General features: G+C 40.9%; 2 protein-coding genes across 2 annotated transcripts in view; both read left to right on the top strand.

Annotated features, from left to right (window-relative positions):
• Positions 1-1,204, top strand: part of LOC118842728 (zinc finger protein 2 homolog) — a 7,454-nt gene extending 6,250 nt beyond the window's left edge. Inside the window, exon 3 of the mRNA XM_036750101.1 lies at positions 1-1,204. This exon is cut by the window's left edge and continues 728 nt beyond it. Within this exon, the coding sequence (XP_036605996.1) occupies positions 1-1,191 (1,191 nt within the window). The 3' untranslated portion in view covers positions 1,192-1,204.
• Positions 1,205-21,468: 20,264 nt separating this feature from the next.
• Positions 21,469-92,352, top strand: LOC118843355 (zinc finger protein 665-like). The gene is made up of 6 exons (XM_036750964.1): positions 21,469-21,615; positions 22,293-22,418; positions 27,918-28,044; positions 29,394-29,486; positions 33,127-34,712; positions 89,909-92,352. The coding sequence occupies exons 2-6, from the start codon at positions 22,386-22,388 to the stop codon at positions 90,776-90,778; spliced, it is 2,709 nt and encodes a 902-aa protein (XP_036606859.1). The 5' UTR covers positions 21,469-21,615; positions 22,293-22,385; the 3' UTR covers positions 90,779-92,352.
• The last annotated feature ends 51,827 nt before the right edge of the window (positions 92,353-144,179 follow it).

Genomic DNA, 144,179 nt, shown 5'->3' on the forward strand with positions numbered 1-144,179 from the left:
TTCACTGGAGAGAAACCTTATGAATGTAATCAGTGTGGAAAGGCTTTCAGAATCAACTCCCAACTTGCTACACATCAGAGAATCCACACTGGGGAGAAACCTTATGAATGTAACCAATGTGGAAAGGCTTTCACGCAGAGCTCCAATCTTACTGTACACCAGAGAATCCACACTGGGGAGAAACCTTATGAATGCAATCAATGTGAAAAGACTTTCAGAATCAACTGCCATCTTACTGTACATCAGAGAATCCACACTGGGGAGAAACCTTATGAATGTAATCAGTGTGGAAAGGCTTTCAGAATCAACTCCCAACTTGCTGCACATCAGAGAACCCACACTGGAGAGAAACGTTATGACTGTAATCAATGTGGAAAGGCCTTCACAGAGAGCTCCCAACTTGTTGTACACCAGAGAATCCACACTGGGGAGAAACGTTATGAATGTAATCATTGTGGAAAGGTTTTCAGAATCAAATCCAAACTTGCTGCACATCAGAGAATCCACACTGGAGAGAAACCTTATGAATGTAGTCAATGTGGAAAGGCTTTCACAGAAAAGTCTCGTCTTATTGCACATAGGAGAATCCACACTGGGGAGAAACCTTATGAATGTAATCATTGTGGAAAGGCTTTCACAATAAGCTACAATCTTGCTGTACATCAGAGAATCCATGCTGGGGAGAAACCTTATGAATGTAATCAATGTGGAAAGGCTTTCAGAATCAACTCCCAACTTGCTGCACATCAAAGAATCCACACTGGAGAGAAACCTTATGAATGTAATCAATGTGGAAAGGCTTTCGCAGAGAGCTCCAGTCTTGCTGTACATCAGAGAATCCACACTGGGGAGAAACCTTATGAATGTAATCAGTGTGGAAAGGCTTTCACACAGAGCTCCAATCTTGCTGTACATCAGAGAATCCACACTGGAGAGAAACCTTATGAGTGTAATCACTGTGGAAAGGCTTTCAGAATCAACTGCCATCTTACTGTACATCAGAGAATCCACACTAGAAAGAATCATTATGAATGTGATCAGTGTGGAAAGGCTTTCAGAGAGAAATCCAAATTTGCTGTACATCAGAGAATCCACAGTGCAGAGAAACTTTACGAATGTAATCAGTGTGGAAAGGCTTTCACAAAAAACTCTAGTCTTATTGCACATAAGAGAATACACACTAGGGAATAACTTTATGAATTTAATCGATGTGGAAAGGCTTTCACAGAGAGCTACCCCCTGCTGCACATCAGAGAATCCACACTGGGAGAAACCTGATGAATATAATCAGTGTGGAAAAGCTTTCACACAGAGCTCCAATCTGGCTTGACATCAAAGAACACACACTGGAGAGAAACCTAATGTGATAAAAACTTTTATATAGACTCTCACTTTACAATACAAGTGGATAAAAGCAAAGACCAAGAGACATAATTTCTGGATTTAATTAATTATTACTTTTGAATAATTAACAGAAGAATGGTTGTTTAGCTGTCTCCTGTCAACCAAAGTGGAATCATGGAGGCCTCTCAACGCTTATATGCCCTTAGATAAGTGTGTGTAACCAACAGGCATGAAGCAGTTCTGATTGGTTAAAACCTAATGGGAATGAGTATTATAATGAGCAGTGGACATATTCTACTGGGGGATATGACTCATGACTCCATCTTGGACAAAGAGACTTATCTCTATCCAGATCCATCTGACTAAAACACAATGGGCCTGAATTCACCTACACTAAAATCTTTACCTTTTGGTCAGATCTAAACTTTCCCGGTTGGCTAAGTCTTGTCCAACATTTCATCTCATTATTATCCCTGAGTTTCAAAGGTTGGCTGAATCACCTACAGAGGCTGATTTCTGAATGAGGAAGGGGGAAGATGGCAAATGCTTAATCCTAATTCAATAATTGGTTATTAATATGAGAGAAACAATCTCTCTCACATCAGAGAATCCATTCTAGAGGACATATCTCGTTAACATAATCAATATGAAAAGTGTTCAGGCTAAAGTCATTCCTAGTTTCCCATCAGAATTCACATGTGGTAGAAATCCTAATCCTGTAATGAATGTGGAAAGACATTCAGATGGATTGTAGAACTTGTTAGACATCAGAAATTTTGCTTTATGGGCAAGCCCCATGTGGACTCAGTTGGAAAGGTCTGCATCCAGAGATCATGTCTTCCTTTACATCAAGGATTCATAGTGGAGAGAAGACTTATGAATGTGCTTAGTGAGGAGTTGCCTTTTCCTGGAAGAGGAAGCTCACTAGACACCATAACATTCACACTAGAAGGAAGCCTGATAAAAGCAGTAATTGTGGGAAGGCCTTCACCTGGAGCTCATAAATTTGTGTACATTATGTATTCCAATGTGTACATTGGAGTAATCTTCCTGGAGATAAAACTTATGGATCTAATTAATGAGAGATGGCCTCTCCCTGCAGCACAGACCTCACTGGACATTACATATTTCATACAGTGCATGAAGCCGTAAAACTGGATTGAATTTTTCTCTGAAATCCCAAGGTCTCTCATTACTCTCCTGAAATATTCCATGGCCCCCTAGGGTGAAGCCTGCTGCTGGCTTGCTCACTTTACTGCACTCTCCTCCCACCATGGTAAGACACCTTTGCTGCTCACCCTCCAAGCTGTCCTACAGTGGTAATCTGCTTCACTGCTCCAAAGTTGGTTCTGAGCCATTATTGTAAGGTTGTTTGGAAGGGAATTTGGAAGAGCCCAGGAAAGTTACTGCCTCACCTTGCCTTCTTGGCTTCAGAAGTCCTCATGAATATTTTTGCAGGAAATATTCCCTTGATAGCTCAAGTTTTCTTGCAAAGATCTCTTGTCTCTCCATTCATTTCTTTTCTTCTATTTCTTTGTATTGCTCAATTAAAAAACCCTTATCTCTCCTTCCTATTCTCTGGAATTCTGAATTCATGTGGCTATGTCTTCTTCCTTTCTCTTTTCCCTTTCCTTCTTTCCTCAGCTATTTGTAAGGCCTTATCAGACAGCCGTTTTGCCTTCTTGCTCTTCTTTTTCTTTGGAATATATTTAACTGTTGTCTCCTGTACAATAAGAAGAACCCCTCTCTGTGGTTCTTCAGGCACTCTAGCAGATCTAGTCCCCTAAATCTATGCATCACTTCCAACTCTTATCCGTAAACAGTGTTATTTGTGTTATATCTGTAATATCTAATGGTTTTCCCTAATTTCTGCAATTAGATTCTGAATTTTGCAATAAGAACCTCATGATCTGAGCCTCAGTCAGCTCCAGGTCATGTTTTGACTGAATGTATAAAACTTCACCACCTCTGCCTTTTCCCTAGAAATCGTTTTGGGTTTTCAGAGACCTGAGCAACTTTGGCCTCTTTGGAGTCAGTGGTTGGAAGATAGACTTGTTACTGTGTTGTTGAATGGCTTGCCTTGGATTTAAGCAGTACTTGACTATACATCGGAAAAATCTTGCTGGAACTAAAACTCAGGGATCTACTTAACAAGGTTAGGCCTCTTGCTCAAGACCTCATTAGATTTCCCCCTATAAGAGACCTCATTAAACATCCAAAATTACTTACTGTGATTAAACTCCTATAAATATCATTGCTTTTCCTCCTGGAATCCTGATGTTTCTCATTACTCTTCAATAATATTCCCTTGAATTCATATTCTGGAATTTCTTTAGCTATTCAACATGTGATTGTTACTAACTTTGTTTCTTGTTCTTTTCTGGCACACAAAGTTCTGGCATAAACATTTTGATAACTGACTGCAATCAGTCTAGAGTGTTAAAATCATAGCTGGACAAAGTGATTTTCTATGTAAGATAACTTGGAGAATATATTTAACTGAATTGATGTCATTTAATTGGCAACATGTTTTTATTTTACATCTGTTTTATCAAAACTATAAGATTTATTTTGTTTTTTAAGTTTTTTTTTAATTTATGGTTAAGAACACTAAGTTCCAGAAGTTTTTGAGCTCCAAATTTTCTCCCCCTCCTTCTCTTCCCCCCTGTCCTCCAAGATGGCTTGTAATCTGATATATGTTCTACATAAGCCTTTGCATTAGACTTATTCACACAATATTTGAGTTGTAAAGAGGAATTATAACCAATGGAATCAATCATAGGAAAGAAGAAACAAAACCAACAAAGAAGAAAACAGAGAGAGCAAATACTTTGCCTTTATCTGCATTCAGACTCCATATTTCTTTCCCTGGATGTGGATAGTTTTTTCCATCATGAGTCTTTTGGAGCTGTCTTTGAACCTTGTATTGCTGAGAAGAGCCAAGTCTATTAAAGTTAATCGTGACAGATACCGTTTGTCGGTAATCATGTATAAAGTTCTCCTTCTGCTCCCCTAATGTAGCATCAGATCATGTAAGTCTTTCTAGGTCATTATGAAGTTCATCTGCTCCCCATTTCTTATAGAACAGTATTCCATTACATTCATGTAATACAACTTATTTAGCCATTCCTCAGTTGAGCTTTCTGATCTTGGGTTTGCTGCTTCTTGAGATTCAGTTGACTCATCTGTAAAAATGAGATGAAGTGATGCCGGAATTTGTAAGTGAAATTGCTATTCCCCTGATGCTCACTCTCTGCCTGCCACCTGCCAAGCAACTTCCTATTGGAGTCCCCCTTGTGGGGGTGGTGGATAAACTTAAGGCCTTTTTCCACCCTAGCAGCCGGTGAAACACACAGCTTGCCTATGTGGGTCTCAGCATGTTTTTTTTCCTAAGTATAGATAACTGAAGTGGGATCTTTCAATAGATTTCTCAACCTTGGAGTAGGCTTGGGATTTGAGAAATCCAAGGACACTGGTTTCCTTAGTGCTGCTGATTGGTAACAGGAGAGTTTTGTAACTCCTGCATTTGGAGAAGATAACTACCCAGCAGGAGGGCAGGACAACTACCTATCAGGCCTGCCTAAAAATATAGAGTCCAGAGGAATTGTTTGTAGAGTGCAGAGGAGGGGTGAAATGTCCAATTCCCTTTCCCGTTAATTGTTGTGCATCCTGATGTTGGATTCCCACTACCCTGGGAGAGTGTGATAGTGCAGGTTTTCCTGCTATTCCTTTTTCAAGTCTCCTGTCGGTGAACATTTGAGTATTTTTCCTTTTAAGCACTTTAGGTTCAGGAATCCAATCACTGATGTAGAACTGATTAACATGGTACCTTGAGCAGCTTTCCATTTTGCCTATTGGGAAGACCCAAGAAATGAGTCCAACCTAAGTTTTCAGTGGATTGCCCTGGGACTCTTTTGTGTGTGTGTGTGTGTGAAGAACCAGAGATTGAAGAAAAGCTTAATTCTATCGAAGGACCAGGTTTTATGTGACTCAGTCTGTGGCCAGAGCTGAGAGTGGTCCCTTGCTTTGGAGAAAGGTAACATCCACCAAACTTCTTGGTCCTGGTAGCAGGAGTCATTGTTAACCAAGGACACTCAAGACCATTCAGTCTTTCACTGTTTACTCAAAGATGGCTGGAGATCACTTGTTCAAAAGCCCTCTTAGTATATAGACCCTCAACATCTCTGCTCTCCTGGAAAACAAAGGGGAAAATCCAAACAGGGGAAATGTGGCCACTTCAAGTCCACTCAATCTCTTTGCCGCATCATAAAGTATTTCTCTTGTGGGAGCCCAAGTTCATATTGAGGAGGCTTTGCTCTAGCTCTCTGTAGCAAAGAACAGGGACTTGTTGGTTGCCAGTGTTCAGTTGCATCTGACCCTTTGTGACCTCACTTGGGGTTTTCTTGGCGAATGTCCTGGAGTGGTTTGTTATCTTTCTCCAGCTCATTTCACAGATGAGGAAACTAAGGCAAATAGGGTTAAGTGATTTGCCTAGGGTCACTTAACTGGGAAGTGTCTAAAGTCAGATTTGAACTCAGGAACATGAGTCTTTTGAATTCCAGGACAGAGCTGCATCCACTGAGCCACCTACTTGCTGTGATATAGACTAGATTCCTTTTTCTCCAGCCCTGGCCACACAGGTCTCACAAGGCTGGGCTCCTTATGACCTGGGCCTGGTCAAGAGCCAAGGTGAATGCGCTGACTTACCCAGCAACATCTCTGTTAGAGACTCATCATTTCCTGCATCTGGAGGACAGTGGCCTTATAGGCTGACTCAGGCTAATGTGTGCATCAGGTGGGTTGGAGTGTACCTCCCAGCAGGCATAGGGGGAGTTCCTAAGACAGCAGGTGGCAGGGTCACAGCCATTCACTAGGTGTCTCTGATTCTGTTCTCTGACCCAAGGGATCTCTCGCTGGCATGAAAGTCTAATGCCCTGTCCATTCCCTTTGGTATGAAGAGCACACAAATGTTTTCACTACATTCAAGGGCCTTCTAGTCAGCCTCTGTCACTGAAAAGAAGAGGGGATTGGCTCAGCTTCTAGATTCATCTCAATGGGGTCTTGGGCCCCCATCCTCACAATGTTCCTAGACTCTTACCTTCATTCTCATGCACCCAATCCTAGGAGTGGGCTTGCATGAAGTATGAACATTTGCTTACATTGAATTTCTTTACATGAATTTTATTACATGAAATGAAGCCACAATAAAGCCTATAGAAAGGTAATTTCAGTTGACACGGAAAGTGAGACATGGGCAGACAGGGAAATTAGATTTCCTATAATGGGAGGTGCTTGAGCTCAGCTTTAAAGAATACTAAGGATTCTCAGAGTCAGGCATGTGTAGAGTTTATTTCAGGAATGAGATACAGCCTGGACAAAGGCGTGGACACCAGAGATGAAATATCACTTGTGATGGAGAGCAAGACAGCTCTTTAGTTTGGACTGTAGAAAAAAATAAAGGACTATATTTTGTAATTAGTCTGGAAAGGGATGCTGAGCTAGCTGGTGAAGGCTTCAAATGGCAGAGTAGTTGGTATTTTATCCTAAAGACCCAAATAAACCATTCAGATTTAATCAATATATATTTATTAAGCACTTTCCATGTGTCAGGCCCATGGGGAGTTCTATGGTCAGATCTCTGCTCCAGTTAAAGGACCGGAGACCCTCAGAGCTTGTCCCTGTATTTCATTTGATATATAGATAATTTCAGAGGCCTGGGGAGGAACTGCCCTTTTATATATTGGTCCAATAAAATGATGGTCTTTTCAAAATTACTTAATAAGGAGGAAGGAATGAGGAAGAGTGAAGGAAAAAGGAAGAATTAGGAAGAAGGAATCTTAACTCTGGATGTACCATTCCAGCAAGAGGCTGACATGGGGGTAGAGGGCTGAGGCTCTAGCAGCCAAATGGTTTTTCATCAGTTGACCATCCATTACGTGGTCCAGCACCCCATCATCTAGATTGAGATACACCAAAGGCTGCTACCACTTTACAGAACAAAGAAGCTTCTTTACCTGGAAGTGTGTGTGAGATAGGTTGCATCTGTATGAGTGTTCCCTATATCCACTGGGACTGACATTTCAGACACAGCCACAACACCCACTGTCAGGTGAACTGCATTTTCTGTACCTGTATGTGATTCTTCGTGGAAATTCATTTCACTGACTTAGAAAATTAAAAAGAGGGGGAATATTTGTGTCTTCCATTCAAACCTCATATCATCAACCTGCCAATCAGTAAAACCAGTTCGACTGACAAATCTTCCCATCTCCATCCCCCTACTGTGGGGTTCACCCAGTGATTGAACCTCATGGAGTGGTTTAAGAGTAAGGATTTTAGGGAAAGAGGCAAGGCTGATACCCCTGGATGCTGCTACCCCATTTATATAGACATTGACTCACCACCTCCTCTCCTAGCCATATGCTCAGTAGGGGACCAGTGGTGGATATAGACGGACAGCTTATGCTTTAATGTTCATCCAGCAATTCCCCTATCTGAAGAGTTGCCTATAGGCTTACAATGAAGATTACATTCCTGTTTCTGCCATTCCTTAGGAAACTTCATTTTATCCTCTCAGAGCACAGGACCATCACAATTGAAAATGTCCATCACTGACTCCCATGACACTTCCAGCGTGGGAGTTTGGCAGAGCACTGTGGAGTGAGGTGAATTGTGTTGGAATACATTGGAGTAGTCAGTAGACAAGGTGAGATATTTGGGAAAGATGACTTTGAAAGTTCAGTGGAGTCTGATCCATTGGCTGCTAATCTTAAACTCCCTAGATTTCTTTCCATTGCTTTAGGTAAAATATGATTTGACTTTTTTTAAGACTACTATGTTCTGTGATCCATGGCAAGCTGGGATCTCTGTGAGATTATAGGTATTTAGAAAGATGGTAGAAGGTAGAAGGAATGAACTCTGCATGAAGGTAGTCAAATTCAATCCTGAAAATTCTCGTCTCAGTCATGTACTAGCTCTGTGATCTTGGGGAGCCACTTAATGAGCTCCTTGACATTCAGTTGACTCATCTGTAAAAATGAGATGAAGAGATGCTGGAATTTGTAAGGGAAATTGCTATTCCCCTGATGCTCACTCTTTGCCTGCCACCTGCCCAGCAAGTTCCTATTAGAGCCCTCCTCGTGGGGGTGGTAGATAAACTTAAGGCCTTTTTCCACCCTAGCAGCCGGTGAAACACACAGCTTGCCTATGTGGGTCTCAGCATATTTTTTTTTCCTAAGTACAGATAACTGAAGTGGGATCTTTCAATAGATTTCTCAACCTTGGAGGTAGGCTTGGGATTTGAGAAATCCAGGGACACTGGTTTCCCCAGACAGTGCTGATTGGTAGCAGGAGAGTCTTGTAACTCCTGCATTTGGAGAAGATAACTACCCAGTGGAGGGCCAGCCTAACCTGTCAGGCCTTCCCAAAAATAAAGAGCCCAAAGGAATTGTTTGTAGAGTGCAGATCTGGGATAAAATGTCCAATTCCTTTTCCTGGGAATTGTTTCACGTTCTGATGTTGGATTCCCACTAACCTGGGGGAGTGTAATAGTGCATGTGCTACTGCTATTCCTTGTTCAAGTCTCCTGTCAATGAACAGTTGGGTATTTTTCCTTTTAAACACTTTGAATCCAATCACTGATGTAGAACTGATTAACATGGTACCTTGAGCAGCTTTCCATGTTGCCTATTGGGAAGACCCAAAAAAATGGATCCAACCTAAGTTTTAAGTGGATTTCCCTGGGACTCTGGGTATGTGTGTGTGAAGAACCAGAGAGTGAAGAAAGAGCCTAATACTATTGAAGAGCCAGGTTCTCAGGAGACTCAATCTGGGCCAGAGCTGAGATTGGTCCCTTGCTTTGGAGAAAGGTAACACCCACTAAGCTTCTTGGTCCTGGTAGCAGGAGTCCCTGTTCACCAAGGATACTCAAGACCATGCAGGCATTCCACAGTTTATTCAGAGATGACTGAAGATCACTTGTTCAACAGGCCTCTTAGTATATAGACCCTCACCATCCCTGCTCTCCATCTTCAGAGATATCCCTGGATGTCCAATTAATGGGAGATGATTAGCATTACGAAGCTCTTGGATTCTAAATGATCCCTCTTTCTCTCAGGATGAAGAATTTTACTGCTGTGGGGGACTAAGAAAACGACCCAGATGAATCTCTGCTTGAGCTGAGTCTTAGAGAAAGTCTAGGTTCTTGAAATATGGTGGTTAGGAAGTGAGAGCCCATGCCCAAGCAGTGAAAGAGAAGGTAAATCCCTTTGTGCATGTGCCTAGGATGTTGCCCCTTCCCACCAAGGAAAGCATCAGGAAGAGTAAAGATGTAATGTCCCAATAGACATTGATCCAATGATTAGGAGCCAACTCTGCCCACATCTGGAGAGTCTGTGCAGCACAGCAATACTCCTTTCCACTATCAGCTCTAATATTTGCCAGCTAAGGCACTAATAAAATAATGTGTTTGGATTCATGAGGACTTGTATTTGACTCCTCCTCCCCACCTTGAGTCTTTATAACCAAATAAGCTTTCTGAGCCTCCATTTCCTCTACCATCAAATGGTGCTAATAGAAGCACGTACCTTCTCAGGGTTGTTCTGAGGCTTAAAAGACCCAACATAGAGTGGTTAGGAAATTAGACATTTCCGTCTAGATGTGACCTCTTGCTCTACTACTTTGTTCACCAAAGCCGTTTAGCTCATGTCTACTGTGACAATGAACACCTGGCCCTTATTACTCTCTTAGGTGATTTCTCAGGTCCCTTCTCTAGTCCTAATCATCCTTGTTGCTGGAACTTGGAAAAAGGAAGAGGAACATGAAGAATGCCTCCTTTCACTCCTTCTGACCAGCAGAGGGCAACATTGCTCTTTTCATGGTCACAGAGCATTGTTTGTCCTATATTCTCAGATTACCAATGACATCAGGAAGGTGATATCTTGACTTGCAAATGAAGTGTATTTAAGTGAGACAGGACTCTGCCAAATCACTAGCCTCACTCTCTCTTCCAGAGTCATTTGGGTCCAGTGGCAAGATACAGATCACAATGACTGGAGATGGCTCCAGGATGCAGTGGGAGACCTTGCTCTTTTGAAGCTAAGGTCCTTCCCAGGTCTCAGTTTGTCTGATGTGGCATCCATTCAGTGATTTACTGCTGCATGATCTAAGAGTGAATCCTAGTAGCAAAAGCTGTGTGGACAATTCACAACCTTTAGTTGTAATTGAGTTTTGGTGTGCTCAGCAACACTGAGGCAAAGGATGAAAGGTAGACTTTGTTTTGTTTGGTGAGGATATCTGTTATAAAAGAAATGATTGCAGTAAGATTCCAATCCTTTCAATTCAATTCAAAAGCATTTATTGAGCACTTGCTGTATACTGTTCACTGGGTAAGATGTCCTGAGACTCTATTTTCTCAAATCGATCAAACTGGACTAAACCTGAAGAATTCCATCATTGCTTGGCATTGGCATGGTCAGGTTCTAGGAGACCCCAGGCCCAGGGATGGTCTCAGACTCCCAGCCTGGGCCCTGAAAGAGCCTCCAAAGTATCACAACCAATGACGAGCACAAGTCCACGTTGGTGGAACCTCAAAGCCCCTTCTAAATTCCAATCACTTTTACCTCTGCTCATGGATCCCCAATTTCCTTATTACTAGCTCTATTTCTAGCTGCTTTGGAAGATTTCCCCTAAAGCAAACTTTAGACATGTTTCTTTTTTTAAAGTTATATTTCAAATATGTGGATACAACATAAATCTAGGTCAAGAATCTACGGACAAATCTTTCAGACCAAGAATCCAGCCTGAGTGAGAGAAAATATAACCAGCTTCAGAGAAGGCAGATTAAGAGCAAACATTCAGGTCCATGCTCCAGTTTTCTGCATCTGGTGCCATACTCAATCCTCCTCCACTTGAGAACTTGAGGCAGGATCTGGTCTTGATCTCATCACATGATATCACTGAAGATCCATGAACCTTTCGCTTTCCAGGATCACAGTCCTTCTAACCCTCTTCAGGCAGAACTGTCTCCCCTGACCCATCTGCTCTCAGCTCATGGCCCAGGCCTCCAGTTCTCTGGTTCCTAGTCTACCATTCATCAACAGCAGGGTCCCCATCACATTAGGAGTTCTAGTCATAAGTTAACAAACACATCAATTAAAAAAAAAACCCACTATTATCACCTCTTATGTGCAAAAAGTGATGCATTCAAAAACCATAGTGGAATAGTTCCTGGCCTGGTGGAATTTAATATTCATTTGGGGATAAGGCAAAGTAATTCCAAGAGGGAAAGAAGACATATATCAGAGGACTAGCAGAAGCCTCCTTAATGGGGTGGAACCTGAGCTGTGCTTCAGAGGCATATAGTGAGTTCTTAAAAAATGTCTGACCATCTGGTTTGTCTGACCTACCAAAGAGCTCTGGAGTTTCCTCAGTTTTCCAACTCTATTTTTCTTCTGCTATCCCATCTAGATTAGAGGACAAGTAGAGTACTCAGAGGTGTATAGGGGATCCTTGAAGAGTATGGCCTTTGTTTCCTTTGATTAATTCAGTGTCTTTGATTGAGTCTTACTAGATGCTAAACCCCAGGCCCCAACCCCTATCTATTAGGTGCTAAGCCTATGTGGGTGTGAATTGGTAACTAAGGTGGGGCTCCAGGTGGGGCCAATGAAGGGAGGTGGTAAATCCAGAGCCAATTGTAGGAGCCTAAATTCTGGTCACTCAGATGACAGTTTGATGATGTCTGAAACTATATAAAAAGAGGGAACAGAGCTATTTGCTTAGGGCTCTCACTCTTGGTGGTGCGCTGATGTGGAGACTCTGGGCAGCCGTAGTTAAGAGCCCTCCAGCTTGTAAACCTGGATGTGTGGACTTTGTTAAACTCTATGCATTGAGATTTGAATCAGACTATTGATGTTTGTAATTTGTTTGTATTTGCTCTGAAGTTCAGAGTGCTGGCTTTTTCCCCTCAGCTAATTGAATGATATTTGTATGCTGGATTAAAGTAAGATTGTTAACCCCTTAAGTTGCTTTCCTTACTAAAGCAGATCAAAAGAACCTGGGCTTGCAGGGTTGAGCTGGTTCTTGTTGGTTTTTTTTGGGGGGGGGGGGAATCTCTCATAGAAATATAATTGTGAAGATGGCTAATAAAAAAAAGACAACCTTTAAAAATAAAAAAAATAAAGAGATATAATTACTAAAAAGAGTTGTAGTCAATTTGATACTTCTCTTCTGCTAAGTCTTCAGCCAAAGATACTTCCCTAACAACTTTACAGGATTATTGTAAGGTTCAAATGAAAGAATGAATATACAAGTATTTTTTATCTATTAAGCGTCATACAAAATTAACTTATCATGATTTTGTCTGAAAATGATCATCTGTGTTGACAACTCTGCAATATTCTGCGTTGCCACTTACCTCCATCTACTTATACGAAGTGATGATATATCAGTCAGGGCTTCTCTAGAGGGGCTGGGCTGGGTCTAGCCCTGGATTGGAAAAACCTCAAAGGCCTCAATTGATTATTTACAGGTTGCTCCAGTCGTTAGGATCCATCATGGTACTGGTCCTAACCCTAAGCAGAACAAAAGGAGAGGGGTGAACTTCTATTGTCCATTATATGTACAACTCCAAAGTACCTGAGGTCAGTGGAGTGACCCCTTGGTGTAGGGTTGCCATTCATCCATGAGAATGATACATTTTGAACTTTCATTTCAAATGCTCTGTAAGACTGTATCTCCCTTCAGGGGAGTCTGAGTAGTCTGCTTCTGCTCAGAATTGTCCTGTTGAGGATAGGGAAAGGAAGGTAAAAAGAGTCAATTAGAAAAATGCAGATGGAAACTTTGAAAAACATGGTGTTCCTTTATGTTAAAATCTTAAAATCATAGGAATAAATAAGTCTTTTTTTTTTGTATGTTAAACCATGTCTATCTAAAATCAAGAGGTGACACTGTATGTAATGGAGAAACACTCAAAATCTTTCCAGTAAACACTGAAGAAAGGCAAGGATGTCCATTATCATGGCTGTAATTTGATATACTTCTAGAAATCCTAGCTATAGCAATAAGACAAGAAAATTGAGGGAATAAACAGGGGAAGTGTAGGCAAAATTGTCTTTGTTGATGCTAAGATGGCTTACTTATAGAATCTTAGACATTCAGTGACAAGATCAATTAAAGGAATTAGTAATATGAGCAACTCCATAGGATCATAGATGTAGAACTGGAAGGGAACTTTGAGGCCATAGTACACAATTCCCTTGTTTTGTAGATGAGGAAAGTGATGCACAGAGAGGTTAAGTGCCTTTTTTAGTAATTGAGCAAGTTTATCCTAGAGAATAGTGTTGGTGGAAGAACAGGGGGACATGACAGATGTCTTCAAGTATTTCACAAAATCAGAGTTTCAGAGTGAAAAGGGACCTCAAAGATAATTTTTTTCAAATCCATTTTTGAATAAGATTTTTTCTTTGTTTTTACAATTTGCCAGTAAATGCTCATCAAGACTGTGCTTAAAAATGTTCATTTAAGAACTCAGTGCTTCTAATTCCATTCTACTTTTGATCTAATTATCAGGAATTTTTCCTGGAATCAAGCCTAAATAGGCTCCTTATCAATTTAAATCCTCCTTAAATCTTCTAATTTCTATTTCACATGAAAGCCTACTGAAAGTAGCTATCATGTCTGGCAATTAGGTAGCATAGTGGAAAGTGTACTAGACTCAGAGTCAGGAAAACTCAAGTTCAAATCCAGCCTCAGATGTTAGCCTTGTGACACTGGGCAGGTCAAGGAACGTCTGACTGTTCCTGGCAAAGATACTAGAGTGGCTTGTCATTTCCTTCTCCAGCTCCTTTTAAAGATGAGGAAACTAAGGCAAACAAGATTAAGTGACTTGCCCAAGGTCACACAGCTAGTGAGTGTCTGAGGTCAGATTTGACTTGAGGTCTTCCTGATTCCAGGCCCAGTGGTCTATCCTCTATGCCACCTAGCTGCCTTTATTAAGTGCTTACTGTGTGCTAAACTCTGTGCAAAGTTTTGGAAATAGTAATAGAGATGCAAACACAATTCATGTCCTCAATAAGCTTGCATTCTAATGTGGGGAGGAGCACTCATGGGGGAATGGTGACTCTGGAGGAGCGCTTTGGTTTGGAAAGCTTTTGGGATGGTAAGGGGGGCTATTGGGGTGGAGATTGACACACCCAAGGATAGTGACAAAGCAGATTTTCTTATTAATGGATGAGAAAAGCATGGTATTTCAGGTCCTCTTAGTCCTGTGATGGTAATATGAGTTCCATGTTTAAATTTATCAGGCTTTCCACATACAAGGGAGGTCTCTGCTCCAGTATCTATCAATGTACTAGTTCCATTTTTCCAACATATCAAATTGATATGGGGTCTGTAATTCCATCTATGTATTTCTTTAATGTGAGCTGGGGCTTGGCCAATTTCCTATTCTGCCTAAAGGTGTGACATACTTGGATACAAGGATTCAGGAGGATCTGTAGGTGCAGTTCTTACTTTTCTATTCCATCTAATATTAAGACCCTTATCTTGGTACATTTTATATAGCTCATTAGTTGGAATGCCATCTATACTTCCAAAATCTACTCCTGCTCTCAACAGAGGAGTAAACAATTCTTTTCTTGTCAATCTTTTCTGACTTTGAATCCACTGGATATTCACTCTTCTCTCTCAAGGAAACTTATCTTTTCCCCAATCCCTTAAATCACTTACCTGTGAAATCTTATCTAGCACCTCTGAAAGAGGGTGCCTTATCTCCCCAATTAATAGAGTCAGAACTAGGTATTTATAAGCAGGAGGAGCCATCTTCACAATTATATTTCTATGAGAGATTCCCAAGGGAATAGCAATATAAACCTCAGAGTTTCTGTTCACAATTGCTGTCTTCATTACCTCCTCTTTTAACTTACTCTAATTTATATTATCATTACACATACATACATACATACATATATGCATACATACACACATACAAAATCAGAAGCCATGATGTACAGTGGATAGAGTTCTGGGCCTAGATTCAGTGAAATCTGATTTCAAATCCTGTCTCATACACTTCTTAGAGAGTTGGTTTCAATTTTCTCTACTGTAAAATGGTAGCAGTGAGACCTGCCTATATTACAGTTAGTGTTAGAATAAGATGAGATAATATTTGTAAAGTACTTGTTCCTGGCACAGAGTAGACACCAAAGAAATATTTCGTTTCCTACATACAAAATATGTGTAAGATAAATTTCAGGAAATCGAAGGGAGACAGTAGACCAAGAAAGGCTTCTTGTAGAAGATGGGTGGTCAAGAGTATTGAATGAAGAAGAGAGGTCAAGTAGGATTAGGGCTGAGGCTTCTAAAGAGTTCAATGATCACTTTGGAGAGAACACTTTCAGGAGAGTGAAGATGAAAGTCCATTTGTAAAAGGTTAAGGAATAAGTGGGAGGCAGAGAGGTGGCCCAGTGGATAGAGCACTAGGCAAGGAATCAGGAAGACTCAACTACATGATTTCAAATCTAGCCTCAGACACTAACTGTGTGATTCTGAGCAAGTCATTTAACTTTTTGCCCTCAATTTCCTCATCTGTAAAATGAGCTGGAAAAGGAAATGGCAAACCACTCCAGTATGTTTGCCAAGAAAACCCCAAATGATGTCTTGAAGAGTCATACAGAAATGAAAATGAAGGAGAGAAGCCACTGTAAGATTACATGAAAAGTTTTTTGGAAGAAGAGAATGCTAGTTTTTTGGAGCGAGGAGGGGTACCTATTGTGAGAAATGATGGAAGGGGCAGCTAGGTGGTGCAGTGAGTAGAGCATTGGCCCTGGAGTCAGGAGGACCTGAGTTCAAATCCGACCTCAGATACTTGACACATGTACTAGCTGTGTGACCTTGGGCAAGTCACTTAACCCCAATTGCCCTGACCCCCCCCAAAAGAGAAATGATGGAAGCAGTTTTGTTTCCACAGAATTGAAAGTATCCCTCTCCCCCCTAACCCCAACTTTAGCAGAATGTAAGTCAGATGACGCAGAGCTAGGACCTAGCAGAGACCAGGCTTCTGGTCAGGTGAAAGGTTGGAGGCTCCTATGCGTGCTTAAACCAGCCATTTGAGGAGGGTATGATGTAGGCAGTTAGGGGTTGCATCTGGCCAATGAAGAGCCTGGGGGGAGATTCGAATTGGAAATCAATAAAAGGACTGGTGTCCATCTGAGTCCTTATACTCCCCTTACTCTGTTCTGGGAATGTATCTATTTGTACAGAATGAATACATTTAAAATATAATTAAAATGTTCCTGGCTTCCCAATGAGTATTGTTTACTCCTAGACAGCGTGAGTATATTTATAACACCTATTAACAGTAATACTTATAGCTGCTAATAAAGCGGATCCGACTGAACTCCTCAGTTAAGTGAGTGAGCCAAACGGTACAGAAAAATATCCACTTATACTAAGACATAGGAGAGGGTGGAGTGGTTACGAAGACTTATAGTCAGCTCCTTGGGGGAAAGCAGGTTGGCCTTCAGGTGTGCCTGATCACTCCTCTGAGACAATTAAGGAATATTAATTGCTTTATTGGCCTCCACTGCCTCTAGTCATCTTGGCTAGAAAATCAAAACCACCCAATCAGGATCACCCAGGTAGCCTTCCTTTTGGGAAGACCAAACCACCTCTTTTTTACAAGGAAAGACAAGGGCAGAGAATTGTCTTTGGCCAGGTTGGGGGGGGGAGGTGGGGGTGCTCTGCTTTTTTGTTTTCGGTTTCCAGATAAATGAAAGAGGGCTTCAAGGTAAAACTGCATAGCAAGCAAATGGAGTGAGCAAAGGGTTGGAATGCTCTTCTAATTCTACCATGCATTTAGTTCTAAATGGGAGAGGCCACATTTTTGAGCTTAACTGAGAAATGGGGCTTGACTAAATTGGGATTAGTGTCCATTGCAGAGTAGAATCAATTATTAAATGATACAGCATCATTTTAGTTTTTCTCACTATTCATTACATCATACTATTATTCCCATTAACCTCCTATAACCTAAATCAATCCAACCCTTAAATCCTATCCCTTACCATCCAACAGGATTCCTTTACCCTTTGCTTAAATGTGAACTATGGTTCAATGCTTGGGCAGGAGTTTCTCTATCTCTTCTATCAGTTCACATAATGTCCCCTATCTTGAGCTTTCCAAGCTTCTAGAGCAGCAGTCGGGAACCTATAGCCTTTGGGTCCTTATTTGTCCTTTCTTGGCCTTGTCACACACAAAAGCTATCCAACAGTTTGGTAGTTCTTGTTCCCCAAATGAAGGGGATTACAAGGTGGGAGAGCTTCCTGTGGATACAAGTCGGAGACATTGTATCCAGTGCTGACAGAGAAAGGGGCATTTTTAGAATAGAGCAAAGCAGATTGGATGATTAGTTCTAGCTTTGTATTTTATTGGGGTTCAAATAATCTGAAAGGATTGTCGGTCCTTATTTGCCCTTCTTGGCCTTGTCAAGCACAAAAGACATCCAACAGTCAAGTAGTTGTTGTTCTCCAAATGAAAGGGATTGCAAGGTGGGAGAGCTGCCTGTGGACACTAGTCAGAGGCATTGCATCCAGTGGGAAGAATTTTTTCAACAAATAGTTATGAAGTACCTACTATGTGTAGGGCACTGTGTCTAGTAGAGGTCATGCAAAAAGAACCAAAATGTAGTGTCTGCCCTCAGGGAGCTCACAGTCTATTGGGGATGACAACAAGCACACAAATATGTACACATAAACTATAGACTACTATACAGGATATAATTAAAAGAAGGAGGGCACTAGGATGAAGAGGAGTTGAGGAAGGCTTCCTACACTACAGCAGGTGGGATTTTAGTTGAGACTTGAAGGAACCTGGGAAAACAAAATGAGGAGGCAGAGAATTCCAGCCATTTTGAAGAGCCAGAGAAAATGCCCTGAGCCTAGAGATGGAGTGTCTTCTTCCTGGCATAACAAGGAGACCGGTGTAACTGGATCCAAGAGTAGGTATCAGGAAGTAAGGTTTAAGAAGGCTGAAAAAGTTGGTGATGGCCAGGTCATGGTGAGCTGTTAAAGCAAAAAAACCACCAAGATCCTCAGATAAGAGTGTTAGGGTACTCACTGGTCAGTAAGTGTTTATTAAGCCCATAATATGTGCCAGTCACTGTGTTAAGGCCTGGGAATTCAAATAGAAAGGTAGATTGTCCTGTCCTCATGGCATTTATACTTTCAAGGGGAAGACAACCCACCAAAGGAAGAGATTTTGGACAAAAGACACCAGACAGTGGAACATGGTGGCAAATTCTGTCAGAAATAGTGTAGCCAGGTGCAAAACATGGAGATGTGTGAGCTGACCCTTTCCTTATGTGGAGGTTTGGAGTATAGGAGCTATACCCAAGGTGGGGAAGAGAGAATGTGGGAGGATGCAGAAGGAAAGAGATGTGGAGGTGCTTCTGTTAAGAACAAGATAGGGATGCAATAGATTACAGTGAACCCTTCCACATCACAACTTTCTCCTTTGCAGTTTCAATATAGAGCAGTTCAGCGTAAGAAATTAAGTGGGAATTTTGTGGAAACCACAGATGACACTCAAAGTCCAGTAGATGACACAGAGCTATGACCAAATCCTTAATCCAAATTTTAAGGTACTGTAAACAGCCCATAAAAGAAAATGAACATATTCAAACTTCACCTCTCATACTAAAAGAAGGGCTAAAGCATTTTCTGCAGATTTTCCAGATTGCTGGGGTGCAGCACCCCCCAGGTATAACTGTAATTATACCCCCCAGGTATAAATAAAGTGCCCCCCAGGTATAAATAAAGCACCTCCCAGGTATAACTGTAATTATAAATCAATGCCTTTTAGGCAGTGATTGCTCATAATATGAATAAACACAAGAAGATAAAGAATAATAACTAAGGAGACTCAGCTTTCAGTTCTGGGGTATGTAAAAAATTAGGAAAAGTCTAATAAATTCCTTAATTATACAGAAGCCCAATAATATAAATATAAAGGAAGCTATAAGTGAAACATAGATTAAAATTGAACATAAATCAGATATTTTTAATGAGAAATCAAAAAGCAAAAAAGTGAAAAGAGATTTTTATTGACAAGAATAGAACTTTGAACAAAGTGAATCTTATCATCCTGCTCCATATGAAAGAGCATCATGTGCCAAGTACTTTAGCTAAATCTGCATTTCCTAGTATCAGGTTTGAAAAATAGATGAGCTCTCCCAAACATTAAAGGATTTGCAGAAGTGGCCATTCTCTTATGCTATCCATCAGCCTGAGTCTTGACTCCTGATCCCAATCTTCTAGATTTCTGGCAGCTGGTTTAAATACTTTTTTGTAAATAAGCTGTCCAAGTCTTTTCTATGCATTAGCTCTCACCCCAGTTGATAAAATATTACATTTTTAATGAATGAACCCTTCTTTCCCCACATTGTTACTCTTAATTCTCTATAAATATTAAAATGAGGGAAATATGGGAATTAAAAATTGCCTACCTAAAAAATTACCAACAGAAATTGGGGAAGAGCTCTGACCCAATGGCACTTTATTAAAGGATCTCTGACTTTCTCTAATGAAGTGGACCTCCAATCATCCTCCCTATCTCAGATGCCCCCTTCCTTCTGGGCCTGAATTTTATAGTGCTTCATATCCAGACAATATAGGTACAGGTGACCAAAACTATAGAGTCTCATTTATTGGTGGATAAACCTGGAAATACAGAATACAAAATAAAGAATCCCATTGGGTGACAAATGACAACAAACGACAAATCACAACCTAGTCAGTCATCCCCTGCCTGTTTGCACCTGGTAGCCCTGGTATCCTGGTAATAAGGGAGGTGCTGAGAAGTGATGACCTATCCCATTTTACTGCCCTGGACCTAGCCAGATTGTCTTTATCTCATTACAAAATGTGTCAATAAAATCTGATTCCACCTTGAATTCCTTTCTGATCTAAGGTGATCAACCCCTTAATATATTTCTAGCTTGACATAATATAACAGAATTCTTTTAATTTTCCTTGTCCTGAATTTTCCCTTTGTAATCAGGGTGAAAGCCTGAGTGGAGAATTTACCAGATCCTTTGCACTTCTCTCAACAGGTAAATTATTATTATTAATTTTAAAGCAAAATATACCCAATTAAACAGAGAACACTTTGGAAACATTGTAACCACAGTCTTACAACTGAATTGATAATTTCACAGCATTCAGATCATTAGACAAGTTCCTTTTCTATGGGTACAATTGCATATCTGTCTCGATATCTTTTTTTTCCTTCAAACTAAGAGCATAATTTATATGATGGTTCCTCCAAATGAGCAAAATTTGGAGCATAAGAACATACACAATTGTCACAATGTGGATACATGAAACAAAATTGCTGTCAAATAACATCAATTCATTTGATTATCTTGGTTAGAATTAGCTTCAGGGTTTGACCCCCTGGGCTGATTACATCTAAGGAGTCAAGGAGAATTCTGATCCAGTTACATTTAATTCTTATTCCTTCAGCTCCTAAACACACGCCCTTAAATACCAAATTTTAAGTGTACTTCACATTAAAGGTGACTCTGCCTTTAGATGGTCAAACATCCCAATTATCCTGCTGGGATCTGACTTTAAATGGTCCCATATTCTAATTTAAACTAGGAGAAATATGCTAATTAAAATGATTGCATTTTGTGAACAACCTGCTTTCTGAAACAAAGCTCTGGCTTCGAATCCCTTGCTTGCTGGAAATCTGCTAGTTGCCTCTTCCTTGTTCTCCCCCTCCCAACTCAGAGAGTCCTGAATATTTCCTCCAATGAGAATCAGGTGGTAGGGTGATGGGAGAGGAGGAGCTCTCAGAGATGACCAGCCTGCTGGGTGGTGGCCACGCTCTGGGGTGGAGTTTGGAGGACTGGGAGTAGGCTAGGGCCAAAGAGAGGCCATTCCGGTGGCCCGGCCCAGGCATTCCTGGCGATGGAGGGCAGGGCTTGAGGAGGAGAGGCAGTAAGGATCGTAAGCATCTGGCCCTGGGTGTGATTGGAAGAAACAGCACTTCGGCAGCCTCAGAGGCTGGGAGGACGCTCCCAGAGTGGGCTGGCTGAAAACTGGAACTTGTGCTGAGACTGCTTGGCCTTCTCCCGGTGCAGCTGAAATTTCTCTTCCTTTCCTGGAGCTGAGGTCTCTCTGCCTTTTTCCTTCAGAGCTGAGATCACACTGCCTTCACTTGGACCTGAGATCTCTGCCTTCTGGACCCTAGCCCTGTAGGTGCAGGTCCCAGGTAGGTCTGAGCCAGCCCCTCACAGACCTGCAGGCTTCCGGCTGTTCGTACCATTGGGTCTCATCCTCCTCCTCTGACCCTGTGGCGAGTCCAGCTCCAGGTCCACAAGGAGCAATCCTCCCTCCCTAGCCTGGTGACTGGATAAGGTTCCCGGTGCTCACTCCTTTCCAGACTCCCAATCACTTCCCAAAAGTCTGGGGTCACCCTCCCCATATTAAAGATTGGGTCCACTTTTCCCAAAATTCAAACCTTACCCGCAGGGACCCAGGAATCCTGTCTTGAGTGAAAGACAAGTGAAGGGCTTGAGTGAACCTCCAAATGCAAGGATAAAGGGCCACCATGAAGGGACAATGGAAAGGATTATTGAGTATGTAGGTGGGGATGTGTGGGAAAGTTCTGGAGCTGGGTGGCTCTTCTGGGGTCCAGGTCCAACGGGCAGTCAGAGGGAGAGCTCTGATTAAGGAGCCACTGAGGCTCTGACTGTTCTCCTCCCTTCTGGGATCCCAAGCCCCTTCAGCCTTTTGGTTCTCTGAAGGAAAATGGGAGAAAGGAAGGGGAAAGAAGAGGAGTAGGAGAAGGTGGGACCATCTTTTTTTTTTTTTTCCAAGCTAGACCCTACCTCTAGGTTTCATTCTCTGTCCTGAGGGCAGGACCTCACCCTCTGCAAATCCCTGTAGGCCAGCCCCTTGCCCTGGGATCCTTCTCCCTCCCCTGCTCAGTCTGCAGAAGACCAAGGCCTAACCCAAGCAGGGAACCTGGAGCCAGAGGGAATGGCCTCTGGGAGCTGCAGACCCCCACCCCAGGTGAGTGCACTCTGTCTACAGACTTCACCAACATCCACAAAAGAGGCCATTTCCATAGACAAAGAGCGTTGTCTGTGAGGCTGGCAACCCCCTTCCCATTGATTGTTTCTTTACAAAAAAAATAGGCAGGAAATTGAAAACAGTCACACCACCACCCTATTCCCTGTAAGTTGAACTGATTCATGGCACATTGGCATCATAATCACTAACTGCCCCCACCCCTACCCCTAATTGTTGCCCTCCTCTGTGAGGTCTTTTTTTTTTTTTAAGATTTCCCTCATGATCCCTGTTACAAGGAAGACCACTTCATTCCTCTCTGTTCTGTAGGGGTCTCGTCTTTGCTCCTTTATCCATACCTAGCACCCCTCCCCAACATGTCTTTGCCTCTTTGGCCAAGATCTCCCTACCAGACCTGGAAGACAGGATGCTGTGCTTATCCTCCAGGGTGTGAGCTGCAGAAACAGCTCTGTCTGGTGCATCTTTCTGGCGCACACTGACTGGCCCCTGTCTTGTAGCTGGTTTGACTCTCAAGGCCGTGCTGAGGAGGCAGTGAGGGGTGAAAGGAGCAAATACCATGAGCAAGGGCTGGGGGTGTTCCTGGCTTCCTGCATACTCTGGTCCAGTGTTTCTGGAAAATATAGCAACTCAAGAAAACAGGTTAAGTTGGCTTCTGGGTCACATCCACATGGTCAAAGGCCCTTACGAGAGCTATGTGGAGGAGGCCAAAGAAAAAAGAGTTTTCTTTAGCTGTCAGTTAATTAGCATTTGTTAAGAGCCTAGTACTTTCCTTGATTGGATATAGGGAAAGGGCTGAGTTTGGGAAACTATTCAAAGTTCTGGGAGTTTTCTTTTCCAGTGGTATGAACGGAGTACTGAAGGAAATGCTCAGTTCTTGTCAAAGAGGTATCAGACTCAAAGGCAAAGACACATGGAGTGACTTACTTTCTCCCAAAATCCACTTTGGACCATCTAAACAACAGCCCTATAGGGTAGGTGTGCTTATAATCTTTATTTCACAGCTCAGCAAACTGAGGCCAACAGAGATTCAATGACTTACCAGCCAGGGTCACTTAACTAGTCAGTGTCTGAGGCTGGATTTGAAGTCACATTTTTATGATCTCCCATTTCACAGCTCCATCAATAATGTATTAGTGTACCCATCTTCCCACAACTCCTCCAACATTGACTGGTACTATTTTTTGTCATTTTTGTCAATTTTGCAGAGCATGAGAAGAAACCTCAGTGTTGTTTTGGTTTACTATTCTCTTATTAGTGGTTTAGAGCATTTTTTCATATAGTTGGTAATACTTGGTAATTCTGAGAATTTTTTGTTCATATCCTTTGACCATTTCTCTATTGGGGAATGACTATTTGTTGTTTTTCAGTTGTTTCAGTCATGTCTGACTCTTTGTGATACATTGGGCTTTTCTTGGCAGAGATACTGGAGTTGTTTGCCATTTCTTTCTCCAGTGCATTTTACATAGGAAGAACCATGGCAAGCAGGGTGAAGTGACTTGCCCAGGGTCACATTACTGGTAAATGTGTGAGTCTAAATTTGAACTTAGATCCTCCTGATTACAGTCCTGGTACTCTATCTACTGTGCCACCTAACTGCCATTGGTTATAATTCTTTTTTCAAATAATATTTCATTTTTTTCCCAATTACATGTAAAAACATTTTTCATTCCTAAATGTTGAGGTCACAATTCTCTACCTGCCTCTTTCCTCTTACCCCTCCTGCATATGGTAAACCTTCAGAAGCAGATTATACATATGCAGTCACATAAAACATTTCCGTATTAGTCATTTTGTGAAAGAAAACTTGAACCGAAAAGAAAGTAAAAAATAGTATGCTTTAGGTCTCTATTCTGACTCAATCAGTTCTTCTGTGGAGGGGAGAGCATTTTTCATCCTGAGTCCATTGGGATTGTCTCAGATGATGGTATCCCCGAGAATAGCTGAGTTATTCACTGCTGTTCATCATGCAGTATTGCTGTTACTTTGTACAGTGTTCTTCTGGTTCTGCTCAGGTCACTCTGCATGAGTTCATGGAAGTCCTTCTACGCATTTCTGAAATCATCCTGCTTGTCATTTCCTATAACATAATAGTATTCCATTGCAATCATGCAGTACAACTTGTAAAGGGATTCCCCAGGTAATGGGCTTCTCAATTTACAATTCTTTGTGACCACAAAATAGCCATTATAAATACCCTCCTATAAATAGGTGCTTTTCTATGTTTTGTAAGAAAATTTTTTGTGGATACTGACTCAGTTGTGTTATTGCTAGGTCAAAGGGTATGCGCAGTTTTATAGTCTTTGTATATAGCTCCAAATTGCTCTCCTTCACAAATCCAAGAACTCCAGTTTTCCTGCTTCCTCCAGTATTTGTCATTTTCCTTTTCTGTTTTATTAGTCAATTTAATAGGTATGTGGTAGTAACCTAGAGTTGTTTTAATTTGCATTTCTCTAATCAATAGTGAGTTAGAAAATTTTATATGTCTATAAATAGCTTTGATTTCTTTGTCTGAAAACTGCCTATTCATATCCTTTGACCATTTATCAGTGCCAAAGGACTAATGACAAAGAATACTATCTGCTTCCAGGGAAAGAACTGATACTGTCTGTGTACAGACTGGAGCATGCCATTTTTCTCCATCTTTCTTACATTCTTTTTTTCAAATCGTTCTGTACAAAATATCTAATGCAGAAATGTTTTACGTGGTTGTACATGTATAAGCTATATCCTATTGCTTACTATCTGAGTTGGAGGTGGGGGGATGGAAGAAAAGAGAGGGAGAATTTGGAACTCAAAACTTTAAAAATAACAACCATTAAAAAAAAGTTAACATGTAATTGGGTTGAAAATAAAATATATTTGCAAAATATGTCCAAAAAAAAAAAGAAAATAGATGTTCTACTCCATTCAGCATGGCACCATCCATTGGTTACAGCAAACAGAGAAACTGAATCCTCTGAATAAGTTCGTTTACCTAGACAGCACATTATCCAGCATGTACGCAGAGGTGATGAGGTTGTAAAAAGAAATAACTTTTAAATCTGGTAGTATTTAATTACTTTGATTCATTTTTATTTTCAATATAGAATTAAGTTCCCTTATTTGGGAATAATTAGCCCTAATAACTAAGGCAAAGTAACAAATTCTCTCCTAAGACTAGGTTACCTATAGATTTAACGAATGCACAGATTGATAAGATTTTTATAATTTAGTTACAGATAATTTATAGCAAGACAACATATCTTTATAGGACTAAAAGAATCATTGGATTATATGACTCTTTTCTAAAGGTAAATTCCCCATTCTGGCTGCTGAAGTAAAGAGGTTGACAAAAGCCTAGGTTCCCCTTTCCAGTCTTAGTGGATAAGCTCCTTTTTATTTTTTTCTTCAGCTTCAGGGTAACTCTACACTGAGTAGTGTAATCTTCTATGGTTGGGTCTCTCTTTCTCCAAGCTAGAGGATGGGATGTGAATGCTAAGTACAAACCACAAGTTCCTCTTTTCCAGTCTTTCTTCAAACTATAGGCTCCTTTAAAGAAATACTTTTAGTTGCAAAATTCAGCAAGGACTTCTGGGGTATTCTCTCTTTGACAGACAGGTTGATAGACACAGGATGAATCTGGGTCAAGAAAACCAAGGAGGAGTAAGTAGTCAGATGACCTGCTTTGTCCAATTGAATTATGTTCAAAATATGTTCCCTCAGATTATTGTAATTTTTTTCTTCCTCTTCTGTTATAAAAATAAGCTCTGTAAATCACAGCTTTGTCACAAATTACTGAGAAATAAGTTGACCTTACTTAAAGATAACCTGTCAACTGTTACAATCAAATCATTGTTTACTAGCAAATTTCATGCCTCAGATTATTTTCTATTTCAGATAACTATTTTTAACAGTTGACCCCTGCTTTGCCAGAGATAGCTCAGTGTTTTCGAGGCTCCTAAGGAAAGTGTGGGAGAGAAGAGGTTTTGGGCTGCATACCAAAGTGAAGGTGTACAGAGCTTGTGCTGACCTCATTGTTGTATGCCAGTGAAAGCTGAACAGTATACCAGCGCCATGCCAGGGAATGGAATAGCTTCCATCTGAACCATCGTAGGAAGATTCTGAAGGTCTCCTGGCAAGATAAGCTGCTGGACACTGAGGTCCTTCCTCAAATTAGATTACCCAGCATTCACATTCTACTGCAGAGAGCACAGCTGATGGACTGGCCATGTAATCACATGCCAAAAGTCTGTTTGCCTAAAAGACTATTTCATGGAGAACGCATGCCAAGAAGGCACTCACAAGGTGGTCAGAAGAAGTGATAACAAGGACATTCCCAAGGTCTCTGAGGAATTTTGTAATTAATTGTGAGGCATGGGAAACCCTGACAAAAGCCCACTCAGCATAGCTTGCCCACATCAAAGAATGTACTGTTCTTGCTAGCAAAGCAGAAGTACAGTAGCTCAAAAGAACGGTGAGATGTGCAAATTCAGGGCCATCTCCATCCCAAATGTTCATGTGGAATGTTTGTTCCCAACCTGTGGTAGAGCCTTCTGGCTTCTATTAGTCTGATCATCTGTGGTCAGAAACATTGTACTTTAACCCCAACATAGTGATGTCATTTTGGTCCACTTTGAGCACAAAAAACAGTAAAAATGACCAAATATGTAACTAAATATGTTAGTATATATTTATATATATTATATAATATAACATACAATATTTATGTTATATATTATTATATTATATATAATTATATTAGATATTATATGTTAATATATAAACATATACTAAGGAAATATATGTTATTGACAAAAGAAAGCAGTATTAAAGTGAAGGCAGAAGATGTTTTGTCCATGACACATAATATTCAGGTAGCCTCAAGGCCTCAGTGTAACAACAGATAACTCTTCTTCACTTGGCCAGAAAGTCTCATCTCCCTCAGTTCAGTCCAGATTGTACTTTGTGTGTCTTATGAATCATTTTCATGTCTTATCTAGATAAGATTCTTTTTCAGGGTCTTGGAAATTAACTGAATCTCTTCTCTTTCTTTCCTCTCTTTTCAATAATCAAACATTATGCCCCTCCCTTCCCTCCAGAATACACTGTCCTTGACAGCTTCTTACAAAATTCACTCAATTTTATTTATACCGTGTTGCTTTTATCAGTTCTGGTAAGGAAGAAATTTCACCTGTCTTCTTGCTTTCTCCTCCAGAGATCCTTCTACAACACAGATAAAGCACTCACTTTGTCCGAGATGCCATAGAGAAACACAGTACATAGTAAGACGTTCCTCCTCATATCAAATACTTTTCCCAATATTTCATTGAGTTCTTAATGACTATGGTTTTTAAGTATTGATTCTGATACTGTACAAGGATATGACTTTTAGGTAAATCCCCTTTCTGTGCTTCAGTTTCCTCTTCTCACATGGTAAGGGTTAGACTGCATGAATTCTGGAGTCTTTTTCAGGTCTAAATCTTGTGACTTTTGTTGGTTTAGGAGTTGCTGACATTCCAGGATGTGGCTGTAGACTTCATCCCAGAGGAGTGGGACCTCTTAGGCCATCCTCAGAAGGAGTTGTACAAGGAGGTCATGCTGGAGAATGCTCAGAACTTGCTCTTCTTGGGTAAGGACATTTCCCCTAGCCACTCTGAGTCTGCTATCAAAGGGAATATCTTCATCCCTCACTGTGCTGGCTTTGGAGCATTTATCCGTTACTAGAAAGTGAAAAGTGCTGATGTCCTGTGTCCTAGAGACAGGGTCCTCCTGCTGCCTGGTTTTCCTATAAAAGTTCAATACATTGTCTGAAAATAACATGAAAGTTTCCTTGTTGGTCCTGAAGCTCCTGAGTCTCTTGCTAATTCTAGGGAGCTTGAGGTCAAAGATCAGATCAGTGTTGAAGCATCTCAGATATAGAACTACTCACTTGGGTTATTTAGTCCAAGCTCTTCCCTAGACATGAATTTTGTCTGCCAAATCTCTAAAAACTGCTTGACTGGCTTTTCTTTGCAACCACTTCCTTTTTGGGAAGGGCAAGTATTTAGGATATCCTTCCTTTTGAGAAGCATCCAATTTGTAGCTCACAACTCCTAGTTGTACTGAGTATGACACATTTGCCCTTAATCTCCCTTTCCTTTGCCTCCACATTCCAGCACAGATGGTGGGAAAGGAAGGGAATACGCCTTTCTCCTCACCTGCTGTTCACCAGCTGTTGTGCTAAGTGCTTTCTTTACAATATTATGTTACTAGATGATATTACTCTCCCCTTTTGACCTTTGAGAAAACTGAGGCAAACAGAGGTTAAGTGACTTTTCCAAAGGCACCAGCTAGTAAACTGCCTGAGGCTAGATTTAGACGCTGGCATTCCTGACTCCAGGGCTCTTTCCACTGCACTACCAGCTGCCTCTAATTTCTAGATAATGGAAACTGCAATGAGTCCATCCTCCTATGAAGAAGGTGCACCAAGATCAAGTTTTCTCATTCCACATTGGCTCCATAACCTTCTCCCCCACATCTCCCTAAAGCTCCCCAAAATAAATGTAATTTAAACCATGCTTAAGGACTTCTGGGAACCATCCTGTGCCCCTTGCTTGCATGCCCCTATCAATGGCAGGAAGAACAGACTGGCTAAAAATCAGAATTTGAGTAACTAACGTTTATTGAGTTCCTCAACAGGCAGTGACTCCTTGAATGAGCAGTAGCAAGGTTTTTATAGGTTTCAGGGAGTGAGGAGTTGGGTAGGAGACAGAGCCAAAGCTTATTCATCAAGGCCAAATTTGCTAGAGCTCAAGGCTGATCTGGTACATCCTACTTTGGTTACTTGAATTACAACCATGAATGGGAGAATAAGTCAGATATGTGTTAATATGATGGAGTGATCCTCAAAACGGAGTAGCTTTGTATGTATACGTTTTCCCTAAAGACAACTAAATTCCAAGTTTTTGTCCATGCTCATCCCTGATTCCCCATACTCAGGGCTTCCAGTTCCCAGAGAATATTTGATGTATTCTGAGGAAAGTGAAGCACCATGGATGCTGGAAGAAGAAGGCCTGAGGAGCTGCTGTCCAGGTGAGTGAGGTGAAAGCAGATATGTGAGAGCTGTGATTACAACAGGCTTCTCAGTGTTGTAGCAAAGCAAGTGCTGGATTTGGGACCAGACACTTTTAGCAGTGGGCCTGTGGACAAGCCACTAAATCCCACTGATCCTCGGTTTCCCCTTTTGTAAAAAGAGGAAGTAGGACACCATGGCAGTTAAGCTGTCACCCAGTTATAAATCTATGATCCTAAAAAAACTCATTGTTTGGAAATTGGGGGCAAGGAACTTCCTGCAAGTCGAAAAGGGTGTTGTGCTTTCCCATATGGATTCTTTCTTAGACTTCCTTGAAGTTAGTGAACATTTCTTAAGTTCTTGCCATGCGTCAGACCCTCTGCTAAGCACCAGGGATATAAAGAGATACAAGGATCTTCCCCTCCTCTCCTGGAGTTCAGACTGTTGGGGCAGATAACACACCCACAACAAGAGAGGATTTTATGTTTGTTCCTTGTCCCAGGGAGCCACTGGAGGTTATTGAGGATATGGTGACATGGTCAATATGGAATGTTAGGAAGATGATCTTTGATTAATGGGTGGAGGAATGACTGGAGTTGGGGGAGGCTTGAGGCAGGTGGAGCAAGTAGCAGGTTCTTGTAATACCGCAGGTGTGAGGTGTTTGGGGCCTGAACCAAGGCAGTAGCAGTGTTGGGAGAGAAAGGGATGTATGGGAGAGATGTTACCTAGGTGGAGTCATAGGACTGTGCAGCAGACTGAATATGGGGTTAAGAGTGTGTGTGTGTGAGCCTGCAGGAATAGGAGGATGCCTTGGAGAGCATTAGGAAAGTAGTAAGATGGCAAAGTTGGGGGAAAGAAAATGAGTGTGGTTTCTGGAAGAATGAGAGGAGTGTCACTAAAGCAGAGAGAGAGAGAAAGGAGGGTGGTTGACTGTTAAAGGCTGCAGAGAAGGCAAGAAGAAAGAGGGTGAAGAAATGGTCAGTGGATTTAGCAACTTTGAGGTTTTTGGTAATTTTGGAGAGAGGAATATCAGTTGAACAGTGAAATTGGGAGCTAGATTGCAGAGAATTTTAGAGAAACCAGAGGAAAATGAGTGGAGACACCAGTTGTAACTAGGTATGTCCAGCTGTTTAGCCAAAAAAAAGAAGAAAGATATTGGTTGAATGGATCAAGTGACTGTGTTTTGAGGATTAGAGAGAAATGGTTTTATTTGTGGCAGTAGGGAGGGAGTCATTAGTGTGGGAGAGGCTAGAAAGTACCAAAACAGGGGATGCTGGAGAGGCAGCATCATGAGGAAGATGGTGTCCTGGAATGGGATGGTTTGCACATCAAGTGGAAAGTGGAAAGCAGTTTGCTTTAGCTAGCAGAAAGAGGCCATTTCATCTGCTAGTGGTGTCAAAAAGGAAAAAAAAAGTATTTAATATATGAGAAATGAGGATTAGATAGCTCTTGATAAGTATCCAGTTCTTTCAACAAACACATACAAGACACATTTCTCTGCTGAGAAGGTGAGTGGGAGGTGAACAGTGGGAGCAAGTAGGGAGGGATTGTTGGGAAAGAATGAAAAGAATTGGAAAAGCTGCTGTGGTGAAGGAGATGGGGAGTCAGTTATGTGGTTTTCAGTCATTTCTGACTCTTCAGGATCCCATTTGGGGTTTTCTTAGCAAAGATCCTGGAGTGATTTGCCATTTCCTTTTCAGGCTCATTTTATACATGAAGAAACCAAGGCTAAGAGGCCTGAGTCACTTGAACAGGCTCTCAAAGCTAGTAAGTGTGTGAGGCTGGATTTAAACTTGGTCTTCCTAACCAGTGCTCTCTCCAGCCTACCACCTAGCTACCCCAAGGGAATCAGTTAGGGAGATGTCAAAGGATACCTTTACCACAGTGAGGTCCACCCTGAAATTACAGAGCCTAAATTTGTAGTGGACCCAGGCAGCCTGGTTTTATGTTTTTCTCTCTTTCCATTCAGCAGCATCTAAGGAGTAGCAAAGGCTGTCGCCTGACTTAGAATTAATCCAAGGCTCTGCTTTACATAAAGCATCACCTTGTCTCCCTCCTTTGATCTCTGAGGCTCAATCTGTGGCCCATTCTTGGAGAATCACTGGCCAGATTCTTTGAGTTGACAGTCACCCTGAGTTTGGGGAAGTGGGAAGTAGAAATTCTCAGGTGTTTCATAGTATGGGATGCTTCAGGAGCCTAAAAAAAAGTCTCTGGGATCTTCACTGTGGGTCCTGTTAGGTCCCATCAGTGTTAGAACGAGACCAAGATCACTCACATAGGAGATAAGTTGCATGAAAGAGACAGAAACAGGGCTAAGGCCAGAACTTGCATTTGCCAAATAAGACAGACCAGAAGGAGAAGCTGGGGCCTGGTGTCAGCCTTGGGCCCAGTCAATAAGTATGGATTAAGCACCTCCAGCTTTCTAGGCCCCTCACCAAGCTTTAAAAAAGGAAAAGCCAGTCCCTGCTGTCAAGGAGCTCTCAATCTGGCATACAAACATGCAGATGGTTTAGAGGAAGCAACAGATCAGGAACCTTGGTCTTAGCTGATCCAGTGAAAGAAGAGTGTTTGGGAGTGGAAAGACATCTAGTTCAGTGGGATACAGTGGGATATAAGGGAACTCAAGGAGTAAAGCTAGTAATAGTTTAAGAAGGAGAATAGAATTAGGGAGAAAAGAGTCAAAATCAAAACAGGAATGAGAAAAATTTCAGGTACACCTCAGAGATATTGACGATTCAGATCCAGAGTTCTGCAGTAAAGTGAATACTGCAATCATGTGAGTCACCTGAATTTTTGGTTTTTCAGTTTATAGTAAAGTTATGTTTGCAATAAATTTGTCTATTACATGCACAATACTATTTTGTTTTTAAAAAGTACATTTTTTAGGTTAAAAATATTTTATTGGCAATAAATCTCACCATTGTCTGAGTCTTCAGTGAGTCTTAATCTTCTTGCTGGTGGAGGCTCTGGGCCAATTCATGGCTCCTGACTGATCAGGGTGGTGGTTGCTCAAAGTTGTAGGTTGCCATGGGAATTTCTTAAAATAAGGCAACAGTGAAGTTTGCCACATTGATTGACTCTTCTTTTCCCTTGAAATTAAAGCCCCATCGTAGGGTTATGAATTGGCTTAATTTCAATATTTTTGTGTCTCAGGGAATAGGAAGACCCAAAGAGGGGGAGAGAAAAGTCAAAAATGCAAAAATAAAATATTTTTATTCTTAGAAAACCAGAACAAAAGTGAGTGCAATAGAGAAAGACAATGTAGTTCCATGGACAGAACATGCCCACTTGCATGGTTGGAGGTCTAGTTTCAGCTATAGAGTTATTGGTCAGGTCACTCAGCCATTCTGAGCTCATGGTCCTCACTTGAGAATGTAATAAGAATGCTAGGTTTGCCAGTGTCACAGGTGTTTCTGAGGATCCCATGTGATTGTGTGTGAAGCTCTTTGGAAGTCAAGTTCTCTTGCAGATGGTGCAGATGGGAGCTAATGGCACTTTCACATGATGAATTCTGTCCATTTCACTTTGAAGACTTCTCTTCACTTGGGAAAGTAGGATAGATCAGTTAGTTTACTTTCTTGCAATGGAGGGAAATGATTTTAATTATATATGTGTGTACATGTGTCTCTATACATATTTTTTGCTGTTTGTTTCTTGTAGAAGGAGAGATTGGACCTGAAATAAGAGAGACTACTGAAAAACTAAGGATTTCTGTGGAAGGAACACACAAAGAAAGCTTCATGTGTGATGGTCCCTGTGACTTCACTGGGAGAAAAATCTGTGCTGTATTTCACAGAATCCACACAGGAAAGAAATCTCGTAATTCTCATCATTGTGGGAAAGACATAAATAAACAGTCATCCCTGATTTACCAGCAAAAAATTCATACTGGAGAGAAACCACACGAGTGTCACAAATGTGCTGAACCTTTTAGTGAACACTCATCCTTAATTATTCATCACAGTGTTCACGGTGACAAGAAATCTTATGAATGTCCTCAGTGTGGAAAGACTTGGAGTTGTAGCTCTAGTCTTGCTGTACATCAGAGCATCCACACTGGGGAGAAACCTTATGAGTATGATAAATACAGAAAGGCATTCACACAGAGCTCCAACCTTACTCAAACTCAGAGAATCCACAATGTTGAGAAACCTTATGAATGTAATCGATGTGGAAAGGCTTTTGCACAGAGCTTCAATCTTGCTCGACATCTTAGAATCCACACTGGAGAGAAAAGTTATGAAAGTAATCAATGTGGAAAGGCTTTCAGCATCTCCAAACTTACTGCACATCAGAGAATCCACAGTGGGGAGAAACCTTATGAATGTAATCAATGTGGAAAGGCTTTCACAAAAAACTCTAATCTTACTGTACATAAGAGAATCCACACTGGGGAGAAACCTTACAAATGTAATCAGTGTGTAAAGGCTTTCAACGTAAGGAATAGTCTTGCTATACATCAGAGAATCCATGCTGGAGAGAAGCCTTATGAATGTAATCAGTGTGGAAAGGCTTTCACAGTGAGCTCTAGTCTTGCTGCACATCAAAAAACCCACAGTGGGGAGAAACCTTATGAATGTAATCAATGTGGAAAGGCTTTTGCAAAAAAATCCAATCTCACTGTACATAAGAGAATCCACACTGGGGAGAAACCTTTTGAATGTAATCAATGTGGAAGGGCTTTCAATTTAAGGAATAGTCTTATTGTACATCAGAGCATCCACGCTGGAGAGAAACCATATGAATGTAATCAGTGTGCAAAGGCTTTTACACAGAGCTCCAGACTTGCTGCACATAAGAGAATCCACACTGGAGAGAAACCTTATGAGTGTGATCACTGTGGAAAGGCTTTCAATTTAAGGTATAGTCTTACTGTACATCAGAGAATCCATGCTGGAGAGAAACCTTATGAATGTAATCATTGTGGAAAGGCTTTCACACAGAGCGCCACACTTGCTGCACACCAGAGAATCCACACTGGAGAGAAACCTTATGAGTGTAATCACTGTGGAAAGGCTTTCAATTTAAGGTGTAGTCTTACTGTACATCAGAGAATCCACGCTGGAGAGAAACCTTTTGAATGTAATCAATGTGGAAAGGCTTTCACACAGAGCTCCAGTCTTGCTGCACATCAGAAAATCCACACTGGGGAAAAACCTTATGAATGTAATCAATGTGGAAAGGCTTTCACAAAAAACTCTAATCTTACTGTACATAAGAGAATCCACACTGGAGAGAAACCTAATGTGATAAAAACTTTTATATAGACTCTCACTTTACTATGCAAATGTGATGCAATCAAAGACCAAGAGACATGATTTCTGGATTTAATGTTGCTTTTGAATAATAGAAGAATGGTTATTTAGCTATCTCCTCTCAACCAAAGAGGAATCATGGAGGTCTGTCAACACTTATATGCCCTTAGATAAGTGGGTGTAACCAACAGGCATAAAACAATTCTGATTGGTTAAAACCTAATGAGAATGAGTATTATAGTGAGCAGTGGACATACTCTGCTGAGTGGCTGGGGGATATGAGTCATGACTCCATCTTGGACAGAGAGACTTATCTCTATCCAGATCTGTCTGACTAAAACACAATGGGCCCAAATTCACCTAGACTAAAATCTCTTTACCTTTTGGTCAGATCTAAACTTTCCCAGTTGGCTAAGTCTTGTCCAAGATTTCATCTCATTATTATCCCCACCTTTCAAAGGTTGGCTGAATCACCTACAGGGACTGTTTTCCGAACGAGGAAGGGGAAAGATGGCAAATGCTTAATCCTAATTCAATAATTGGTAATTAACATGAGAGAAACAATCATTTCTCTCACATCAGAGAATCCATTCTAGAGGACATATCTCATTAATATAATCAATATGAAAAGTGTTCAGGCTGAAATTATTCCCAATTTCCCATCAGAATTCACATGTGGTAGAAATCCTATTCCTGTAATGAATGTGCAAAGACATTCAGATGGAGTGTAGAACTTGTTAGACATCAGAAATTTTGCCTTATGGGCAAGCCCTATGTGGACTCATTTGGGAAGGTCTGCAGACAGAGATCATCTGTTCCTTTACATCAAGTATTCATAGAGGAGAGAAGACTTACTGCTCAATGAGGACTTGCCTTTTCCTAGAAGAGGTAGGTCAGTAGATAACACAATATTCACACTGGAAGGAAGCCTGATATGTTTAGTTGTTGCCTCCTGTATGATATTAATAATTTCTCTCAGTGGTTCTTTACGCACTCTATCTAGCAGATCTAGTCCCCTGAATCTGTGCATCACTTCCAACTCTTATCTGTAAGCAATGTTATTTAGGTTATCTCTGTAGGGTCCGATGGTTTTTCCTATTTTCTTCAATTAGATTCTGAATTTTGCAATAAGAAACTCATGGTCTGAGCCTCGGTCAGCTCCAGGTCATGTTTTGACTGATTGTATAGAACTTCACCACCTCTGCCTTTTCCCTAGAAATTGTTTTGTGTTTTCAGAGAACTGAGCAACTTTGGCCTCTTTGGAGTCTGGGGTAGGAAGATAGACTTGTTACTGTGATGTTGAATAGCTTGCCTTGTATTTGAACAGTACTTGACTATACAATGGAAAAATCTTGCTGGAGATAGAGCTTAGGGATCTACTTACCAAGGTTAGGCCTCTTGCCAAAGGACTTCATTAGATTTCCCACTATAAGAGACCTCCTTAAAAATCCAAAATTACTTACTGTGATTAAACTCCTATAAATATCATTGCTTTTCCTCCTGAAATGCTGATGCTTCTCATTATTCTCCAATAATATTCCTTTGAATTCATATTCTGGAGTTTCTTTAGGTATTCAACATGTGATGGGTACTCACTTTGTTTCTTGTTCTTTGCTGGAACAAAAAGTTCTGGCATAAATATTTTGATAACTGACTGCAATTAGTCTAGAGTATTACAATCATAGCTGGACAAAGTGATTTTCTATGTAAGGTGACTTGGAGGATGTATTCAACTGAATTGATGTCATTTATTTGGCAACATGTTTTTATTTTAAATGTCTTATCAAAAACAATAAGATTTATTTTATTTTTTTATTTTATTTTTTATTTATGGTTAAGAACACTCAGTTCCAGAAGTTTTTGAGTTCCAAATTTTCTCCCCTTCTCTTCCCCCTCCCCTCCAAGATGGTATGTAATCTGATATAGGTTCTACATATGCCTTTGCATTAAACTTATTTACCCGATGTTCAAGTTGTAAAGAAGAATGATAACCAATGGAATGAATCATGGGAAAGAAGAAACAAAACCAACAAAGAAGAAAACAGAGAGCAAATAATTTTCCTCAATCTGCATTCAGACTTCATAATTCTTACTCTGGATGTGGATAGCTTTTTCTATCATGAGCTTTTTGGAGCTGTCTTTGAACCTTGTATTGCCGAGAAGAGCCAAGTCTATTAAAGTTAGTCATCACAGATATCGTGTGTCTGTAATCATGTATAATGTTCTCCTGGTTATGCTCACCTAATGTAGCATCAGATCATGTAAGACTTTCTAGGTCAGTATGAAGTTAATCTGCTCCCCATTTCTTATAGTACAGTAGTATTCCATTACATTCATATACTACAACTTAATAAGCCATTCCTCAGTTGATAGGCATCCCCTTGATTTCCAATTCTTTACCACCACAGAAAGAGCTGCAATAAATATTTTTCTTACATACGGGTCTCTTTCCCACTCATGTTATCTCTTTGGGATACAGCCCTAAAAGTGATATTGCTGGGTCAAACAGTATGCACATCTTTATAGCCCTTTGGGCATACATCCAGATTGCTCTCTAATTTTCCCACATCCTCTCCAGCATTTGTGATTTTCCTGTTTTGTCATGTTGGCCAATGTGACAGGAGAGATTTGGTACCTAAGAGTTGTTTTGATTTGAATAAGATTTGTTTTAAGTCTATCATATTGTTTTTGTTGTTTATGCTTCAATTTTTTTGTGTTGGTAATTATTTGATAAAAAACATTAACTTTAAAAATGATACCTAAAGGGTGGTTCAAGTGTATGTTCAGAAATCAACTTCTCTTTTGATCTGGATCCTGTGAAATGAGTTAAACTGTTAGAGAATGTGGTTACAATGTTAATGAAAATTATATCATTCCACCTAGAGTAATATACATGACAGTTACTACACATTTGAACCAACTCAGTCTCAACAGACTCCAACCAATTCAAAATGGGAACCCTTCCTCAAGTAAAATTGATAGATATTGGCATGCAGAGAATAAGAGAATGGCTCCAATCATTATCTGGGGACACCATGTCAATTCAACAAGCCCTGATGATGTGCCGGGCTCTGTGTTAAGTGCTGGGGGTACCAAGCAAAGTGAAACAGCCCCTGCCCACAAGGAACTCACATTCTAATGTGTTTAGTGAAGTAATGAAGAAAAAAGAAAATAGGAGACACTCTACAGAGATCCTGCCTGGTAGAGGTAGGGAGGGTCCGCATGGCCATCTGAGGAAGCCACCTGTGCAAAGGCCTGGCAATGAATGATGGAAGGCTGTGTGCAGGAAAAGCTGGCATGCTGGCTTTACTAGAACAGAGAGGGCACAAAGCTGGTTAATGTGGCATCAGCCTGGGGTGGTAGGAGGGAACCATGTTATGGAGAATGTTAAGTGCCAGGATGAGGATTTTGTTTTATCCTGGAGTAAAGCCTGTGGAGATTTTTGGTAAGGAATTGACAAGATCACATCGATTTAATAAATATCATTTTGTCACCTGTGTGGAAGAGGGAAAATTCCAATAGTTTCTGTTGATCTGTTATTCTAGGATAATGATGCTTTTCTGTACTTTATTTTTTCTGATCCACAAAAAATCCTGTGGGTTCAGTCGAGTTAGGTTTCACACCTTCAAAAAGTCCTAACTCAGAGATTCCTTGATTCTACTTGGATTTATTTTTTCATCATTTGGCCAAATCAGTTTTAATGGTCTTATCGAGCTCAATACTAATTAGATAGTAGAAAAGACACGTAGCTAGGCCAAACTCCAGGAGTGACAATCTTTCCCCCAAAATCCCATCTTTCAGGAATAGGCTAAGGGATGGCCAGCCCTTCCTCTTTCTGTTGAAAGGAAAATTGTCCATGAGGCAAAACCTGAGAGAAAGAGAAGTAAAAGGAGTTCTTTTTAAGGTAGCAGCGTGTTTGACCACTGAAGATCAGCAATTGCTTTAAGGCAGGTCCGGCTGTTACAGGTAACTTTAAGAGAGGGTGAGCCCTAGCATCTTAGTTCTTCCCCAAGGTAGCAAGAAAGTGATTAATTTAGAGGTAGGGGTACATGATGAAGAGCCAGTAATGCAAAAAGGTACTGACTTGATGTCTCCTTCCTCAACAGAGCATCCCCCAAGACTGATAATTGGAGCAGGGAACAATGGGGCTCTGAGTCAACATAACTTTCAGTATATCTCTGTACCGATTTCCTCTCCCAGTATAGGTTGATAGAGACACAGATGACATAGATGTTAAAGCTGCTATAGATAGATGATGCAGACATAATTATAAGGACATAAATATATACAATTAGATGAGGCAACATGGAAAAATGGATAGAGAATCAAGAGACCCAGGATCATGGACTAATTTTGAACCACACTGGCCATGTTCCTTACCAACTACTTAACCTCTGACTGCTAAAGATAAGTCCCCAGGACTGAGCTGTAGCTGTAAAGAACATGCCAAGTGGCATGGGTGGATGTTTGTCATTGGGAGCTTATCTTACCAAATCATATCAGGAGAAATCTATTATATATTAATATCTATATTTATATATCTTAAGTGCAACAGTGGTTAGAGAACAGGCCTGGATTCAGGAATACCTTAGTTCAAATCCTGTATTGGATGATGACTAGCTGTGAGAACCTGACCATATCACTTCAAGTTTCACTGTCTCAGTTTATCAAATCAGTCAAACTGGACTAAACTTGAAGAATTCCATCATTGCTTGGCAATGGCATGGTGAGGTCCTGGGAAACCCTAGGCCCAGGGATGGCCTCAGACTCCCAGCCTATGCCCTGAAAGAGCCTCCAAAGTGTCACAGCCAATGATGAGCACAGGTCCATGTTGGTAGTGCCTCAAAGCCCCTTCTAAATTCCAATCATTTTTATCTCTGCTCATGGACCCCCAATTTCCTGATAACTATCTCTAGTTCTAGCAACTTTGAAAGACTTCTCCTACAGCAAACTTATATATGTTTCTTTTTTTAAGTTATATTTCAAATATGAGAACACAGTGTAAATCTAGGTGGAGAATCTATGGACAAAACTTTCAGCCCAAGTATCCAGTGAGAGTGAGAGAGCATAGAACCAGTTTCAGAGAAGGCAGGGTAACAACAAACAAACATACAGGTCCATACTCCAAATTCCTGAATATGGTGGCCATACTCAATCCTCCTCCACTGGAGGACTTCAAGGCAGGATCTGGTCTTGTTCTGTTCACATGATATCATTGAAGCTCCTTGAATCCTTGGCTTTCTGGGATCACAATCCTTATAACCCGCCTCAGGCAGCACTGTCTCTCCTGACCCATCAGCTCTCAGCTTATGGCCCACGCCTCAAGTACTCTGTCTCCTAGTCTACCCATTCACCAAGAGACAGGGTCCCCATCTCATCAGGAGTTGTAGTTATAAGTTAACAAACACATCAATTTAAAAAGGCAACACTTTAATGACCTCTTATTTGCAAAATGTTATGCATTCAAAAACCATAGGTGAATGTTTCCTGGCCTGATAGAATTTAACATTAAATTGTGGATAAGGCAACTGGTGTCTACCAAGTAATTCCAAGAGAGAATTAAGAGATATATGGGAGGAGTAGCAGAAGCCTCCTCAGTGGGATGGAAACTGAGCTATGGTTCAAAGGTTTATAGTGAGTACTTAAGAAATGTCAGACCTGACTATTGACCAGATACGTCCCTAACAGATCTGGGTTTTCTCAGTTTTCCAACTCTTATTTTTTTTTTCTGCCTTCCCATCTGGATTAGAGGACAAGTGGAGCACTCAGAGGTTAAGCTAAATCCTGGGGTCCAGGTCATTATTTCCATGAGGATTAAGGGAATATAGATTTAGAGGTAGAATAGAGCCAGAGGCTATTTAATCCAAGCCATTTATTGAAGCCCACCAAATTCAAAGCTAGTAATAATAAGAATCATATGGAAGGGGTCTGGACCTAGTGATCAATGAAGATCATGTAAAGAAAAGTTACAAACCATGCAAGAAATCTCTATAGCCTGTAAACATTTAGCACCTATTGACTGAGACCTTACTGGGCTAGGTAGATACAGTTATGCACTAGAGTCTTGATATGCCTCATGAACTAACAAATGACAGATGCCCTTTCTATAAATGTAGATCCCAAAACATTTGTGACCTCTCACTCGACTCACTGCCCCAGAAGGAGGACACTATCACTGACTAAACTATATTCCACAATCACCAAGGCATAACATTTATGCATAAAAGTGTAAGAATAACAGATTAATAGGGGCCATCACATCATGAACTGATAATCTGTAAGTTACATGGAATAAAAAGCACAGAGACTTAATAGGGGAAACAAAAGCATGTGGGAATATCCAGAGATATATATATAATTTTCACCATCCTATACTCTACTAGTGTTGTTGGTGGGGTGGTGGATAGAGTTTTGCAGTTGGAGGCAAGAGGACCCAAGTTCAAATCTTGCTTCAGTAATCCATTAGCTGTGTGACCCATGGCAAGTCACTTACCTTTTTTCAGCCTCAGTTCCTTAGTTCATAAAATGAGGTTAATAACAGGTAGATTGTGAGGATCAAATAAGCTAATACATCAATCACCTTTGCAAATTTAAAATGGCTGTATCAATATTAGCCATTCTTATTATTGCCAGATGGCAATGCCAGTAGGCCAGAGGACGAGCTTATATCTTAATACTTTATTTCAACTAGAAAAAGTAATTACTTTTTTCACCTTCAGAACATAAAATAGAAAGGATTAACAGTGGGATAGTGACGTGCCCCATGACTATTTCTATCTGACCTCATTAGAACAAGATGAGAAAAATGAGAGTAATAAATGTCAAGAAGGATATTTTAATAGCTCTTAAGAGTTTACAAAGTAGTCTTACCTTGAAATTATCTTATGTAAGTTGTACATTATTTATGTTTCCATTTTATAGATTAGGAAACTGAGTTTCAGCAAGAATAAGTGAATTTGCACAAGGTTGCCTTGCTAGTCAATGGTTTTGAAGTGAGTTTTTTAGGCAAAAGAAGGTGTGGTGAGATTCTATGATGCATGTCTTGGGCTCACAGAGGGAGGGGTGCGTTTTTGAAGGAACAAACTGAAGGGGCCTGTTGAAGGATGGGAATGTCTAAGGGGAAAGCAGCCTTGATCATGTAGTGATTGTGTCATTTGACCACCTGAGGGAAACTCACTGTTTGAAGGCGATTTCTGACAGGGCTCTGTAATATTAATTAAGGTGGGATCTTTTTACTTTTTTAGAATGCTAAATTAAGTGTCTTTAAATGAATCTAACTAGGTGCTAAACCCCAGGCCCAAACTCCTAACTACTAGGTGCTAACCCAATGTTGGCATGAAGCCCCCAGGGCCCTAAGGGCAGTTGCTAAGACCAGAGCCAATAGTATGCACCTAAGTTCTGGTCGCTCAGATGACATTTGATGATGTCAAAAGACTGTATAAAAAGAGAGAACACAAGCATTTGCTTGAGGCTCTCACTTCTGGAGGAGCGTTGGCATGGGAGTCTGGGCAGCCACTCTAAAAGCCTCCCAGCTCATCAATCCAGATGTTGATGGTTTCTTGGTAACTATGAATTATTATCTGGTTTGTTTATTTTGTGTATGTTTGTGACTTGTTTGTATTTGCTCTGAAGTTCAGGTTGCTGGCTTTTCCTCCTGAACTAAGTGATTTTATATGTATATATTGGATTAAAGTAATGTTGTTAACCCCTTAATGCTACTTTCCTTAGTAAAGCAGATCAAAAGAACCTGTGATGGCAGTATTCTTGATGTTGGGCTTGTGTTGGTCTTTCACCCCCACAACAGCTGCTAGCCAAATTGTTGCAACAGGCTTACATAAGGAAGAACTGCTGACTATGTTCTAAGATGTGGAGATGATAGGACTGTCCCCATATCTAGGTGTTTTGCATTCAGTACCCCAAACTCCTCCCTGCTGCTGAAAACCTTTATCAACAGGCTTGTCTTTCTGCTGGGGAAAAGATCAGCACTGGACAGAGCTCAGTGTGTGCAGATGGAGTCCCCAGATCAGCTCCTTTTTGTCCTGTTTCTGTGGGTCCCAGCTGACAGCAGATAATATGGGGAGATTATGGAGAAGGACAGGAGGCTGGGAGAGGCCCCTTGAAATCTGAGCTGTGCTGGATTCACTGTCTCAATGAGAAAAGTCTTTGAGAGATGATATGAGTAAGAAGAAAGGGGCTTTGGTGAGAATAATCAAACATTTTTCTGTGACCAGATATTAAAGCGACAGTTTAGTTAAGGACCATAAACAATCTTGGTTCTGTAACCTCAAGTGTCTCTTGATTAATTTCAGGTTCACAAGGGGAGGCTGTTCTGAGCCAGTCCCCAGCCTCCTTGTCTGTGGCTCTGGGAGAGAGAGTCACCATCAACTGCAAGGCCAGTCAGAGCCTCTCACACAGCAATGGGTACACTTATTTATGCTGGTACCAAGAGAAACCAGGACATCCTGTTAAATTCCTGATTTACAAAGTTTCCAATCTATTCTCTGGGGATCAGTCTCGATTTAGTGGCAGTGGATCTGGGACAGATCCACAATCAGCAGGTTGGAGCCTGAGGGTGTTGTAGGGTACTACTGTGTGCAGGTAACTCACTGGCCTGCCCCACAGTGCTCCAGCCCTGTATAAAAACCTCCCCATATCATTCAGCCCTGAGCTCAGGGGAATAGCTGCTTTCTCAAGAGGCCTAGACTCACAGCAGCTACTGTTCTAAGTTCAAGATAGGGTTCCTCTTAGATCCCCTTACTGTTTTTTACCCCATTGCTCAAGAAGCAGCATGCCATGATGCAAATAGCCTTTGGCTAACAAGACTCTTGTTCTACCAGCTCAAATAATATTTTATCCCTTAACTTTGTCATAGAGTGAAACTTGCCCATCATTGTTAGCTCAAAATGTATTGTGTTAGATGCATGCCTAACATGATTTTTCTGCTTTGCACATTTCTCCTTCTAAATAGAAATGCTTAGATTTGAAATAATGTTAACTGAATAAAAAGCATTTCTGGCAGACTTGTGCCTAAAATAGAGAGTATGGTATTAATATTTTTTTTCAAGGAGCTTCTCCTTAGCTCGCAGCTCCCAAAATCTTCCATGAGAACAGGGTGAGAAACTTAACTCAATGCTTTTCTGAATTCTAGGTAAATTCTGTAGTACAGCATTGCACTTAATGTATATGTTTAGTGACCATGTCAGAAAGGAAAAGAAATGTTAGTCTGGCATGTCCTGTTTATGCCCATGTCCTGATTAAGCTCATGAATAAAACATCCCTTTCTGGCTGCTCATTGACTTGCCCAGAACCATCCCACCAACTGTAACCCTTGAATTCCACTGTTGCTCACCTGGATTTCTCTGCTCAAAGTGTCCCAATATCTCTTTCCAAAAGTATTAGTCCCTGTTCTGGCCTCTCATCCGAGGGACACACAGATTCCATTGTGCTCCCCTGATGTCTCTGAGCCAGTTGGAAGACCAGATAAGCAGGACAGGATGCCAATGCCATCTCTCAGGTAGACAGCTTGATACCCTTTTTGTTATTACTAGAGTTAACCCTCAGGACAGTCTAGAATCCAGAGGAAATCATAGGATCACAGCTCTAAGTGCTCAAGAGGACCTTACAGTAATAGAATAGAATACAACCCCCTCATTTTACAGCATTTGTATTACTGCATAAATTATTCTTCTGGTTTTGCTTATTTCACTCTGAATCAGTTCACAAATTCTTCCAGGCTTCTCTGAAACTGCACTGTGACTTCTTGTGATTTATTAGTATTCCACTGCATTCATACATGGCAACTTGTCTAAGCCGTTCTCTAATTTATGTATACTTTCTAAATATTTAATTTTTTATCACCTGGGTATTATTAAGGGAGGCTCCCTTGAACCTCATGCTTTATCAGACCAGCCTACCTGACTCTTAAGAGAGGAACCTACAGGGAACTGAGCCAAATTTATAGGAATAAAAGCCATTCCCCAATTGAAAAATGGTCAAAGGATATGAACAGGCTGTTTTCAGAGGAAGAAATTAAAGATATCTATAGACATATGAAAAAAATGCTCTAAATCATTATTGATTAGAGAAATGCAAATCAAAACAACTCTTAGGTACCACATCTTTCCCGTCAGATTGGCTAACATGACAAATCAGGAAAATGATAGATGTTGGAGAGGATGTGGGAAAATTGGAACATTGTTACATCGTTGGTAGAGTTGCGAACAGATTCAGGCATTCTGGAGAGCATTTGGAACCATGCCCAAAGGGCTATAAATATATGCATACCTTTTGACCCAGTAATACACTCCTAGGGCAATATCCCAAAGAGATCACACAAGTGGAAAAGGGACTCGTATGTACAAAAATATTAATAGCAGCTCTTTTTGTGGTGGCAAAGAATTGGAAATCAAGGGGATCCCGATCAACTGGGGAATGGGTGAACAAGTTGTGGTATATGAATATAATGGAATATTACTGTGCTATGACAAATGGGGACTATATGGATTTCATAATAACCTGGACAGACCTACATGATATGATGCTGAGTGAGAGAGGAATAGAACCAGAAGTACATTGTACAGAACCACAGATTCTGTGATGACTAACTTTGATAGATTTGACTCTTCTCAGCAATACAAGGCTCAAAGACAGCTCCCCAGGACTCATGATGGAAAAAACGAGCTACATCCAGAGAAAGAACTGTGGAATCTGAATGCAGATTGAGGCAAACTATTTGCTCTCTTTTTTTCTCTTCTTTTTGGGTTTTGTTTATTCTCTCTCATGATTCATTCCATTGGTCATAATTTTTCTTTGCAACTTGACTGTTGTGTCAAGAAATTTAATGCAAAGGTTTATGTAGAATCTATATTGGACTGCATGCCATTTTGGGGGGGGGGAAGGGGAGGGAAGGGAAGAATATTTGAAACTCAAGAACATGTGGAACTAAGTGTTGTAAACTAAAAATTAAAAAATCTTATTATGTAAAAAATAAAGTGTGGGGCTGAATTGTGTATGATGGGGTGATTCTAAAAAATAAAATTTTATAAATAGAAAATAAAACAGAGGAACCATCCAAATCACTCAGAAAATTCTCCCTTCTCCCTTTCCTTTTCATGCCTATGGTAGGTAAGGGTCTTCATATCAACTTTCACTTATCCTGCTCCTCCAACTCCCCACTGAACTCTGCCCATTAAAGAGATATAATTACCAAAAAGAGCTGTAGCCAATTTGATGCTTTTCTTGTGCTGGAATAAATCTTAATCCAAAGATACTTCCCTGACAACCTCACAGGATTCTTGTTAGGATCAAATGAAAGAATGCACGTGAAAATGTTTTGTATCTATTAAGTATTTTATCTATTAAGCTGTCATGATTTTGTCTGAAAAAGATACAGATAGCCTGCTTTGACAACTTCGCAATGTTCTGCATTGTTTCTTACCACCATCTCTTCAACCAAGTGATGATACATCAGCCAGGGCTTCCCTAGGACAGCAAGGCTTGGGCAGGTCCTGGTCTGGAAAATCCTCGAAGGCCTCAATTGATCATTCACAGGTCAATCCTGGAATTGGGATCCATCATTGTACAGGTTCTAATCCTGAGCAGAAAAAGAGAAGAGGGGTGAATTTACACTGTCCATTATGTGTGCAGCCCCAAGGTACCTGAGGTCAATGGAATGACCCCTTGGTGTAGGGTTGCCATTCATCTTTGAGAATGATATACAATGAACTTTCATTTCAAATACTTTTTATGACTGTATCTCCTGTCAGGGGAGTCTGGCTAGTCTGCTGTAGCTCAGAATGGTCCTGTTGAGAATCAGGTAAGAGGGGAAAAAAGACACAACTAGAAAAATGCAGAAGGAGCCTTTGAAAAATGGCATTCCTTTATGTTAAGACATTTTTAAAATCATAGCAGTAAATGAATCTTTCATTCATATGGTAAAACATATCTATGTAAAACCAAGAGCTGACATTGTATATAATGGAGAAATACTAAAAATCTTCCTTGGCAAACACTGAAGAAAGGCAAGGATATCCATTATCATCAGTACAATTTTCTGTACTTCTAGAAACTCTAGCTATAGCAATAAGAGAAGAAAACTGAGGGAATAAGGAGGGCAAATGTCAGCAAAATTATCTTGGTTGATGATAAGAAGGCTTACCTAGAGATTCCTAGACATTCAATGACAAAATCAATTAAAACAATTAGTGATATGAGCAGGACCATAGGATCCTAGACGTAGAACTGGAAGGAAACTTTGAGGCCATAGCACACAAGTCCTTTATTTTGTAGGTGAGGAAACTGAGTGGTTCAGTGACATTTTTAATAATTGAGCAAGTTTAGCCTAGAAAATAGAACAGTGTGTGGTGGTGGCAGAGCAGGGGACATGAGAGAGGTCTTCAAGTATTTCACAGAATCACAGAGTTTCAGAGTAGAAAGGGACCTCAGAGACTATTTTTCCTAAACCATTCTTGAATAAGAATTCTTTTTTTAAAAACAGTTTACCAATAAATGGTCATCAAGTTTCTGCTTTAAAATTTTCATTTAAGATCTCCATGCCTCCAATTCCATTCCACTTTTGGGTAGATCTAATTGTTAGGAATTTTTCTTGAAATCAAACCTACATTTTCTTCTTATCAATTTAAATCCTCTGTTCCTAGTTCTGTGTTCCAGGAGAAGAACAAGCCTGATTCCTATTTCACTTGAAAGTCCATTGGACATCGCTATCACATCTGGAAATTAGGTGGCATAGTGCAAAGTGGAGAAGCTGAGTTCGAATCCAGCTTCAGATGCTAGCCTTGTGACACTGGGCAAGTCAATTAACCTCTGACTTCCTGGCAAAGATACAAGAGTAGTTTATCATTTCCTTTTCCAGTTCATTTTACAGAAGAGGAAATGGAGGCAAACAGGATTAAACAACTTGTCCAGAGTCATACAGTTAGTAAGGATCTGAGGCTGGATTTGAATTCAAGTCTTCCTGAGTTCCTATTCCTCTTTACAGATTTTTTTCATCATTTTGCCAACTCAGTGAGGTTTAGGAATCTGTTCATAGTCACACAGCTGCTAAGTAGTAGAATTGACACTCAGCCAGGTCACACCCCAAACTGACAGTCTTTCCCCAAATATCTTCTGTGAGCTCGAGCCCATCTTCCCCAAAATGGGGTAAGGGATTCTCAGCCCTCCCTCTTCTCTCTCTGTCCTCATTTCCTTTCCCAATATAGGTACATAGTGACATTGGAGATATAGCTGAAATAGATAGATGATGTAGATATGCTTATCAATGATACAAATACATGTGACTTAGATGATGCAACATGAAATAATGGACAAAAAGTGCTTCCTTTTTGTAGATTTGTTTGTAAGCTGTCTCCCCATTAGGTGGTAAGCTCCTTGAGGGCAGGGACCATGTTTTGCATATTTTTCTCTCTTCAGCACTTAGCAGAGTGCATAACACAGAGGAAGCACTTAACCAACATTTATTGATTAATTGATTGACCCAGTAGCCAAGAATCCCAGTATGGAGTCCTGTTTCTGATTCATGCTGGCCATGTGATACTGAGTGAAGTCCTTAACCTCCCAAGGATGGAGACACCTCCTACAAGGATAAGCTGCAGAGGAGCTGCCAGGCTGCCTGGGAGAAGGTTTGATTGGAAGCTTTTCACACCCAACTCAGTCTGCGTGAGAGAGAGATAGGTAGCTAGATAAGGAGACACAGAGAGAGATGGATTGATTGATAGATAGACAGATAGGTCTATGTTATTATCTATAAAATCTTGCCAGCTGGGGAGTACTAGGGATGGAGATCTGGGCCTGGAGTCAGGAAGGCCTGAGTTCAGATCCTGCCTCATTCATTTACTAGCTGTGCTACTAGGAACATGTCACTCGACTGCTGATTGTCTCAGTCTCCTCATCTGTAAAATGGGAACAGTACCTCCCATCAGTGCTATTAGCTCATAGAACCTACTTCCTAGTGCCATTATGAGGATGAAATGAGATAAGGTGCTCAAAAAATGCCAGAAAATATTATTATTAACAATATTGTTATTATTAATATTATATTTTATCTGACATGAAAATATTAGCACCTTGAGAACAGGCCCAGTTCTACTTTTTCATTTATATCTATAGGACTCAGCATAGGGGGAGTTCCTAAGAGGGCAGATGGCAGGGTTACACACATTCACTGGCTACCTCTGCTAGGTGTCTCTGATTCTGTTCTCTGACCCAAGGGATCTCTTGGTAGCATGAAGGCCCAAGCCCCTGTTCATTTCCTTTAGGCCCAAGAGCATATACTACTACTCAAGGGCCTTCTAGTCAGCCTCTGTCACTGAAAAGAAGAGGGGATTGGCTCAGCTCCTAGATTTATCTCAATGGGGTCTTGGGTCCCCATTCTCACACTTGAATTTCCATGATTGATAAATTTTGGAGCCAATCATACTTATCTGTATATAATTCTTAGAGGAATCAATCTGATCCTGTTATTTTCCTCAAAATTTGCTCTCTTTTTTTTATTAGACATTTATCACATTACATCTTTATCTTATTACTTTGTCTAATCATTTCCTCCTTTTGGAGGATTTTATCTCCATATTATTTTAATTTTTATTTGGCCATGAACATAGGTTAAAATTGTAAGCTATCCATTCCTGCATCCTATTATAATAACTCAGAGATATTCCAATATCCATCTATTATCTAATAGATTTAGCATTGTGCTTACAAAACATCTTGATAATATAAATTTGCTATGAAAGAAAAGAGGGACAATGTCATATATTTTAACAGAAGGAAAGAACTTCCTTAGCTCTGTTTGATTCCAGGCATGAGTCATATCTGATAGCCAATCATATAGCCATTAGATGCTGAAAGCAGGGCTTAGGAGTAATTAGGTGGGGGATTTTCTTTTTCAGAAAGGAAATAGCAGAGTTGGGAAATAGAGTCAGGAAGATCCTACCTAGGCTGTGTCCAAGGTTGTCTTGAAAACATTTTCCCAGGCACAGACATCCCCTTAGAAGTTCTCAGCCTGTAATGCCTGCCATTCTACTACTGGCTTCATGTGACCTATCCCTGTAATCAGAGCTTAAAACAATATTGAATTGTAGTCCCATAAAATCTTAAATAGCAAATAAATATCCTTCAAATAGGAATGTCTCAAATTTCATTGAGCTAATAATTATCAAATCAAACTACATAACTTTTCTGTCTTCTAAAATACTTTCCCCAAACTGTCTTATCTGCCTTTCATATTTCCAATCAAACTTTTATTTACCTTTCCAAATCTTTCAAACCCATTATTCAGTCTTCCTTTACTTTTCAACCACAAGACAAAATAGCTCATAAATTAGTACTTTTTACTGACATAACGGTCTGTACTGGAATCCATTCCAGCTTAAACAAAGCAAAGAGGTTAATGACTAACCCCACAGGTTGATGGATTTATGTCCCCTGTTTACTCATTCTGGAGGAAAGGGACATTTTAGAAATCAAATCTTATACACATTGATAAACTCCATCTCTTGCTTAAAATCACAAAAAGATTTTTTAAATATTTCTTCTGAAAGTGTTTCCCCTTTTAAAACAGTCTTAAAGTTTATCCTGATGTTAAAAGGAATACTCACTAAACTTTTCTGAAGAAAATTATTTAGAAAGTTTATAATGAAAAACATCTCTTTCTTTCTCCTTAAAGCAAATTAACCCTTAAACATTGGAATTCATTAACTAAGTTGGTGGAAATTGTCCTCATTCTCAAAGTATTTATACAGAATTCCTAGATATTACAAAGTTCCTTCATCAAAAAGGTGTTGTAATGTGGAGGACACTTAGTTTCTATAAGTTTACCCAGTTAAATTAGCCTTATCAGAATAACAAAGTTTACCAGTTTAAAAGTTTAAAAACTTTCTCCATAGGAATTCCTCTACACAGAAAACTTTACACAAGATTGATAAGAATTCATGGCTAGATGATTTCAAAAGTCCTTGTTTCAGTTAACAACCTCAATTTCTTAATTAAGTACAATTCTTAATCTAATAACATCTAGATTACAAGAGGAATTGTTTTTTCTCTATCAATACAGGTAATGCAATGTTAACCAATTTGCCCAATGTAAGAAAATTTAGAAATATAAATACAGCACAAGCAATTATCCTGTATTTAAAACTTGAAACAGAATGTATTAATTAATAATCAGGTGACTATAACTTAGTTGGATGAGCAAATCAAATCTGGATTCATAATCACTAGTGGTAACATTTTAATTTCTAAGGCCCAATACTCTTAGCATTGTAAAAGACTATTATCTATAAAATCACATTTTTTTCTTTTTCTTCAATATTGCTGATACATCTGTTTGCCAAATTATACAATTTAGAAATGTAACAACACCCTAAACATAATTATGCATTTTAAAACTTGAAACAACCCATTTATCAATTTAGGTGAACACATTTCTAAATCTCCTTGAACAGAGAATCTTTCATCTCATCATTTGAAACTATAACTTTAAACCACCAGATATATTCTCATGATAGACAGGATTTCACATGGAAAGTCTGTTCTCATAGTAAATATCAGTATTATTAATTATTTTCTTGTTATGACCATAATATAACAGTTCCAAATTGTCAAATTTTATCACATCCCTTTAAAAACCCAATTCACATATATCAAAAATAGATTAAAATGGCTATAATGTCATTTCTTACCACACGATAGTCTTCTCAAATTTCACAATCTAAGAGAATTTTAGAAATACAGAAACAATAATTTTCAGATGACATGAATTGCATTTCCAGATTACCACATATAGAAATTATTCAACTTAATACTTTAGGTATTCAAAAACCACTTCAAAAGTTACCAATTACATTAAATCAGAGAGAGATAATAATAATGTTGTGTCTAACATATACCAGACATTATGTTAAAGATTTTACAATCATTATCATTTTGATCCCATAACAACCATCATTATTATTTTCCCTTTACAAATCAGGAAATAGGTCAAACAGAGAGAAAATAGAGTTTTGCAATTGGAACAGAGAAGTACGAAGTTACCTCGAGCAGATGCTAGTATTCCAGTGGTGACAATTGTGGGAGGCAGAGTTTAGGAAATGCTAACCACAGTCCAAATTCATCTGCCTCATCCTTCCCCCACACCTGCTGAAGTTACTGAGCCTAGGACAGTTTGCAGCTGCTGGGGACAGAGTGGGCAGAATGCATAAGACCTGGATGACGTCCAAACTTTGCCAAAAAGATGGACTACAAAGGTACCCAGGGGCACAGGACTGTCAGGATACTGTCAGTCTGTGAATTTCTGTCCTTCTCCTCCTTTTGCCAGGTGGAGAATGGTGATTCAAGTTTTCCCTACAGTTCTCCTGCATTCTCTTCTCGTAATCTGATCTGGGATGAGAGGAATGTGTTTTAACTGCTCTAACTTTTATTGCAGCCCTGGTTCAGTCAGAGACAGAACAACAGGGCGAAAGATCTCAATGATTGTAACTCAAGTAAACTTCACTTTTTGCTCACTCTTTAAAAACCTTTTTGCACTTAAATCTAATGGAAAATATTCCCTCTTAACTTTGGGGAGGGAGTGGGGAATGATAAGTGATCAGCATTGGGAGGAGGTGTTTCAGCAAGAGTAAGCTCCTGGAGTGATTTTACAGTCTCAGGAGGTCTCTTTCAAAAATCCAACAAATCAATTTCCAAACTTTTAATGATTAATCCCAGAGTCTGCTAAAATGTTTCAGCTCTATTTTTGTTGTTGTTGTTGTTGTTTGTACATTGGGTTGGCCAGACCAGACATTACAAAAAAAAGAAGAGTCTTCATTTCTCTACTAGCAGCCTTAGAGATTTCTGGCTGCCTGTGTTTCAGATTTTACAATTTACAATTACATTTCACAGTACATGCACTCACACACATAACAGACAATTAACAAAACAAATACAGAACAAATGCAGACTGAGCTAAGAGTTTAAACAACAGAGAGAATTAGAAGCTTTCATGAATTGGCTATGAGCACCCCTATGGTCTTCAGGGAAGCCTTGGCGTTCCTGATTTTTCTGACTCTCCATATCCTATCCCTTAGGAAGGGGGAAAGGGGAGATGGAGGAGAACTAGGGCAGGTAAGGGAAGGCGAGGAGTAAGGATAAAATGCATTTATCCTCCCCATAGTCAGAACCTTTAAGGGAAGGAAGCAGGAATAGGGCAGAAGGCAAAAACAGAGCCCTTAAGGGAAAGGGAGAAAGGGTGGGGTGGGGGGGAAGGAAGAGAGAAGGCGATGGTAGCAGACCAGAGTTACCTCCCTCTCCGGTTAGAGTAGGTACTGGGAGGCAGAGGGGGAGGGGATAATGGCAAAATGCAGTTTTTCTCCCCTGGATCAGGGCCTCCACGGTAAGGAAGGGAGAGAGGGGGTGAGGAATAGGGTGGAGGGAGTGGAGGAATGACTGGACTTCTAATTCTAGTTTTTGATTGCTCCATAGCTAATTTTTTTTCCTTTTTCTTTTTTATTCTTTCTTCAAAGGGCACCTAATTAATCCAATGTAAGCAGTTTAACTCGAATTGGTCCCTGTTTTTTTTTTTCTTCTTGGATCTGGATCCTCAAAGGGGACCTAATTAATCCAAAGCAAGCGATTTCACTTGAGTTGGTCCCTGTACCTAAGGCTAGTTTAAAGGGAATTTTCCGAGTTCAACCAATTTTGTGGGAGTCCTTTTTGGAAGCTGGGAATGAGGACAACTTACCCCCAACCTTATCAAGGCCAAAATTCCAGGAAAAATGAATCCTACGGTGCCTGAAGTGTTGGCAAGGTTGGGCTGCATTGTCCTGTTTCCATCATTTCCATCCAAGTCATGGCACCATAACTATTAAACCTGAAAGTTGGTTGAAGGAGGCAAACAAGCTAGGTGATAGAAAAATTCATATTACTTACACATTTATTTATTCATTCATTCCCTTTAAACTTAGCAGATACATGCATGCATGGGGGCAAGACTAAGTCTGACTCCCTGAACAAAGAAATGAGTAAGCTTAAATACATTTTTTTTGGTCCCAACACAGCAGCCTGAATTACATCACTTTTATGACCCCCATGTATGTTAATTATGATACAAGACAAGGATTTTCCTTATTGGAATAGATTGTAAATACAACAAATCAGATAGTTGACAAAGTATCAATTGAAATTACAACCCAGGATCTCTGTGTTTAATTTGTTATTAACATTCCATAACATAGTATATGCCCATAAAATATTAAGATAAGGAAAAGTTGCATAATTCCTATGGTCTATGGTCTATGGTCAAGGTTTTCACCCTTAATGGCCATGGACAGAGCAAGGAATGCTCCATCTGGGTTTCCTGACATAAGAAGAGACATCTCTGAGCTTACTCAGAGAACAAAGAGACTGTTAGGATCAGGCTTTTCTTCTGGTTAATTAGTTCAGGCCTTGAGTCTTATTGAAATTACAAAAATGATATAAAATGGTATAAAATATTCCACACATGTCATACACCAAGTGATAAATGATCAAAGGATATGAATATGTAGTTTTTCAATGAAGAATCAAAAGTATATATAATCATATAAAAATACTCTAAATCATTGATTAGAAAAATACCAATTAAAACAACTTTGAGATATCATCTTACAGCTATCAGACTGGCTAAAAGGATAGATGCCCTTCAATTAGGGAATGGCTCAACTATCTGTAGTATATAATTGTGATAGAATACTACTATGATATAAGACATGGTGACCTGGTTGATTTAGAATAACATGAAAAGTCTTGGACCTATGAAGGAAGATACTAACTACCTCTGGAGAAAGAACTGACAAATAGAACTATGTATAATGTGGCCATGTATATATATATATATATGTTTATACATATTTATGTATGTATATGTATACAATATATATAATTAGATGGATAGCATTTATTTGTAGCCTTCAGGAGGATGAGGGAGTAAAAAGAAATTAAAGGTGCAAAGGAGAGAACAAACATAAGAAAGCCTAAAAGGAAGCACACAGAAAACCTGGGTAGCTTTGAAAACAATGTGTAGTATTTTTTACATAGGTTTCCTTAAAATGGAAATTTATTGTTTTATAATGAATCCTCTGATGTTCAGATTTCTACATGTAAATGTTCTGCTTTCTACATATAAATGTTCTTTTTTCCCTCATTTTGTATTTAAGTTTAGAATGAACAAAAAATTCAAAAGTAAACTTTTTACCTATGCTCATGATGAGCATTCCTTATGCCTCTTGATTTGATTCTCTGAAGGTTAGATTACTGGGAATCACTATCCATGAAAACAGTTTACCATTCTTTTCTGAGATATTAACTGTAACTCTGATCTTCTTAGGAAACTGATGGCACAGTGGATAGAACTCTGCACCTGAAGTTTGGAAGACCTGATTTCAAAATCATGCATCAGACACTCACTAGCCTGCTGCAGTCACTTGATGCTTTTTTGGCTCAGTTTCCTTAACTGTAAAATGGGAATAATAGTAGCAGCTACCTCACGGGATTGCTGTGAGGATCAAATAAGATGGTATTTGTAAAAATTGCTCTGCAGCATGCTTAGAACTATGTGAAAGATTATTTGCTTCTCTCTCCCTCCTCTCTACTGGGTATGTTTTTTTTAAAAATCTCATTATTTACACATTCCCCCCCCCATTAGAATCCAGGATCCTTGACGTTAAAGAATAGTATGGTCTTTCTCTCTATCCCTAGCACCTAAGCACATTACTTGCCACATAGTGAGTACTTGAGAAATGTCAGTCGATAGTCTGACCAGATATGTGCCAAACAGGTACAGAGTTTTCTCAGTTTTCCATCTCTAATTTTCTTCTGTCATCCCATCTGGATTAGAGGAAAAAGGAAGTCCTCAAGGGTTAAATTAAATCCCAGGGTCTAGGTCATTATTTCCATGAGGATTAAAGTAATACAGGTTTAGAGTCAGAATGGAACCAGAGGTCATTTAGTCCAAGCCATTTACCTAAGCTCACAGAATTCAAAGCTAACACTAATAAAAGTTATATGGCAGGAGTCTGGACCTGGTGGTCAATAAAGATTATGCAAAGAAATGTTAGAAACCATGCAAGAAATCACTGTAGGCTGCAAACATAGCACCTATTGACCAAGCTCTAACCAGGATAGGTAGCTAGAAGTATATGTTAAAATGTTTATGTCCTTCGTGGACTAACAAATGACAAATGCCTTTCCTATAAAAATAGATCTCAAAATATCCTTGAGCTCTCACTGTATTCACTGCTCTAGAATGAGAGTATTAGCACTGACCAAACTATATCCTACAGTCACCTACATGTAACATTTATGTACAAAAAGGTAAGAACAACACTTTAGGGACAGAGTCAAGATGGCAGCTGGAAAGCAGGGACTTGCTTAAGCTCTCCCCCAAATCCCTCCAAACACCTGTGAAAAATGGCTCTGAACAAATGCTATAGCTGCAGAACCCATGAAACAGCAGAGGGTAACAGGTCTCCAGTCCAGGAGAGCCTGGATGGTTGCCAGGAATGGTCTAATGCATGGTGTTGGGAGCTGAGCACAGCCCTGCATGGGCCGCACCACAATAGACCAAACCAGGAGTCAGCCAGCCAAAACAGGCCTTAGGGCATTAAATCATTGAGCTGTAGCAGTTACCTGACCTCTCAACCCACAAACGCCAAAGAGCAGGTTAGTGGGAAACTGCAGAATCGACTTCAGAGTGGTCTAACCACCAGCCCTGGGGTTGGTGGAGGTTGTGTGGCAGTGGTGGCAGTGGCAGCAGCAGGAAACTCCTGAGGGTGCTTCCCGAGCTCCAGTGTCAGCTGCTTCCTGAGTCCCTGGCTCACATGGTGGGAGGAATCTAGCAGCGGATCAGAGTGGGAGTGTAAGGAGTGCTTTGTGGGCAAAAAAGGCAGGTTCTCTTGCTGTGCCCTGCTTGGATCTGCATTGTGGTCCTGGTTGGTAGTTCTTAGGGGAGGAGGAGTGCTGCTGTGACAGAGCCTGGGCTGACAGTGGAGTAGAAGTAGCTCTGAAAACAGCAGTGCTTGGACCCTAAAGCTTGTACAAAGCACAAGTACAGAGTACAAAGTACTCTCTACTCTACAAGCAGTCATACACTGACAAAAAGGTCAAGGGTCAAGTAGTTGGCTGGAAACATGAACAGGGAGTGAAAACAAACTCAAACTCAAACTCAGACTCAAACTGAAATTGTAGATTCCTTTTTTGGTGACAAAGAAGATCAAAACATACAGCCAGAAGAAGTCAACAAAGTCAAAGAGCCTACACCAAAAACCTCCAAGGAAAATATGAATTGGTCTCAGGCCATGGAAGAGTTCAAAAAGGATTTGGAAAAGCAAGTAAGAGAAGTAGAGGAAAAATTGGGAAGAGAAATGAGAGTGATACAAGAAAACCATGAAAAACAAGTCAATGACTTGCTAAAGGAGAACCAAAAAAATACTGAAGAAAATAACACCTTAAAGAATAGACTAGCCCAAATGTCAAAAGAGCTCCAAAAAGCCAATGAGGAGAAGAATGCCTTGAAAGGCAGAATTAGCCAAATGGAAAAGGAGGTCCAAAAGAACACTGAAGAAAATACCACCTTAAAAATTAGATTGGAGCAAGTGGAAGCTAGTGACTTTATGAGAAACCAAGATATTATAAAACAGAACCAAAGGCATGAAAAATAGAAGACAATGTGAAATATCACATTGGAAAAACCACTGACGGGAGAATAGATCCAGGAGAGATAATTTAAAAATTATTGGACTACCTGAAAGCCATGATCAAAAAAAAGAGCCTAGATATCATCTTTCAAAAAATTATCAAGAAAAACTTCCCTGATATTCTAGAGCCAGAGGGTAAAATAGAAATTGAAAAAAATTCACCAATCACCTCTTGAAAAAGATTCCAAAAAGAAAACTCCTAGGAATATTGTTGCCAAATTCCAGAGTTTCCAGGTCAAGGAGAAAATACTGCAAGCAGCCAGAAAGAAACAATTTGAGTATTGTGGAAACATAATGAGGATAACACAAGATGTACCAGCTTCTACATTAAGGGATCAAAGGGCTTGGAATATGATATTCTGGAGGTCAAAGGAGTAAGGATTAAAACCAAGAACCACCTACCCAGCAAAACTGAGTATAATGCTCCAAGGCAAAATGTAGATTTTCAGTAAAATAGAGGACTTTCTAGCTTTCTCAATGAAAAGACCAGATCTGAATAGAAAATTTGACTTTCAAATAGTGCATGAAAAGATAAACAAGAAAGAGAATTCATAAGGGACTTACTAAAGTAGAAGTGTTATGTTTCCATTCCTACATGGAAAGATGATATGTGTAATTCGTGAGACCTTTCTCAGTATTAGGGGAGTTGAAGGGAATATGGACAGAGGGCACAGGATGAGTTGAATATGAACGGAGATGATATCTAAAAAAAAATGAAATAAATTTAAGGGGTGAGAGAGGAATATATTGAGAGAGGCAGAAAGGGAGAGATAGAAGGGGATAAATTATCTCACATAGAAGTGACAAGAAAAAGCAGTTCTGTTGGAAGGGAAGAGGGGGCAGATGAGGAGGAATGAGTGAATCATACTCCCATTGGATACAACTTGAGTAGGGAATAACATACACACTCAATTGGGTATCTTACTCCACAGGAAAGTAAGGGGAAGGTGATCAAAAAGGGGGTACGATAGAAGGGAGGGCAGATAGGAGAAGGAGGTAATCAAAAGCAAACACCTCTGAAAAGGGACAGGGTCAAGGGAGAAAACTGATGGAAGGAAATATAGTTAGCCTTTCACAATATGAGCATTGTGGAAGTGTTTTACACAATGATACATGTGTGATCTATGTTGAATTGCTTGCCTTCCTAGGGAGGGTGGGTGGGAAGGGAAGAGGGGAGAAAATTTGGAACTCAAAGTTTTAAAAGGTATCATGCACTACAAGAAAGTAAGGGGAAAGGTGATGGGGGGCGGAATGGGGTGAAAGAGGGGAGGGCTGACTGGAGAAAGAGGTAATCAGAATATATGCCATCTTGGAATTGGGGGGAGAGTAGAAATGGGGAGAAAATTTGTAACTCAAAATCTTGTGGAAATCAATGTTGAAAACTAAAATATTAAATACATTTAAAAAATAAAAAAAGAAAATTAAAAAAAGAAAAAAAAAAAGAAAATTCTCTCTTCTCCCTTACCTTTTTCAGGCCTATGATAGCTAAGGGTCATCATATCAACTTTCACTTATACTGCTCCTCCAACTCCCCACTGAACTGCGCTCATTGAAGAGATATAATTACTAAAAAGAGCTGTAGCCAATTTGTTGCCTCTCTTGTGCTGGCACAAGTCTTAGGTCCAAGATACTTCCCTAACAATGTTACAGGATGCTTGTAAGGATCAAAAGAAAGAATGAATGTGAAAATGTTTTGTATCTATTATGCATCATATAAAACTGACCTACCATGATTTTGTCTGAAAAAGATACATGGTAGCCTGTGTTGACAACTTTGCAATGTTCTGCATTGCCACTTTCCTCCATTTCCTTAACCAAGTGATTATACGTCAGGCAGGGCTTCTCTAGGACAGCAGGACTTGGGCAGGTCCTGGTTTGGAAAAACCTCAAAGGCCTCAATTGATTATTCACAGGTCGATCCAGGAATTAGGATCCATCATTGTACTGGTTTTAATCCTGAGCAGAAAAAGAGAAGAGGGGTGAACTTACATTGTCCATTATATGTGCAGCCCCAAGGTACCTGAGGTCAATGGAATGACCCCTTGGTGTAGGGTTGCCATTCATCTTTGAGAATGATATATATTGAGCTTTCATTTCAAATACTTTTTACGACTGTATCTCCTGTCAGGGGAGTCTGGCTAGTCTGCTGCTGCTGAGAATGGTCCTGTTGGGAATAGGGTAAGGAAGGAAAAAAGACACCACTAGAAAAATGCAGAAGGGGCCTTTGAAAATTACAGCATTGCTTTAGATGAAAACAGTCTTAAAATCATAGTAATAAATGAATCTTTCCTTCATATGGCAAACCACATGTATCTGAAATCAAGAGCTAACATATGTAATGGAGAAACACTAAAATCTTTCCAGTAAACACTGAAGAAAGGCAAGGATGTCCATTATCATGGCTATAATTTGATATACTTTTAGAAACTCTAGCTATAGCAATAAGACAAGAACATTGAGGGAATAAACAGGGGAAAGTCAGCCAAATTATCTTTGTTAATGATAACATGCTTACTTAGAGAAACCTAGATATGGAAGGACAAAATCCATTAAAACAATTAATAATATAAGCAGGACCATATGATCTGAGATGTAGAGCTGGAAGGGAACATTGCAGAAATAGCACACAATTCCCTTATTCTGTAGGTGAGTAAACTGTGTCATGGAATGGATATATCTTTGTGGGGAAGAAGATGAGTGTGGCAGGGGGAAAGCTGGAAGACATGGAGATTCTGCTGAGGAAGTTTGGAGTCTCAGAGCAGAGTAAGGTGTTAGAAATACACTTGACACTGAAATTCAGGTGTCAAGGGCAATTTATTATTATTGAGGAATTCAAAGCAATTGGTAAACATTCTTGGTCAGGAGCAGACTCCTCCCTTCTTTAGGAAGAGGAAGTGGGAAATACAGAAGTGAGACCAACTTTATTCTGTTATACTGACACAGATTGGTGCACCATCAGCTCAGTACCTCCCTTCAGAGAACAGATTGGTCTGCTCCCTTCTGGGTTACAATCTTCCGTACACACCCCCAAACATGCAATTCCTGGGTCTGTTACCCCCACCTCAACATCCATTCCATGTTCAAAAATGGCAGAAAACACCTCCCTGTTATTATGTAAGTTAGTTTTCAATTAGCCGAATAAACATGCATGGTAGCCACTTGACTCAGTTTTCTCTTCAACCCTGACCATTATCTGGCCATTTTAGACCAGTTTTACCCATATCCAAAGTTTGTGGTTTTCAGAAAGTCACTAGCTATTCTCTCATTGGCTGAGTCCATCTACCTTAGTTAATTTTTATTCCCTTCATTTTTCAAGCTGACATTTCATTAATTATTCTGTGGAACTTGATTAACTCTTCTGTGGAAACCTAACTTTCCCTAAATTTACCAATTTCTCACAAAAGGATGGAGGGAGAGAGGTGGGAGAGCAATGGGGGAAGGTAGTGCTCCAGGATGATTAGGCTGGTGGGTGGTAGCCCCTGGTGGAATTCTGTCCCTGGGGTGAAGAATGGAAGCCTGGGAGGAGGACAGGGGAGAAGAGATGTCATTCTAGAAAATGGAGGGCAGGGCAGGGTGGGACTCTTGGGATTAGGAGGACCTACCCTGAGTAGGTTGGCTGAAAGCAGAAGCACTAGGAGCTGAGAGATCTGTACCTTCTGGGAGACAGCTCTGGGCATGCAGGTGCCAAGTGGGTCTGAAAGAAGACCTCTCCCCATACCTTGATTCTGCTGGCTGCCATTTCCATTGGACTTCTCTTCCCCCTCTGACCTCTTTGTGAGTGTCTTCCAGCTTTGCCAGCAGCAGGCCTTCCTCCAAGTCCTGGCTCCCAGGGTTGTCACTGCTACTTGTCCAGGCTCCTTGCCATATTCCCAAGGTCCTAGGATTCCATCTCCAGTTTTACCATTGGGTCACAGTTTCTGGACCCACATATCTCACCCATTGTATCTGATGGAGGCAAAGCTCTGGGTCTCAAGTCTTTGAGATTCTGGCTGGTCTCATTCCATCTGAGGTCTCAAGGCCCTTCTGCCTCTTGTGTATCTATAGGAGTATGGAAGAGGAGCATGAGGCCAAAGTGAAGGAGTTAGAGTGGGTAACAAGTCTTCTTCCTGTCCAGGCCAAGCTCACTTCTAATCCTGACCTTTTCTGCTGTCCTCAGATGTTGGTAAAGTCTCTACCCTGAGGGCAGGGCCAGGTAACTCCTCTGAGATCTCACCTTCTCTAATGTGGAGCAGGTCAGCATTCAGCCTAGGAAGAAAGGTCATAAACAAAGTCTCCCCCCTCTGCCATCTTTGTGCTATCCCTCCCCAGCTCAGTTTGCAGAAGACCAAAGCTTGAGGCCAGAGAGAATGGCCCCTAGGACCCAGAAATCCCATTCCAGGTTGGTGCAGTCCATCCACAGATTAGACCAGCATTAGCAAAGGTGGAATCCAAGAAAGCCAAGGGAGCTTTACCCTGTTAGACACAAGTTGGCCTTTGCACTGCTGTCAGCAGAGCAGAAATTGTTCTCCTGGTGATGCTCATTTCCTCCTGCCTCAGACCACACATATTTTCCCAGGTCTCTCTGAATCCCTCTCATTTATCATTTCTTATTTCAAGTCAATAAGCATTTAGGAAGTGCTCTGTGCCAAGCAAAAAACTAACAATGTCTGTCCTCCATGAGCTCACAGTCTATTTTGGACAAACCATCTCATCAACTATGGAAAGCCCAGTCCTGGATTTCTAGGAGTCAGGTATCTCAACTAAAAGGGTTACTTCTTCCAACCAGGGGATCTGACAGGAGGAGGAGTCCAAGGCAGAGCCTGCCTAGAAAAGTAGGCCATGTTGAAAGCAGAAGGCCCATGAGTGTCAATGGGCCAAGCCCTTTCTGGGAGGGTCCAAGAGGCCCTCTCTACCACAGTCCTGAGGCCCCAGGGTCATCCTCTTTCTCCATTCAACACTTATGGCCAGAAACTTAGGTCCTGACTTCTTCTCTGCCCCTATTTCTGGTCTACATCAATGCCATGGCCATGGGACTGACCCCTCTTCTGCTTTGACCTTGTCCTAGTCCACCAACTTCCACCCCAGGGCTCAAGTACTACCTGGCCTAAAAATGGAAAAGATTGATTCCCTCTGAGAGCTCCTCCTCCCTCCTCTGTCCATTCTTTCCCCCTCTCCCTCCTTCATCATAGTATGGGACTCAGACCCTTCTCCTTCTGAGTAAAAAGACTGCCACAATAAAATGTTGGCAGTAGACTAACCCAAAGGAGTGGGACCTACATTTTGAGGTCCCAGCAGCAAATGACTCCAGGAAAATTGAGATTTTGCATGATGTACCATTTGTAACTGTAAATCCAGTATTCATAAAACTGAGTTTGTTCTAAACAAAATTCATGTTGTCTAATTTAAAGTCACATATGTTTTATTTTTAGGATACTTGTGATGTTTGACCCTTTACAGGGAGATCATTTCTTCATTCAAAATACACTTAAAGTTTGGCAATATGTTTAGAAATTTTAAAGATAAGAATTAAAAGGATCATTGAATCAAAATGACTCAGGGTATCTGAATGCATTTAGTCTAGAACAGGGCTGTCCAAAATGCGGCCTGTGATTTATGTGGCACACCTACAGGCATAGAAATTTATAGAAATGCTTTAGTAAATGAAGCTCAGCTACCTCCGAGCTCTCACTAAAATGGCAAATCAAAATATGTTGTCCATTATTTCAATAAAAACCTAAGGTTGCACAGCCTTGCACTAGAATATCAAGTTGATAAATGGATAAATTAATTTTCTATGTAAGATAATTTTGAAAAATGCATTCAACTGAATTGATGTTATTTGACAAGTTTATACTCTTTATGTTATTAAACTTCTAATGTTTCTTTTATTGTATTTTTTTTCTAATTTGAAAAATTATTCCTAGAGGCTGATCTGATTGTATGCTTAGGAAATTGACTCTTCTTTTGAACTCAGTGCTGCTAAATCATGAATTTAGCTGATAGAGTAGGTAGCTACAATGTTTAAAACCTTCTGTATACAATTAGGTATATTTTGTTTCAAAATCAATATTATTAATAATAGGAAGAACTTTCTGTTTGGGAAAGTGTTTTAACAATCTGGCTAGCAGCTTCTGTGGGGGTATAAGATTCACCCACAGCCAGCACCCAGAGAGCTGCCAACAGCACAGGTGCTTTTGATCTGTTTAATTAAGGAAAGCAAGGTGAAGGGGTTGACAAGCTTACTTTTAATTCAACATACAAATATCATTCACTTAGTTCAGGGGGAAAAGCCAGCACCCTGAACTTCAGAACAAAATGCAAACAAATTACAAACATCAACAGACAGACTTTGTCTGATTCAAATTCCAACACATAGTTACCAGAGTTCAACAAAGTCTCAGCATCTGGGTTTACAAGCTGGAGGGCTCCTTAGCTACAGCTGCCCAGAGTCTCCTCATCAACACCATCTCCAGAGCCCCGCACAAATGGCTCTATCCTCCCTTCTTATAGGGATTCAGACAACATCAAAAGTCATCAGAATCACCAGAGCTCAGGCTCTGGTGATTGGTTCTTGAGTTGGCCCCTCCCCTTAGGACCCTGGGAGGTTCACATCCACATGGATTAGGTTAACACCTAATGGGGTTTGGGCCTGGGGCTTAGCACCTAGTAAGGCTCACTGAATTACTCAAAGAAAACAAAGGCCATTTTGCTTATCAACACAGAAAGGCAAAAAGGAGCCTGTAAATTCTCCTTATGTGGGGCATCCTTTGGTGACTCAGCACTTAAATAGCTTGGGACATTCTTTTAGACAAGGCCATAAAATTTTATCACCTTGGAAAGAAGTTATCTATAGAGAGTAATGTAGTGATTTAGGAAAATTACAAAATTCTACTTGGAATATCATGTATGGAAGGTAGATGTTGGAGCCATCTCAGTCTTAGGAGATCCCAGCCTTGATTCAAATCAGAACCTCTTGCTTGAATACAATTGATATCTTCATACCTTAGAATGCAGAAAATAAGAAAATGGCTCCAATCCCCATGATCTTGGGACTCACTCATGGTAATTCAACAAGCATTGATCATGTGCCAGGCATTGTGCCAAGTGCTGGGTATACAAAGTGGGGTGAAATAACTCCTGCCCTCAAAGAGCTCACTTGCTAAACTATCCTCATTGGTTTAGTCAAGTTAACAAGTCAGCAAGGTTTATTAAGCATCTGGTGTCAACCAAGCAACTTATAGGTGCTTGGGAGGCCAAGAATTGAAAAGGAAAACAGGAGACATTTTGTAAATAACTACATCTATACATACATACCTACGCACAAAAAGAATCAGAAGCTAGAATCTACAGTGAATCGAATTCTGGGCCTGGATTCAGGGAAACCTGAGGTCAAATCTGGCCTCTGACACTTCCTAGAGAGTTGGTCTCAATTTTCTCTACTGTAAAATGGTAGCAGTGGGACCTGCTAAATAACAGTTCATTGATCACTTTGGAGAGAGCACTTTCAGGAGAGTGAAGATGAAAGCCCATTTGTAAAGGCTTAAGGACTAAGTGGGGGGCAGAAAGGTGGCCCAGTGGATAGAGCACTGGGCATGGAATGAGGAAGATGCATGATTTCATGACTTCAAATCTAGCCTCAGGTACTAGCTGTGTGATCCTGAGCAAGTCACTTAACTTTGTTGGCCTCAGTTTCCTCATCTGTAAAATAATCTGGAGAAGGAAATGGCAAAGCACTCCAGTATCTTTGCCAAGAAAACCCCAAATGAAGTTTTCAATAGTCATACAGGAGGAAAGAAGCCTCTCTAAGATTATATGAAAAGGTTTTCAGAAGGAGAGAATGAAAGAAAGAAGTTTCCTTTTTTTGGGGTGAGGGCGTATCTGTTAACAGTGACACTTATAGCTCTTAAGAAAGTGTATCAGACTGACCTCCTCAGGTCAGTGAGCCAAATGGTACAGGAAAAAAATATTTATATTGAGACACAGGAAATGAGAGGGTGGGATGGTTGGGAAGCCTTACAATTTGCTCCTGCCTGGGAAAGTGGGTTGGCCTTCAGGTTTGGCTGATTGCTCCTCTCAGAGAATTAAGGAATGTTAATCTCTTTACCGGTCTCTACTGCCACTAGAATACTTGACTAGAAAATCAAACCAGCTCAATCAGGATCACCCAGGCAGCTGTCCTTTTGGGAAGACCAAACCACCTGTTTTTTAGGAGGAGCAAAGGGAGCAGAGAATTGTCTTTTGTTTATGTGCTCAGCCTAAACTGCTTTCTCTTTACAGGTAAATGAAACAGGTGTCCCAGGTAAAACTGGTTCGCAAGCAGATGGAGTGAGGGAAGAAAGGGTTGGAGTCATCTAATTGAACTGTGCGTTTAGTTCTAACTGGGAGAGACCACACTTTTTTATTTTTATTTTTTCTTTTTCTTTTTAGCTTGCAAAACACGGTTCTACATAATTTTGAGTTCCAGATTTTCTTCCCTCCCTCCCCCCTCCCTCCCCAAAATGGCATGGAATCCCATATAACTTCCATGTATAACTTCACATTGAATTAATTTACACACTAGTCAACTTGTGGAGAAGAATTATGACCAATGGAATGAATCATGAGAAAGAAGAAACAGAACCAAAAAAAAAAAAAAAACCACAACCCAAAAACAAATACAAAAGAGAGAAAAAAAAGGGGAGAGAAAAAGGCAAGCACGAAGTGGCTCAATCTGCATTCATACTTCATAGTTCTTTCTCTGGATGTAGATAGCATTCTCCATCGTGAGTCCTTTGGAGTTGTCTTTGTGTTGCTGAGAAGAGCAAAGTCTGTCAGGGTTAGTCCTCACAGAATCCAAATATCTGTGGTTGTGTATAATGTTCTCCTGGCTCTGCTCCGCTCACTCAGCATTATGTCGTGTAGGTTTTTCCAGGCTGTCATGGAGAGACCACACTTTTGACCTTAATTGAGAAATGGGTCTTGACCAAATTGGGAATAGTGTCCTGTGAATAAGGTGAATTTCGGTGTAAGATGGATTTTAGTGTGCGTAAGGTGGATTTTTCTTATTATTTCTTAGAGTTCAGGTTCCCAGGATCCGTGGCCATAAGAATTTCAGTTTCCCCAGACTCATGGTTCAAACATCTCCACCATGCTTGCCCAGCATTATATAATGATAAAGAATATAAACGTGTGCTGAGAGTGTAAACAGCTACAGCTACTGTGCAGTGAGATGCAGGGAAGAAGTGATATAAGCTTGTGAGGCTATCACTGGCAATATGCCTTCTTTGTTGCCCTATAAACAGGTGGGCATGATGAGGTCAGGGAACCATATGTTGAGGTTTAGGGGTTCTCAGGATGTCAAAATACTGACATGCCAGGTCCTGCTAAAATGAATTTGACTCAAGTCTTACAGCCCAAGAAAAACAAAGTTTATTAAAGAGTCATCACATTGGGCAGAGTTTTAAGAATTTTCACCATTTGTAATGCTCCATTGGCAAGCTGGTCAGATTCAATCTGCTGAGCTATACTGAATCTGAGCACCTTCATGGAGACTAGATGGATCTTACATACTGAAAGACTGGTGGTTGTTCTAGGGTGATGGCAGGGGATGTTTAGGGAGGGTCTCGAGGAGGAGTATAAAGAGGATCTTGATGGGACTGGGGTGACTAGAAGTCATACTCTAGGAATGAGATTAAGGGTGGGAAATAGCTAAAGGCTACCTGGAAATGACAGACAATAGAGGGCTAGGCTAGTTTAAGGGTAACAGATTTGGGCATAGATATTTTGATAGGATCAAAGGTTGGAAGTAGCTGGGCAATAGAGGGCTAGGCTAGGTTTAGAGTAACAGATTTGGGCCTAGCCATAATGAAAGGCTTAGGGCCTCAGGGAAAGGTCTCAAGTGGGAAGACTCTAGGACAGTTCAAGAGGGCTCCCAGAACCTAACCCCTCTAGGCATTGGGCAGTGAGAGGGGGAACTTTATGGTTGAATGCACAAGTTGTGCCTGTATCGATTGACCCCATCTAGATGTAAGGGTAGTTGCCCCCCCTTCTCACCAGCTCCTTATGAGAAGGGTCATTAGGGAATGCTGTAGGAGTTGGTGTTTATTATCAGCAATACGGTGTTAGAGAAAACTAGACTAGAATAAAGCTTATTATTAAGCCTTTCAAAGCTGTCTTTCCTGTCTGAGCAGATCAAGACTGAAACTGTAGTAGCAGCCATTCTGTGTGCTAGTGTTATTTGTGTAACATGTCCATTACAGAGTAGAATCAATTATTAAACAATACAGCATCATTTTAGTTTTTCTCACTATTTATTACATCATACTATTATTTCCATTTACCTCCTATAATCTAAATTAATCTGACCCTTAATTCCTATCCATTACCAGCCAACTGGATGCCTTTACCCTTTGCTTAAATGTGAGCTATGGTTCAATGCTTGGGCAGGAGTTTCCCTATCTCTTCCAAGAGTTCACATAATGTTATCTCTCTTGAGCTTTCCAAGTTTCTAGAGCAGCAGTTGGGAACCTATAGCCTTTGGGTCCTTACTTGTCCTTTCTTTGCCTTGTCAAACACAAAAGCTGTTCAACAGTTGAGTACTTCTTGTTCCCCAAATGAGAGGGATTGCAAGGTGGGAGAGCTGCCTGTGGAGACTAGTTGGACACATTGCATCCAGTGGGAAGAAGTTTTACAATAAACAGTTATGAAGTGCCTTCTATGTGTAGGGCACTGTGCCTAGTAGAGGTCACACAAAAAGAACCAAAATCTAGTGTCTGACCCTCAGGGAGCTCACCATCTAATGGGGATGACAGCAAGCAAACAAATATGAACACATAAGCTATAGACTGCTATACAGGATATAATTAAAAGGAGGAAGGCACTAGGATGAAGAGGAGTTGAGAAAGGCTTCCTACACTACAGCAGGTGGGATTTTAGTTGAGACTTGAAGGAACCTGGGAAAACAAAATGAGGAGGCAGAGAATTCCAGCCATTTTGGAGAGCCAGAGAAAATGCCCTGAGCCTAGAGATGGAGTGTCTTCTTCCTAGCATAACAAGGAGACCAGTGTCACTGGATCCAAGAGTAGGTAACAGGAAGTAAGGTTTAAGCAGGCTGAAAAAGTTAGCAATGGCTGGGTCACGGTGAGCATTTAAAGCAAAAAAAATAAAAAAACCAAGATCCTCAGATAAGAGTGTTTGGGTAGTCACTGGTCCATAAGTGTTTATTAAGCCCGTAATATGTGCCAAGCACTGTGTTAAGCCTGGGAATTCAAATAGAAAGGAAGACTGTCCTGTCCCCATGGCATTTATACTTTCAAGGGGAAGACAACACACCAAAGGAAGAGATTTTGGGCAAAAGACACCAAACAATGGGACACGGTGACAAAGTCTGTCAGAAATAGTGCAGCCAGGTGCAAAACATGGAGATGTGTGAGCTGACTCTCTCCTTATGTGGAGGTTTAGAGTACATGAGCTCTCCCCATGGTGGGGAAGAGAGAATGTGGGAGGATGCAAAAGGAAAGAGATGTGGAAGTGCTTCTGTTAAGAACAAGTTAGGGATGCAATAGATTACAGTGAACTCTTCCACATCACAACTTTCTCCTTTGCAGTTTCAATATAGAGCAGTTCAGCATAAGAAATTAAGTGGGAATTTTGTGGAAACCACAGATGACACCCAAAGTCCAGTAGATGACACAGAGCTATGACCAAATCCTTAATCCAAATTTTAAGGTACTATAAACAGCCCATAAAAAAATATGAACAAATTTAGACTTCATCTCTGTTACTAAAAGAAGGGCTAAAATACTTTATGCAGATTTTCCAGATTGCTGGGGTTCAGTGCCCCTAGTCCCCATTATGTGGAAGGTATAACTGTAAGTATAAATCAATGAAGGCATGGCCTTTTGGCCAGTGATTGCTCATAATATGAATAAACACAATAAAATAAAGAATAATAACTAAGGAGACCTAGCTTTTAGTTCTTGGGAATCTAAACAATTAAGAAAAGTCTAACAATTTTTTTAATTGTACAGAAACCCAGTAATATAAATATAAAGGAAGCTATAAGTAAAATATAGATTAAAATTGAACATAAATCAGATATTTTTAATATGAAATCAAAATGCAAAAAAGTGAAAAGAGATTTTTATTGACAAGAAAAGAATAGAACTTTGAATAAAGTGAATCTTATCAACCTGCTTGATATGGAAGAGCATCATATGACAAGTACTTTGGCCAAATCTGTGTCTCCTAGTGTCAGGTTTAAAACATACATGAGCCCTCCCAAACATTAAAGGATTTGCAGAAGTGTCCATTCTCTCATGGTATCCAACAGCCTGAGTCTTGACTCCTGATGCCAATCTTCTAGATTTCTGGCAGCTGGTTTAAATAATTCCTTTTTGTACATAAGCTATCAAAGGCTTTTCTGTGCATTAGCTCTCACCCCAGTTGATAAAATATCATATTTTAAATGAATGAACCCATCTTTACCCACATAGTTACTCTTAATTATCTATAAATATTAAAATGAGTAAAATATGGGGATTAAAAATTGCCCAACCTAACAGAAATGGAGGTAGAGCTCTGACCCAATAGCATTTTATTAAAGGGATTGTGGCCTTCTCTAATGAAGTGGACCTCTAATCATCCTCCCTATCTCAGATGCCCCCTTCCTCCTGGGCCTTAATCTTATAGTGCTTGACATCCAGACAATATAGGTACAGCCAACCAAAACTACAGAGTCTTATTTGTGGATAGACCTTGCCCTTGACACTCCAGGAAGGTCTACACAAAATACAGAATCCCATTGGTTGACAAATGACAACAAATGACAAATCATCATCTAGTCAGTCAACCCCTGCCTGTTTGTATCTGCTAGCCCCTCATGTCCTGGCAATAGGGGAGGTGCTGAGATGTGATGGCCTATCCCATTTTACTGCCCTGGACCTAGCCAGATTGTCTTTATCTCATTACAACATACATCCATAAAAGCTGGCTCCATCTTGAATTCCTTCCTGACCTAAGGAGATCAACTCCTCAATATATTTCTACCTGGACATAATATAATAGACTCCTTTTAATTCTCCTTGTTTTACATTTTGCCTTTTTAAGCAGGTTGAAAGCATAAATGGAGAATTTACCAGGTCCTTTGTAGTTTTCACAGAGTAAATTATTATTATTCATTTTAAAGCAAAATATACCCAATTAAATAGACAACAGTTTGGAAACATAGTAACTAGTGTCTTACAACTTGATAATTTCACACCATTCAGATCAAAAGACAAAGTCCTTTTCAAAGAGTGCAATTGCATATCTGTCTCGAAATCTTTTTTTTTTCAAATTAAGAGCATATTCATGATGGTTCCCCCAAATCCCCAAATGAGACAAATTTGGAGCATAATAACAACATAAACAATGTTACAATGTTAACACATGAAACAAGATCGCACTCAAATAACATCAATTCATTTGATTACCTTGGTTCGAATTATCTTTGATGTTTAACTCTCTGGGCTGATTACATTCAGAGAGGAGCCAAGGGGAATTCTGATCCAGTTACATTTAATTCTTATTTCTTCAGCTCCTAAACACATGCCCTTAAATGCCGGATTTTAAGTGTACTTCACATTAAGGGTGGCTCTGCCCTTAGCTGGTCAAACATCGCACTTATCCTGCTGGGATCTGACTTTAAAGGAGCCACATTCTAATTTAAATTAGGAGAAATGTGCTAATCAGACTGACTGCATTTTGTGAACAACCTGCATTCTGAAACAAAGCTCTGTTTGACTGTGAATACCTTGCTTGCCTGGAAATCTGCCGTTTGCCTCTTCCTTGCTCTCCCCCTCCCAACTCCTAAAGTCCTGAATCTTTCCTCCAAGGACAAATCAGGTGGTAGGGTGCTGGGGGAGGAGGAGCTCTCAGAGATGACCAGCCTGGTGGGAGATGGCCAAGCTCTGGGGTGGAGTTTGGAGGCCTGGGAGGAGTCTAGGGCCAAAGAGAGACCATCCCAGTGCTCCGGCCCAGGCATTCCTGGTGATGGAGGGCAGGGTTTGGGGAGGAGAGGCAGAAAGGGTCCTGAGCACCTGGCCCTGGGTGTGATTGGAGGAAACAACCCTTACTGAGGCCTCAGTCATTGGGAGGACCCTCCCAGTGCCGGTAGGCTGAAAACCCGGAAGTTGTCCTGAGACTCCTTGCCCTTCTCCCGTTCCAGCTGAACTTTGTCTGCATTCACTGGAGCTGAGATCTATCTGCCTTCTTCCCTCAGAGCTGAGATCACACTGCCTTCACTTGGACTGAAGATTTCTGCCTTCTGGACCCTAGCCCTGTCAGTGCAAGTCCCAGGTAGGTCTGAGCCAGCCCCTCACAGACCTGCTGGCTTCTGCTGGCTGTTCATACCATTGGGTCTCATCCTCCTCCTCTCACCCTGTGGTGAGTCCAGCTCCAGGTCCATGTGGAGCATTCCTCCTCCCTAGCCTGGCAAATGGACAAGGTTCCTACTGCTAACTCCTTTCTAGACTCCCAATCACTTCTAAGAAGTCTGGGGTCACCCTCCCCAGATTTAAGATTGGGTCCCCTTTTCCCAAAATTCAAACCTTACCCTCACAGACCCAGGAATCCTGTCTTGAGTGAAAGACAAGTGAAGGGCTTGAATGAACCTCCAAATGCAATGGTAAAGGGCCACAATGAAAGGACAATGAAATAGATTATTGAGTATGTAGGTGGGGATGTGTGGGAAAGTTCTGGAGCTGGGTTGCCCTTTTGGGGTCCAGGTGCCAAATGCAGTCAAAGGGAGATCTCTGATTCAGGTGCCATTGAGGCTCTGACTGTTCTCCTCTCTTCTAGGATCGCCAGCACCTTTTCCTGCTTCTTGGTTCTCTGAAGGAGAATGGGGGAAAGGAAGGGGAAAGAAAAGGAGGAGAGGGTGAGACCATCTTCTTTTCAAAGCTGGACCCTACCTGGAGGTTTCATTATCTGTTCTGAGGGCAGGGCTTTGTTTCAGCAATCCGGCTAGCAGCTTCAGTGGGGGTGTAAGACCCACGAACAAGCAGCACCCAGAGAGCTGCCAACATACTGCAAAAGCACAGGTTCTCTTGATCTGCTTTAATAAGGAAAGCAATGTTAAGGGGTTGACAAGCTTACTTTAGTTCAGCATACAAATATCATTCACTTAGTTCAGGGGAAAAAAACAGCACCCTGAACTTCAGAGCAAAACACAAAATACAAACATTGACAGACAGACCTCATCTGATTCAAATCCCAATATATAGTTACCGGAGTTTAACAAAATCTCAGCATCCAGGTTACAAGCTGCAGGGCTCTTAGCTTCAGCTGCCGAGTCTCTGCATCAGCACCACTGCAAATGAGAGCCCTAAACAAATTACAAACATAGACTGACAGAACAAATACAGATTCACAGTTACCAACATCTAGGTTCAGCCCGGGAGCTCAGAACAAGGGCTGGTCCAGAGTCACGTGCACCACCACTGCTGTGGGTAAGAGCTCCAAAGAAGAGGAAACCAAGCCCTGGTTTTATATCATTTTCAGGGTCAGGGGTGAGTCACACATGCAACTCACCCACATGACCTAGAATTGTCACAAAGAGGCCACTTAAACCCACATGGTCTAAAAGCCTCTGCTGTCCCAGATATGTGGCTCAAACTCTTGTGTAAACTAGGCCCTCCCCTTAGTTAGCCCCACCTTGGGCCCCACCTTAGTTACCAATCCACCCACATAGGTTTTACAACTAATAGGGGTTTGGGCCTAGGGCTTAGCACCTAGTAAGACTCAATGAAATATACTGAATTACTCAAAGGAAACAAAAGCCAAACTCTTCAAGGGCACTTGGTGGAACTAGTACTAAGAGCCCATTTTGCTTACCAACACACTCTACCCCTTGTTGCAGGATACATAATCTAGTCAGCCATGTTGTGATCCAATTATGCAGGAAACTAAAACATATCATTCACAGCAAAGCAAAACATATCATTCAGTGACATTCCCAAATATTTGTTTACATTACAAACATGACCCACCCCTAGTTCCCAGCAAGTTAATCTCTTATCATTCCCAAAATACTTGTTCACAATTCAAATGTCCACCCCTAGGTCAAAGCAAGTTAATCTCTTTAGCTAAAACAGAGTGTCCAAATAAAGTACTTCTTCAGCAGCACGCTGCCATTGCAGGCTTTTTCCCAGTACCCTGAGGCACGGGCGTGCTTTAGTTAGTAAAGTCCTAAAGCAAAGAAACAAACAAATCCAAACAAAGTTCTTTTCGGGTCTGTTCTCCCCATTACCTTCCAGTTCCTGGTTCCAAGTCCTGAGGGGCAGCTGGGTGATGAAGCCAACAGGGCGGGGTCCCTGGGGGTCCAAAGCACTTCCCCCACCCCAACAAAAACAAATCCACGCCTCCCTCCTGGATCCCAAGCAGCCCAGGTGGAAGGGACCAAAAAGGCAGGCTCAGTGCCTTGCTGCTTTGTTTCTATCTTGCCCCAGGGCTGGACTCCAAGCTCCTGGGTTCCACCTCCAGCCGGCCTCACCTGGCTTCTGCTGGAATGGAGGTGATTCTCCACCATTTCCATCCTTTCACCAAAGTCAGCTCTAAGGCAGCTCAGGGCTTTCAGTTTTCCAAAGTTCCCATGCAGGCAGTCTTCTGCTGTCTGGGTCAGTATTTTGGCAGCTGCCATCTGCTTCTTCTTTTTTCTCACGAGCCCCTCCTGCCAAATCTGTAGGAAGGCCATTCTCCACTCCTGTTTCAAAACTCCATATACAATATAATCTCAAGACATTCACCCTTTCAGCACAGTCCTCTGGGGCCAGGCTTATCAGCTTAAGCCCTGGGAAGAAGGGATTATCTCCTGCTCTGGGCCCCTGGGAAACCATGCCCAGCACTTCCACTGGCCTGTTTTCCTTCAGGCCTTTGTTGCTCCTGGGGCTCCATAGAACCATAGCCACCCCAAATACAAAGAGCAATCCAAAAACTGGGAAACATTCAGCCACCCCAGTACCTCAAAACATGCTCTCCTTTTAAATGCAGATCCTGCCGACTACACCATTTGTTTCAACAATCCGGCTAGCAACTTCTGTGGGGGTGTAAGATCCACCAACAACCAGCGCCCAGAAAGCTGCCAACACAGGCTTCAACCTCTGCAAATCTCTGTAGGCCAGCCTCCTGCCCTGGGATCCTTCTCCCTCTCCAGCTCAGTCTGCAGAAGACCAAGGCCTGGCCCAAGCAGGGAGCATGAAGCCAGAGGGAATGGTCCCTGGGAGCTGCAGACCCTCAGCCCAGGTGAGTGCACTCTATCTCCAGACTTGACCAACATCCACAGAAGAGGCCATTTCCATAGACAAAGAGCATTGTCTGTGAGGCTGGCAATCCCCTACCTATGGATTGTTTCTTTACAAAAATAGGCCAGAAATTGAAAGCAGTAGTCAAAATACCACCCTGTTCACTGTACTTTGAACTGATTCATGGCACATTAGCATCACAATCACTAACTGCCACCCACCCCTTCCCCAAATTCTTGCCCTCCTCTGTGAGGTTTTTTTTTTAAGTTTTTCCTCATGATCTCTGTCACTAGGAAGACCCCTTTACTCATTCCTCTCTGTTCTGTAGGGGTCTTTTCTTTGCTCCTTTATCCATGCCTAGCACCCCTCCCCCACATATCCATAGAACTGCTTCCCACTCCGCCTTTGCCTCTTTGCCCAAGATTTCCGTGCCAGACCTGGAAGACAGGCTTCTCTGCTTATCCCTCAGGGTGTGAACTGCAGAAACACCTCTGTGTGGTGAACACTGACTGGCCCCTGTCTTGTAGCTGGTTTGAGTCTGAAGGCCACACTGAGGAAGCAGTGAGGGGTGAAAGGAGCAAATAATATGAACAGGGGCTGGGGGTGTTCCTGACCTCCAGCATACTCTGGTCCAGTGTTTCTGGAAAATATGGCAACTCAATAAAACAGGTTAAGTTGGCTTCTGGGTAACATCCACATGTTCAAAGGCCCTTACCAGAGATATTTGGAAGAGGCCAAAGAAAAGAATGCCTTTTTTAGCTGTTAGTAAATTAGCATTTGTTAAGGGCCTAGTATTTCCCTTCAGAGGATTTAGGGGAAGGGCTGAGTTTGGGGAACTATTTAGAGTTCTGGGAGTTTTCTTTTCAAGAGGTATAAAGGGGGCTACTGAAGGAAATGCTCAGTTCTTGTCAAAGAGGTATCAGGCTCAAAGGCAAAGACACAATGCAGTGACTTAGTTTCTCCCCAGAATCCACTTTGGACCATCTTCACAACAATCCTATAGGGTAGGTGTTCTTATTTTTTTTATTTCACAGTTCAAGAAACTGAGGCCAACAGAGGTTCAGTGACTTATCAACCAGGGTCACATAACTAGGCAGTGCCTGAGGCTGGATTTGAACTCAGATCTTCATGATCTCCCGTTTCTTAGCTCTGTCAACAATGTGCCCATCTTCCCACAGCTCCTCCAACATTGACTGGTACTGTTTTTTGTCATTTTTGTCAATTTTGCAGAGTATGAGATGAAACCTCAGTGTTGTTTTGGTTTACCATTCTCTTATTAGTGGTTTAGAGCATTTTTTCATATGGTTGGGAATACTTGGTAATTCTTTCTGAGACGTTTTTGTTCATGTCCTTTGACCATTTATCTATTGGGGAATGGCTATTTGTTGTTTTGCAGTTGTTTCACTCATATCTGACTCTATGTCATACATTGGAGTTTTTTTTGGCAGAAATACTGGAGTGGTTTGCCATTTGTTTCTCCAGTGCATTTTACATAGGAGGAACTGTGGAAAACAGGGTAAAGTGACTTGCCCAGGGTCACATTTCTAGTAAGTGTGTGAGGCTAAATTTGAACTCAGATCCTCCTGATTCCAGTCCTGGTACTCTATCTACTGTACCACGTTACTGCCATTGGCTATTAGTCTTTTGTAAAATAGTATTTTGTTTTTCCCCGATTACATATAAAAACATTTTTAATTCCTAAATTCTGAGGTCATAATTCTCTACCTGCTTCTTTCCTCTTACCCTTCCTGCATATGGTAAATCATCAGAAGCAGATAATACATATACAATCATATAAAACATTTCCATATTAGTCATTTTGTGAAAGAAAAGACCAAAAAGAAAGGAAGAAAGTGAAAAATAGTATGCTTTAGGTCTCTATTCTGACTCAATCAGTTCTTTCTATGGAGAAAGAGAGCATTTTTCATCATGAGTCCCTTGTTATTGTCTTAGATGATGGTATCTCTGAGAACAGCTAAGTTATTCACTGTTGTTCATCATATAGTATTGCTGTCACTTTGTACAGTGTTCTTCTGGTTCTGCTCATGTCACTCTGCATCAGTTCATGGAAGTCTTTCTAGGTGTTTCTGAAATCATCCTGCTTGTCATTTGCTGTAACACAATAGTATTCTATTGCAATCATATACCACAACTTGTAAAGACATTCCCCAGTTAATGGGCTTCTCCTCAATTTCCAATTCTTTGCCACCAAAAAAGAGCTTTTATAAATGCCCTCCTAGAAATAGGTCCTAATCCCTGTGTTTAAAAAATCTTTTGTGGATACTGACTTAGTAATGTTATTGCCGGGTCAAAGGTATACACAGTTTTATAGCCTTTTGAGTATAGTTCCAAGTTGCTCTCCATAATGGTTGGATAAGTTCACAAATCCAAGAGCAGTGCATTAATGTCCCAGTTTTCCTACTTCCCTCTAGTATTTGTCATTTTCTTTTTCTGTTTCACTAGTCAATTTAATAGGTATGTGGTAGTAACCTAGAGTTGTTTTAATTTGTATTTCTCTAGTCAATACTGATTTAGAAAATTTTTATGTGACTATAAATATCTTTGATTTGTTTGTCTGAAAACTGCCTATTCATGTCCTTTGACCATTTATTAGTTGGGTTGTGACTTGTATTATAAATTTGACTCAGTGCTCTATATATTTGAGAAAAGAGTCTTTTATCAGAGATACTTGGTGTAAATTTTTTCCCCAGTTGTCAGCTTTCCTTCTAATCTTGGTTGCATTAATTTTGTTTCTGAAAAACCTTTTTAATTTAATACAGTCAAAATTGTCCATTTTACATCTGGGTGAGTTTATGGGTGAGTACATACCATTCATATTTGCCATTTTGATAACTGTATATTTCCCTCCATTCCATTTCCCCTTATTTATCTCTCTCTTTCCCTCTCTCCTCACTAGTGTTTTGCTTCTGACAAATGCCTTCCCCTACCTAGCTTTCCTTCTTTCAGCCCACTCTCTCTTATCCCTGTCCCTTTTTACTTCCCTATAGGATGAAATAGATTTCTATACCTATCTAAACATGTATGTTATTCCCTTTTTGAGGCAATTTTGATGAGAGTAAGGCTCAAGCCCCCCATTCACACCTCCCCCATCTTCCCTTTCAATGCAATAGCTCTTCTTGGCCTCTTTTACATGAGATAATTCACTCCCTTCTATATTTCTTTTCCTTCGTCTTGGAGTGCAATTCTTTTTCTCACTGTTTAATTTTATGTTCTTGAGTATCATCCCATCACAGTCAATGTATACTGTCATTGTATACTCCTTCTAACTGCCCTAATAGTCCTACAGGTCCCAAGAGTTACAGGGATCATCTTCCAATGTAGGAATGTAAGCAATTTAACCTTATTGAATCTCTTCTGTTTTCTCTTTCCTGTTTATTTTGATGTTTCTCTTGGGACTCGTATTTGAAGATGAAATTTTTGTTCAGCACTGATCTTTTCATCAGGAATTCTTGATTGTCCTATATTTATTGAATGTCCATTTTTTCCCCTGAAGGATTATACTCAGTTTTTCTGGGCATGTGATGCTTGGTCATAATCCTAGTTCCTTTGTCTTGCTGAATATCATATTCTATACCCTCTGATTTTTTTTTAGTGTAAAAGCTACTCACTTTTGTGTTAGCCTGACTGTGGCTCCATGACATTTGAGTTGCTTCTTTCTGACTGCTAGTACTCTTTTCTCATTGACCCGGGAGGTCTGGAATTTGGCTATAATATTCCTGGGAGTTTTCGTTTTGGATCTTTTTTAGGAGGTGATTGGTGGATTCTTTCAATTTCTATTTTACCCTCTGGCTCTTAAGATATCAGTTCTCTTTTCTTTGATAATTTCTTTGCCAAGAAAATACAAAATGGGGTCATAGAGGATCAGACATGACTGAAGCAACTGAACAACAATAATCACATCTATATAGAATGTATTGTAGAGTACTATAAGATGTTGTTCCAATCCTAATTTCCTTCCTGACTGCTTTCCAGCTTTTTTCAGCAGTTTTTTTTAAAACCATATAAAGAATTTTACCCGAAGTAGTCTTTTTATCACTTTATCAAACATAGAGTTACTGAGTTCTAATGATTCTGAATCTCTTTTGTTTAGTCTCTTCCATTCATTTATCTCCCTCTCCCTTCCTCTCTCTCTCTCTCTCTCTCTCTCTCTCTCTCTCTCTCCCCCTCCCTTCCCTCCCTCTCCAGTACCACAGGATTTTGATGACCAATGCAGCCTACTATAATTTGATGCCTCAGATTGGTCTTACACCTCTATCTTTACTTCTTTTCATCATTCTCCTTGATATTATTGTAGGTCTTTTATTTTTCCAAATGAATTTTGTTGTTTTCTTCAGCCCTGTAAAATATCTCCTTCATAATTTTGTTGTTATTATTATTGATGTTGTTGTTCAGTCATGTCCAACTCTTTGTGACCCCATTTGGGGTTTTCTTGGCAAAGATACTGGAGTGGTTGTTTTTCTCCAGCTCATTTTTCAGATGAGGAAACTTTGCCAAAGAGAGTTTAAATGACCTGCTCAGGATCACATAGCTAGTAAGGGTCTGAGGGTGCATTTGAACTCAGATTCCTGACTCCAGGCCCAACATTCTATCCACTCAGCCCTCAGCTGTTCCCATAATTTCAGTAGGATAGTATTAAATGTGTAAGTATCATTGTTCCGTCACCATTTGAATTTGAATCTTTTGTTGATCCCGAACCAATTTCCATTCTTATTTTATTATGGAGTGAAAGGATATATTGATAATTTCTGCTTTTTTACATTTGTTTGCAGCCTGTTTCTACCCTAGTCCATGGTTAATTTTTGCGAAAGTTTCATGGGGTGCACAGAAAGAAATAATGTCTTCAGTTCTGATTTTCTTTCTAAAAATACTTGACTCTTTTAGCATTGAACATTCATCCCCTTTTGTCCCACATCGCTAAGCTCCTATTTGGAGGACAAATCTCCCTGGGCTGCATACTAAGCTTCACTGCTCTCTGGAACATATTCTTCCATTACCTTCTCATTTCTAGTGGATTTGGAATAGTCTTGCATATTTCTGTGTCCTTCCCATTGTATTTGAAAGTCTTTCTCCTGATGGTTTTTAGAACTCTCTTAGCATCAAGGACCTGACAGTCTAAAAGGGGAAAACAATGCAAAAAAAATGATGAAAACAGGTTGGAGTGTGGAGAAGATACCCCAGTTCAGGGTCTCAGAGAAGTCCCAAAGATGTTGAGCCAGGTGAGAAATGAGATTTCTGAAATGAGCTTTCTCCTTAAATGAAGATTTGGAGTTCATCACCCCATCCTGTGGTGGTGGGAGGTGGATGTGGGAGGTTTGCAAAGGAAAGAGATTTTGCATGGCTTTTTTTGGGTGTGAGTTAGGGAATCAGAGATCAGTTCTCAATCAATAAGAGGACTGCCTTCCTTCAGTGAAAGCCCATATGATAAATACTATGCAATGAAGAATAGTGATGCAAGAGACCCCAGTGAAAAACAAGAATTATAACTTCTTGGGAATCTCAAAGATCAATAAATATCTTAATTTTTCCAAAGTAGAATAATAAAATAAAGGAAGTTAAAGTGAGATGTTGAAAAATAGACCATAAGTCAGGTTCTTTAAAGAAGACATCACCATGATAAAAAATAAAAGACAATTTTGTACATATGATGGATAATTGTGCCCAAATAATCAGAATTTCTGATAAAGTGTATGATATCCTAATGATTTAAATGGAAGGCCATCAAATTGGCCAAACACATATTGTGCATGTAGCAGATTGGAAATATAGATGACTGATCCCAAGTATCAAGGCATTTTCAAATTTAGCCCACCTCTCCCATTTATTGTCCATTCTCCTGACTTTTGTCCTCCCAAGTTTCCAGAGTTCTAGAGGTATGTTTAGATCTTGTATTTCTCTTGAGGAAAATGTCAACATCTTTCCCATGAATTAGCTGCAATACAACCTATGTTAATTAAATTTTGTTTTTTTAATGTATGAAGGAGCCCTCCCCAGTTACTCTTGTTTCCATGTAACTAAATAACAGCATATGGAGAAGTTCTCTCATGCTTCTGCTAATTTTGGCCCCACAACACCAAGATAATAGTTTTCTGAAAGGTCAAGGATATGAAGAGAATAGATTATAAAAAATGAAGGAAGGCAGTCTAACCATAGCAGATCTCAAACTGTATTATAAAGTCATAATTATGAAAACAATCTGGTACTGGCTAAGACATAAAGTGATGGATCAGTGGAATAGATTAGGTGTAAATTACCTTATAGTAAATGATCAGTGGAATAGATTAGGTGTAAATTACCTTATAGTAAATGACCCTAGTAATCTGCTATATGATAAACACAAAGATCCTAACTTTTGGAACAAAAACTCATTAATTTCACAAAAATTACTGGGAAAACTGGAAAACATTATAGCAGAAACTAGATATACACCCACATCTCACAAGGTATACCAAAATAAGGTCCAAATGGGTACATGATTTAAACATAAAGGATAATACCATAAACAAATTAGGAGAGCATGGAATCATTTATCTGTCCTATCTATGGATAAGGGATAACACAAACAAAACCAATGCAACCAAAAGTATAAGGAAAGTAGATAACTGGGGAAATTTTTTTTTCCAACAACTCTCTCTGATAAAGGTTTCATTTCTTCAATATATAAAGAACTGAGTCTAATTCCCTAATTGAGAAATGATCAAAAGATATGAAAAGGCAGTTTTCAGAATAATAAATCAAAGCTTTCTTTAATCATATGAAAAAATGCTCTAAATCACAATTGGTTAGAGAAATGCAAATTAAGACAACTCTGAGGCACCAACTCATACCTATCAGATTGGCTAATATGTCACAAAAGGAAAATGATGGAGGTTCAAGGTGATGTGGAAAAACTGGGACACTAAGGCACTGTTGGTGGAGTTAGGAACTGATCCAGTCATTCTGGAGAGCAATTGGAACTATGCCCAACCATACCACTGCCAGGTTTATAGGCCCAAGACATCAAAATAAAGAGGAAAGGCCCTATTTGTACAAAAATATTTATAGCAGCTCTTTTTGTGGTGGCTATGAAAGGGAAATTGAAGAGATGCCCATCAATTGAAGAATTGCTAAACAATCTGTGGTATATGATTGTAATTGAATATTGTTGTGCTATAAGAAATGATAAAGGTGATGATTTCAGAAAAAACTGGAAAGACTTAGTTGAACTGATGCAAAATGAAGTGAACAGAACTAGGAGAACATTATATACAGCAATAGCAATATATTATTCAATGAAGAACTGTGAATAACATAGCTATTCTCAGCAATACAATGATCCAAGAAAATCCCAAAGGACTAATGATGAAGCATACTACTTGCCTCCAGAGAAAGAACTGATACTGTTTGTATACAGACTGGAGGCTGCTATTTTTCCCCATCTTTCCTACATTCTTTTTTTCAAGTCTTTCTGTACAAAGTAACTAATACAGAAATGTTTTACATGGTTGCACATGTATAACCTATATCTTATTGTTTACTATCTAAATTGGGGGTGAAGGGTTAGAAGGAAGGAAGGAAGACTTTGCAACTCAAAACTTTGTTATTTTTTAACAAACATTAGAAAAATTAACATGTAATTGGGTTGAACCGAAAATATATTTTCAAAAAATGGAAGAAAGAAAAAAGAAAATAGAGGTTCTGCTCCATTCAGCATGGCACCATCCATTGGTTACAGCAAATGGAGAAATTTTGAATCCTCTGAATAAGTTCATTTACTTGGACAGCCCATGTTCCAGCATGTACACAGAGTTGATGAGGTTGTGAAAAGAAATCACCTTTAAATCAGTTAGTATTTAATTATTTTGATTCATTTTTATTTTCTTTGTAGGATTAAGTTCCCTTATTTGGGAAAAGCTAGCCCTAACAAACACAGATATTCTCCTAAGACTAGGTTACCTATAGATTTGATGAATGCACAGATTGATAAGATTTTATCATTTAGTAGCAGATAATTTATATTAAGACAAAATATCTTTGTAGGACTAAAAGGATCATGGGGTTATAAGACACTTTTCTAAAGCCAAGTTCCCCTTTCTGGCTGCTGGAGTAAAAAAGTTGATAAAAGCCCAAGTTCCTCTTTCAAGTCTTAGTAGATAAGCTCCTTTTTATTTTTTCTTCAGCTAGAGGTTAACTGTATATTGAGTAGTGTAATCTTCTAGGGTTGGGTCTCTCTTTCGTGCAGCTGGAGAATGGGGTGTGAGTGCTAAGTACAAACCACAAATTCCTCTTTTCCAGTCTTTCTTCAAACTATAGGCTCCTTTAAAGATATACTTTCAGTTGCAAAATTCAGCCAGGACTTCTGGGGTATTCTGTCTTTGACGGACAGGTTGATAGACACAGGATGAATCTGGGTCCAGGAAACCCAGGAGGAGTAAGTAGTCACATGACCTGACTTGTACAATTGAATTAAATTCAAAATATGTTCCCTTAGATTATTGTAATTTTTTTCTTCCTCCTCTAGTATAAAAATAAGCTCTGTAAATCATAGCTTTGTCACAAATTACTGAGAAATAAGTTGACCTTACTTAAATATAACCTGTCAACTGTTAAAATCAAATCATTGTTTACTAGCAAATTTTGTACCTCAGATTATTTTCTATTTTAGATAACTAATTTTGACAGTTGACACCTGCTTTGCCAGAGATAGTTCAGTGTTTGAGAGGCTCCTAAGGAAAGTGTGGGAGAGAAGAGGTTTTGGGCTGCATACCAAACTGAAGGTGTACAGAGCTATTGTGCTGACCTCATTGTTGTATGCCTGTGAAAGCTGAACAGTACACCACCACCATGCCAGGGAACAGAATAGCTTCCATTTGAACCATCTTAGGCAGATTCTGAAGGTCCCCTGGTAAGATAAGGTGCTGGACACTGAGGTCCTTTCTGAAGTTAGATTGCCAAGCATTCACATTCTACTGCAGAGAGCATAACTCTGATGGACTGGCCATGTTGATCAAATGCCAAAAGTCTGTTTGCCTAAAAGACTGTTTCATGGAGAAGACATGCCAAGAAGGTACTCATAAGGTGGTCAGAAGAAGTGATACAAGGACATTCCCAAGGTCTCTGAGGAATTTTATAATGCATTGTGAGGCTTGGGAGACCCTGGCAAAGGACCACTCAGCATAGCTCACACACATCAAAGAATGTACTGCTCTTTCTAGCAAAGCAGAAGTACCGTAGCTCAAAAGTACGGTGAGATGTGCAAATTCAGAGCCATCTCCACCCCAAATGTTCACATGGAGTATTTGTTCCCAACCTGTGGTAGAGCCTTCTGGCCTCTATTAGTCTGATCATCCATGGTCAGAAACATTGTACTTTAACCCTGACATGGTGATGTCATTTTGGTCCACTTTGAGCACAAAAAACAATAAAAATGACCAAATATGTAACTAAATATTATAATAAGGAAATATATGGTATTGACAAAGGAAAGCAATCATAAAGGGAAGGCATAAGATATTTTGGTCATGACATGGAATATTCAGGCGGCCTCAAGCCCTCAGTGTAACAACAGATAACTCTCCTTCACTTGGCCAGAAAGTCTCATCTCCCTCAGTTCAATCCAGATTGTAATTTGTGTGTCTTATGAATCATTTTTGTGTCTTACCTAGATAAGACTTTGTTTCGGGCTCTCAGGAAATTAACTAGATCCTTTCTTTTACTTTTCTCTCTTTTCTGTAATCAAACATTATGCCCCTCCCCTCCCCCAAGAATATACAGTACTTGCCAGCTTCTCACAAAAATTCACAGAATTTTATTTATACCATATTGCTTTTATCAGTTGTGATAAAGAAGAAATTTCACATTGTGTTCTTCCTTTCTCCTCCAGAGATCCTTCTACCTAACAGATAAAACACCCACTTTGTCCAAGATGCAATAGAGAGTCACATTCCATAGTAAGACATTCCTCCACTTTATTCCAATTGATCATACCAAATAGTTTTCCCAATATTTCTTTGAGCTCTTAATGACTATGGTTTTAAATGTTGATTCTGACATTCTACAAGGCTGTGACTTTTAGGTAAATCCCCTTTCTGTGCTTCACTTTCCTCCTCTCACATGGTAAGGCTTAGACTGCATGAATTCTGGAGTCCTTTTCAGATCTAAATCTTGTGACTCTTGCTGGTTTAGGAGTTGGTGACATTCCAGGATGTGGCTGTAGACTTCACCCCAGAGGAGTGGGGCCTCTTAGACCATCCTCAGAAGGAGTTGTACAAGGAGGTCATGCTGGAGAATAGCTGTAACCTGCTCTCCTTGGGTAAGGACATTTCCCCTGGCCACTCTGAGTCTGCTATCAAAGGGAAAAATCTTCATCCCTCTATGTGCTAACGTTGGAGCATTTATCAGTTAACACAAAAGGAAAAGGGCTGGTGTCCTGTGTCCTAGAGACAGGGTCCTCCTGCTGCCTGGTTTTCCTATAAAAGTTCAATACATTGTGTGAAGATAAAATGAAAGTTTCCTTGTTGCACCTGAAGCTCCTGAGTCTCTTGACAATTCTGGGGAGCTTGAGGTCAAAGGTGAGATCAGTATTGAAGCATCTCAGATGTAGAACTAGTCACTTGGGGAATTTAGTGCAAGCTCTCCCTGGACATGAATTTTGTCTGGCAAATGTCTAAAAACTGCTTGACCGGCTTTTCATTGCAACCACTTCCTCTTTGGGAAGGGCCAAGTATTTAGGATACCCTTCCTTTTGAGAAGCATCCAATTTGTAGCTCACAACTCCTAGCTGTACCGACTATGACACATTTGTTCTTAGTCTTCCCTTCCTTTGCCTCTGCATTCCAGGACAGATGCTGGGAAAGCGAGGGAATAAGCCTTTCTCTTCACCTGCTGTTCACCAGCTGTTGTGCTAAGTTCTTTCTTTACAATATTATGTTATTAGGTGATATTGTTATCCCCTTCTGACATTTGAGAAAACTGAAGCAAACAGAGGTTAAGTGACTTTTCCAAAGGCACACAGCTAGTAAACTGTCTGAGGCTTGATTTAGACCCTGGCATTCCTGACTCTGGGCTCAGGGCTCTTTCCACTGCACTACCAGCTGCCTTTAATTTCTAGATAATGGAAAGTCTGCAATGAGTCCATCCTCCTATGAAGAAGGTGCACCAAGATCAAATTTTCTTATTCCCCATTGGCTCCATGACCTTCTCCCCCACATCTCCTGATGTTTCCCCACAATAAATGCAATGGAAACCATGTTTAAGGACTTCTGGGAACCATCCTGTGCTCCTTGCTTGCATGCCCCTATCAATGGCAGGAAGAACACACTGGCCAAGAATCAGAATTTGACTACCTAAGGTTCATTGAGTTCCTCAACAGGCTATGACTCTCTGAATGAACAATAGCAAGGTTTTTATAGGTTTCAGGGAGTGAGGAGTTGGGAAGTAGACAGAGCCAAAGCTGATTCATCAAGGCCTAATTTCCTGGAGCTCAAGGCTGATCTGGAGCATCCTATTTTGGTTACTTGAATTACAACCGTTAATAGGAGAATAAGTCAGGTATGTGTTAATATGATGGAGTGATTCTCAAAATGGAGTAACTTTGTATGTACACTGTTTTCCCTAAAGAGTACTAAATTCCAAGTTTTTCTCCATGCTTATCCCTGATTCCCCATACTCAGGGCTTCCAGTTCCCAGAGAATATTTGATTTTTTCTGAGGAAGGGGAAGCACCATGGATCCTGGAAGAAGAAGGCCTGAGGAGCTGCTGTCCAGGTGAGTGAGATGAGAGCTATGATTACAAGAGACTTCTCAGTGTTATAGTAAAGCAAGTGCTGGTTTTGGGTGAAAAACACCTGACTTGAAATTTTTTTTCTGACATTTTGAGCAGTGGGTCTGTGGACAAGCCACTACATTCCACTGAGTCTCAGTTTCCCCTTTTGTAAAAAGAGGAAGTTGGACACCATGGGAATTAAGCTCTCTCCCTGTCATAAATCTATGATCCTAAAAAAAGTCATTGTTTGGAAATTGGTGACAAGGAACTTCCTGCAAGTTGAAAAGGGGGTTAGGCTTTCCAATATGGGCTCTTTCTTGGACTTTCTTAAAGTTAGTGAATATTTATCAAGTTCCTGCCATGTGCCAGACCCTCTGCTAAGCACCAGGGATATAAAGAAATAGAAGTATCTTCCCCTCCTCTCCTGGAGTTCAGACTTTTGGGGCAGATGACATGCCAACAACAATGTAGAAACCGGTTATACATAAGACAAATTGGAGCTCATTGGGAGAGTGAAGACATTAAAGTGAAAGAGGCCTGGAAGGGTTTATTGTGGAAGGTGGGCTCTAGCTGGGGCTTCAGGGAAGCCAAGGTGAGCATTCTGGGTATGGAGATGACATGGAAAACCTGCAGGGTCAGGAAATGGAGTGTCCTATTCACAGAACAGAAGGGAGGCCCATACCACTGGATTAGAGTATGTTTGGTGGGAATATGAGTTGAAAGAAAATTAGCCGAGTAGGAGAGGGGTAGGTAAAGAAGGCGTAGGTGATTATGAGGCATGGAGAGGATTTTATATTTGATCCTTTTCCTGCAGAGCCACTGGAGGTTGTTGAGGGCATGGTGGCATGGTCAGTGTAGAACTTTAGGAAGATGATCTTTGATAAATGGGTAGATGAATGACTGGAGTGGGGGAGGCTTGAGGCAGCTGGAGCAAGTAGCAGGTTCCTGTAACACCTCAGGTGTGAGATGTTTTGGGGCCTGAACCAAGGCAGTAGCAGTGTTGGGAGAGATGGGGGTGTATGTGAGAGATGTTACCTGTGTGGAATCATAGGACTGTGCAGCAGATAGAATATGGGGCTTAAGAGCGTGTGTGAGCCTGCAAGATTAGGAGGATGCCTTGGAGAACATTAGGAAGGTAGTAAGATGGTGAGGGTGGGGGCAAGAAAATAAGTTTGGTTTGTGGAACAATGAGAGGAGTGTCACTAAAACAGAGAGAGCGAGATGAGATAGAGAGAGAGGGAAAGAGAGAAAGGACGGTGATTGCCTGTTAAAGGCTGCAGAGAAGGCAAGAAGGAAGAGGGTGAAGAAGTGGCCAGTGGATTTAGCAACTTTGAGGTTTTTGGTAATTTTGGAGAGAGGAGTTTTAGTTGACAAATGAAACTGGGAGCTAGATTGCAGAGAATTTCAGAAAAAAACAGAGGAAATGAGATGCAGACACCAGTTGTAACTAGGCATCTCCAGCTGTTTAGCCAAGAAATGGAAGAAAGATACTAGAAACTATCTCTTGGGTTGAATGGATCAAGTGATTGTGTTTTGAGCATTAGAGAGAAATGGTTTTGTTTGTGGCAGTAGGGAGGGAGTCTCAAGAGGCAGTATCCTGAGGAAGGTAATGTCCTGGAATGGGATGATTTACACATGGAAAGGAGTTTGCTTTAGCTAGCAGAAAGAGGATTATTTCATCTGCCAGTGGTGTCAAAAAGGAATAAAAAGGTACTTAATATGTGGGAAATGAGGAGAAGATAGCTCTTGATAAGTATCCAGTTTTTTCAACAAAAACATATAAGGCACATTTCTCTGCTGAGAAGGTGAGTGGGGGGTGAACAGTGGGAGTAAGTAGTGAGGGACTGTTGGGAAAGAATGAAAAGAATTGGAAAAGCTGCTATGGTGAAAGAGATAGGGAGTCATTTATGTGGTTTTCAGTCATTTCTTACTCTTCATGTCCCCATTTGGGGTTTTCTTGGCAAAGATACCAGAGTGATTTGCCATTTCCTTTTCAGGGTCATTTTACAGATGAGGAAACCAAGGCCAAGAGGCCTAAGTCACTTGGGCAGGGTCTCAAAGCTAGTAAGTGTCTGAGGATGAATTTACACTTGAGTCTTCCTAACCAGTACTCCATACACTCGACCACCTAGCTAACCCAAGGAAGTCATTTAGGGAGATGTCAAAGGATACCCTTGCCACAGTGAAGTCCACCCTGAAATTACATAGCCTAAATTTGTAGTGGAAGGTTGCTACATTGATTGACTCTTCTTTTCCCTTGAACTTAAAGCCCCATTGTAGGGTAATAAATTGGCCTAATTTCAATATTTTGGTGTCGCAGGGATTAGGAAGACCCAAAGAAAGGGAGATAAATTCAAAAATGCAAAAATAAAATATTTTTTTTACATAAAACAGAACAAAAGTAAATGCAATAGAGAAAGACCATCTAGTTCCATGGACAGAACATCCCCACTTGCATGGTTGGAGGTCTAGTTTCAGCAGCAGGGTTATTGGTCAGGTCACTCAGTCATTCTGAGCTCATGGCCTGACTTGAGGATGTAAGATTAATGTTGGGTCTGCCCATGTCACAGGTGTTTCTGAGGATCCCATGTGATCGTGTGTGAAGCTCTTTGTAAGTTAAGTTATCCTGCAGATGGGAGCTAATGGCACTTTCACATGATTCATTCTGTCCATTTCACTTTGAAGACTTTTCACCTGGGGAAGTAGGATATAGATCAGTTAGTTTACTTTCTTGCAATGTAGGGAAAGGATTATAATTATATGTGTGTGTACATGTGTCTCTGTGTGTATTTTCTGCTGTTTGTTTCTTGTAGAAAGAGAGATTAGACCAGAAATGAGAGAGACTACTGGAAAGCTAAGGATTTCTGTGAAACAAACTCACAAAGAAAGCTTCATGTGTCATCGTCCCTGTGACTTCACTGGCAGAAAAATCTGTGTTGTATTTCACAGAATCTACACAGGGAAGAAACCTAATAATTGTCATCATTGTGGGAAAGACATAAATCAACCATCATCCCTGATATGCCATCAAAAAATTCATACTGGAGAGAAACCACATGAGTATCATGAATGTGCTGAACCTTTTAGTGAACACTCATCCCTCATTATTCATCACAGTGTTCACAGTGACAAGAAACCTTATGAACGTAATCAGTGTGGAAAGCCTTGGAGTAGCAATGCTAGTCGCGTACCTCAGAGCATCCACACTGGGGAGAAATCTTTTGAATGTGATAAATACAGAAAGGCATTCACACAGAGCTCCAACCTTATTCAACATCAGAGAATCCACAATGCTGAGAAACCTTATGGATGTAATCATTGTGGAAACACATTCAGATTTAAAAGCCATCTTTTAGTACATCAGAGAATTCACACTGGGGAGAAACTTTATGAATGTAATCAGTGTGGAAAGGCTTTCAGATTCAACTCCAAACTTGCTTCACATCAGAGAATCCACACTGGGGAGAAACTTTATAAATGTAGTCAATGTGGAAAGGCTTTCACACAGAGTTCCAATCTTGCTCTGCATCAGAGAATCCACACTGGAGAGAAACCTTATGAATGTAATCAATGTGGAAAGGCTTTCACACAGAGTTCCAATCTTGCTCTGCATCAGAGAATCCACACTGGGGAGAAACCTTATGAATGTAATCAATGTGGAAAGGCTTTCAGAATCAACTCCAAACTTACTGCACATCAGAGAATCCACACTGGGGAGAAACCTTTTAAGTGTAATCACTGCGGAAAGGCTTTCAATTTAAGGTATAGTCTTGCTGTACATCAGAGAATCCATGCTGGAGAGAAACCATATGAATGTAACCAATGTAGAAAAACTTTCACAGAGAGCTCCAGTCTTACTGCACATCAGAGAATCCACAGTGGGGAGAAACCTTATGAATGTAATCAATGTGGAAAGGCTTTCACAAAAAACTCTAATCTTACTGCACATCAGAGAATCCACAGTGGGGAGAAACCTTATGAATGTGATCAATGTGGAAAGGCTTTCACACATAGCTCCAGTCTTACTGCACATCAGAGAATCCACAGTGGGGAGAAACCTTATGAATGTGATCAATGTGGAAAGGCTTTCACACAGAGCTTCAGACTTGCTGTACACAAGAGAATCCACACAGGGGAGAAACCTTATGAATGTAATCAATGTGGAAAGGCTTTCACGCATAGCTCCAGTCTTGCTGCACATCAGAGAATGCACAGTGGGGAGAAACCTTATGAATGTAATCAATGTGGAAAGGCTTTCACAAAAAACTCTAATCTTACTGTACATAAGAAAATGCACAGTGGGGAGAAACCTAATGTGATTAAAACTTTTATGTAGCATCTCACTTTACTATACAAATGTGATACAAGCAGAGACCAACTATTAACTATTGCTTTTGAATAACAGAAGAACGGTTGTTTTTTCTATCTCCTGTCAACCAAAGAGCAATCATGGAGGCCTGTTAACTCTTATATGCCCTTAGATAAGTGGGTGCGACCAACAGGCATAAAACAATTCTGATGGGTTAAAACCTAATGAGAATGAGTATTATAATGAATGGTGAACATAGTCTACTGAGTAGCTGGGGAATATGACTTATGACTCCATCTTGGATGGAGAGACTTATCTCTATCCGGATCTGTCTGACTAAAACACAATGGGCCCAAATTCACGTAGACTAAAATTTCTTTACCTTTTGGTCAGATCTAAACTTTCCCAGTTGGCTAAGTCTTGTCAAAGATTTCATCTCATTATTTTCACTGTTGTATGAGAAAGGGGAAAGATGGCAAATGCTTAATCCTAATTCAATAAATAGTTATTATGTCATTTCTTTCACATTGGATAATCCATTCTAGAGGACATATCTCATTAATATAATCACTATGAAAAGTGTTCAGGATAAAGTCATTCCTTATTTCCCATCAGAATTCACATGTGGTAGAAATCATATTCCTGTAATGAATGTGGAAAGACATTCAGATGAACTATAGAACTTGCTAGATATCAGAAATTTTGCCTTATGGACAAGCCCTATGTGCACTCAGTTGGGAAGGTCTGCAGCCACAGATCATCTCTTCCTTTACATCAAACATTTGTAGTGGAGAGAAGACTTATGAATGTGCTCAATGAGGACTTGCCTTTTCCTGGAAGAGGCAGGTCACTAGATACCACAATATTCACACTGGAAGGAAGCCTGATAAAAGCAGTAATGGTGTGAAGGCCTTCACCTGGAGCTCATAAATTTGTGTACATTATGTACTCCAATGTGTACATTGGAGTAATCTTCCTGGAGATAAAACTTATGGATCCAATTAATGATGGCCTCTCCCTGCAGCACAGACCTCCCTAGACATTATATATTTCATATAGTGCCTGAAGCCCTAAAAATGGATTGAATTTTTCTCTAAAATCCCAAGGTCTCTCCTGACTCTCCTGAAATATTCCATGGCCCCTAGGGTGAAGCCTGCCACAGGCTTGTTCACTTAACTGCACTCTCCTTCCACTATAGTAAGACACTTTTCCTGCTCACCTTCCCAGCTTTCCTAGGCTGCTAATCTGCTTCACTGCTCCAAAATTGGTTCTGAGCCATTGTTGTGAGCTTGTTTGGAAGGGAATTTGGAAGAGCCCAGGAAAGTTACTGCCTCACCTTGACTTCTTGGCTCCCAAAGTCCTCATGCCCATTTTTGCAGTAAATATTCCCTTGATAGCTCACATTTCCTTGAGAAGATCTATTGTCTCTCCCATTCATTTCTTTAATTCTATTTCTTTGTATTGCTCATTTAGAAAAAACCTTATCTCTCCTTGCTGTTCTGAAATTCTGAATTCATTGGGCTATATCTTCTCTCTTTCCTCTTCCTTTCATTCTTTCCTCAGCTATTTGTAAGGCCTCATCAGACAGCCATTTTGCCTTCTTGCTCTTCTTTTTCTTTGGATTATATTTAGTTGTTGCCTCCTGTACAATATTAAGAACTTCTCTGTATGGCTCTTCAGGCATTCTATCTACCTGATCTGTCCCCTATCCATAAGTAATGTCATTCAGGTTATATCTGTAGGGTTTAATGGTTTTCTCAATTTCTACACTTAGGTTCTGAATTTTGCAATAAGAACCTCATGGTCTGAGCCTCAGTGAGCTCCAGGTCATGTTTTGACTGATTGTATAGAACCTCACCACCTCTGCCTTTTCCCTAGAAATTGTTTTGGCTTTTCAGAGAACTGAGCAACTCTGGCCTCTTTGGAGTCAGTGGTTGGAAGATAGACTTGTTATTGTGATGTTGAATGGCTTGCCTTGGATTTGAACAGTACTTGACTATACGTTGGAAGAATCTTGCTAGAGATAAAACTCAGGGATCTACTTAACAAGATTAGGCCTCTTGCTCCAGACCTTATTAGATTTCCCCCTATAAGAGACCTCATTAAACATCCAAAATTACTTACTGTGATTAAACTTCTATAAGTATCATTGCTTTTCCTCTTGGAATCCTGATGTTTCTCATTACTCTTCAATAATATTCCTTTGAATTCGTATTCTGGAATTTCTTTAGCTATGCAACATTTGATGGCTACTCACTTTGTTTCTTATTCTTTGGTGGCACAAAAAGTTCTGGTATAAATATTTTGATAACTGACTGCAATCGTCTAGAGTATTGAAATTATAGCTGGAGAAAGTGATTTTCTGTGTAAGATAACTTGGAAAATATATTTAACTGAATTGACATCATTTAATATCGCAACATGTTTTTGTTTTAAATCTGTTTTATTAGAAAAATAAGATTTTTTTAATTTATTTTTTATTTATGATTAAGAACATTCAGTTTCAGAAGTTTTTGAGTTCCAAATTTTCTCCCCCTCCTTCTCTTCCCCCATTCCCTCCAGGATGGTGTGTAATCTGATATGTGTTCTACATATGTCTTCATATTAGACTTATTTACACAATATTTGAGTTGTAAAGAAGAATTATAACCAATGGAATGAATCATGGGAAAGAAGAAACAAAACCAACAAAGAAGAAAACAGAGAGAGAGCAAATAGTTTGCTTCAATCTACATTCAGACTCCATAATTCTTTTTCTGCATGTGGATAGATTTTTCCATCATGAGTCTTTTGGAACTGTCTTTGTACGTTGTATTGCTGAGAAGAGCCAAGTCTATTAAAGTTGGTTATCACAGATGCCGTGTATCTGTAATCATCTATAATGTTCTCCTTCTGTTCACATTACGTAGCAGCATTATATCACATAAGTCTTTCTAGGTCATTATGAAGTTCATCTGCTCCCCATTTCTTATAGCACAACAGTATTCCATTACATTCATGTAATACAACTTATTTAGCCATTCCTCAGTTGAGCTCTGTGATGTTGGGGAGCCACTTAATGAGCTCCTTGATATTCAGTTGATTCATCTGTAAAAATGAGAGGAAGAGATGGTGGAATTTGTAAGTGAAATTACTATTCCCCTGATGCTCACTCTGTGCCTGCCACCTGCCCAGCAAGTTATTATTGGAGCCCTCCTTGTGGTGTTGGGGGGGTAAGGTTGAGGCCTTTTTCTGCCCTAGCAGTAGGTGAAACACACAGCTTGCCAATGTGGGTCTGAGAATATTTTTTTTTCCTTTTCTGAGTATAGATAACTGAAGTGGGATCTTGCAATAGATTTCTCAACCTTGGTTGTAGGCTTGGAATTTTAGAAATCCAGGGACACTGATTTCCTCAGACAATGCTGCTGATTGGTAACGGGAGAGTTTTATAACTCCTGCTTTTGGAGAAGATAAGTACCTAATGGGAGGGCCAGCCCAACTACCTGTCAGGCCTGCCCAAAAAGATAGAGGTCAAAGGAATTGTTTGTACAGTGCAGAGCTGGGATGCAATGTCCAATTCCTTTTCCTGTGAATTGTTTCACATTCTGATGTTGGATTCCCACTACCCTGGGAGAGTGTAATAGTGCATGTGCTACTGCTATTCCTTGTTCAAGTCTCTTGTCAGTGGATACTTAGATATTTTTCCTTTTAAGCACTTTAGGTACAGGAATGCAATCCTTGACGTGAAACTGTTTAACATGGTTCCTTGAGCAGCTTTCCATGTTCCCTATTGGGAAGACCCAAGAAATGGATCCAACCTGAGTTTTAAGTGGATTTCCCTGGTACTCTTGGTGTGTGTGTGTGTGTGTGTGTGTGTGTGTGTGTGTGTGTGTGTGTGTGTGAAGAACCAGAGATTGAAGAAAAAGCTTATCTATTGAAAGGCCAGATTCTCATGAGACTCAATCTGTGGCCAGAGCTGAGATTGGTTCCTTGCTTTGGAGAAAGGTAACATCCACCAAACTTCTTGGTCCTGGTAACAGGAGTCATTGTTCACCAAGGATACTTAAGACCATGCAGACATTCTACAGTTTACTCAGAGATGGCTGAAGATCACTTGTTCGAAAGACCTTTTAGTATACAGACCCTCAACATGCCTGATCTTCATCCTCAGGGATACCCCTGGATGACCAATTAATGGGAGATGATTACCATCACAAAGCTCTTGGATTCTAAATGATCCCCCTTTCTCTCAGGATGAAGGATTTTACTGCTGTGGGGGACTGAGAAAATGACCCAGATGAATCCTTGCTTAAGCTGAGTCTTAAAGAAAGTCTTGAAATATGGTGGTTAGGAAGTGAACATTAGAAGGAATGGGGGACAGCCCAAGCTCAGGCACAGAGACAGAAGGTAAAGCCTTTTGTGCATGTGCCTAGGATGTTGCCCCTTCCTACCAAGGTGAGCATCAGGAAGAATAAACATGTAATATCTTGATAAACATTGATCCAATGATGATGAGCCAATTGTGCCCAAAACTTGAGAGTCTGTAACAGCAATACTCCTTTCCACAATCAGTTCTAATATTTATCAGCTAAGGCACTAACAAAATAATGTGCTTGGATTCATAGGGACTTGTATTTGACTCCTCCTCACCACCCTGAATCTTTATAACCAAATAAGCTTTCTGAGCCTCCATTTCCTCCACCATCCAATGGGGCTCATAGGTCCACTCACTTTCCAGGGCTGTTGTGAGTATTGAAAGATCCAGCATAGAGTGGTTTGAAAATTTGGCATTTCTGTCTAGATGTCAACTCTTGCTCTTCTACTTTGCTGGCCAAAGCTATTTAGCTCTATGTCTACCATGACAATGAGCACCCTGCCCTTAACACCCTCTTGGGTGCTTTCTCAGGTCCCTGTTCTAGTCCTAACCATCCTTGTTGCTGGAACTTGGAAAAAGGATGAGTAAAGAGCCTCTAAAGTATCACAACCAATGATGAGCACAGGTCCGTGTTGGTGGAGCCTCAAAGCCCCTTCTGAATTCCAATCACTTTTACCTCTGCTCATAGGCCCCCAATTTCCTGATAATGAGCTCTAGTTCTAGCTGCTTTGTAAGACTTCACCTAAAGCAAACGACATATGTCTCTATTTTTTAATGTTATATTTTAAATATGTGGACACAACATAAATCTAGGTTGAGAATCTATGGACAAAACCTTCAGACCAAGTGTTCAGCCAGAGTGAGAGAAAATACAAACAGCTTCAGGAAGGCAACTGGTGTCTACAAAGTAATTCCAGGAGGGAAAGAAGACGTATATAGGTGGAGTAGCAGAGGCTTCCTCAGTGGGATGGAAACTTTGTTGTGCTTCAAAGGCAAATAGTGAGTGCTTAAGAAATGCCAGGTGACTGACCAGATACCTACCAATAGCTCTGAAGTTTTCTTATTTTCCAAATCCAATTTTCTTTGGGGGCAGCTAGGTGGCACGGGGAGTAGAGCACTGGCCCTGGAGTCAGGAGGAACTGAGTTCCAATCCACCCTTATACACTTGACACACTAGCTATGTGACCTTGGTCAAGTCACTTAACTCCAATTGCCCTGCCTTCCCCCTTCCAAAAAACAAAAACCAAAACCAAATCCAATTTTCTCCTGCTATCCCATCTAGATTAGAGGACAAATGGAGTACTTGGAGGTTAAGCTAATTCCTGTGTCTAGGTCATTATTTCCACGAGGACTAAAGGAATATGGTTTTAGAGGTAGACTAGAGCCAGAGGTCATTTAATCCATGCCCTTTACTAAAGCCCAAAGAATTCACAGTTAATAATAAGAAGAGTCATATGGCAGGAGTCTGGACCCAGTGGTCAAGGAAGATCATGCAAAGAAATGTTAGAAACCATGCAAGAAATCTCTATAGCCTATAAACATTTAGTACCTATTGGCCAAGATCTAACGAGGCTAGGTGGCTACAATTATGCACCAGAATCTTGATATCCTTCATGAAATAACAAATGACAAATGCGCTTCCTATGAATATAGATCTCAAAATATGTTTGACCCGTTACCCTACTCACTGCCCTGGAAGGAGCACATTATCACTGAGTAAACTATATCCCACAATCACCTATGCATAACATTTATGCATAAAAATGTAAGAACAACAGAATTATAAAGGCCATCACACCATGAACTCATTGTCAGTAAGCTACATGGAATCCAAAGCACAGAAACTTAATAGGAGAAATCAACAGCATGTGAGAATATCTAGAGGTATATATAATTGCCACCATCCTATACTCTACTAGTTTTGTAGATGGGGCAATGGATAGAGTTTTGCAGTTGGAGACGAGGACCCTAGTTCAAATCTTGCTTCAGTAATCCAATAGCTGTGTGACCCATGGCAAGTCACTTACCCCTTTTTAGCTCATGTAGTGATTTAACCACCTGAGTGGAACTCACTATTTGAAGGCTTGAAGTGTGACTGGTTTCTGAGAGGGGATACCCAGCAAAAAACTGCTGAATATGGTCAGAGATGTGGAGAGAGTAGTACTGCCTCATCATCCAGGTGTTCTGCATTCACTCTTTCCCCCAAATTCCTCCCTGTTGCTGAAAACCTTTATCAACAGGCTCTTCTTTCTCATGGAGAAGGGATTAGCACTGCATAGAGTTTATTGTGAAGATGGAGTTCCCAGCTCAGCTCCTTTGTCTTCTGCTCCTGTGGCTCCCAGGTGAGGAAGGAGAATGGAGGGAGGAGATTATGGAGAAGCACATACAGGAGGCTGGGAGAGGCCCCTTACAATCTGAGCATCTACAGTCTCAGTGAGAAAAGTCTTGGAGAAATGATATCAGATTTATAAAAAAGCTCCTTTGGTGAGAAGAATTAACCAATTTTTGTGATCAGACATTGAAGGGAGAGTTTGGGAAAGGAGAGCAAATAATCTTGGTTCTATGACCTCAAATGTCTCTTGATTAATTTCAGGTTCTGTAATAGTAATTAAGATGGGACTTTTTGCTGTTGACCTTTAATGATTCTGGCCTTTGCTTAAACGGGGCAGATAAAGTGGGATGTTTTTGTATTTCTCAGCACTGAGACAATTGAGAGTCATTGATTTGTATCTGATGTGATATTGAGGGTGGGGAACTTTTCCACACTCAGCCTGAATGAGGTCAGGGCCCTCCAGTCCCAGAACAGGTTAGCATTCTCTCTCCAAGCTCTGCACCACAGCAGGAGTGGCTTGTGACTCTGGGCTGGCCTTTGTAAAGAGCTCCCTTAGATGTTGATAACTACAAATTTTATTTGGTCTGTAATTCAGGGTGCTGGTTTTTTCCCCTGAACGAAGTAAATGATATTTGTATGCTGGATTAAAGTAAGATTGTTAACCCTTTAATGTTGCTTTCCTTAAATAAAGCAGATTTGTATGCTGGATTAAAGTAAGATTGTTAACCCTTTAACGTTGCTTTCCTTAAATAAAGCAGATCAAAAGGACCTGGGCTTGCATCGTTCTGTGAGTTGGTTGTTGTTGGTTTTATAACCTCATGGCAGCTGCTAGCTGGATTGTTGAAACAGGTTCTCAAGGGAAAGTCCATATCACTCAGCCCTGAGCTCAGGGGAATAGCTGCTTTCCCCAAGGCCTAGAGTCATGGAAGCTGCTGTTCTACATTCATGATAGGACTCCTCCTATATTCCCTTAGTATTATCCACTCCACTGCTCAAGAAGCAGCATACCATGATGGAAATAGCCCTTGACCATGAAGGATTCTCATTCCACTGGCTAAAATAATATTTTATCACTCTGTCATAGAGTGAAACTTGCCCAGTTCAATAGTCCTATAATTGTTACCTCAAAGTGTCGTGTCTTAGAAGCATGCCTGAGGTGACTTTTGTGGGTTGTACAGTTCTCTTTCTAAGTAAAAATGCTTAGATTTAAAATAGTGTTAACTGAATGAAAAACATTTCTGGAGAACTTGTGCCTTGAATACAGAGAATGGTATTAAATGTTTTCTTTCAAGGAACTTCTCCTTAGCTTACAGCTTCCAAACTTTTCCATGAGAATAATGTGAGAAACTTAACTCAATGTTTTTTTCTGAATTCTAGGCAAATTCTGTAATGTGACATTACACTTGATCGATGAGGTTAGAGACCAAGCAGCAGTTGGGAACCTATAGCCTTTGGATCCTTATTGTCCTTTCTTTGCCCTGTCAGACACAAAAGCCATCCAACAGCTGAGAACTTCTTGTTCCCCAAATGAAAGGGATTGCAAAGTGGGAGAGCTGCCCATGGAGACTAGTTGAAAACATTGCATCCAGTGGGAAGAAATTTTTCCGTAAACAGTTATGAAGTCCCTACTATGTGTAGGGCACTGTGCTTAGCAGAGGTCATGCAAAAAGAACCAAAAAGTAGTGTCTGCCCTCAGGGAGCTCACCATCTAAATAGGGATGACAACAAGCACACAAATATGTACACATAAGCTATAGACTGCTATACAGGATATAATTAAAAGGAGGAAGGCACTAGGATGAAGAGGAGTTGAGAAAGGCTTCCTATACTACAGCAGGTGAGATTTTGGTAGAGACTTGAAGGAACCTGGGAGGCCAAAGTGAGGAGGCAGAGAATTCCAGCCATTTTGGAGAGCCAGAGAAAATGCCCTGAGCCTAGAGATGGAGTGTCTTCCTCCTGGCATAACAAAGAGACCAGTGTCACTGGATCCAAGACTAGGCATCAGGAAGTAAGGTTTAAGAAGAGTGAAAAAGTTGGCAATGGCTGGGTCATGGTGAGCAGTTAAAACAGAAGAAAATACAAGATCCTCAGGTGGGAGTGTTTGAGTAGTCACTGGTCAGTAAGTGTTTATTAAACCCCTAATATGTGTCAGGCACTGTGTTAAGCCTGGGAATTCAAACAGAAAGGAAGATTGTCCTGTCCCCATGGCATTTATACTTTCAAGGGGAAGACAACACACCAAAGGAAGAGTTTTTGGGCAAAAGACAGTGGGACACGGTGACAATGTCTGTCAGAAATAGTGCAGCCAGGTGCAAAATATGGAGATGTGTGAGCTGACCCTCTCCTTATGTGGAGGTTTGAAGTACATGAGCTCGGGGAAGAGAATGTGGGAGGATTCAGAAGGAAAGAGATGTGGAAGTGCTTCTGTTAAGAACGAGATAGGGATGCAATAGATTACAGTTAACCCTTCCACATCACAACTTTCTCCTTTACAAGTTTCAATATAGAGCAGTTCAGCATAAGAAATTAAGTGGGAATTTTGTGGAAACCACAGATGACACTCAAAGTCCAATAGATGACACAGAGCTATGACCAAATCCTTAATCCTAATTTTAAGGTACTGTAAACGGCTCATAAAAGAAAATGAACAAATTTAGACTTCATCTCTCGTACTAAAAGAAGGCCTAACACATTTTATGCAGATTTTCCAGATTGCTGGTGTGCAGGGCCCCCAGTCCCCATTATGTGGGAGGTATAACTGTAACTATAAATCAGTGAAGGAATGGCCTTTTGGCCAGTGATTACTCATAATATGAATAAACACAATAAAATAAAGAATAATAACTAAGGAGACCCAGCTTTTAGTGCTTGGGAATCTAAAAAATTAAGAAAAGTCTAATAAATTCTTTAATTGTACAGAATCCCAATAATATAAATATAAAGGAAGCTGTAAGTGAAATATAGATTAAAGCTTAACATAAATCAGATATTTTAATAAGAAATCAAAATGCAAAAAAGTGAAAAGAGATTTTTATTGACAAGAAAAGAATAGAACTTTGAATAAAGTGAATCTTATCAACCTGCTTGATATTGTTAAACCTGAAAATTTGGTTGAAGGAAACAACAGAGCTAGGTAATAGAAAAATCCATGTTGTTTATTATTTTCCCTTAAAGCATAGCGGAGCTAGCTTACTTGTACGTACAAGGAGTCAGAGCATAGGCTCTGGCTGCCTGAACAAAGCAATGAGAAAACTTATATATGTTATTTTAGCAGACCTAGCAAGCCTGTGTTACCTCATTTTTTATGACCCCCATGTATGTTTAACCTCAAAACAAGAAGAGGATTTTCCTTAATTGAATAGAGTTGTAAAGGATGTTGACAAAGGTCAGTTAATATTAATCGAGGTAGTCTCTCTTGGGTTTAGGGTCTCATCTCCCTTAATGGCTAACAGGTATCTGGCCTTGTTGACAGTGGTAAGGGTATTTCCTGAGCAAACTTTTAGAGAGAACAAAGAAGCCCACGTCCTGGATCTTCATCCAGTTACTCATTAATTCAGGCTCTGGGTCTGGTTGAAATAAGAAATGATACAAAATAGTATAATATTTTCCACATTTCCTCTTTTTGGTCAAAGGTAAGCTGAAAGCTTCACCTGAAGACCAATTAAGGTATGGAAAAACCTCTATCTTCCTCAGGGGTAAAGTTGTAAAAATTCTTATCTAGGTGGATTCAGGTTTTTTTTTTTCTGTGTTTGGACATCCCCAGAGATGGACAGTAATTGTAAACTAATTGTAAACAAGCAGGGGGAGCAAATTGCAAGGCGTATCAGTAGGGAGCATAATGGGGAAACTAGAGCACCTAAGTAAAATAAGCTAAAGACACCAAAGGTACAGGTAAACAGTCTTGGGAATGCAAGGGACTCAGAAAGGGAAAGAGCAGTTCTTTGTTCAGGTTTTGGTCCGGGCTCTTGGGAAGGTTGCCTGTGTCCGATGCTGTCCCCTTCAGGCTCTTTGAAACCGGAGGGCAAGGTGTCCTATGGGCTCAGATATCCACTCGGGATCAGAGGCAGATGTGACAGAAGGATCAAGGAGTCCATATCCACAAGTTGGCAGCTGTAGAAGTAGTCAGATCTGACAGGAGCTCCCAGAACACATATTTGATAATTGAGAGAAAAACAGCACAACATAGGTCCCACCATGCAGGGCTAAGTTCAAACAGTAAATAAATGGTTCTGTATCCCAGCTGCACAGGGCTGAGTCCAAACAATTACAATAAAGTTTTTCTCACAATTCACAAAACTGCACAATTACATTAAGTACAGACCAAACCACTTGGACGGTTCACAATAGAGGGGGAAATTTGCATGTCACATGTTTTACATTTACACATTAGATAACCAAGAAAACTTAAACATGAACCATACAAAGTAATGCAATCATTATTAACAATGTTGACTAATGTTAAATTCCTTGTATCCCAGTAGCACAGTAGATATATCATCATAAACTTTTAGTCATGCCATGTCACTTTGATGGCATTTACAAAATAATCCACAAACCATTCTTAACAAAACTTACAATGTTTCTGATTTAATTCCAGCAATTAATTGCACAATTTTTATACAAAGTAGCTTTAAATCCCAGTTACATATTTCCAATGTCCATTTAAAGTAACAAATTTTTTTTTTCAGATGCCTGATTGTAGTTATCTGGTTCCTAGATGGTAAAAGAGAGTTCTGCTTCTCTGGTTCAGATCTAGAAATCCTCAGACAATTCTTACTTACTTAATATAACTTAGTACAATCACTTAAATTTGGCTCTCCTTTTTTTAAACTTCAGAGTATTTCAGTTTATATATCATCTACTGTTTCTAACCTTACCTAAATTTTGTACCTGGTATAAGAGTCCTTTAAAATATAAAGGTCCAACCATAAATTGAATTCATCTTCCTTTTAAAATCATCAGACAGATACCTTAATAAAGGAGATACAATTTCACCTGTAACAATATCTTATACAATTTCCTTGTGCAAAAATCCACATTTAAGATCTTACTACCTAAACACACTTACTAGCTTGAATATCCATGACTGATAAATTTGGAAGCCAATCATACACATCTGTATATAATTCTTAGAGGAATCAATCTGATCCTATTGCTTTTTCTCAAAATTTGCTATCCTATTTAATTAGACATTTATCACATTACATCTTTGCCTGATTATTTTGTCTAATCATTTCCTCCTTTTGGAGGATGTTATCTCTATATCCTTCTAATCTTTATTTGGTCATGAACATAGGTTAAAATTGTAAGCTATTCCTTCCTGTATCCTATTATAATAACTCAGAGATATTCCAATATCCATTTATTACCTAATAGATTTAGCATTCTGCTTACAAAACTTCCTGATAATATAAATTTGCTATGAAGAAAAGAGGGACAATTTCATATATTTTAACAGAAGGAAAGAACTTCCTTAGCTCTGTTTGATTCCAGGCATGAGTCATATCTGATAGCCAATCATATAGTCACTAGGTGCTGAAAGCAGGGCTTAGGAGTAATCAGGTGGGGATTTTCCTTTTCAGAAAGGAAATAGAAGAATTGGGAAATAGAGTCAGGAAGATCCTACCTGGGTTGTGTCCAAGGTCATCTTCAAGACTTTTTCCCAGGCATAGACATCCACTTTTAAAAATTCTCAGTCTGTAATGCCTGCCATTCCACTACTGGCTTCATGTGACCTATCGCTGTAATCAGAGCTTAAAACAATATTAAATTGTAGTCCCATAAAATCTTAAATAGCAAATAAATATCCTTCAGATAAGACTGCTCAAATTTTATTGAGCTAATAATTATCAAATCAAACTACATAACTTTTCCATCTTCTAAATACTTCCTCACACTCATCTCCAACCTACTTTGACCGTCTGAAACTAGTATTCCTTTGGGACAGGAGAGGCTTAGCTAACTCCTATTTGTCCCTAAACTTTCTTATCTGCCTTTCCTATTTTCCCTCAACCTTAATTTACCTTTCCAAATCTTTCAAACCCATTACTCAGTCTGCCTTCACATTTCAACCATAAGACAAAACAACTCATAAGTTAATACTTTTTACTGACATAACTGTCTGTACTGGAATCCCATTCCAGCTAAAACAAAGCAAACAAGTTAATGACCAACCTCACAGGTTGAGGAAAGGGACACCTCAAGAATCAAATCTTATACACATTGATAAGCTCTAACTTTTGCTTAAAATCACAAAAGCGTTTTCCAAAACATTTCTAGAATTATTTTAATCACTAGTGGTAACATTTTAATTTCTAAGGCCCAATACTCTTAGCATTGTAAAAGATTACCACATTTTTCAATATTGCTGATACATCTGTTTGTCAAATTACACAATTTATAAATGTAACAGTGCCCTAAACATAATTATGCATTTTAAAACTTGAAACAACCCATTTATCAATTTAGGTGAACACTTTTCTAAATCTCCATGCACAGAGAATCTTTCATCTCATCATTTGAAACTATAACTTTAAATCACCAGATATATTCTCATAATAGAAAACTTTTCCACACAGAAAGTCTGTTCTCATGGTTAAATATCAGTATTATTTCTTGTTATAACCAAATACAGTAGCTCCAAATTTTATCACATCCCTTTGAAAACCCAATTCACATATATCAAAATTAGATTAAAATTGCTATAATATCATTTCTTACCACACAATGGTCTTCTCAAATTTCACACTCTAAGAGAATTTTTGGGAACACAATGCAATTGTAGAAATACAGAAACAATTTTCAGATGACATAAATTGAGTTTCCAGATTACCACATATAGAAATTATTCAGCTTGTTACTTTTGGCATTTAAAAACCACTTCAAATTAACAATTACATTAAATCAGAGAGAGATAATAATAATGTTGTATCTAACATATGCCAGACTTTATGTTACGCATTTTACAATCATTATCATTTTGATCCCGTAACAACCATCATTATTATTTTTCCTTTTACAAATCAGGAAACAGGTCAAACAGAGATCAAAATACAGTTTTGCAATTGGAACACAGAAGTATGAAGTTACCTAGAGCAGAAGCAGTGGTGACAATTCTGGGAGTCAGAAAGTCCAAATCCATCTACGTCATCCTTCCCCCACAACAGCAAAATTTACTGAGCCTAGGGCAGTTTGCAGCTGCTAGGACAGAGTGGGCAGAATGCATAGGACCTGGGTGATATTTCCAAGCTTTGCCAAAAAGGATGGGCTACAAATGTACCCATGGGGCACAGGACTGTCATGATACTATCAGTCTGTGAATTTCTGTCCTTCTCATCCTTTTTGCTAGGTGGGGAAAGGTGATTTAAGTTTTCCCTAGAGTTCTCCTGCATTCTCTTCTCCTAATCTGATCTGGGAGGAAAGGAGTTTGTTTTAGCTGCTTTGACTTTTACTGCAGCTCTGGCTTGGTCAGAGACAGGACAATGGTGAAAGATCTCAATGATTGTAACTCATGTAAACTTCACCTAAGTGATCAGCATTGGGAGGGTGTTTTAGCACCAGTGAGAGTTCCTGGAGTGATCTATAGTCTCAGGAGTTCTTTCCCAAAATCCAACTAACCAATTTCCAAACTTTTAATGAATAATCAACCCCAGAATCTGCTAAAATATTTCAGCTCTATTTTTTTCTTCAAGTCGGGTTGGCCAGACCAAACATTGAAAAAGAAAAAAGAGTCTCTGTTTCCCTAACTGCAGCCTTAGAATTCTCTGGCTACCTGAGTTTCAGACTTTACCAAAGTATAGACATTTCACAGCACAGGCTCTCACAGAGTTAACAGACAATCAACAAAACAAATACAGAATAAATACAGACTGAGCTCAGAGTTTAAACAACAGAGAATTAGAAGATTTCATGAGTTAGCTATTAGCACCCCTATGGTCTTTGGGGAAGCCTTGGCATTCCTGATTTTTCTGACTCTCCATATCCTATCCCTTAGGAAGGGGGAAAGGGGAGATGGAGGAGGACTAGGACAGGTAAGGGAAGGCTAGGAGTAAGGATAAAATGCACTTATCCTCCCCATAATCAGAGCCTTTAAGGGAAGGAAGCAGGAATAGGGCAGAAGGCAAATACAGAGCCCTTAAGGGAAGGGGGAAAGGGGAGGAGGGAAGAGAGAGAGGAGGCAATGGTAGCAGAACAGAGTTACCTCCCTCTGGATCAGAGCCTTTCCTGGGAGGGAGAGGGGGAGGGAAAAAGCAAAGTGCAGTTTTTCTCCCCAGGATCAGGGCCTCCAAGGGAAGGAAGGAAGGGAGTGGAGGAACAGTTGGACTTCTAATTCTAGTTTTTGACTGATCCATAGTTAATTTTCTAGATCAATCAGTGTTTCCAGGGGATCTAAGTACGTTTGACTGCAGATCTGTGTTTTACCACAGATTTGATCCCTGCCCCCAGAGCTAGCTTAAAGGGAATTTTCAGACTTCAACCAATTTTGTGGGAGTTCTTTTTGGAAGCTGGGAAGAGAGACAACTTACCCCCACCTTGTCAAGGCCAAAATTCCAGGAAAAATTAATCCTATGGCGCCCAAAAAGCATTGGCAAGGTTGGGCTGCATTGTCCCGTTTCCATCATTTCCATCTGAGTCACGGCACCATAACTGTTAAACCTGAAAATTTGGTTGAAGGAAACAACAGAGCTAGGTAATAGAAAAATCCATGTTGTTTATTATTTTCCCTTAAAGCATAGCGGAGCTAGCTTACTTGTACGTACAAGGAGTCAGAGCATAGGCTCTGGCTGCCTGAACAAAGCAATGAGAAAACTTATATATGTTATTTTAGCAGACCTAGCAGGCCTGTGTTACCTCATTTTTTATGACCCCCATGTATGTTTAACCTCGAAACAAGAAGAGGATTTTCCTTAATTGAATAGAGTTGTAAAGGATGTTGACAAAGGTCAGTTAATATTAATCGAGGTAGTCTCTCTTGGGTTTAGGGTCTCATCTCCCTTAATGGCTAACAGGTATCTGGCCTTGTTGACAGTGGTAAGGGTATTTCCTGAGCAAACTTTTAGAGAGAACAAAGAAGCCCACGTCCTGGATCTTCATCCAGTTACTCATTAATTCAGGCTCTGGGTCTGGTTGAAATAAGAAATGATATAAAATAGTATAATATTTTCCACAATATGGAAGAGCATCATATGCCAAGTACTTTGGCCAAAACTGTCTCCTAGTGTCAGGTTTGAAAAATACATGAGCCCTCCCAAACATTAAAGGATTTGCAGAAGTGGCCATTCTCTTATGCTATCCATCAGCCTGAGTCTTGACTCCTGATCCCAGTCTTCTAGATTTCTGGCAGCTGTCTAAGTCTTTTCTATGCATTAGCTCTCACCCCAGTTGATAACATATTACATTTTTAATGAATGAACCCTTCTTTCCCCACATTGTTACTCTTAACCCTCTACAAATATTAAAATGAGGGAAATGTGGGGATTAAAAATTGCCTACCTAAAAAAATTGCCAACCTAACAGAAATTGAGGTAGACCTCTGACCCAATGGTACTTTATTAAAGGACCTGTGGCCTTCTCTAATGAAGTGGACCTCCAATCATCCTCCCTATCTCAGATGCCCCCTTCCTCCTGGGCCTGAATTTTATAGTGCTTGACATCCAGATGATATGGGTACAGCCGACCAAAACTATAGAGTCTTATTGGTGGACTGAACCTGCCCTTGACTCTCCAGGAGGATCTACACAAAATACAGAATGCCATTGGGTGACAAATGACAACAAATGACAAATCATCACCTAGTCAGGTACCCACTGCCTGTTTGCACCTGGTAGCCCTCATGTCCTGGTAATAGGGGAGGTGCTGAGAAGTGATGGCCTATCCCATTTTACTGTCCTGGACCTAGCCAGATTGTCCTTATCTCATTACAAAATGTATCAGTAAAATCTGGTTCCATCTTGAATTCCTTCCTGACCTAAGGTGATCAGCCCCTTAATATATTTCTAGCTTCACATAATATAATAGACTCCTTTTAATTCTCCTTGTTTTACATTTTGCCTTTTTAATCAGGGTGAAAGCCTGAGTGGAGAATTTACCAGGACCTTTGTACTTCTCTCAAAGAGTAAATTATTATTCATTTTAAATCAAAATATATCCCATTAAATAGAGAACACTTTGGAAACATTGTAACCACAGTCTTACAACTGAATTGATAATTTCACAGTATTCAGATCATTAGACAAGTTACTTTTCTAAAGGTACAATTGCATATCGGTCTCGAAATCTTTTTTTTCCTTCAAGTTAAGAGCATAATTTATATGATGGTTTCCCCAAATGAGACAAATTTGGAGCATAATGACAATATACACAATGTTACAGTGTTAATACATGAAACAAAATTGCTGTCAATTGCTATCAAATAACATCAATTCATTTGATTATCTTGGTTAGAATTATCTTTGATGTTTAACCTCTGGGCTGATTACATTCAGAGAGGAGCCAAGGGGAATTCTGATCCAGTTACATTTAATTCTTATTCCTTCAGCTCCCAAATACATGCCCTTAAATACCAGATTTTAAGTGTACTTTACATTAAGGGTGGCTCTGCCCTTAGCTGGTCAAACATCCCAATTATCCTGCTGGGATCTGACTTTAAAGGAGCCATATTCTTATTAAAACTAGGAGAAATGTGCTAATCAAAATGATTGCATTTTGTGAACAACCTGCTTTTCCAAAGCTCTGGCTGTGAATCCATTGCTTGCTGGAAATCTGCTATTTGCCTCTTCCTTGTTCTCCCCCTCCCAACTCCTAAAGTCCTGAATCTTTCCTCCAAGAACAAATCAGGTGGTAGTGTGGTGGGAGAGGAGGAGCTCTCAGAGATGACTGCTGGGTCATGGCCAAGCTCTGGGGTGGAGTTTGGAGGCCTGGGAGGAGTCTAGGCTCAAAGAGAGGCCATCCCAGTGGCCCAGGCCCAGGCATTCCTGGTGATGGAGGGCAGGGTTTGGGGAGGAGAGGCAGAAAGGATCCTGAGCACCTGTCCCTGGGTATGATTGGAGGAAATAGCCCTTCCTGGAGGCTCAGAGGATGGGAGGACCCTCCCAGAGAGGGCTGGCTGAAACCGGAAGTGGTCTCACACTTGGCCTTTTCCCCTTTCAGCTGAAATTTCTCTGCCTTCTCTGGAGCTGAGATCTATCTGCCTTCTTCCCTCAGAGCTGAGATCACAGTGCCTTCACTTGGACCTGAGATCTCTGCCTTCTGGACCCTAGCCCTGTAGGTGCAGTTCCCAGGTAGGTCTGAGCCAGTCATCACAGACCTGCTGGCTTCCGGCTGTTTATACCATTGGGTCTCATCCTTCTCCTCTTGATGAGGGCACAGTCTCTGGGAACCCCTTGAACCCTTGAACTCTCCTTGAATCTTCCCACTTGATCTGGCCTTGGCCTGAAGCTATAACCATTAGGCCCAAATGCCTACCTTGCCCAGTCCTCTATTGACCAGCTGTTTCCCACCCTTAATCCTGTTTCCCATCCTTAATCCTGATCAAAATATCTATACCCTAGCTCTGTTACCCTAGCCCTTTATTGTCTGTCATTTCCATCACCCCAGACCACCCCTCAATCCCTCCCACAATCTTTGTGTATATAATCTCCATCTTGCCTCCATGAAGTTGGTCAGATCCAATCTAGCTCAGATTGATCTGGCCCACTTTCCTTACAGGCATCACAAGGGATGGGATCTCTTGGGGCAGGCCTATTTGGCTAACTCTTAATAAACTTTATCTTTTCCCTTGGCTGAGAAAGCTTGAGTCAGATTCTTTCAGCAGGACCCGGTGTTTCGGTACTTTGGGGTGTTGAGCACCCCTCACCCAAAACCTCTTCATTATGGTTCCCTGACTGGGAAGAACTGCTAATCTCAAGTTCTTCTCCAGCCAAGACTGAAGGTATGTGAGCCTTCCCCTCTCCCAATCCCCCTCCTTGCTCTCCAAGCATTTTGGATGTGCTTCTCGGGCCTGACCTCAGCAGGTCCCAGTGGGTCGGAAAGCTGTCCTGTTCAGCCTGACGCTATCAGGTGGTTCTCGGTCCAGTGGTCCCAGTGGGTCGTACAGCTAGGAGCCTGTCCTGTTCAGCCTGATGCTGTCAGGTGGTTCTCAGTCCAGTGGTCCCAGTGGGTCGGACAGCTAGGAGCTTGTCCTGTTCAGCCTGATGCTATCAGGTGGTTCTCAGTCCAGTGGTCACAGTGGGTCGGACAGCTGCTGTCCTGTTCAGCCTGATGCCCTCAGGTGGTTCTCGGTCCAGTGGTCTTGTCGGAGGCCATGAACCTAAGCTTGGCTTCTGAGGCATGGAGGACATGGACGGATGCCCCATCTGGAAGCATGTGGCAGATCCTTTCAATTGTTTCGGCATTGGGAATTTGGGAAAATTTCAGGTACCTTCTGTGTATTTTATTTTCTTGTTTTATTTTGTTTGTCTCCCAACAATTACTCCTAACTTCTCCTTTACTAAGGAGGAAGGAATTTCCAGTCGAAGGGACCCCTACTCAGGTTTTGGCGTCATGGCCTGCCTCTACTGCAGACCCTGCAACATCTATCACCATGGTCCCTAACCCCAAGGCAATCCCTACCTAGGTTCCAGCCTCAGGCCCTGCCCCCACAGCAATATCTCCTCCCCTAGCCCCTCTCTCTGAGGTAGCACCCACTTGGGTCTCTGGGGTATCTTCCCCTCTGACCTCTACCCCTCCTCAGGTATCAACTGATTTTCTCCCTTGTCAGCCTGATCCCCTGGCCTGGCAGTCCAATCTAGTTTAGCCAGCACTGCCCAGTCCCTACCTCACAAGAAGTGGGACTTCCTATATCCCTCCCCAAGCCTCAGTCTCCACAGCAACTTCAAGGCTTTTTTCTCTGAGGGAAGTGCCTGCCTCCTCTACAGGGACGATTAGGGTACAGGTTCCATTCTCCATTTCAGAGATCATTCAGGTTAAGGAGAAGCTGGCGAGATACTCAGAAGACCCCACTAAGTTTACTGAGGGTTTTAGGGATCTGTCCCTACAATATGAAGGGGCAGCAATCCTTAGCGTGTATTTCATGAATCAGTCTGCCCCAGATATTAGGGGGAAACTGCAAAAATTGGCCATGGGACCCCAAACACCTCAGGTCCAATTGCTGGAGATAGCCTTTGGAGTTTTCAACAATAGAGAGCTGGTTGCAGCAGAGCAAAGAAAACGCAGGAAAAGGGCTAGAGACAGAGAACATGCTCTATTCTTGGCCGCTGCCATGGCCAGGAAAAGACCCAAGGAGCACCCCTCCAGGGAGTCCCCTTGGAAGCCTATTGGCTTGGGCAGTGGGGAAACCTGCCTTCGATGCCACAAGGAGGGTCACTGGTCCAAGGAGTGCCCTTCTAGAGCACCCCCATGGAGGAAGCCCCAGGATCCACACCTCCAGGACCATGACCAGCATGTAACCAGGAGGGACGTTGGAGGAAGGATTATCCCCCAGGTTGGAAAAGTGGTAGAGCCTCCTCCCAGTACCCTGTCCTCCAGTCTTCTGAAGACTCAGAAGGAGGGGAAAGCCTGGCGCTTGGCAGTGCACCTACTTTCTCCACCTCTCTTACAGAGCCCTGGGCGAAATTGAGGCTGAAGGTAAGGTTACCCACTTTATCACAGCTATGTTCTCTTGTTTTAACTAGTTGCTCTGGCCCTACATGCCCCTCGACCCATCGGGTCATGGGCATCAAGGATCTGTTGTTTGAACACTCCTTCTCTGGCCCTGTCCTCTTATTGGGAAGGGACCTGATGGTGAAATTGGGGAGCCAATTTTCTCTAGTTAAACCTCGCAGGTCTCTTTTCCCTCTGCTCACCAGACCTCCCCCAGAAGTGTGGGAGACAGTCAAGCCAGTTGTTTGGGATCAGAGAATTCCTGGCAAAGCTGCTCAGGCCACCCCTGTCCTTAGTCACCTCAGAGAGTCTAATGTGTTCCCCAATTGCTGTCAATATCTAATTAAGCCCAAGGCCTGGGAGGGACTGCGACCATTAATTGAAAGACCCCTTAAGCATAAAATCCTTGTCCCTTGTCAATCTCCTTGCAACATTCCAATCCTTCCCATAAGGAAGCCTAATGGAGAATACAGAATGGTTCTAGATCTCACGGCTGTTAATGAAGCTGTTATTGCTATGCATTGCCACAATCCATATTGGGGTACCCAATGGTTTTCCACCCTGGACCTCAAAGACGCCTTTTTCTGTATACCTTGGCACACAGACTCACAATTTATTTTTGTCTTTGAATGGATACTTCTAGGGGAATCAAGTTCGTGTCAGCTAATATGTACAGTTTTGCTCCAAGGCTTTCGAGATAGCCCTCATTTATTTGGCCAGGCTTTGGGAAAAGATTTAAGGGACCTGAAATTAACTGACAGTAGCTTAATTCAGTATGTGGATGATATTCTTATTTGTAGCCCCACCTGGAAGGCTTCTTTGGCTGTGGCCCCAGAAACCCTGAACTTCTTAGTTACTCGAGGCTATAGGGCCTCCTTGAACAAAGTCCAGATAGCATGCCAATCTGTAAAGTATCTGGGCCATGAACTAATGCTTACCTTTCAATCCTTAACCTCGGAAAAGAAGAGGACAATACAGCCCATTAAGCAACTCCAAACTTTTCTAGGCATGGCTAGATTTTGTAAATTCTGGATCCCTAATTTTGGTCTCATTGCTAAACCTTGTTGTGACTCCACTCAAGGCCCTGACTCGCTCCCTTTAGAGTGGGGCCCCTACCAGGCTAAAGTTTTTGAGGTTTTGAAAAAAATGACCACCACTCCAGCCTTAGCTTTACCTAAATTAGAAAAACCTTTCACTCAGTATGTTGATGGAAGGAGAGGACAGGCTTTGGGAATCCTAACCCAGTCCTTAGGATCTGACCCCTGTTTTCCAAAACAATTAGATTCTCTGGCTGCTACAGCCATTCCAATTGAGGAAGCTTCTAAGCCTCTAGTAGACCAGCCCCTAGAAGCTCTGACTTGCCAGAGCACCCTGGAAGCAGAGGGCCACCAGTGCCTGGCTAACCACAGACTCACCAAACATCAAACCTTGCTCTTATGAAGAGGGTTTGGGGTGAGGGGTGCTCAACACCCCAAAGTACCGACACACCGGGTCCTGCTGAAAGAATTCGTCTCAAGCTTTCTCAGCCAAGGGAAAAGACAAAGTTTATTAAGAGTTAGCCAAATAGGCCTGCCCCAAGAGATCCCACCCCTTGCGACGCTTGTAAGGAAAAAGGGCCAGATCAATCTGAACTAGATTGGATCTGACCAACTTCAGGGAGGCAAGATGGAGATTATATACACAAAGATTGTGGGAGGGATTGAGGGGTGGTCTGGGGTGATGGAAATGACAGACAATAAAGGGCTAGGGTAACAGAGCTAGGGTATAGATATTTTGATCAGGATTAAGGATGGGAAACAGGATTAAGGGTGGGAAACAGCTGGACAATAGAGGACTGGGCAAGGTAGGCATTTGGGCCTAATGGTTATAGCCTCAGGCCAAGGCCAGATCAAGTGCGAAGATTCAAGGAGAGTTCAAGGGTTCAAGGGGTTCCCAGAGACTGTGCCCTCATCACTTAGATACCCCCAACCTACTGTGGATGTGCTGCACACTTGTGAACCCCGAAGCAGTGTGGTATACAGAACAAGTGGTTAGGGGAGCTAGGTATGAAATAGTCATCTTTAATTCCCTCTGGGGAAATTGTCTTTTCTCTATACTCCTATACTGCCTGTTTGCTGCTTGTTTGCTTAACCTCTTTGCCAAGTTCATCTCCTCCAGGCTCCAAGCCATCAACTTCCAGATGACTACTCAGACCAGGACCCATCCAGGCAGGGACAAACTCTATGCCCCTTGCCAGCAGGAAGCAATTTCAGAAGCTGAGACCTTCATCCCTGACCCCAAAAGAATTTGGGTCCCATTTGTTTGAGGGGGGAATGATGAGGGCACAGTCTCTGGGAACCCCTTGAACCCTTGAACTCTCCTTGAATCTTCCCACTTGATCTGGCCTTGGCCTGAGGCTATAACCATTAGGCCCAAATGCCTACCTTGCCCAGTCCTCTATTGTCCAGCTGTTTCCCACTCTTAATCCTGTTTCCCATCCTTAATCCTGATCAAAATATCTATACCCTAGCTCTGTTACCCTAGCCCTTTATTGTCTGTCATTTCCATCACCCCAGACCATCCCTCAATCCCTCCCACAATCTTTGTATATATAATCTCCATCTTGCCTCCATGAAGTTGGTCAGATCCAATCTAGCTCAGATTGATCTGGCCCTCTTTCCTTACAGGTGTCACAAGGGGTGGGATCTCTTGGGGCAGGCCTATTTGGCTAACTCTTAATAAACTTTATCTTTTCCCTTGGCTGAGAAAGCTTGAGTCAAATTCTTTCGGCAGGACCCGGTGTTTCGGTACTTTGGGGTGTCGAGCACCCCTCACCCCAAACCCTCTTCACTCTGACCCTGTGGCGAGTCCAGCTCCAGGTCCACGTGGAGCAACCCTCCCTCCCTAGCCTGGCTACTGGATAAGGCTCCCACTGCTAACTCCTTTCCAGACTCCCAATCACTTCCCAAAAGTGTGGGGTCACTCTCCCCAGATTTAAAATCGGGTCCCCTTTTCCCAATATTCAAACCTTACCCGCAGAGACGCAGGAATCCTGTCTTGAATGAAAGACAAGTGAAGGGCTTGAGTGAACCTCCAAATGCAAGGGTAAAGGGCCACCATGAAAGGACAAAGGAAAGGATTATTGACTATCTACCTGGGGATGTGTGGCAAAGTTCTAGAGCTGGGTGACTCTTTTGAGGTCCATGTCCCACAGGCAGTCAAAGGGAGATCTCTGACTCAGGAGCCACTGAGGCTCTGACTGCTCTTGTCCCTTCTGGGATCCCAAGCCCCTGCAGACTATTGGTTGTCTGAAGGAAAATGGGAGAAAGGAAGGGGAAAGAAGAGGAGTAGGAGAAGGTGGGACCATCTTTTTTTTCAAGGTGGACCCTACCACTAGGTTTCATTCTCTGTCCTGAAGGCAGGGCCTCATCCTCTGCAAATCCTTGTAGGCCAGCCTCCTGCCCTGGGATCCTTCTGCCTTCCCTGCTCAGTTTGCAGAAAACCAAGGACTGGCCCAAGCAGGGAACATGAAGCCAGAGGGAATGCTCCCAGGGAGCTGCAGACCCCCATCCCAGGTGAGTGCAGTCTTGTCTAGAGACTAGACTAACATCCACAAAAGAGACCATTTCCATAGACAAAGAGCATTGTCTGTGAGGCTGGCAATCCCCTTCCTATGGATTGTTTCTTTACAAAAATAGGCAGGAAATTGAAAACAGTAGTCACACCACCACCCTGTTCTCTGTACTTTGAACTGATTCATGGCACATTAGCATCACAATCACTAACTGCCCCCCATCCCTGCCCCCAAATGCTGCCCTCCTCTGTGAGGTTGTTTTTTTTTTATAAGATTTCCCTCTTGATCCCTGTCACAAGGAAGACTACTTCACTTATTCCTCTCTGTTCTTTGGGGTCTTGTCTTTGCTCCTTTATCCATACCTAGCACCCCTCCCCAACAGGTCCATAGAACTGCTCCCCCTCCCCCTTTGCCTCTTTGGCCAAGATCTCCCTGCCAGACCTGGAAGACAGGATGCTCTGCTTATCCGTAGGGTGTGAGCTGCACAAACAGCTCTGTCTGGTGCATCTGTCTGGTGCACACTGACTGGCCCCTGTCTTATAGCTGGTTTGACTCTCAAGGCCATGCTGAGGAGGCAGTGAGGGGTGAAAGGAGCAAATACTATGAGCAGGAGCTAGGGGTGTTCCTGACCTCCTGCACACTCTGGTCCAGTGTTTCTGGAAAATATGGCAACTGAAGAAAACAGGTTAAGTTGGCTTCTGGGTAATATCCACATGGTCAAAGGCCCAAGAAAAGAGTACCTTCTTTAGCTGTTAGTTAATTAGCATTTGTTAAGGGCCTTGTACTTTCCTTGAGAGGATATAGGGAAATGGCTGAGTTTGGGGAACTATTCAAGTTCTGGGAGTTTTCTTTTCAAGAGGGAGAAAGGGGGCTACTGAAGGAAATGCTCAGTTCTTATCAAAGAAGTATCAGGCTCAAAAGCAAAGACACAATGGAGTGACTTAGTTTCTCCCCAAAATCCACTTTGGACCATCTTCACAACAATCCTATAGGGTAGGTATTCTTATTTTTTTTATTTCACAGTTCAAGAAACTGAGGCCAACAGAGGTTCAGTGACTTAGCAGCCAGGGTCATATGACTAGTCAGTGTCTGAGGCTGGATTTGAACTCAGATCTTTATGATCTTCTGTTTCATAGCACCATCAACAATGTATTAGTGTGCCCATCTTCCCACAACTCCTCCAGCATTGACTGGTACTATTTTTTGTCATTCTTGTCAATTTTGCAGAGTATGAGATGAAACCTCAGTGTTGTTTTGGTTTACTATTCTCTTATTAGTGGTTAAGAGCATTTTTTCATATGGTTGGGAATACTTGATAATTTTTTCTGAGAATTTTTTGTTCATTTCCTTTGACCATTTATCTATTGGGGAATGGCTATTTGTTGTTTTTCAGTTGTTTCAGTCATGTCTGACTCTTTTTGATACATTGGGCTTTTCTTGGCAGAGATACTGGAGTGGTTTGCCATTTCTTTCTCCAGTGCATTTTACATAGGAGGAACTCTGGAAAACAGGGTGAAGTGACTTGCCCAGGGTCACATTGCTGGTAAATGTCTGAGCCTAAATTTGAACTTAGATCCTCCTGATTACAGTCCTGGTACTCCATCTACTATGCCACCTAAATGCTATTTTTTATAATTCTTTTTTCAAATAATATTTTATTTTTCCCAATTACATGTAAAAACATTTTTCATTCCCAACTGTTGAGGTCACAGTTCTCTACCTGCCTCTTTCCTCGTACCCCTCCTGCATGTGGTAATCCATCAGAAGCAGATTATAGATGTGCAGTCACATAAAGCATTTCCGTATTAGTCATTTTGTGAAAGAAAACTTGAACCAAAAAGAAAGAAATTAAAAAATAGTATGCTTTAGGTCTCTATTCTGACTCAATCAGTTCTTCCTGTGGAGGGGAGAGCATTTTTCATCATGAGTCCATTGGGATTGTGTCAGATGATGGTATCCCTGAGAATAGCTGAGTTATTCACTGCTGTTCATCATGCAGTATTGCTGTTACTTTGTACAGTGTTCTTCTGGTTCTGCTCATGTCACTCTGCATCAGTTCATGGAAGTCTTTCTAGATGTTTCTGAAATCATCCTGCTTGTCATTTCCTGTAACACAATAGTATTCCACTGCAGTCATATTCCACAACTTGTAATGGCATTCCCCAGTTAATGGGTGTCTCCTCAATTTACAATTCTTCGCCAATAGATAAATGGTCAAAGGAAATGAACAAAAAATTCTCAGAAAGAATTACCAAGTATTCCCAACCATATGAAAAAATGCTCTAAACCACAAATAAGAGAATAGTAAACCAAAATGACACTGAGGTTTCATCTCATACTCTGCAAAATTGACAAAAAGCTGTTATAAATACCCTCCTATAAATATGTCATTTTCTATGTTTTGTAAAAAAAATCTTTTGTGAATACCAACTCAGTAGTGTTATTGCTGGGTGGAAGGGTATGCACTATTTTGTAGCCTTTTGAGTATAGTTCCAAATTGCATCATCCAAATTGCATCAGTTCACAAATCCAAGAACTGTGTATTAGTGTTCCAGTTTTCCTACTCCCTCCAGTATTTATCATTTCCCTTTTCTATTTTATTAGTCAATTTAATAGGTATGTGGTAGTAACCTCGAGTTGTTTTAATTTGCATTTCTCTAATCAATAGTGAGTTAGAAAATTTTTATATGACTATAAATAGCATTGATTTCTTTGTCTGAAAGCTACCTATTCATATCCTTTTACCATTTATCAGTCCCAAAGGATTGATGACAAAGCATACTACCTACCTCCAGAGAAAGAACTGATACTGTTTGCATACAGACTGGAGCATGCTATTTTTCCCCATCTTTCTTACTTCTCTTTTTCAAGTCGTTCTGTACAAAGTAACTATTACAGAAATGTTTTACATGGTTGCACATGTATAACCTATATGTTATTACTTACTATCTGAGTTGGTTGTGGGGGGTTGGAAGAAAAGAGAGAGAATTTGGAACTCAAAATGTTAAAACATAACAAACATTAAAAAAATTGACATGTAATTGGATTGAATATAAAATATATTTTCAAAAAATGTCAAAAAAAAAAAGAAAAGAAAATAGATGTTCTCCTCCATTCAGCATGGTGCCATCCATTGGTTACAGCAAATGGAGAAATTCCGAATCCTCTGAATAAGTTCATTTACTTGGACAGCCCAATATCCAACATGTACACAGAGGTGATGAGGTGATGAGCTTGCGAAAAGAAATAACTTTTAAATCAGTTAGTATTTACTTTGATTCATTTTTATTTTCATTGTAGGTTTAAGTTCCCTTACTTGGGAAAAGTTAGTCCTAATAACTAAGCCAAAGTAACATAAATTTTCTCCTAAGACTAGGTTACTTATGGATTTAATGAATGCACAGATTGATAAGATTTTATCATTTAGTTACAGATAATTTATAGCAAGACAAAATATCTTTGTATGACTAAAAGAATCATTGGATTATATGACTCTTTTCTAAAGCTAAATTCCCCTTTTGGCTGCTGGATAAAGAGGTTGACAAAAGCTTACGTTCCTCTTTCCAGTCTTTGTGGATAAGCTCCTTTTTATTTTTTCTTCAGCTTCAGGTTAACTCTACGCTGAGTAGTATAATCTTCTAGGGTTGGGTTCCCTTTCTCACAGCTGGAGGATGGAGTGTAAGAGCTAAGTACAAACCACAAGTTCCTCTTTTCCAGTCTTTCTTCAAACTATAGGCTCCTTTAAAGAAATACTTTTATTGCAAAATTCAGCAAGGACTTCTGTTGTATTCTCTTGTTGATAGACACAGGATGAATCTGGGTCAAGAAAACAAGGGAGGAGTAAGTAGTCAGATGTCCAATTGAGTTGTTCAAAATATGTTCCCTCAGATTATTGTAATTTTTTCTTCCTCTTGTGTTATAAAAATAAGCTCTGTAAATCACAGCTTTGTCACAAATTGCTGAGAAATAAGTTGACCTAACTTAAATATAACCTGTCAACTGTTAAAATCAAAGCATTATTTACTAGCAAATTTTGAACCTCAGATTATTTTCTATTTCAGATAACTAATTTTAACAGTTGACACCTGCTTTGCCAGAGATAGCTCAGTGTTTGTGAGGCTCCTACAGAAAGTGTGGGAAAGGAGAGGTTTGGGGCTGCATACCATACTGAAGGTGTACAGAGCTATTGTGCTGACCTCATTGTTGTATGCCAGTGAAAGCTGAACAGTATACCACTGCCAGGCCAGGGAATGGAATCATTTCCATTTAAATCATCTTAGGAAGATTCTGAAGGTCACCTGGGAAGATAAGGTGCTGGACACTGAGGTCCTTCCTCAAGTTAGATTGCCAAGCATTCACATTCTACTGCAGAGAGCACAACTCTGATGGATTGGCCATGTTGGTCAAATGCCAAAAGTCTGTTTGCCTAAAAGACTGTTTCATGGAGAAGACATGCCAAGAAGGTACTCATAAGGTGGTCAGAAGAAGTGATACAAGGACATTCCCAAGGTCTCTGAGGAATTTTATAATGCATTGTGAGGCTTGGGAGACCCTGGCAAAGGACCACTCAGCATAGCTCACACACATCAAAGAATGTACTGCTCTTTCTAGCAAAGCAGAAGTACTGTAGCTCAAAAGAATGGTGAGATGTGCAAATTCAGAGCCATCTCCATCCCAAATGTTCATGTGGAGCATTTGTTCCCAACCTGTGGTAGAGCCTTCTAGCCTCTATTAGTCTGATCATCCATGGTCAGACACATTGTACTTTAACCCTGACATGGTGATGTCATTTTGGTCCACTTTGAGCACAAAAAACAACAAAAATGACTAACTATGTAAATAAACATTATAATAAGATACTATATTATTAACAAAAGAAAGCAATCATAAAGTGAAGGCATGTTTTGGCCATGACATAAGTAGCCTCAAGCCCTCAACGTAACAGCAGATAACTCTCCTTCACTTGGCCAGAAAGTCTCATCTCCCTCAGTCAGTCCAGATTGTAATTAGTGTGTCTTATGAATCATTTTCATGTCTTATCGACATAAGACTTTGTTTCGGGCTCTCAGGAAATTAATTAGATCCTTTCTTTTGCTTTCCTCTTTTCTATAATCAAACATTATGCCCCTCCCTCCCAGAATACAGTATACTTACCTGCTTTTCACAAAATTCACAGAATTTTATTCATACTGTATTACTTTTATCAGTTCTGATAAGGAAGAAATTTCACATCATCTTCTCTCTGTTGCAGAGATCCTTCTCCCACACAGATAAAACACCCACTTTGTCCCAGATGCCATAGAGAGACACATTCCATAGTAAGACATTCCTCCACTTTATTTCTCCTCATATCAAATACTTTTCCCAATATTTCATTGAGTTCTTAATGACTATGGTTTTTAAGTATTGATTCTCATACTCTACAATGATATGACTTTTAGGTTAATCCCCTTTCTGTGCCTCACTTTCCTCCTCTCATATGGTAAGGCTTAGACTGCATGAATTCTGGAGTCCTTTTCAGATCTAAATCTTGTGACTCTTGCTGGTTTAGGAGTTGGTGACATTCCAGGATGTGGCTGTAGACGTCACCCTAGAGGAGTGGGGCCTCTTAGACCATCCTCAGAAGGTGTTATACAAGGAGGTCATGCTGGAGAATGCCCAGAACTTGCTCTCCGTAGGTAAGGACATTTCCCCTGGCCACTCTGAGTCTGCTATCAAAGGGAATATCTTCATCCATCAGTGTGCTGGCTTTGGAGCATTTATCAGTTACTAGAAAGTGAAAAGTGCAAGTGTCCTCTGTCCAAGACACAGGGTGCTCCTGCTGCTTGGTTTTCCTATAAAAGTTTAATACATTGTGTGAAGACAACATGAAGGTTTCCTTGTTGCTTCTGAAGCTCTTGAGTCTCTTGCCAGTTCTAGGGAGCTTGAGTTCAAAGATCAGATCAGTGTTTAAGCATCTCAGATGCAGAACTAATCAGTTGGGTTATTTCGTCCAAGATCTCCCTGGACATGAATTTTGTCTGCCAAATCTCTAAAAACTGCTTGACTGACTTTTCTTTGCAACTGCTTCCTTTTTGGGAAGGGCAAGTATTTAGGATATCCTTCTTTTTCAGAAGCATCCAGTTTGTAGCTCACAACTCCTAGTTGTGCCGAGTATGACACATTTGTCCTTAATCATCCTTTCCTTTGTCTCCACATTCCAGCACAGATGGTGGGAAAGGAAGGGAATAAGCCTTTCTCTTCACCTGCTGTTCACCAGCTGTTGTCCTAAGTGCTTTCTTTATAATATTATGTTATTAGGTGATATTATTATCCCCTTCTGACCTTTGAGAAAACTGAAGCAAACAGAGGTTAAGTGACTTTTCCAAAGGCACACAGCTAGTAAACTGTCTGAGGCTAGATTTAGACCCTGGCATTCCTGACTCCAGGCCCAGGGCTCTTTCCACTGCACTACCAGCTGCCTCCAGTTTCTAGATAATGGAAAGTCTGCAATGAGTCCATCCTCCTATGAAGAATGTGCCCCAAAATTAAATTTTCTCATTCTACATTGGTTCCATGACCTCCCCCCATCTCCCCAAAGCTCCCCAAAATAAATGTTATGGAAACCATGCTTAAGGACTTCTGGGAACCATCCTGTGCTCCTTGCTTGCATGCCCCTATCAATGGCAGGAAGAACAGATTGGCCAAAAATCAGAATTTGAGTAACTAAGGTTCATTGCCTCAACAGGCAGTGATTCCCCGAATGAACAGTAGCAAGGTTTTTATAGGTTTCAGGGAGTGAGGAGTTGGGTAGGAGACAGAGGCAAAGTTGATTCATCAAGGCCAAATTTGCTGGAGCTCAAGGCTGATCTGGAGCCTCCTATTTTGGTTACATGAATTACAGCCATGAATGGGAGAATAAGTCAGATATGTGTTAATATGATTCTCAAAATGGAGTAGCTTTGTATGTACACTGTTTCCCCTAAAGAGAACTAAATTCAAAGTGTTTCTCCATGCTCATCCCTGCTTCCCCATGCTCAGGGCTTCCAGTTCCCAGAGAATATTGGATTTATTCTGAGAAAAGGGAAGCACCATGGATGCTGGAAGAAGAAGGCCTGAGGAGCTGCTGTCCAGGTGAGTGAGGGGAAAGCAGGTATATGAGAGGTGTGATTACAAGAGCCTTCTCAGTGTTCTAGCAAAGCAAGTGCTGGATTTGGGGCCAGAATACCTGAGTTGGAATTCTTTTTCAGACACTATTAGAAGTGGGTCTGTGGACAAGCCACTAAATCCCACTGAGTCTCGGTTTCCCCTTCTGTAAACTGATGAAGTTGGACACCATGGCAATTAAGCTCTCTCCCAGTCATAAATCTATGATCCTAAAGAAAGTCATTGTTTGGAAACTGGGGGCAAAGAACTTCCTGCAAGTCAAAAATGGGGTTTGCCTTTTCCATATGGGCTCTTTCTTAGACTTTTAAGTTAGTGAACATTTATCAAATTCCTGCCATGTGCCAGACACTCTGCTCAGCCCCAGGGATATAAAGAGAAACAATGATCTTCCCCTCTTCTTCTGGAGTTCAGACTGTTGGGGCAGATGACATTCCAACAACAATGTAGATACCTGTTGTGGACAAGAAATTGGAGCTCATTGGGAGAGTGAAGTCACTAAAGTGAAGGAGGACTGGAAGGGCTTATTGTGGAATGTGGGTTCTAGCGGGGCTTCAGGGAAGGTGGGTGAGCATTCTAGGTATGGAAATGGCATGGAAAATCCACAGGGTCAGGAGGTGGAATGTCCTGTTCACAGAACAGGAGGGAGGCCCATAGCACTGGATTATAGCATGTTTGGTGGGATATGGGTTGAAAGAAAATTAGCAGAGTAGGAGAGGGGTAGGTGATTAAGAGCCATGGAGAGGGTTTTATATTTGATCCTTTTCCCAGGGAGCCACTGGAGGTTGTTGAGGGCATGGTGACATGGTTAGTCTAGAACTTTAGGAAGATGATCTTTGATAAATGCGTGGAGGAATGACCTGAGTGGGGGGAGAGTTGAGGCAGGTAGAGCAAGTAGCAGGTTCTTTTAGCACCTCAGGTGTGAGGTGTTTGGGGCCTGACCCAAGGCAATAGCAGTGTTGGGACAGAAGGGGGTATATGGGAGAGATGTTACCTGGGTGGAGTCATAGGATTGTGCAGCAGATTGAATATGGGGCTCAAGAGTGTATATGAGCCTGCAGTATTAGGAGGATGCCTTGGAGAGCATTAGGAAAGTAGTAAGATGGCAAGGTTGGGAGAAATAAAATGAGTTTGGCTTGTGGAACAATGAGAGGAGCGTCACTAAAGCAGAGAGAAAGAAAGAGAAAGGAAGGTGATTGGCTGTTAAAGGCTGCAGACAAGGCAGGAAGGTGAAGAAATAGGCAGTGGATTTAGCAACTTTGAGGTTCTTGGTAATTTTGGAGAGGGGAATTTCAGTCGAACAGTGAAATTGGGAGTTAGATTGCAGAGAATTTATAGAAACCAGAGGAAAACAGGGGGAGACACCACTTGTAACTAGGCATCTCCAGCTGTTTAGCCAAGAAATGGAAGAAAGATGTTGGAAACTATGTCTTGGGTTGAATGGATCAAGTGACTGTGTTTTGAGGATTAGAGAGAAGTGGTTTTATTTGTGGCAGTAGGGAAGGAGTCACTAGTGTGGGAGAGACTAGAAAGTACCAAAGCAGGGGATGCTGGAGAGGCAGCATCCTGACGAAGATGGTGTCCTGGAATGGGATGATTTGCACACCAAATGGAAAGTGGAAAGGAGTTTGCTTTAGCTAGCAGAAAGAGACCATTTCATCTGCTAGTGGTGTCAAGAAGGAAAAAAAAAGTATTTAATATATGGGAAATGAGGATAAGATAGCTCTTGATAAGTATCCAGTTTTTTCAACAAACACATACAAGGCACATTTCTCTGCTGAGAAGGTGGGTGGGGGAGGGCTGGGGGGGGTGGACAGTGGGAGCAAGTAGTGAGGGACCGTTGGGAAAGAACGAAAAAAATTGGAAAAGCTGCTATGGTGAATGAGATGGGGAGCCACTTGTGTGGGTTTCAGTCATTTCAGTCACTTCTGACTCTTCATAATCCCATTCAGGGTTTTCTTGGCAAAGACACTGGAGTGATTGGCCATTTCCTTTTCAGGCCCATTTTACAGATGAGGAAACCAAAGCCAAGAAGCCTAAGTCACTTGGGCAGGGTCTCAAAGCTAGTAAGTGTCTGAGGCTGGATTTAAACTTGAGTCTTCCTAACCAGTACTCTCTCCACCCCACCACCTAGCTACCCAAGGGAGTCAGTTAGGGAGATGTCAAAGGATACCTTTGCCGCAGCAAAGTCCACCCTGAAATTACAGAGCCTAAATTTGTAGCGGACCCAGGCAGCCTGGATTTATGCTTTTCTCTCTGTCCATTCAGCAGCATCTAAGGACTAGCAAAGGCTGTTGCCTGACTTAGAATTAATCCAAGGCTCTGCTTTACATAAATCATCACCTTGTGTCCCTCCCTTGATCTCTGAGGCTCAATCTTTGGCCCATTCTTGGAGAATCATTGGCCAGATTCATTGAGTTGACATTCACTCTGAGTTTGGGGAAGTGGAAAGTAGAAATTCCCAGGTGTTTCATAGGATGGGATGCTTCAGGAGCCTAAAAAAAGTGCCTGGCATCTTCACTATGGGTCTGGTTAGGTCCCATCAGTGTTAGAACCAGACCAAGATCACTCAAATAGAAGACAAGGTGCATGGAAGAGACAGAAACAGGGCTGAGGCCAGACGCTGCATTTGCCAAATAAGACAGACCAGAGGTAGAAGCTGGGGCCTGGTGTCAGTGACCTTATAGGCTGACTAAGGCTAATGTGTGCATCAGATGGGTTGGAGAGTACCTCCCAGCAGGCATAGGGGGGTTCCTAAGAGAGCAGTTACCACCATTCACTGGCCATCTCTGCTGGGTATCTCTGATTCTCTTCTCTTACCCAAGAGATCTCTTGGTGCTATGAAGGTCCAAGCCCCTGTCCATTCCCTTTAGGACAAAGAGCACACAAATGTTTTCACTACTATTCAAGGGCCTTCTAGTCAGCCTCTGTCACTGAAAAGAAGCGGAGACTGGCTCAGCTCCTAGATTCATCTCAATGGGGTCTTGGTTTCCCATTCTCTCAATGTTCCCAGACTCTTTCCTTTACTCTCATGCACCCAATCCCAGGAGTGGGCTTGCATGAAGTATGAGCATTTGCTTACATTGAATTTCTTTATAAGAATTTTCTTACATGCAATTGTTTTCTTACATAATATGAAGCCACAGTGAAGCCTATAGAAATGTAATTTCAGTTGATATGGAAAGTGAGACATGGGCAGCCAGGGAAATTAGATTTCTTATAAGGGGAGGTGCTTGAGCTCAGCTTTAAAGAATACTAAGGATTCTCAGAGTCAGGCATGTGTAGAGTATATTTCAGTAATGAGGCACAGCCTGGATAAAGGCGTGGAGACAGTAGATAAAATATCACTTGTAATGGAGAGCAAGACAGCTCTTTAGTTTGGATTGTAGAAGAAATAAAAGAGTATATTTTATAATTGGTCTGGAAAGGGATGCTGAACTAGCTGGTGAACATTTTAAATGACAGAGTGGTTTTTATTTTATCATAAAGACCCAAAGAAACCATTCAGATTTAGCCAGTCAGGCTGTCAATAAATATTTATTAAGCACTTTCCATGTGTCAGGCACATACAGAGTTCTATGGTCAGATCTCTGCTCCAGTTAAAGGACCAGAGACCCTCAGGGCTTGTTCCTGTTTTTCATTTGATATATAGATACTTTCAGAGGCCTGGGGAGGAACCGCCCTTTTATCTATTGGTCCAATAAAATGAAGGTCTTTTCAAAATGGTGTAATAAGGTAGAAGAGTCAAGGAAGAAGGAAGAAATGGGAAGAAGGAATCTTAACTCTGGATGTACCATCCCAGTAAGAGGCTGACATGGGGATAGCATGCTGAGACTCCAGCAGCCAAATGGTTTTTCATCAGTCGACTATCCATCACCTGGTCTGGCACCCCATTATCTAGATCTAGATACCGCAAAGGCTGCAACTACAACCTCTTTGCCTCTTTGCCAAGAAATGTGTGTGAGATGGGTTGTGTCTGTATGAGTGTTCCCTATATCCACCAGGACTGACATCTCAGACACAGCCACAACACTCACTGTCAGGTGCACTGCATTCTCTGTATGTGTATGTGATCCTTCATGGAAATTCATTTCACGGACTTTGTAAATGAAAAAGAAGGGGAATATTTGGTTTTACATTCAAACCTCAGATCATCAACCTGTCAGCCATGCCAATCAATAAAACTGGTTCCATTGACAAATCTACCCATCTCCATCCTCCTACTGTGAGGTTCACCCAGTGATTAAACCTCATGGAGTGGTTAAGAGTGGTTAAGGATTTTAGGGAAAGAGGCAAGGCTGATACCCCTGGATGCTGCTACACAGTTTAATATAGATATTGGCTCACTACCTCCTCTCCTAGCCATATGCCTAATAGGGGAATGGTGCCTGGGTTCAGAGGGACAGCTTATGTTTTAGTGTTCATCCCACAATTCCCCTACATGAAGAGTTGCCTATAGACTTATAATGAAGATTACATTCCTGTTTCTGTCATTCCTTAGGAAACTTCATTTTATCCCCTCAGAGCACAGGACCATCACAATTGAGAATGACCATCACTGACTCCCGTGGCATTTCCAGTGTGGGAGTTTAGCAGAGCACTGTGGAGTGAGGTGAATTGTGTTGGAATACATTGGAGTAGTCATTAGACAGGGTGGGATATTTTGGAAAGATGACTTCAGAAGTTTAGTTGGGTCTGACCCATTGGTTGCTGATATCTGCTCATCGTAAGCTCCCTAGGTTTCTCTCCTGGGTTTAGGTAAAATATGATTTGACTTTTTTTTTTACCACTACTGTGTTCTGTGATCTATGGCCAGCTGGGATCTCTGTGAGATTACAGGTATTTAGAAAGATGGGTTTTGGTAGCAGGAACGAAATCTGTGTGAAGGTACTCCAATTCAATCCAGAGAATCCTCATCTCAGGCATGTACTAGCTCAGTGATCTTGGGGAGCCACTTAATGAGTTCCTTGATTTTCAGTTGACTCATCTGTAAGAATGAGATGAAAAGATGCTGGAATTTGTAAGTGAAATTGCTGTTCCCCTGATGCTCACTCTCTGCCTGCCACCTGCCCAGCAAGTTCCTATTGGAGTCCTCCTTGTGGGGGTAGTGGGCAAAGTTGAGGCCTTTTCCCACCCTAGCCACAGGTAAAATGCACAGCTTGCTTCAGTGGGTCTGAGAATATTTTCTTTCCTTTTCTGAGTATAGATAACTGAAGTGAGATCTTGCAATAGATTTCTCAACCTTGGAGTAGGCTTGGGATTTGAGAAATCCAGGGACACTGGTTTCCTCAGACAGTGCTGATTGGTAGCAGGAGAGTTTTGTATAACTTCACATTGAATTAATTTACACACTAGTCAAGTTATGGAGAAGAACTGTGATCAATGAGATGAATCATGCAAAAGAAGAAACAGGACCAAAAAAAAAAACTAACTCAAAAACAAAAACAAAAGAGAGAAAAAGAAAAAGAGGGCGGGGGGGAAAGGCTAGCATGAAGTGCGCCTCAATCTGCATTCATACTTCATAGTTCTTTCTCTGGATGTAGACAGCATTCTCCATAGTGAGTCCCTTGGAGTTGTCTTTGTACCTTGTGTTGCTGAGAAGAGCAAAGTCTGTCAGGGTTGGTCCTCACAGAATCCATATATCTGTGGTTGTGTATAATGTTCTCCTGGCTCTGCTCTGCTCACTCAGCATTATGTCGTGTAGGTTTTTCCAGGTTGTTATGAAGTCTGTTTCATCCCCATTTCTTATAGCACAATAGTATTCCATTACCTTCATATACCACAGCTTGTTCAGCCATTCTTCAATTGATGGGCATCCGTTTGATTTCCAATTCTTAGCTACCACAAAAATAGCTGCTATAAATATTTTGTACATATGGGTCCTTTTCCCGCTTGTGTGATTTCTTTGGATACAACCCTAGAAGTGGTATTGCTGGGTCGAAGGGTATGAACATTTTTATAGCCCTTTGGGCATAGTTCCAAATTGCTCTCCAAAATGGCTGGATCAGTTCACAACTCCACCAGCAATGTAACAATGTTCCAATTTTCCCACATCCTCTCCAGCATTTGTCATTTTCCTGTTTTGTTATTTTAGCCAATCTAACAGGAGAGATGTGGTATCTAAGAGTTGTTTTGAAATATGCTATATTCATTACTAGAGTTAGCCCTCAGGATACTTTAGAGTCCAGAAGACATCATAGGAATCACAGATTTAGAGCTCACAAGGACCTTACATGTCATAAAACCCAACAATCTCTCCCCATTTTACAATATTTGTGTTACTTCTGGTTTTGCTCATTTCACTCTGAATCAGTTCACAAATTCTTCCCAGGCTTCTCTGAAACTTTGCCTGTAACTTCTTTGATTCATTAGTATTCCACTGCATCCATATATGACAATTTGTCTAGCTATTCTCAAATTTATGGATACTTTCTGAATGCTTAGTTTTTTGCCACCTGGCTATTATTAAGGGAGGCTCACTTGAACCTTGTGCTTTTCCAGACCTGGAAAAAGTATACCTGACCCTTAAGAGAGGAACCATGGCAGGGTGGGGGGTGGGGCAGAGCCAAGATCATGGCTGGAAAGCAGGGACTTGCATAAGCTCTCCCCCAGGTCCCTCTAAACACCTATAAAATGGCTCTGAACAAATTCTAAAGCTGCAGAACCCACAAAATAGCAGAGGGAAGCAGGGCTCCACCCCAGGACAGCCTGGATGGTCACTGGGAAGGGTCTATTGCATGGAGCTGGGAGTGGAGCAGGACAGAGCACACTGTGGGCCACTCCAGGGCTAATCAGACTGAGAGCAGGGTGGAACAGGCCCTAAGGCCCTGAATCATTGAGCTGTGGCAGTTACCAGACTTCTCAACCCACAAACACCAAAGACAACAGAGAAGATTAGTGGGAAAAGCTGTTGGGACAGAGTGAAAGGAGTTCAAGGTGAGCCACTGTTCGAGGGGCAGTGGAGGTGGTGGAGCTTTGAGGCTGCTTTGAGGCCCACCTGGTGGGAGGAATTAAGCAGTGGATTAGAGTGAGAGTGCGAAGCCTGCTTTGCCCTGCCTGGATCTGGGCTGCAATCCTGGTTGGCAGTACTTGGGGGAGAAGGAGCACTGGTGTGGCAGAGCTTGCTGTGTAGAAGTAGCTCTGAAAACAACAGTGCAGCCCCTAAAGATTGTGGACAAAGTACTCTCTACTCTACAAGGAGTCATACCCTGACAGAAAACTCAAGGGTCAAGTAGTTGGCTGGGAACATGAACAGCCAGGGAAAATGGACGTAGATTCAGACTCAGACTATGGAATCTTTTTTTTGGTGACAAAGAAGACCAAAACATACAGCCAGAAGAAGTCAACAAAGTCAAAGAGCCTACAACAAAATCCTCCAAGGAAAATATGAATTGGTCTCAGGCCATGGAAGAACTCAAAAAGGATTTGGAAAAGCAAGTAAGAGAAGTAGAGGAAAAACAAGTCGATGACTTGCTAAAGGAGACCCAAAAAATACAGAAGAAAATAACACCTTAAAAAATAGACTAACTCAAATGGCAAAAGAGCTCCAAAAAGCCAATGAGGAGAAGAATGCCTTGAAAGGCAGAATTAGCCAAATGGAAAAGGAGGTCCAAAAGACCACTAAAGAAAATAGTACCTTAAAAATTAGATTGGAGCAAGTGGAAGCTAGTGACTTTTTGAGAAATCAAGATATTATCAAACAGAACCAAAGGAATAAAAAAATGGAAGACAATGTGAAATATCTCATTGGAAAAACCACTGCTCTGGAAAATAGATCCAGGAGAGATAACTTAAAAATTATTGGAGTACCTGAAAACCATGGTCAAAAAAAGAGCATAGATATCATCTTTTGAGAAATTATCAAGAAAAACTTCCCTGATATTCTAGAGCCAGAGGGCAAAATAGAAATTGAAAGAATCCACTGATCACGTCCTAAAAAAAGATCCCCAAAATAAAACTCCTAGGAATATTGTTGCCAAATTCCAGAGCTCCCAGATCAAGGAGAAAATACTACAAGCAGCCAGAAAGAAACAATTTGAGTATTGTGGAAACACAATCAGTATAATACAAGATCTAGCAGCTTCTACACTAAGGGATCAAAGGGCTTGGAATATGATATTCCAGAGGTCAATGGAGCTAGGATTAAAACCATGAATCAGCTACCCAGCAAAACTGAGTATCATGCTCCAAGGCAAAATATGGATTTTCAATGAAATAGAAGACTTTCAAGCCTTCTCAGTGAAAAGACCAGAGCTGAATAAAAAATTTTGACTTTCCAACAAAAGAATCAAGAGAAGCATGAAAAGGTAAACAAGAAAGAGAAAATATAAGGGACTTACTAAAGTTAAACCGCTTTGTTTACAATCCTATATGGAAAGCAAACACTTTCGAAAAGGGACAGAGTCAAGGGAGAAAATTGAATAAAGGGGGACAGGATAGAAGAGAGCAAAATATAGTTAGTTTTTCACAACCTGAGTATTGTGGAAGGGTTTTGCAAAATGATACATGTGTGGCCTATGTTGAATTGCTTCCCTTCTTAGGGAGGGAGGGTGGGTAGTGAAGAGGGGAGAGAATTTGGAACTCTAAGTTTTAAAAGCAGATGTTCAAAAAAAAAGTTGTTTTTGCATGCAACTGGGAAATAAGATATACAGGCAATGGGGCAGAGAAATCTATCTTGCCCTACAAGAAAGTAAGAGAAAAGGGGATGGGGGGAGTGGGGTGACATAGGGAGGGCTGACTGGGGAATAGGGCAATCAGAATATATGCCATCTTGGAGTGGGGGGGAGGGTAGAAAATTTGTAATTCAGAATCTTGTGGAAATCAATGCTGAAAACTAAAAATATTAAATAAATAATAAAGCTAGTCAGGATTAAAAAAAAGAGAGAGGAACCATCCAGATCCTTCAGAAAATTCTCCCCTCTCCTTTACATTTTTCATGTCTCTGATAGGTAAGGCTATAGCTCACCACATCTACTTTCTGTCATATTGCTCCTCCACCTCCCCACTGAACTCTGCTCATTAAAGAGAAATAATTACTAAAAAGAGTTGTACCCAATTTGATGCTTCTCTTCTGCTCTGACAAGTTTTCACAGGCAGGCCAGATTTAGTCTGGGCTGAGCTAGATTGAATCTGGGCACCTTCATGGAGGCAAGATGGAGATCATGTGCACAGAGATTGTGGGAGGGATTGAGGGGTGGTCTGGGGTGACTAGAGGAGGGCTTTAGGAAGGGTCTTGAGGAGGAGTCTAAGGAGGACAAGATGAGGTCGGACTCCAGCAACGAAGAGAATGGAATTGGGGGTGAGCAGTAGCTGAAGGCATGGATATTGATAGTATCAAGGGTGGGAAGTAGCTGGACAATAAAGGGCAAGGCTAGGTGGAGATTTGGGCCTAATGATAATGTAAGGCTTATGGCCTTAGGGGAAGGCCAGATCTAGTTGGAAGATTCAAGGACAGTTCAAGGGGGTTCCCAGAGACTGTGCCCTCATCACTGTGGCCCAAGGGATGGTAAAGGTAAATTTTGTCACTAGGGCATGGCCAGATATAAATAAGAAATCGCAAAAATTAGAGAGATGGAGTGAGAGACCGATGGACGAATTATTAAGAGAGGCCCAGAAAGTGTATGTAAGGCAGGAGGATGAAAGACAGAAACAGAAAGCACGGGTCATGGCCAATACTGTGAGGGAATTTATGAGGAAGCAAGAAGGAAGAGGCGATCATAAACAATCCTTAAGGGAGAATCTCAAAGGGCACAGGGCTTCAGGACATAGCAGAGATGTGGGTAAATGGACAGGTAGGACAGTCTGTTACTATTGTAATAAAGGACATTTTAAGAGACAGTGTCCTGAGTTAAGAAAGGAAGAACAGGTAGCTCCCCTCCTCACTTTTGAGGAAGAAGACTATTGGGGTCTGGGGTTCTTTCTCTCTAGACCCAGGTGAGAACCCCTAGTAGACCTAAAGTTTGGGGATCATAAAGAAGACATAATATTCTTGGTAGACACAGGGACAGAGAGATCTTCACTTTGTACACTACCCATTGGGGTAAAAATTGGGAGAAAAATCCTAAAGGTTATGGGAGTTAAGGGTGAGGATTTCCAGGTACTGATCTTAGACTGGACCCCTATCTATTGGAAGGGTCAACAGGTTTTTGCTCCATTTTTATATATACCAGAAGTAATAGGATCAACAACTCTTATGTGTGGTAATCTGGAAATGCAATTGATGTAATCTGAAATTTATTGTTTCTGTATTCCTAAAATTCTCTTAGATTATGAAATTTGAGAAGACCATTATGTGATTTTAATCTGAGCTTGATACATGTGAATTGGGTGCCTTTAAAGGATGTGATGAAAATTTGATAATTTTAAACTGTCGTATTTGGTTTAGAAATGTATTTACCTAGACTGAAATGAGTAGTTCAAATTTTACATACATAATAATGTTTAGGGCATTATTACATTTTGTTAGACCTGCATTAGGTTAAGAAGTTGGACAATTGCTATAACCTAAGGAGTTATAACTTCCAAGTTTTGTCTGGAAGTTCAGTTGAAATTGTTTTTGCTATAAATCAACTATTTGTACAAAGGCCTTGTTGGGTTCTCTTGTAATCTCTGTCAATTCAGGATACATTGTGAACTGTTAAAGTGTGGTTTTATAAACAGTAATCTTTTTTTTACAATGCTAACAGTATTGGGCCTTAGAAATTAAAACATTACCACTAGTGGTTAAAATAATTCCTCTTGTAATCTAGAGGTTAGATTAAGAATTGTACTTAATTAAGAAATTGAGGTGGTTAACTGGATATTTTGGATATTCAATCTTGTGTAAAAGTTTTCAGGGTAGAGGGATTCCTATGGACAAAGCTTTTGAAGTCCTGGTAGACTTTGTTATTGTGATAAAGCTAATTTAATTGGGTATGTAATGTATAGAAACTAAGTGTTCTCCCCATTACAACACCTTTTTGACTAAAGAATTTTGTGATATCTGGAAATTCTGTAATAACAAAGAATTGAGTTGTTATAATACTTTGAAAAATAAAGGGGTGTGATTTTCAAGCCTATATCATCTAAAGATATATTTATGTATGTTAATCTGGAGATTTATGGACTAATTGGTGATGGCACTTTGGGAATTTGAATTAATCCCAATGTTTAAAGGCTATTTTGCTTTAAGAAGGAGACACATCTCATTTTAGAGCTGTCCAAATAATTGTTCTTCATGAAAGTTTAGTGACAATCCCTGTTTATATCAGGATCAATTTTAAACTGTTTTAAAGAAGGGAAAATACTTTTGAAAAATGTTCTGTAAAATCTTTTTGTATAATTTTTAGAAAGCCTGCTGAATTTCCACCTGTAAGCTAATTGGTTGCAGTTCAAAACTATTTCAAGTTTTTGGAGTTTCTGGGTGAGAACCTTATTAGAATTAATGCTTATCTATAGAAGCCTTGGGGGAGGGTGGTTAAAGGACCATTACAGTAGGGGTCAGAACCCTCCAAACCTGGCTTCTTAAAGTCAGCAGAACTTATAAGGTTAGATTTGAGATGGGGTTTGTTTTGGTAGTTTTCATTAGTAAAACTTGCCATCTGATGTAAAAGAACCCACTCTTGGGGTGAGATGATATGATGCTTTTTTTATGGCAGATCTCTGTAATCAGAAATAAGCTGGTAGTGACAAAAGGGAAGGTATCTGCCAGAATCTGTTACCATTGTGAAAGAAGTTGGTTTTATGGGAAAAAAATATGGAAAATTGGATAAATACAAATATGTGAAATCTCATTGTTTTTAATCAAATGACTGGTTACATTGGTACTCTTGTATAGCCAAATGAAAGATATTATGGCTTCTAAAGTATTAATGAGAATAATTTGGGAAAAAGGGAAAAGAAGTTTTATGAGATAATATTGTTTGCAAATGTAAGGTTGAATCATTATCCCATAGACTAAGACTGGGATTTAAAGTTATATTGTATCTATGTGGGATAGGGTCCTTAGATGTTTTAAAGTGATATAAGAGCAATTAGGTATTAATACAAATAGTGTAATCACTGGAACTAAACCAGAGACAGCTTCAGTTTAGGGAAAGGAATTTCAATGTAAGTCTCTTTAGGAGAGATAAAGTGTAGAATATTTTTGTATTAATGGGAAAAGTTAAATGTGGATTTGAATTCATTCCATCGTCTAAAACATAAAGATAAAGTTATATGGTTGAATTCTTTCAGATCAGGCATAATTAAAGAAGAATAGAAAAATAGAGGAGAAACTGATGCAAATGTGTTAGAGCAATAACTTATGATCTTAATGGGAAGATTTTATGAACAAAGGAGGAAATGTATGCAAGCTATTTAGAGCTAGCTTTAAGGATGTTCCTTAGGCAATAGTCACTGATCATTGGAACTTGCCGTTCAAATGGGACTGTTAACTGACTGTTTTTCTGAGTCTAACTCCAGGTGTGAGTATCAAGGAAGGCTGACCCAAGATGGCAGCAGCCCTGTTGGAAGGCAGGCATGAACTGCAGGTATGATTTCTTGGCAAAGTTGAAGGGGCAACTGTTCAGCATATACTGAGGTGGGACCCTCTTGACTTAACTGAAACCTGGCAGACTAAACCTGGCTCAATGCAGCTTGCAGTTTGACATAGCCTCTGTCTGGAGTTGACAGGAAGATGGGGAAAATATGGTCCCCTTACTCTAAGTCCCTACTCTCTTGGTGGCAAATTTCTATAATCAGAAGGTTTAGTAAATCTATTAAAATAATTGATTATGGAACATCTTAGATTACTATAGGACTGGGACTAGTGTTAGGTTTTTTTTTTCTTGGAAATGGTATGGAGACAATTAGGTCAAGGGCTTGTGAGAATATTATTTTGCTATTTGGTTAATATCATGCTTGTCTAAAGCTTTGTTACAATTAGTAATGTTAAAAGAAGAATGGCTTGTGGTTTATTTTGTAAATGCCATCAAAGAAACATGGCATGACTAAAAGTTTATGATGTTATATGTACTGTGTTAAGAATTGGTTATCTAACGTATTTATGTATGTGCTGGAGTCTGCTGTTAATTCCTTAGTGAAATATCATCCTCCTGGTGAGGAAATGTTAATGTAAAGTATGTTAAGTAAAGTATGTAAAGAGTTAATGTAAAGTATGAGGAACTGGGTTCTGATGTAAATTTCTTAAACATGGCAATTGGCCAAAGTTCCAATTCTGAATTTGTAAAAATGACTGGGGTATAAGGATTAGAAATGGTAACTTAAAATTGTGCCAAGGTAACTTGTGTAGGAGAATGGAAAGAAAGCTGGTTCCTACAAGAAGGCAAGAAGAAGATGCTGGAAATGGCTGGAACAAATACCAAGGACCAGAGGACTTCACTGATGTTGTTCCCTGCCAGACAGGCTTATGGGAAGAGACTTTTGAATCTTAAAGGGACAATTGCATTATCGTTTTCTTTTGGGTCTCTGTATCTGTATTTACAAAGGGGACTGCCCCCTTTGATTTGTCAATGTGTCATTCAATCCTTCCCATATTTAAAGGGGTGATGATTAAGGAGAAAAATTCAGATGAGAAAGAGAGTGAGGGAATATTAAAAATGTGCGAACAAAAATTTGAATAAAAGAAGAGGGGGAAATGGTAAGAAATGGGAGGAGGAGTTTTGTTTCCACAGAACTAAAGGTATGCTTCCCTGCCCTCCCCTACCCCAGCTTTAGCAGAAACCAGGCCTCAAGGTCGGTCAGGTGAGAGGTCAGAGGCTTGTACTCATCGCATGCTCATGCTTTTTGAGAAGGCAGTCAGGGGAATTAGAGAGGCCAAACCCCTTGAACCAGTTCAAGCTTATCTAGGGTCTGGTCTTGGTCAAGAATCCAGGCCTACTGATTTGCATAATTTGCATATGTTAAAGAGGGAAAATAGGGGAAGTAAAAGAATGTAGTTTAATCCTAAACTAAGACAAGGAAAATCTAATTAACTTCACTTTTGCTTCTGTATCTTTATTATCCTACCTATATAAACTGTATAACCTAGGAAAACTATGTAAAAAAAATAAGGATTGTAAAGCAACCGTAACTCTAGCAGGAGTGGAGGGAATGGTTACCCCTGCTCCTGCAACTGTATCAGTGTGAGTGTTCCTGTGAGCACTACACCTGCTCTCTCGAGGAGCGAAGAGCGTAATAAAATGCCTTCCTCTGCCCACTCTGGTCTTGAGTTCTTTGGGTAAGAATGGGCAAATCATATGGATCTTCCTAAGGTCAAGTGAAGGGAAGCAATAGGCAGTGCAAGCTCGCCAGGCTTACTCCCGGATCTTGCCTTTGGGTGTCCTGCGATCCCCACTGCGGTGTTAAGAGGGCTACCACTCCGGATTCCCTTGGGGAACCCTGTGGTCTGCACAGCCTTCTTAAGGGGACATCACTTGGGACTTCTGGCCCTGTCTCGGGAACCTTGTGATCTTACCGCCGTCCTAAGGGGCCATCATTTGGGTTCCCCCTTAGGGTCTGACCCCTAGGAGGCCCTGTGATCCCCACAGATTAAGGGGGGGCTACCACTTGGTCTTCCTCTGGGAGTCCTGTGGTCTGTACAACCTTCCCTACAGGGTTCTTCCTCAGGACTTTGGCCCTGCCTAGGAAGTCCAATGATCCCCAAAGCTGCATGTTCTCACAATTTGGGGAAGTCCAGTGATCCCCAAAACCACATTTCTCACAGCCACCTTGACTTAAAGAATGCCTGAAATTGTGAATTCATTCCCGATGGCCCCGACCAGAGGCCCCGACCAGTACTCCGGTCCTTGAGGGGTACTCCCCCTCAATGAACCCATCTGGGAACTCCAGTCTTGGAGTTCCTGGACCTTGTCTCCCTCAACCCTCAACAGTAACAGGAAGTAAAGGTTTAAGAAGACTGAAGACGTTGGTGATGGCTGGGTCATGGTGAGCTGTTAAGTAAAAGAAAAAGCAAAATCCTCAGATGAGAGTTTTTGGGTAGTCACTGGTCAATAAGTGTTTATTAAGCCCCTAATATGTGCCAGGCACTGTGTTAATGCCTAGGAATTCAAATAGAAAGGGCGATTGTCCTGTCCCCATGGCATTTATCCTTTCAAGGGGAAGACAACACACCAGAGGAAGAGATTTTTGGCAAAAGACATCAGACAGTTTGACATGGTGGCAAAGTCTGTCAGAAATAGAGCAGCCAGGTGCAAAATATGGAGATAGGTGAGCTGACCCTCTCCTTATGTGGAGGATTGGAGTACATTGAGCCCTACTCAAGGTGGGGAAGACAGAATGTGGGAGGAGGCAGAAGGAAACAGATGTGGAAGTGCTTCTGTTAAGAACCAGATACGGATGCAATAGATTACAGTTAATCCTTCCACATCACAACTTTCTCCATGGCAGTTTCAATATAGAGCAGTTCAGCATAAGAAGTTAAGTGGGAATTTTGGGAAACCACAGATGATACCCCAAATCCAGCAGATGACAGAGCTATGACCAACTCCTTAATCCAAATTTTAAGGTACTGTAAACACCCCATAAAAGAAAATGAACAAATTCAGACTTCTTCTCTGGTACTAAAGGAGGGTGAAACCATTTTATGAAGATTTTCCAGATTGCCAGGGTGCTGCACCTTAGCCCCCATTATGTTGAAGGTATAACTGTGAAAGGATGGCTTTTTGGCCAGTAATTGTTCATAGTAGGGATAAATAAAGTAATAAAGAATACTGACTAAGGAGACCCAGCTTTTAGTTCTTGAGAACCTAAAAAATTAGGAAAAATTTAATAAATTCTTTAATTGTTCAGAAGCTCTATAATAGAAATAAAGGAAGCTACCAGTGAATATAGATAGAAATTTAACATGTTAGATATTTTTAGTAAGAATCAAAATGCAAAAAAGTGAAAGAGATGTTTATTCCCAAGAAAAGAACTTCTGAAAAAGTGAATCTTATCATTCCACTAGAAATGGAAGAGCATCAAATACTAAGTACTTTGGCCAAATCTGTCTTCTCCTAGCATCAGGTTTGAAAAAATAGATGACCCCTCCCAAATGTCAAAGGATTTGCAGAAGGGGTCACTCTCTTATGTTATCCGTGAGCCTGCCTCTTGACTCCTGATCCCAATCTTCTAGATTTCTAGCAGCAGGTTTAAATAATTCCATGTGGAGTGTCTCACTCGCTTCTGGTATAACAAGATCTCTCTCTGCCTTTTTTCCTCAGAATTGAGTTCTCTCTCTGCCTTCTTCCCTCAGAGGTGAGATCACACTGCCTGCACTTGGACCTGAGATCTTTGCCTTCTGGATGCCAGCCCTGTGGGTGCAGGTCCCAGGTAGGTCTCAGCCAGCCCCTCACAGACCTACTGGATTCTGCTTGCTGTTCATACCATTGAGTCTCATCCTCCTCCTCTGACCCTGTGGTGAGTCCAGCTCCAGGTCCACGTGGAGCAATCCTCCCTCCCTAGCCTGGTGACTGGACAAGCTTCCCACTGCAATTTCTAGACTCCCATTCACTCACCAAAAGTCTGGAGTCACCCTCCCCACATGAGTCACCTTTTCCCAAAATTCAAACCTTACCCTCAGGGACCCAGGAATCATGTCTTGAGTGAAAAAAAAAGTGAGAGGCTTGAGTGAACCTCCAAATGCACAGGTAAAGGTCTAGGGACTGACTTAAAAGAATTCTGCCACTCAAGCCTTCTTTCATTCGAAGACAAGGTTTATTGTGTTGCCAATAAAAGGGGGAGAGATTTTTTTTTTTTAGAATCTGCCTTTAGTAGGGACAATACTGTGTGGGGTATTTCGACCCTCACCAAATAATAATACTAATAAGGAGCCATCTCAAGGTGGGAACAGAAATTAAATTTTATTCAATTCTCGGGAGAATACGGCATCCTCTACTAGCACAGACCTGAACCAGCAAAGGAGGCAGAATACAAAGGGCAAAGCATCATTATTGTACCTAACACAAAAGAATCCCCTGCCCACCTCTGACTCTTCTCACCATGTACTGTGAGGCGGGCTCACAATCTAAGCAGGAAAAGCTAAACAAAGAACTGGGAAATCAAGGCACAGAAACTCCAATTCCCATTCCCTTGGTTAATGATTACAGGTGGGGTGACATCTACAAATCTGAGGAAGGAGAATAGAATAAGGGGAGGGGGAAACCCTCTCCATTCTTTACAGTAGAGGAAAACAGGTCATTATGACCCTGTTCTTACTGGACCAAATCTTTAAACCAGAACCATAAGAAAGAACAAAAAGTCAGAGTAAAAAAAGAGAAACGTTCCCAGAGGCTGACTGCTGAATAAACAGATTCTCACAGCCTCAGAATCTAACCCTTCCCTATATATGATTTTTAAACACTCCTGTATATAGATATGAATAGATATGAATATTATACACATCCTCCTCTGTGAAGTCTTCACATTTCATTTATTTACCTCACACAATACTGATTTTTTTTTAATCAGGGTAAAAGATTATGGGAATATTTGGGATGAGGTTTAGGGGTGCAAATAGCCTGAGGTGGTTCAAAGGTAACAGACAATGAAGGGCTGGGCTAGGATTCTTGAGTATCTAGGTGGGGATATGTGGGAAAGTTCAGGAGCTGGGTTGCTCTTTTGGGGCCCAGGTCCCATACCCAGTCAGAGGGAGATCTCTGATTCAGGAGCCCCCTTGTGCCTCTTGGTTCTCTGAATAAGAATCGGGGAAAGGAAAGGGAAAGAAGACGAGGAGAGGGTGGGACCATCTTCTTTTCCAAGCTGTACGCTACCTCTAGGTTTTATTCTCTGCTCTGAAGGCAGGGCCTCACCCCCTCTAAATCCTTATAGGCCTGCCTGCTGCCGTGGGATCCTTCTCTCTCCCCAGCTCAGTCTGCAGAAGACCAAGGCCTGGCACCACCTGGGAGCATGGAGCCAGAGGGAATGGCCCCTGGGAGCTGCAGACCCTCACCCCAGGTGAGTTCACTCTGTCTAGAGACTAGATCAACATCCACAAAAGAGGCCATTTCTATAGACAAAGGGCATTGTCTGTGAGGCTGGCAATCCCCTACCTATGGATTATTTTCTTAGAAAAATAGGCAGGAAATTGAAAACAGTAGTCATAATACCACCCTGTACTTTGAACTGATTCATGGCACCTTGGCATCACAATCACTAACTACCCCCACCCATAATTGCTGCCCTCCTTTGTGTGGGTTTTTTTTATCCTTTCCCTCTTGTTCCCTGTCTCAAGGAACACCACTTCCTCATTCCTCTTTGTTCTTTAGGAGTCTTGTGTTTGTGCCTTTATCAATGCCCACCACCCCTCCCCCACATATCCATAGACCAGCTCTCCCCTCCCCTTTGCCTTTTTGTCCAAGATCTCCCTGCCAGACCTGGGAGACAGGATGCTCTGCTGGTATCCTCCAGGGTCTGAGCTGCATAAACAGTTCTGTCTGGTGCATCTGTCTGGTGCATACTGACTGGCCCTTGCCTTGTAGCTGATTTGAATCTCAAGTCCACACTGAGGGGGCAGTGAAAGGTGAAAGAAACAAATACTATGAGCAGGGGCTGGGGGTGTTCCTGGCCTCCAGCCTACTCTGTTCCAGTGTTTCTGGAAAATATGGCAACTCAAGAAAACAGGTTAAGTTGGCTTCTGGGTCACATTCACGTGTTTAAAGGCTGTTACCAGAGCTATTTGGACCAGGCCAAAGAAGAGTACCTTCTTTAGGTATTAGTTAATTAGCATTTGTTAAGAGCCTAGTACTTCCCTTGTCAGAGAGCAAATAGGGAAAGGGCTGAGTTTGGGGAACTATTCAAAGTTCTGGGAGTTCTCTTTTCCAGTGATGGAAAGGGGGATACTGAAGGAAACATTCAGTCCTTATGAAGGAAGCATTATGCTCAAAGGCAAAGACACAGTGGAGTGACTTACTTTTTCCCAAAATCCACTTTGGACCATTTTCATGTGGTACTGGAAAAATCAGTTACTGTTAGAAAACCCCTAGCCTCTGACAAACACCCCCAGAAAGAATGGACTCAGATCTCTTCGGCATTTAGCAAATGTCCCTGGGACTCTGTGACTCCTCCAAGGAATGTCAATAGATAAGATTATCCCACTTAACGGTAACCTATCAGAATCTTTTGCTCTGTCAGGACCTTTGTTCCTGTTCCCCGGGACCACTCACCACCCCATGACCTGGCCTGTAAGTTCCAAGAGATAATTAACTTCTGTACCCTGTATTTTCTATATAAGCCACACCTCCACCCCAACTCGGGGCCATTTTGATTTGGGTGGAACCCTGAAATGGTCACCGGCTAACAAATTCTCCATTTAAAACTTATACTCTGTGGCGTGTCTCACTCGCTTCTGGTACAACATTTTGGAGGCCCCAGGGAGATAAGGTGGTATTTCATGTTACCGCCCTGGAGGCACACACAGGATTTCGGACCTCAGCAGAGAGTCTCTGCCCCCAATCCACCTTCTCTCACTTCAGAGTGCCGGCTCCTGGGGATTTCTTTTCCTAGGACTCTGATGTGGGGTGAGAATGGGCTTTTTGCTGACTTGTCCCTTTTCTGCCTACGGAGAATTCTGGTTTTCAGACCTCTAGAGGTAAGGTTTCTGTTCTGGGCTAGCCATTTGGTCTCTGTTAACACGATAACCCTGACGAGGGGTGTTTTCAGATTTGGGGGGAAATTCGGGACGTTGTCTTTTCCCACTGGGGCGTGGGAAGATTGGAGGCCATATCCCCGAGGAGGAAACGTGGTTTATTTTTCTTTCCTCTGAGGAGACTTGTTTAGTCTTCAATTAACTCATGCTATTGGTTTTCTGTTTTGTGTTGGGGTGTGGGAAGATTGGAGGTCATTATCCTTGAGGAGGAAACCTGGTTTACTTTCTTTCCTCTGAGGGGACTTGTTTAGCCTTCAATTAACCCATGCTGTTGGTTTTCTGTTTTCTGTTTGGGGTGTGAGGAAGATTGGAGGCCATATCCCTGAGGAGGAAACTTGGTTTATTTTTCTTTCCTCTGAGGGGACTTGTTTAGCCTTCAATTTCATCTATACTATTGGTTCTCTGTTCTGTATTTGGGTGTGAGAGGGATTGGAGGCCTTATCTCTGAGGAGGAAATCTTTACTCTGAGGGGACTCATTTAGGCTTCAATTTTGATTTCACCCACACTGTTTGGTTCTCTGTTTTATGTTCTGTACGTTTTGAATTTGTCTATGTCCGTGTGTCTTGTGTCCAAGAAAAAATGTGAAATGTCTATATTTTGGTTAAAAAAAAAAAGGAAAAGAAAAAAATCTGAAGCACAGGCAGCCAGAGATTTTGGGCTGCAAATAGGGAAACAAAGATTCTTTTCCTCATGGTTTCTGTTTGGTCAACGTGGAATTACAATGGAAATAGGGTTAGAATTTTGGCAAATTCTGGGTTTTAAATTGTTAAAAAGTTTGGAAATTGGTTAGTTGAATTTTGGGAGAAAGGACTCCTGAAATTGTAAATTCATTCCAGGAGCTCACTCTTGCTGAAACACCTCCTCCCAATGAATGCCTTCTGGCTAAAAAAACCCTCTATTAAAGTCTTCAGTGGGACTCTCGCATTTGTCTTTGTCCCTGATCACAGTTAGGAGGGAATCTTTTCCCTTAGATTCAAGCGCAAAAATGTTTTTAAGGAGTAAGCAAAAGGTGAAGTTTGCTTGAATTACAGTCATTGAGATCTTTTCACTATTGTTGTCCAGTCTCTGACAGAGCCAGGGCTGCAGTAAAAGTTAGAGCAGTTAAAACAAACTCCTCTCCTCCCAGATCAGATTAGAAGAGAATGCAGGAGAACTGTAGGGAAAACTTAAATCACCCTCCCCACCAGGCAAAAGGAAGAGAAGGACAGAAATTCACAGACTGACAGTCAGTCCTGTGCCCTGGGTACCTTTGTAGCCCATCCTTTTGGCAAAGTTTGAGAAAAGTAAAATTTGGGAAAGAGAGAGATAGAAACTTGTATAAAGGAATTTAGGGGGGTTGTAGAATAGCAGCTTGAGACCACCTGGCTAGCCAGGAGTCCATATGCTGCTCTTAGCTGCCATGTGCTCCTGGCCACACCCTTCCCCCACCCTCCACATTGAAAGACTATGGGAGCTGAAGCTAAAAGAAACTTGTAAAGAAATAGGGCTGGTTAGTTAGTGCTTGGAAAGGTAGGCTCCTTTGCCCTCAAGGGGCTGCCAGGCCCCACCTAGGGAAGAGCCCTTAGAAAACTGAAAGGGATTTTTTTTCCCTTTATCTGAGACAGCAGGCTGAAGGGGAAACTGAGAAATATTTTAGCTTGAAAAGAATGAGTGGGGGAGTTGCAACCCATGTGTTCTTAAGGACCACTCCCCCCTTATCTTCCTTAAGAGTCCAAAAAAGTTTTTTTGAAGAGAAGTGTCCGCACCCCTTTCCCCCTCCAAAAAAATCCTTTTAGGCATTTTGTTAAATACCAGTATGTATAAAATGAAGCTTGGAAAAAGCAGGGTGCAAATAAACTATCTCTTTCTTTTATAAGTTCATTCATGGCCAGGCGAATGTTCCTAATACTTGGGCCAGAGGTAGTGGGTGCTGAAGAATATACAGCTAAAATAAAGTGTATTAAAGATATTAATGCATTGATATATGTTATGCATGTATTTATATATTAATGTATTAATATAGAAATACCAGAAGTAATAGGATCAACAATTCCTATATGTGATAATCTGGAAATGCAATTGATGTCATCTGAAATTTATTGTTTCCGTATTTCTAAAATTATATTGTATTTCTAAAATTCTCTTAGATTGTGTAATTTGAGAAGACCACTATGTGATTTTAATCTGAGTTTGATATATGTGAATTGGGTGCTTTTAAAGGATGTGATGAAAATTTGGTAATTTTAAACTGTCATATTTGGTTTAGAAATGTATTAATTCCTATGAAAAGTTTTAAAGTCCTTGTAAATTTTGTTATTGTGATAAGGTAAATTTAACTGGGTATGTAATTATAGAAATTAAGTGTCCCCTACATTACAACACCTTTTGACTAAGGAACTTTGTAATATCTAGGAATTCTGTGCAACATTTGAGAATGGGGACATTTTCCACCAACTTAGTTAATGAATTCCAGTTTTTAAGGGTTAATTTGCTTTAAGGAAAGAGAAGGAGATAGATGTCTATCATTCTAAAACCTTCTAAATAATTCTCTTCAGAAAGGTTTAGTGAGTATTCCTTTTAACATCAGGATAACATTTTAAACTGTTTTAAAGAAGGGAAAATACTTTTGAAAAATGTTCTGTAAAATCTTGTAAGGAGGTCTACATTCTTTACTCCTCACCCGCCCTTAGTTTAGATAAGAAGAAAGAATTTCACCTTAGCCCACCTGTCAGAAGGGAAGGAAGGGGGAGGGGCAGCAATTACTGGGATTTGAGTTTTACTGAAAATAAGAAGACAGTAGGGGTCAAGAAGCCTCCAAACCTGGC

This window comes from Trichosurus vulpecula, chromosome 3 (assembly GCF_011100635.1).
Source record: "Trichosurus vulpecula isolate mTriVul1 chromosome 3, mTriVul1.pri, whole genome shotgun sequence".
NCBI lineage: Eukaryota > Metazoa > Chordata > Mammalia > Diprotodontia > Phalangeridae > Trichosurus > Trichosurus vulpecula.

Coding starts and splice junctions, on each gene's coding strand:
- LOC118843355 (XM_036750964.1), top strand. CDS start 22,386: ATGGCCTCTGGGAGCTGCAGACCCCCACCCCAG. Junction 29,487..33,126: donor CCTGAGGAGCTGCTGTCCAG/GTGAGTGAGGTG, acceptor TGTTTCTTGTAG/AAGGAGAGATTGGACCTGAA. Junction 34,713..89,908: donor ACACTGGAGAGAAACCTAAT/GTGATAAAAACT, acceptor CACACTGGGGAG/AAACTTTATAAATGTAGTCA.